We start from the raw sequence: 121,896 nt of genomic DNA, 5'->3' as shown, positions 1-121,896 counted from the left end.
ATACATCAAAAACAAATAAATTATGTGTTACATCGCCTCGCATCATTTCTCTCCATCGCTAGAAATAGACACTGATCTGTTATTCCAAACTATTCACATATTTCAGACCAAGTTATTAGTATTATATTTCGTGTCATTATTTCACACAAAATAACATTATTATCACATAGACTGGTTTATTTATATTTATAACCAGGACATCTGCGATGTATTTTTAGCTTATTATATTGCATAATATAAATTACATTGTTAACTATGTAACAAGCTTACTATCGAGTCAATAAATATCTGTCAAACCTTTGCCAATACTGTTTTTTTCGTATCACGCGTGAAGTGTTCGCGTGCGATTCTTGTCCACATGCGTGCCACTCGCAGTCTGTCGTTTCATAGATACTTTTGTTTCGCGTATACCTACACCTACACGCAGATAGCGAATACTACAGCGGATTCATTCACGCATGCAAGTGACACACGCACGCAGTTGTAACTCGCGTGACAGAAAAACGTACTTATTCGTTCACTGCGCTCCGCAACACAACGTAGCTCAATAACATATTAAAGCTATGATTCTAATATCACTTCGTTTTAGTAACACGATCTAGCACGAATCGTGTTCGTAGCTGCTTAGAGAAAAACCGAATCGCTGGTAAGTTGCGTCAGGTGCGTTTAATATTGTGCGAATAGTACTGGGCGGATGTTGGACGTGCGCCGGTTGCCTGCTACGAGCACCGCTGCACTGCGCGGGACCTGAAAACCAACGGATACATTAACATCTACAGGCAAAGAACGTGTCAGACGCGTGCTGTGGCAGACATAAAAGTATTTAGTATGCATATTGTATTGACGTACTTCTATCTACCGTTACACAGCTTGTAGACACGAGCCGTGTCTGTCAAAATAATTAAAAACAAATCAATTTATTAGTGAATAATGTATAGAAAAATATAATTTTGTCTGCCACGGCCCGGATTTAACACGTCCAATGTATGTAGATTTAATCAGGGCTAGCTCCATTTATATTTACAAAAATTGAACACGAACATGAAAAATGAAAGTGATTGTGATGACTTTAATTGGCTATAATATTAATTAAATAAGGCAATTTGAGGGACAATATAGGGACAATGATAGAATATAGGGTATATTTTACCAAGTTTATCCAGAAAAATCTAACATTAAAACTTAATCATTTATGATACTTAAATAGCAATGATAAGATTGATAAGAGTTCAAGTTATAGTTAATACAGGACAAATTTAAATTTTTTATAACCTTACATTGAGTAGGACATTTGTACAAGTACTTTTTTTTCAATCATTACACAAATATTAACTAGTGTGTAGCTACGGCAATGCTACGACAATCAAAAACAAACCACACTAAGCACTTTCGTAAAACGGAATGTAAATAGATACTTTTATTCTACTCTACATTTAAATTCTACTGTATATTTTAACAAAAGCGCTATTAATCTCAGTACTGTTGTACAATTGAATTGTTATTTAGTTCGAGACCAACAATAGTAAACATTCAAAGAATTTTAATCCGGAGGTCGCTATTGTGTCGTATAAAGGAACGCAATCTATTTACTACAGAAAATTCTGTGTAGGCTGTATTGTGTCCGCCTGTAACGAGTAAACACAAAAACCAAGTTTAAAAATGAGAAAAATAATAATCCAACTGAAATACAAGCATGCAAAGTTTCTAAATACTTTTGTTGTCATAAAATGGATAATCCAAGTAAATAAGTGAAAATTTAAACTCTGCAAACTTTAAATACTATACGATATAAAAGCTACCAACTAAAAGTAAATTAAAATTTTAACCAGGATTGAAAATAGCGGATTTCAGACAAATACGTTTCAGATATATTTGTTTCATTCATTGCTAAGCAGCTTCAACCGTAAGAATTAAAAATTAATAAGCTTACAGTAAATGCATTTTAATGATATTCTTACATTTTACAAGGGAAATTACATTTATGTATAATATTTATGGGATTTATGTATAATAACTATAAGTGTAAGTCAAGAAACATTTATCGTAACTCAACTCGGCAGACACGTGTCGGGTCTGTCGGTTCAATATCACTAAACATAGAAGCTTTAATTGAGGTTAATATGCTTCAGGGCTATAAAAGTATAAATAATGCATATTACACTTTCTACATGTATATCTATCTATGTACCTAATGCTTATAAAAATATTGAATAAAACCAACACACTTTACATAATACATTTCTCGCAGGGAAAAACGCTAGCTAAAAACACATTGTGCTCTTTGTCCCAAATAAATATATTACCCACCTCTATCTATTATTATCTTACCTACCTCTATCTATATCTATATTTGTACTCAAACCTCTACGTTTTAATCTGAAACTACACACAAAAACCAAAAAAGAAACAAAATTGTAACCTTTGAGTTCGGTCAGGGTGTAAGATGGCAAAGCAGCTGATGGCGTGACGTAATCACATGGACTCGGGGTCCCATTCCAGGGTGTGTATTGTCCATGAGCAGCCTCCTCTATTGCATAGAAAATGAAAAAGCCATGCAATTAAAGAAACAATGGTAGAAGTGAAGACAGAAAAATATTCAAAGTTGTAAAAGAATTATTAAAAGAATGAAAGAAAGAAATAATTATTAAAAGTAAAGCATGGTTTTAGAGTGACAAATCGATTGTATCACAAGTTAACAAATAAAAATTGTTTTGATTTTCAACACATACTAACTTAGTGAGTAAAAACAGACAATAGGAAATAGTGTTGTTAAAAATAGTGCTGAGTTTTTTTAAATATAAATAGTTGAAAATGGCGTATTATAGTTTAGCGTTCCTGTTGTATAATATGTAAATATTTTGTTTTTTAATCACTACAGAAACTACATTAACGAATAAAAAATGTGATCGCCCTATAATTTTAAAATTGGAAGTTAATTACAAATTCCTGGCAATTATATTAATAAAGAAATAAGTATTGTATTTTCTTATACTAATAGTAACTTCGTTTGTCTAAGGGAGAACATTAAAAATAGATCCTTTTAAATAAGGTCGTCTTAGTGCATCGATTGCGACGCTCATTAGCGTGGTCGGGGTCGACAAGGTCTATGAGCTCTTTGAGCCGCCATTTCTGTGTTTCGACAGATTGAAGGAGATAACTTTTCTACAAGGCCGAATTTATTGCCGTAGTGTGTAAGGAGAACAAAATAAATTAAAGAATATATGTACTTCTGAGAGACATGTCGAATTGCACAAACGTAATTTTCACTTTAAGAACTTAGAGTTCATTTATTATAGTGAGCTTCTACTTTAGTGTCCGCCTTGCTTATTATAGTATGGGAACAGGATGAAAAAATAGTGTTTTTCAAAATAGAAGGTAAGTGCTTATAATGAGATATTATCATCAAAGTCGCGTCACACAAGTGTACTAAAATAATATTCAGCCGATTTTGAGATTAGCCGGTACAGAAAGATAGACAGCCAATCTAAAAGTGATTTTACATTTATGTATCGTGCAAATATACATAGAGTTTAGAAAATTGCAAGTACATATTTTGAAATCACAGAAACATCATACTAACCATAGTTTAATATAGTTTTATTGAGAAAATCTTTAGTCATATATTATATATTTCTTTAGATATGTGATGCGAAAAAGCTCGTGTTTTAAAGTTCATTTTTATAGTCAATTGGTAACAAATTGCAACAATTTATTCGTTTATTTTTAGAGAAGGCCGCTTGTGCTTTTCGTGCGAAGCCTGCACTGTGTCTTGTGCCAATAATTTCGAAATTGTTAATCTTACATTTTACTTCGTTTTGCTGCAATTTTTGCACCGCTGTTTAGCGGCTGGAATGAAAAATATAAATTTGTTCGGTTATGAAAATAGAAACAATAAAACAATGCCTATGTACAAAGAAACACACACAAAAAATCAATAAAATTGCAGACGAAATAAGAAAAAATATAAATTAAAAAGGGAGGTAACAAAAAGGCTTCTGAAATATTCGCGGGTTTTCGTTTTTGTATGGTACCTATATCGCTAATGAATATATTAGAATACCTTTCCGAATAAACGCTTAAGTATAAACAAACTACTTTACAAATTTTGCACATCCTATATCACTTTGTACCTAATACCTATTCGATTTTCACTTAATGTTGGTCACATACACACATGACTTTTCCTGAAAAAAATAAAATCGACAATACATGTACAAAAATAATTTCGCTTAGCATGCATATAAACGTGTAAGAAGGTAATTACTTAAAATTAAATTAACATAGGAAAGATGCTAAAGTAATTATGAAGTGAAGTATGATATGGAAATATTGTTGTATTGTTATCGGTCATTTACCGTTCGGAAACATAAATAATATAAGTTTATAATAGGTATAGTCCGCGTAAAACTGCTAGTCCGCTCTGAATATAGAAATGAATCGAAGAAATTGTATGATTACACCTGCTCGGGACTTCAGAGCGGACGAGCCGCTTGGTGCGGACTATACTTGCATTTATGCACACCGGAACCTTATTTAAGACTTAGAGGGCAGGTAAATATTTATATAAATTGCTATAAACGGCGTATAGTTCAATTCGTGTACTTTAAAGGTTTTGAATTGAAGAAAACTGAATCGCCCAAAGGTTTACAGGCACACCAAGACATCGTCAGAACCGTTGAGCCACTCAAATTAAACGTAGTATACGTTTAATTTGAGTGGCTCAACGGTATGCAGTTGATATCAGAGTTCCTGGTAAGATAGCTTTTAAGTTAGAACAAAGCCTATTGGTTTCAGATTATATTTTGACTTCGTCGGAAACCATCGTGTGGTATCACTTCTATTTAAATTATACCCATTTGCACAACAACTGTTAGCTAGGTAGCTACCTAGCAACTGTTTGTTTTTGCTGTTAACAAACAGTTGCTACATATTATTCAGCACTTTGCCCTGTGTTGTTTTACCCTAGCACTTCAGGGTAGCGGTGTGGAAGTTTACACCGGTCGTCATGTGTCGCTTGCTAATAAACAGTTGCTAAACATTGTCCAGCACTTTGCTCCGTGCTGTTTTGCTCTGGGTTTGCTACACCGTGTCGTGTGTCACCTGCTAACATACAGTTCCTACGTATTATCCAGCACATTGCTCCGTGCCGCTTTACCCAGGTTTTTTACACTGTGTCGTGTGTCACCTGCTAACAAAGTTGCTTAGCCTTATGCAACACTTCGCTCCGTGCCGCTTCACCCTGGATTAGCTACACCGTGTCGTGTCACCTGTGCGGCGCGCGGTGCGGCGAGCCGGGCGGCGAGGCGGCGGGCGAGAGCGCGGGCGTCGCGGGCGCGGAGGCGGCGCGCCGCCGCGAGTACTCCGTGCCGCCCACCGCGAGCGCCGTGCCGCCGCCCACCGGGTCCGTGATGCGCGTCACGCTCAGCCCGGACGCGGAGCGGGTCGGCCGCGACGGCGCTGCAAGTGCACATCTCAGCATCCAACACTAGTATAATGTCTACAAGAATGTACGTACTCAACTGATTTGCTATTGCTATTCCGCTCCTGGGCACGGGTCTCCTCTCAGAGTGAAACAGTCCACCGTACTGACCAAATGTGAATTAGTAGAGTTCATTTACTTTTGACAACTTTTGTTACAAGTTCCAAGCGTGTAAATTGCCTTATGATGTTCTCGTTTACCGTTACAACAAGTGATAATTTAATTTTGAATTTTTAAGGTCTTCTATCCCATGAAAGTAAAAGTTAAAATCGATTTAAAACTCGCTATGAATAATATGTGAACACATACAGGAAAAAATCATAAGTATAATGTAATCGTACATATTGTAATCGTATCCTAGTTTGACATAAAAGTCTGACAGTCTGACAGGCTAACTATAGTGAAGTCACTTTCCGAAGAACACGCATCAGCCCATCCCCTTAATTTATTAATATTTAAACATAGAAATAAAGTGTGTCATTCTAAGAGGAAAATCCGTACCCAGTGAATAGCCAATCGTTTGACACTATATATAGGCGTGCTAAAACATGTCTACAATCAGATACTTACTCCCAGTATAACTATACAATCCAGCTGGCGAAGACCGAGGCCTATAGCCGGACGCAGTGGACGTAGTGGACAAGGTCGAGGGGGACCTCTTCAGGCCCCCCGGACCCCCGACCCCCGCGTCACTCACCGCGGTGGATGGTCTCCGAGGACGCGGCTGCCTCTTTGATCCTGTTCTGCACACACCTAATAAAAAAACTCACATCACACACAATAAAATGTGTTAAAATAAGTAAATGAGAACATTCTTAACATATAAAATAAATCCATTATTATACGTTTCCATAGAAAATATTCGACCCTAATGTAATGCCTGAATGCTATGCTTATTAGGTTAGGTTTTGTATTGTGTACATTGTTGTTATACTATATCATTAAATACCAGGTATTACCTAGTAGTAATATTATATTTTTATACAACTACTTTAAATTTAGTAAATACCTACAGTTAACTTATTTTTAGATTGCGTAAATACCTCGTTACAAACACAAAGCCGGAATAAATGCGCGCGACATTTTTCAGAAGCCTTTTTGTTATTATCCCATTAATCTTAAGTCACTTGACTTGTTGTCTTCTCCAAATAATAAATTGTGCCTCCTTTTGTTTTTGTGTACCGTAATAATACCACACTTAAATTTATTGCCTTAAGAATTCAAGAACTTATTCAATATTTCTATCGCTTTGAGCACACAGGCCACACTTGAATGGGTTTCACACTAGACCTAGATCTAGTCTAATCCAATTGCTTGTGAACGGAGATTAATAAGGAGTATATATACATATATGGAATAATAATATTGTTGCTTTATCTACTGGAATACCTGCACAAAATACTGATATGTAATTTTTATTGTTAAACCTAGCGATAAGGCAGAGGTTCTACCTGATGAAAAGTCGCTTATTTATGGACATTTGCGACACCAGAAGAGTCGGCAATGCATCGCTGTTTTTGAAGAAGAGCTCCTTTTGCACCTTTTTTAAGAGCCCCATGTCATAACAGTCTATATCGAAAAAAATAAGGCAGAGGTTCTACCTGATGGAAAGTCGCTTATGGGCATTTGCGATACCAGAAGAATCGGCAATGCAACGCTGTTTTTTGAAGAAGACCTTTTTGCACCTTTTTTAAGAGCCCCATGTCATAACAGTCTGGTTCGGAAGAAGTTACGTACGTGGCCACACAATCGTAGGAGTCCGCGAAGTTATATGGATAAAACTCCACGAAATATATTTTATATCACGGCGTGCGTAAATGGACGTTTTACGCACGCTTCGCGTGCGCAAAACCCCCATTTCCGACCCCGTAATATAAAATTTTATACAACACGCGGACGAAAAATGTTTTTCTGACTCGTGTGATTGCAGTCCTCGCCTGCGGCTCGGCCTGCAAACTCACACTTGTCAGAAAAAAATTTTTCGTCCTCGTATTGTAATGTACTATTTATCATATTTCAACTGTCACATTAAAACCACAGGGGAATTTCAGTAGCTCCACGGTTAAAATAACCCAGGCGACAATTTTTAAAACTAGACCGACCGTTAACTCAATTGTGGAGTTATCGTTCAGTTAGCCGAAATAACTTATCGATCACCTAAATCAAAATTCATTGGAACATAAAATAGGTTAATAGGCGGCCTCTTCTAGTACGTAGGTTAAAAAGAACGAGAGCTCATTAGTTTACTCAACTTCTTTCTCTGTAAAAAGTAGTAAATTCACGCTTTAAAATGTATAAGTGCTTTCGAGTTCAAGTGATGGCAATTTCGTGTGGCCGCGAGGTCACTGTCACTCAACGTTAGTGTTGCCAAGTGAAACCACTTGAATTATAGGACGTCTTCAGTACCCTTACCATGAGTTTTCAAAACATCCCACAATTTTACGTTACGTTTACTCAATCGATTATTATGTTCCGTTTGCTTCAGTAGACTGAGTAAACGTAACAATAAGTAAGTGCTCAAGTCTTTTTGTCTGCCTCAAATGTTCGCAAAAAAGAGAGACAAAACATAAAGCGCCATTTTGTCAATTTAGACATTTAATGTTACGTTACTGACACTATAGTTCTGATACAATCCGCTAGGGGCGCTGATTGGAATTTGTATGGGCAAATACGTAAACAAATACCAAAACAGTCATATTTGTCAAAACCTAAAAACTCATGGTAAGGGTACAGATACCTCGAAAATGTATTCCAAAAATAAAATACATTCGAGGTGAGTATTTCGGTAATTTATTTAGTTATATATTTAACTAAGACGGAAATTTTATATACAATAAGAATATGAAGCGTCATTATAATATTTACAACTTACCTTACTAAATAGTGATAAATGAAAATATATATTTTTTGTAATTGCAGCTTATGATATAAGTCGAACCTCTATAATTCTGGATAGAACGACTACAGAAATCAGTGAAGCTATTTCTGATAGTGTTTGAAAAAAATCGAATTTATTATAATGAGAAGTACCAGCTCAATTGTCAAATTTCGATCATTATTATTATTTGAAAAGATATGAAGTTTCCAATTTTTTACTGATCACACGCTAAAAACCAGTAGAGGAAAATTCTTCTGAACTGTTTTGCCTTTGCCTATTTTTGTATGTGAGCTACAACATTACCATTGAAGACAAGATTCACGCTTAAACTAATATGTCATGCGTACAACCACTTTGTGAAGTGTTCGCCTCGTAATTTCCTTCATATATCTGGCGACACGCTGGCGAACTAAGGCAACTATTTATCACAAGACTAATCTCCAGATGCCAGACGCTTTTCGGGCGGAAAATAGCTCTTTGTGTCACTTGATGTCACAGAATACTCGGGAAACCTACACGGGTAATACTTCAAAATTTCTTTGTGTAATTATCGTTCTTTCCTTGTATGAAATATGCAAACATTTTGTCAAAGATTTATAGTGTTTTAAATAATAATGAATCAGTTTACATAAAGCGAAGTTTTAAGTAAAGTGCTGGAAAAGCTGTAAAAAATATTGACTGGCTTAATATTAGTATCTATTTAAAAGCTGTTACATATAGCGTGTAACTACATACAATTATGTACCTATGATAGCCCGGCACAGTTTTTAAAGGAACTTGTAATGGTACAAAATTTGGCTACAAAAATAACATCAAATTAGCTACACCTAATGTCGATGTCAAAGATTCAGTTTCAGGTCTTACAATTAGGTACGTTATACGGCTAGTTTTATTTTCAGAATCTACCCGCTTCGGGCACGTATAAAATATGAATTTAGAAACCTCTTCTAAATGATTGTACACTGGCCTTTGTTCACTACGGCACCCTTAAGGAATATACACACTACCTCTGTGTCCTATTTTGTGCTAAAAGTGGACAAAGCGTTAAGATACCAAATATCTACACTTATAACTATTTAGTAATTAATTTAAATGTGTAATATCACCTGTAGGACATTGCCTGCCCATCGCGCACTTCCCTTCGCAGATGGTCCGTTGGCTGAGCATCGTCTGGTACGAGTCCAACATGACTCGGCACTCCGCGAGGTCGTTGTCGGCTAGCGCCAGCGACGGGTACCGCTCCTTCAGTCGTCTTCTTTCCTTTTTTTATGAAAATAATAATCAAAATTATGAATTCGTTTTATAGAAACTACCTAAATAAATGCACAGAAGGTGTTAGAACCACCATTACACCTGTTTCAGTGTTAAGCGCTGCTGTGTTTCGCTTTGAAGAGTACGAGTTTGTTAAGGTAGACTTCCCGATATATAGTAGATATTTATCCGAAACTTTTCAGCTTAATTCTTATTGCACCTGTGACCGATCTTACGTAGGAATATGGGTCACGTAGGAATATAGGCTTATGGGTTGATTACAGATATCCATGGGCGGCAGTGACCATTTACCATCAGGTGCACAGCATGCTTTTTACTACTTCAATATTAAAAAAAAGAGATTAGTAAAAGAAAATAATTCAGGTAAGAAAATCTTATTTCTAAACTTGTATGAATATTGCTAACAAATTATTTTCGTGTTGATGTGAAAAATATTTTAGTTAAGTTATAATTAAGTGTAACACTTTGATAAATTTGATGGACAGTATTTCGATAAGGTAATTTTCATATAAATTAACTGTCCCCGTGACCCGTTGTTTATACCCTTATTATAAACATTATGATATTTTATAATGTGATACAATTACACCCAGTATGTTCACGTGCTAATTATGTTATTGCCCATAAAACAGTTCCCTTGTGAGCAATTTCCTTAAAAAATTAAAATATAAACAATTTAAACGATAATTAATATGGGAAGGGTCATTTAGATTATAATAAAAGTAATTTGGCGTAATTTTCAACTATAGCGAAAGCAAAAATATTCATGCTACTACGTCCTATGTTAAACAAAGACCGTCTTTTGTTGGTTGTCAGAGATTCTCACGAACTGCCTCAGGGTCTTACAAGACTGCCCAGATTTCTGTTACTGTACAAAGTTACAAAAGAAAAGAATACCATTGACACAGTTGTATAAACCAGCATAGGCGATGAGTCACGGACATATTAATATTTTTAGCAAGCCGACGGCCACGGATGTAACAATTCTTACGAAGATTACTTACATAACTTATATTGTTGCAGTAACTTTTGACGAATGTAGAGTAGGTACTCGTATGAACTGATATGATTCATAGAAATCATAGGCGTACCTATCAGTATATTGATTTCTTTCCGTCCTACGGCTAGTACGTAGTTAGCCGCGGCGACTATTTAGTCGCGAAAAACTGCGGTCTCATGGTTTTTTACAAATTACAGGTCTACATACGCGATGGAGGCTCAAGAAAAATCTGTGACCACCAACTGTTTCCAACATCTTCTTCAGGGTCAGCATTGCATGCACGGGCGTGCTATAAGCGTGCAACAAAAGAGGAATTCCGTGGGGTTTTAGCCACTAGGAGTCTGTTAGGTCTTCGCTGCCCTCGCAGCTGAGGGGAACGAACCCATGCAGGATTTCCCCACGGTAAAAAAAGATTAGCACTGCATCCGTGACAGACCCCTGGCAGATACTGGTCAATCCAAACACTGTAATTTAGCATTAACTCACCTCAACAAGCTTATACGTCTCGAAGTCCTGCAGTTGCCGCTGGAAGCCCAGGTTGGGGTTGGCGACCGCGCGGCCAGCTCGCACCACCTTCAGCGCCTCCCGCCACGTCAGCGGCGTCACCGACATTATGTACGCCACCGCCACCGTCACACTGCGCGACATACCTGCCAAACTAGAAAAAATATTTATGATGTAAATATATGTATGTACATAGGACATATATAATAAAAATAGATATAGTTAAAAAAAACTAAAAAAAACACGCTTTTATGATAAAAACAACTAAAAAGTAGAAAATAATTTTCAATCTAGGAATCAATTAAGAAACCGTAAGTAGTATAATTGTGAAAAAAGCGTGGGGTGCTTTTCGAAAACCAATAAATGGAGCACCTTGCGATGAACTTTCTCTAAGGCGCTCGATCAATATCGCCTCGAAAATCGTTAATCCTGAGGATGTTGATAAGGACAATGGTACAAAATTATTAAAATCGTGTATTGTCATCGGTTTTTGATAATTTTTCAAAATTTTGAATTAACTGAAGTTCAAAGTAGATAGAAATCGGGTTCAAAGATTCCGTTAATCTGTTACGTACATACATACATGCATGCATACAACCCAAGCTAATAAAAGCGTGTTAATAAATAAAATGAAATAAAATTCCTTTATTTCAGGCAACTAAGGGCCCATAATATGTGTTAGTAACAGATTACTTAGAAACTATGTTAGTATTATAATTCATTACCATTTATTAATTTATTTTATATTAAATTAGCTAATTATCATGTCATTGTCATAAATTATAAATTAAAAAAATATATAAAATTAAAATTTATGACAGTAAATTATATCATAATATAGGTAGATGGAGCTAAAGAAGTTTTACTTCAGTCGTGTGGTCTAAAGCACACTCGTATGTTTCTATTCCTTACAACCATTAGTGTGGTAAAGGAGACATACTTTTCCGAGGTATTCTAGCCTAATTGTGGTGCCATATCTAATTCTGCATAATGACAGTAGTAGCTAGCGCTGCTACGTTCCGCTTTGAAGGAAGACATCTATATATATAAAAGCGAAAAGATACTCACGTTCAAAACGTATTAATCAAGGTTTTGACTAAACTACTGAAGCTACAATCATGAAACTTGAGATATAGCTGTATTTTATGATGTAGATGCGCACTAAGAACGGATTTTTTGATATTCCACCTTTAAGGGGGTTAAATGGGGGTTGAAAGTTAGTATGAAAGTCCATCAGTTTTAAAGCAAACTGGTTGAAAATTGGTATTTAGCTTTCTGATTTAAAGTAATAAAAATCTAATCTAAGGGTTTTTCCAAAATCAACCCTAAAGGTGGTAAAATAGGGGTTGACAGCTTATTTTAAATTTTGCCATTTTGAAAGCCAGCACTATGAAAGTTAGCCATTGCTTTACTGGTTAGATATAATAGAACTTTAGTTCTACCGTTTTTGGAAAATCAACCCTTATGTGGGTTAAATAAGGGTTGTAAGTTTGTATGAAAGTCCCCCAGTTTTGAAGTAAACTGTATGAAAATCGGTATTTGGGTTTTCGATAGAAAATAATTAAACACCTATTTCACCATTTTTGGAAAATCAACCCTTAAGTTGGTAAAATAAGGGTTGACAGCTTATTTTAAAATTTGCCAATTTGAAAGCCAGCACTATGAAAGTTAGCCATTGCTCTACTGCTTAGATATATTGGATATTTAATTCTACCGTTTTTTGCAAATCAACCCTTATATGGGTTAAATAAGGATTGTAAGTTTGTATAAAAATTCCCCAGTTTTGATGTAATCTGTATGAAAATCGGTATTTGGGTTTTCGATAGATAATAATTAAACACCTATTTCGCCATTTTTGGAAAATCAACCCTTAAGTTGGTTAAATAAGGGTTGACAGTTTATTTTAAAATTTACCAATTTGAAAGCCAGCACTATGAAAGTTAGCCATTGCCTCACTGGTTACATATAGTGGAACTTTAATTCTATCGTTTTTTGGAAAATCAACCCTTATTTGGGTTAAATAAGGGTTGTAAGTTTGTATGAGAGTCCCCCAGTTTTTATGTAAACTGTATAAAAATCGGTATTTGGGTTTTCGATAGAAAATAAATAATCACCTATTTCATTGTTTTTGGAAAATCATCCCTTAAAGTCGTTAAATGGGGGTGGAATTTATTTCAAACTCCGTTAATTCGGAAGCAAGGACTATAAAAAATTGCATTTGGCTTTCCTGTTAAATAATAATAGAACTTTTTTAACACTATTTATGGAAAATCTACCCTTAAGAGGGTAAAATAGGGGTTGGAAGTTTGTTGGGAAGTCCGCAGATTTTGAAACAAAGTCTATGAAAATTGATATTCAGCTTTCTGATTGAAAATAATAGAACACCTATTATACCGTTTTTGGAAAATCAACCCTTAAGATCGATTAATAGGGAATAGAACTTTATTTTAAAATTCGTTATTTTGGAAACAAGGATTGTAAAAATAGCATTTAGCTATCTGGTTCGAAATAATAGACCTTCTTTAACACCGTTTATGGAAAATCTACCCTTAAAAAGGTAAAATAGGGGTGGAAACTTTGTTTAGAAGTTCACAGCTTTTAAGCAAAGTCTATGAACATTGTTATTTGGCTTAATGATTAAAAATAATAGAACACTTATTTCGCCGTTTTTGAAAAATTAACCCTTAAGGACGTTTAATAGGGGATGGAACTTTATTTTAAAAACCGTTAATTTGGAAGCAAGGAGTGTAAAAAATGGCAATTGGCTTTCTGGTTGAGAATGATAGAACTTTTTTAACACCATTTATGGAAAATCTACCCTTAAGAGGGTATAATAGGGGTAGAAACTTCGTTTAGAAGTCCGCAGATTTTAAAGCAAAGTCTATGAAAATTGGTATTTTGCTTTCTGGTTGTAAATAATATATCACTTATTTTTCCATTTTTTGAAAATGAACCCTTATGGTCGATAAATAGGGGTTGGAACTTTAGTTTATAATATGTTAATTTGGAAGCAACCACTATGAAAAATTATCATTGGACTCAATGAAGCATCTGAGGCACTGTTTTTTTAGATCAACCCTTAAGACGGCTATAAAAGGGTGTATGCATTATGCCTTTCTGTTTACACATCAGCATTTTAACAACTCAACAATCAACCCCATTAGGGTACTATAAGTAAAGAAAGTTTCTTTAAAAACCGTTATTGAAGTTACTTCCTTTGGCGTGTCTGGAAAAAGAACAGAGTGCAGAGAGGTTTAGTGTAGGGCAAAATTCCACGGGCCGTCGTAACATATATTTTTAAAACGGGAATGTATTGCGCGTGCTGAAGTGCAGAACAGCGGTTTTTTAGGGTTCCGTACCTAAAGGATAAAAACGGAACCCTATTACTAAGACTTCGCTGTCTGTCCGTCTGTCCGTGTGTCACAGGGTTCTATCTCTGGAACCGTAATAGATAGACATTTGAAATTCTTACAGAAGATGCATAACGGTGGCCGCTATAACAACAAATACTAAAAATAAAAAAAGTTGAAAACAAAAAGGGGTCCCCATACAACAAACTGCAATTCGATATTTTTCCAACTAACTTTTGAACCGTTAGAGGTAGACCCTCAATATTAAATACTAGAAATTAAAAAAAAATGAAAATTTTGGTTGTACGGAACCCTCCAGGTGCGGGTTTGACTTGCACTTGGCCAATTATTAGTAACGCGCAGACCCGCGGGCTACAAGGGAAAGTCGCGAGCCACACACCACCCGTGAGTGTTGGGTTGCCGACCGCTGGTGTTGAATATTAGCTTTCAAAAATTTACTGATAAAGTATTTATTGATGCATATGTACATAGGAATGTTTTTGAAATTCTACTAAGGAGGTAAAAGTGTTATATGTATGTATACGGGAATCTTTTAGGTTCGAAGTTAGAAACGTGAAATTTCAGATAACGTCTATTCAGATAAATTCACGACGACGTGGACGGGTGCAAATGTCATATATGCGTATATTCCCAGAGCGCTATGACAAGGGGCTCTTCAAAGAAGGTGCAAAAATGTTCATAGGCGACGTTGACTACTTTCCATCAGGTAGCAAGTCTGCTTTATCGTTAGGCTCAAATATAAAAAAAAATTGCCCTACATTTTGGTATACTGATTAGTACATCGCAACTACTTTGCACACACTGCGTGCCAATATTTTGTCCTGCAGTGGGGTATGGTTGTGGTTATGCGTGGATTAGTGATGGTGATGTGGTAGACACATAGACCTTGGATTAAAATTTTGGGCTAGAACAGGGCTACAGTATCCCCTGACTGTCGTAGGAGACTAAACCACTGTATGTAAGGCCCCATATAACATGGACGGTTCCTATGGAATAGTGTAAATAATTAATAATTATTGTATCCTACATGAAACTTATATTTTAAAGAAAGTTTCACTACAGTCACTTATTAGAGTTTTAGTGTATGTTTCTGAAGAAAGCTTGACCAATTTAGGTACACAGTGACGAAAAACAAAGGTTTTATTAATTAAATATTAATGCTACTTTATCGTTAAAATTGTTATAGGTACAAATTTACGATTACAGTTACTTTTTATGTCATATCATATTTTTTACGCGGGCGAAGCCGCGGGTTCTGCTAGTACTTACATATAAGAGACGTTGTAACTTAATACCTCAAGGGTAGCGGCGTATCTGCGCTCACCATTAGGTGGGAATTTAATCTTATCAGGGGTTGATGATTACAAATGTCCATGGGTTGCACTTACCATCAGGTGCACTGTATGCTCGTCTACTATTACTATATTAAAAATACCAAACACTAAAATAACTATAACACTAACGAAGCTACAACTGTATTTGCAGTTTAGAAGCAATGTTTAGTCAGTTAAGCGTTGCGGTTAGAAAAGTGAGGAGGAAAATAGCGTGGACTTCAATATATTTTGTTAAAACAATATCATTCAGATGCGAATATCATTCAGATGATCGAGATGATGATGATGAAAAATATATTTTTTTTTCTTAACGGCTACTCTACCATTTTGATTTAGAAAATAACCTCAGAGTATTGCTTGTATTTCATGTTGTGACCATACACAGAATGTACTTAAGCCGAATAACTTAATTAATTTGTCTGTCATTTCAGAGATTCAGCCTGGAACCCTGAGCCTGTCAGACCGTTCTAACCACGGTGTATCACAGATCATGCTCATAAAAATCAAAAGTATTTTTATTCAGAAATTTGACCGAGTTCATTCATTCAAGATATCCACATGATAATTTTCAATTCAACTTTTTAAATAGGCAATGATGAATACCTACTTACAGATAATTAAGGGATTTTATAAATGACCACAAGAGCGAGTCTTTATGAACCTAATAGAGGCGGATAGTTTATCCCTGATGTTATTTATATAATCTCGTCTAATAGATTTATTAACGCTTTCGTGAGCCCGCCTCTGCGCTGGCGTGAACGTGGAATTATCTACCGTTAATAATGACCATATTTTACGACATACATACATAGATTAGTAAAGATTACTCACTCCTAAGAAGAAAATGTACCCAGTTTTGAGAATTGAAACAGATGCGTAAAAAAGTTTTGCCACGTCTCCGTGCTAAAATGCCCCTAAAATATTTGAAATAATTATTTATTTATTACGTAAATTACGCAGTATTAGTTATTATAGTCGTCACAATTTAATAGGCCCATTTTGACACATGCCATCCCAATGTCATTAATGTCTTAAACTAACTTTTTAGTAGGGAAATTACGACCACGTGACGGTTAGAGCTTGCAGCTTCAAAGCATTCGGTAGAGATCATAATCGATTAACTTTCAAATAATCGAAACTTAGAATTAGCAATAACTAATTATTTATCCCTTTTTCATTATAACAACAATAAAATAATCAAAACTTTGTTTCTTAGTAAATGATAAAACGAAAAAAAAATACAGTTTACGACCGATGCTTTATTTAATCTTCTAAAAAGGATTAAATTTTTAAATTACACTAGAATTTATTTTCTTTTCTCCTTTTTATTGAATATTTAGATGATTTAGAATAAATATTCTGTTTACAAAATATTAAGTAATTTATACAATACGATGTGTGGTTGTAATCGATTTGTCGTAAAAATCGGTTTCTTTGGTTATCGATTTGTATGTCACATGCTTAGAGCCTAGCGATGGCATGTGTCAAAATGGGTCTATTAAATTGTGACGACTATAATTCGTAAATTTTCTATAAAAATGGTTTTATTTCAAGGCGGCGAAGTATCTTTACTAATCTATGCATACATATTACATAACATATTAAAAGTAATGCATTTCCAAAGACGCCTTATACACAAAAATTCATTATTTGAAAGACATTATATTGGCTAATATTTTAATAATTTGAAAAAGTTATTAATCGTCAAACTTGAAGTAGTTATCAGATTAAGATTAATTTACGGATATAAGATATAATATTATTACGTAGTTACCTCGTCTGGCCATGTTACAAATAGATAATGTACGAGTATATATTGTAACATAGGTAATCGTTGGCGTTACGTTTGAAGGACGTGATATATAGTCATATTTACACAATACGTAAATTGTATTCTTAAGACAACGATTCTGTAGCCCTGTAGTTGAACTAAGTATTTACAAAATCCAATTCACATGATCACAATCTCGACCCAGACATTAAAATGTAATTAACAAATCAAGCCCATCCCGCCACAACAGAAAACAACAGAACAACAAACTGCCGCGCTATCTAGTTTGGAACACAATCAAAACCAAATTATATCGCATGAGTAATGTAATTATTGTCCCCTGCGGACACGAAACAATCGATTCGTGTTTTATGAGCGCTATGAAAGTAGTCCATTAGTCCGATGAACTTGTAATAGGACCCAGTGCCACAAATTTGTACTGTTCGAGATTGAAAAATCACGGAATGAACTCACGAAATGCAATTAGGAGCGAACACGTTCCGAATAAAATTAGTCGTTAATGTAATAAATTGTTTAGTTACGAAATAAAAAAGAATACAAGCTGTATAAATGTACAAACAATTAATTAAAATGGTGTAAGAAAAACCTTATACGAAAATGCTTTTTTGGATTGTATAATTCCGAAGTATTCTTAATTTTTTTTTTCGATTTTAATATTTGAGTATTAGGATATCCCGAAAGCTTAGCACTTTCATTCCGATCATGGCGCCACTGTCATTCCAACGAAGGTACTGATTTTCAGTTATATGCATGTCATGTATTTTTTTTAAACGCGGGCAAAGCCGCGGGCACTACTAGTAATCTATAATTAAATATTTTCAAATATAAAACCCGTCGGGCAATTTTAGTGAATATGTACAAGGTTCAAGGTAAAGTTTTTACGCAATCAATAAGGCTTTGATCAAACGATCTAATCGCCGCCGAGCAATTAGTGTTCGCTAACTAATAAATGGATTAATTGGTGTCTACGATTCACAGTTTAATTACAGTCGAAATCAAATTCATCTGCAACGTTTAACATCTAGTTTTAGATGATCAACGTCAATTATGTGTACCATGTCTGTGTTTAATAAGTTGTGAAGGTGGTAGAACCCTTTGTGGTTCGACTCCGGCGGCACCACCGCCACACCTATTTCTACCTAATAACATCAGTGTTAGGCGCTGCTGTGTTCCGTTTTGAAGGGTGTGGTAAGGGAGACAGACTTTCGAGGCGTTCCAGCTTAGTCCTCAGGGGTAGCGGCGCATCTGTGGCCGATCTCAGGTAGGAATATATAATTCTATCTGGGGTTGATTACAGATGTCCATGGGCGGCAGTAGCCACTTACCATCAGGTGGACTGCATGCTCGCCTGCTATTCCTATATTATAAAAAAATATGTAAGCCGCGCTTCTGGTTAATTATATACGTATTTGAAACGTTGCGTACATCATGTGTAGCAATTGTGGTTGAGTTTGATAGGTATCGCATGGAGTTACTTCTGTCAATCATAAAGACAGAGGTGTTTGAAGAATAGACTAAGAAATGTTAATTGTATCAGGCGTTACTTTGCGGAAATCCATGTTATTAAGTTAAGATTAAAACTACTTCGCAACAATCCGCTACAAATATGTATGATGGTATATATCTTAAACCATGCAGTATGTACCATCCTCCCTACCACAAAGGATGCGTGCAGATGCAAAAAATTAAAAATATTCACCGCCATAATTTATTTTTCAATATTAACTAATTTGCACTTAGATACTTAAATAATTCAAATTTATGATTTACCTACATGAATGAATTTCTTTAACTCAACTTTCGAAGCCTTAAAACTTCGGAAAAGTCAATTATACATTATTTATGCCAATATAACAGAATTACTTGAGTAAGAAAACAAACACATACAAAATTATATCATAGCTTTAAGTAAAATGGAAAGCTTAACGCTGAAAACAGATGCATAAACGTCGAGCATTTAAAAGCTGAGAGCTATATATAAATGGGAGCAGACGCATTAAACCAAGAGAACGTAACCCAACTGCATAACATCACGTGTATTTGAAGTGACCATAAGTCCCGTTTTGAACGGGACCGTCCCTTTTTAGATTCTTCGCCCCGGTGTCCCCGAAATAAACCTCGGGACACAAAATTGACCCATTTTCACTACATATTTTTAACTACATATTAAAATCAATAATCAGTTCCAAGATTAGTCCCCCTCGTATATACATACAAGTTAAAAAAAAAAACAAAAATGCTTGTAAATACTGTAATATAATAAATGCTTTCCTCTGATAAATATAAAAATAATTAAAAAAATATGTTACACAAGTTTTTAATTAGTTAGAAAAAATATAATTTAAATAAGATTAAATTTGGAAACATTTTTCAATGGGGCTATTCATAAAATAATTGACATAAATAAATCGATGTCTCGTTTTGAGTGAAATAATAAAAGGTCACTTTAGTATATTATGTGGTTCACTCGATGAATGAGTAACCTCACTCAGCGTACTCTATTTTATACACGTAACATGCATTTATCATCCTTTACGATTCTATTTTGATAGCTTTCCGCTTTTATTAAATTTTCCAACTTTTCCGACTTTCAAGATCTATACTCAAGCTATTATTTATGATGGCAATGGAGTTTACAAGGGAAATGAGTTAGTAACTAGTGGTTAAAGCAACCGTCAACAATTTCTTGGAGCCTATTTAGTAGGATAATATTGATATTGGTAAAATAAACTTATAATAAACAGAATATTACTAAAAGAAAAGTGAAAGAGTCGGTATGATATGACCAGAAAAACGTCACCGCCAAAGCACGATCTATTGTGAAACAGTTATGAGTATAGGTCTCCACCAGCTAGCATTCAGACCCCTCCGGGTCTGAATGCTAGCTGAATTCCTTATGACATCTTAATCCTCAGGAGTATCAATCCATCAGTGATCAGATTCACATAGAACTTGTTCCATAAGGAGTCCAAATCCAATCCAAAATGTCCAAATGTCTATGGATGGCACTTACCAATTACCATTAGGTAGACAACAGGCTCGTTTGTTATTCCTATCTAATAAAGAAGTGCACTCACCAATGTATGAGAACGTTTCCATCTCTCAGCCTCGCAGCGTGTATGAAGTCGTTGCACAAACTGAAGTACTGCGTGAGGTTCTGGTCCGGCGAGTCCGAGGCCATTATGCAGAGATAGTGTTTGTCCTGGGAACAAAAATGTATTTCGTTATATTATAACTACAGTTATACTATACATAGTATTTAGTTCTAAATTATCTGAGTTAGTAGTGGAGATATTGTCCTGTCACAAAAAAACCTCTCAAAGCTGTTTATGGGACCAAAGGTGTTTTATATTTTAGGATGAGACCAACCATATGTTCTCACAATATTTTATTAAAATATTAGTTAAACGGTCCATCTGTGGAGACCAGAGGTGTTTTATCCCTTAAGATAATCTCTTTTTGAAATATTGCTTAAGAAGTTTCGAAGATTAATATGTATTAACTATGAACACTGTGATACGTAGTTGTCAACGTAATTAGCCCACGGCTGGGTATGGATTTTCTCTCAAGTCACATAGTTTTAGACCACAGTCTACCATGCTAGCCGACCACTTCACAACATTTCTAGATACTATTTCCAAAATACAGGAAAGTTGTATTCAAGTAATCGTATAGTGAAACTATTAAATTTATAACTACATCTACGAAAACATCGAAAGGTTACGTTAAACACAGTTTAGCAATTTTACGTCATCCCAGACTCAATTTGCTGTTTATGGCACTATAAATGAGCTTAATGTATTGGCTTTTAGGCGCTTGCAATTCAAGCGAGTAGTAAAATAAATTGGGGTCCCGTGAGGGTAAAACTGAATTCTATAGAATGAGAGTTTGTGGACGTCCGTCTTTAACGAATATAACTTCTTTATTTTCGTGGTACCATAAATTGTTACGGTATTATATCTTCTATAGATTGAAGATGATATAAGAATTTTACGCCATTTTAAAACTATTTAATGATTTCGTTGAAAAGCCCTTCATTCGAACTGTGTATTATATAAATTATTTTGCTTTTGGAATGCAATGAGGTATGAATCACTTTGTGACCCTGCATTGCATGGGAATCATGGGATCCACAGTTTGTGAAAAAAAAAATATATTTTAGAAAAACTAAAAAACATCATTATGATAAATTCAACTAAAAAGTATAAAATATTTTTTTTTATCTAACAATCAATTAAGGAACAATAAATAGTATAATTGTGGAAAAGCGTGGAGTGCTCCATTTATCAGTTTTTGAAAAGCGCCCCTTAGTACAAAGGAGAGTTACACACAAACCCACAAACTCACAAACATACATACATACAGGTGAAGCTAATAAAGGCGTGTTAAAAAGAACAACCAGCAACAAGTACAACAGGCCTATGTTGAGATTTAAGAAATCTATTACCATTAAGCTATTGCGGGTGATAGGACCCTTAACCATTATAAAAGATTAGAGCTAGAATTTGCGTTTTTGCCACTCTTGGGTTCAGTAAAAAGCGAGAGACTGCAAACACTGTACAACAATCCGATTTTATAGAATTAGACCTTTGGAGAGAACCGATCATCTTGCAAATGGGGTCCGACCTTTCAATTTCGATAGGGTCACTTTTGCCGTTAAACGTTTTAGTTTAACGCAAATAAAGCGAGTCTTTACGACCATAATTTAAATTGGCATACAGAATATCGCAAATTGGAATCGAAAGTAACTTTTTACCCGACTACAGAAGGTATTATTTTGGAGCGTATAAAATATGTACCTATGTCTCATTCTTGGCTCCCACAGCAACCCAAATGCCTTGACAAATTCTAACATATGAGGTGTCCTTGAATTCTTCCAAATTGTAAGTGTTAGCAAGGCCATATTTTAAAGTGTCCAGTTTTTATTTTTACAATAATTCTCTAGATTATTGCAAAATTTTGTAATACGACACACGACGTATACGCAAATGTAAAGAAAAGTGTTTTATTTTTTTTCATTATGTACCTCATAGATTAGTAAAGATACTTCGCCGCCTTAAAATTGAATGAAGCCACAAACGGCTTATTTTAGTAAGTTCTTTTTTTGAATCCTTGACAAATAAAAACATTTTTAGACAAAATTTACGAATAAATAACTAATTTATGTAATAATTACGTAATTTACGTAATAAATAAATAATTATTTCAAATATTTTAGGAACATTTTAGCACGGAGACGTGGCAAAACTTTTTTACGCAACTATTTCAATTCTCAAAACTGGGTACATTTTCTTGTTAGGAGTGAGTAATCTTTACTAATCTATGATGTACCTATGTTATTTAATATCTTGTACATGCTGTATTTGTAATGATCTAGCTTTTGGTTTAGACTTAGTTACACCGAAATTGTGTCAAATGCAAAAAAATTCTTGTTCAAAAATTTGACCGTAAAATTCCACGAAACGAAAATTGGCTTCCCTTTCCCGGAAATTACATACGAGGTAATAGTGTTGCGGCATTAGACTATCTACGTCACTGTGACTCTCCAAAAATCTAGGTAAATAAAAATAAAATTGAAGGTTACCTTAAATTAAGGTTATTGTCTGCCATTTCAAAATATTTGCCTTTTCCTAAACAATAATATGCTTATGTATTAGTTTTAAATTACAATATCGATCATAACTCAAAATTCGTTTCGCGCACATTCATAACATTAGTATTTTTAACTGACTCCAAAAAAGGTTATATATTCGACACATAGCGGTCGATAATGTATGTCCACGGTTCTCTCAAAAACTACTGATCCAATTTGAATGGAGTTTTGGTTATTTGAAAGCATATTTTTACACCAACGTTTAATACTGTTGATTTAAGGCAGAAGTAGATGTGGTGGTGCTGTCTTATTGTGGTCGAATTACTAATACTAAGAGTTCTACCACCTGTTTTCGAAATAAATAAGATCCTTAATTATTCTTCACCAATAAATAGTATTAATCTTCTATAATAATAATAATAATCTTTATTTCATAAAATAACACAATTTAGTACACAAATTGTGTTGTAGTGTGTGTGTGTGTGTGTGTGTGTGTGTGTTTGTGTGTGTTTATGTGTGTGTGTGATGTGCTACGCAGTGTGATGAAATGAGGATCTTAGAATAGGTAAGTAAATAAATTATACGTGACATTTTAGAACTGAGAGAAGATTTTCGGCGTCATCATAAGTAAAGTTATTAAGAATGTTGGTGATTTCTTTTTTCTATACACGCAACTACAACAAAATAGACATAATATAATTTGCAAAATAATATAATGTTACATAAGCTTTCGAAATGATAGACGGATATTACTCGAATGAGTATAACTTGTCACTATAAATCATAATGGTATCATGCGCAATATCTGCCTTAAGGCCATTACATTATTTTTATATTTGCCTATTTTTGCACGCACACACAACGCTACAACACGTATCCACATTAGCAATTCAAGTATTAGTTACCCTGTTGTCATGGGATATTAAAACCAACGGGTCCGGAGTTTTTACGTTTTGACAAATATGACTGTATTGGTATTTGTTTACGTATTTGCCCATACAAATTCCAATCAGCGCCCCTAGCGGATTGTATCAGAACTATAGTATCAGTAACGTAACATTAAATGTTTAAATTGACAAAGTGGCGCTTTATGTTTTGTCTCTCTTTTTTGCGAAAATGTGAGGCAGACAAAAATACTTGAACACTTACTTATTGTTACGTTTACTCAGTCTACTGAAGCAAACGGAACATAATAATGGATTGAGTAAACGTAACGTAAAATTGTGGGATATTTTAGAAACACATGGTAAGGGTACAGGCCATGTAGAACAGTTCTACTTAAAGTCGATAACGTATGTGTCGCTACTACCGAAGAGTGAAAACTAAGTTTTAACACCAGATACCTTCTCGAATTTGCTTTTGTATGTACCTCGTATTACCTTAATACAACCTTTAAATTACAAACATTACATAATTATGAGAATCTGAAAGAGTTATTGCAGTAATATCACCACATTTCTACCACAAGGAGAGCATCTACCTTTGAGTATAAATTACCGATTCCGATCAGTGTCAATCGATCATAATATAGTGATAGATCGACGAAATTGCAAAATGTAGGTACTGATTTTACAACATGTATCTATTGACGAGTCAAAGACATTCGGCAAGTTATTTGACCTCATAAATTTTAACATTTGAAACAAACGATTTAAAACTTTGGCTATGATAAAATTTAATTGAATATTCTTAATGGTAGTTGAAAATGGGTGGATGGGCTGGATGGGACATGAATAAGCGATAAGCTTCGACCGAGGCAAGTGGAACAGGGTTCAAAGTACTCTCAGTACAGCCATCAAAATTAATAGCTGTGTAATAATTGGCCAAGAGCAACTCGCACATGGAGGGTTCCGTTCAATATTTTTTTATTTATTTTTTATTTTACTATTTGTTATCGCTATGATGTCGCCATAGAAGTAAATACATTGTGTACATTTGAAATGTCTACATATTACAGTTCAATATATAAAGCTAAAAACGTCGAAACATAGCGGTTTCTTGTACAGCGACTCCGATTTGTTTTCAAGATTTTTTCATTTAGTTATAGGGGCTACCGTTATCCATACTCTGTAAATCTTCCAAGTCTCTATCTATTACAGTTTAAGAAATAGAGCCCTTTGACAGACGAGAAGGACAGGCGAACAAACAGCAGTCTTGAAATAGGATTCCATTTTTACCCGTTTGGTTATGGAACCCTAATAAAGCAGGAGTTATGATGCGATGAAGAATATTTATAAAGTGAGGTCAAATTTGAATCTGCCTTTCGCAGACAGATTTATTTGAAACGCGAAAACCCTTGCGGTAAATTTTATTTACGAGCTTCCGCACCCTCGAGCTCGGTTATTCATTTTTTACGGAGCCCTAAATATTTCTGGGCTTTTGCCATAAAAAAAAATATTTTTAAAATTTGGGTGACGTATCCTGTCAAAAACGGTTTATTTGAGTTTGCCGACCAAACTCGTTTTCAGGATTTTTTTTTCAGAGTATAGAGTATAAAAAAAAATATCACAATAGTAAGTGACCAGAAAAGAGCTTTTTAAAGCGGAAGAAGTTTGCATCGAAAGTCTTAACTCTGAGAAATTTGTCTATGCCATTAAAATATTTGTTCTAGTCTCACCCTTAGCCTGACCGCCTGTAAGCTACTATCGAGTGAGTGATAGTTGGCTTGGCGTAGGCTACCATCTTGCCACTTAAGCTACTGAGGAGTTGCCTAATTCTCTGCTGCTCGGGCATCTAACCTGTCGTGTGACCGTCGACCGGAACATGTTTGACATATATATTCTAAATATATGTAAAGAGTCAATTGTCTACGCCGTCTTATAGATAGCTAGCATTTAGTTTCTATTTATATAGCGGTCACCTATATGCCATTATCTGTAAAAAAATCCTATCTATTACGGTTCCGGAGATAGAGCCCTGTGACAAACGGACAGTCAGCGAAGTCTTAGTAAGAGGGTTTCGTTTTTACCCTTTGGGCACGGAGTCCTAAAAAGCCCACTCAATAACCGCCAAGCAACATTTGACAGCTACGGTAGCAACTTCTTAATCACCAAAGCTGCTACTTGCTCAAGTGATAGTAATAAGTACCTAGTAGTAAGCGACACGTCATTGGGTCGTCAGTCTCATAAAATTATATGACACAGGGTCAATCGTTTATATGATATACGCTCATTACATATTTGAAGTGTAAGCTTCTGTCCTTCATTTCGATGCATGAATATTCATGAAGTCAGTTACGAGTTTCTGAATAGCTCGTTGCGACAAGGGAGCTCTTGAGTCAGCGCGATTTAAAATTTAAGGACTTCAACTAAGCAGCCTTGAAAATTACACTTCATTTGAAGTTAAATTGCAATTTTAGTATTAATTCTAGTATAGTCATAAAACATATTGTAAATAACAATTTGTACTTATGTACACACTTGTATTAGAAATTAATAATGTATGACTTGTTGTAATGGTGTATGAAAACATGTTAGGAAATACTCCCTACCCCTACTCCCTTAAGAATTATTTACAAATATCTTTAAAAATGTGAGGTTAACTAATTCGCATTTTTCTAGCCAAACTAACTAGCCTATTCATGGGATAGTAATGGGTTGGTGACGACGAATAGACCGATGCATCACCGACCATCGACCATCATCATATCGTACATTCATATGCATTGCATGCGTATGATGCATACATCGTCGGGAATTGCAATGCTGGCACAACGCTTTGAGATCAAATGCAGTTAGCGTCATGCTGTAGAATTAATTGAATAATCCAGATAATAGAATACATACATTGTACTGAAATACGTCGACAGATTTTGTTGTGAATATTGTATTACAACCATCTATTTTAGTATACAATATTTTCCGTTTTTTTAATGTTTTAACCTCCGGTACAGGTATACTTATATATCTAAGGCAAAAATTACGTACGCATAGATCTTATTCCATTTCATTATCTTACAGGACCTGACGTACATTTGTATTGTACCGAAATTTGTGAAAACCATTAGTTTTAATGTGGTAGAATCATTTGTGGTTCGAATTCGGCGGCACTACCGCCACACCTATTTCTACCTAACAACAGCATTGTACAACGCCATTGTGTAGGCGCTGCTGTGTTCTGATCTGAAGGGTGTAGTAAGGGAGACTTACTTTTCCGAGGCGTTCCAGCTTAGTCCTCAGAGGTAGCAGTGCATCTATGGCCGACCTCAGGTAGGAATATCTAATCCTATTGATTACAAATATCCATGAGCGGCAGTAGCCATTTACCATCAGGTGGAATGCAGTCCACTTATTCCTATATAATAAAAAAATAAGTTTTGTTTATAAGTACTTACTGAATGATGTCTTCGAGCGGCGTCGTGTATAGAGAGTATGTGTGTTATTTTGAACTTTTCCAACTGCACAGGGTCTTTCGAGTCCCGGTAGTTGCCAACGTAGAGACCCGAGAGCACCTGGAACAACGAAAATATCAATTAGTTTGAAATTACTTAAAAACATTAATGCGATTTGATTTAATAAAAATGAAATCTTCTTCTTTAGGTCGAAGGTCGTTCATCCAGGTACCTACTAGGTAATATAAATTGTTAAAATATGCTGCCTAGACTTAATGTTATGGCCGGGGATCTGTTTCTCGTTTAAAATTATCGACCAATAATCTAAGTGGTTACAGCAATTGAAATTTATTTTTTGTCAAGTTTGTTTTCAACCTTTCTCAATTTGCTTTCACATTTCATAATTATTATTGGCACTAAATTCAGCGTATCATAAACATAACACATTGTAAGAAAAATTAAATTAACTAAATATACACACACACTTGATATTTTGAAGGTAGTAGAAGCCTTTGTGGCTTATACTTATCCGAGGCGTTCCAAATTATTCTGTGGCTGATTTCAGGTAGGACTCTGATCTTATCTGGGGTTGATTACAGATACCCATGGGCGCAGCAGCCTGCATGCTCGTTTGTTACCTCTGTAACTTTATAAACAAAGAATTTTGGTCATCATTAACCAATATAACTATGTTCTTGCTTAATAAACTTAAACAGAAGTGCTGTAAGCAACATTATTCAGTATCTCCAGCACATTGTTTGCTCCGCTTATGTAAATTAGGAGCGGTTTAAATAAATGCAGCCTAAATCCAAACAAACGATGGATGTCAAGGGCGGTTAAAGCGTTGACCCACTTCATCTCCGCCCGCCGTTTGTTCGGAAATCCAACAACAATCGAAGTGGAAAAGAATTCTGAGAGAATGGAAATTCAGCCCGCTACGTCAACCTACGCTACGTGGCGGTGATATTTCATATCTACGGAGTTTCGTAGCGCTTTGCTACGACGTTACGGCGCAAACGTGTTTTTATGGCATTGAAGTGGAAAAGTAGGAAATGAGATGCAGCGACTTCTAGCGATAAAATCTTTTGACGATATAATTTTATCGTGGAAATTCTCGTGATACGTCGCATGATTTATATCAAAAATGAATAATGTTAAAAACATAATCATTATTTTTAAAATTTACTTTGGACAACTTTTGCAAAACCTGTCTTCCTTAAAACGGGATCTTGGAGTCCTGAATTTAAATGAAAAATCATACACATAAAAAATTTAAATCACGTAGTCAAGACCTTCCATCGGAGCTGTTCGAGTAATCTTATATATAAATTCTCGTGTCACAATGTTAATTACCGGACTTCTCCGAAACGCCTTTACCGATTTTCACCAAATTTCATATGCATATTCAGTAGGTCTGAAAATCGGCTACTATCTATTTTTCATTCCCCTAAGTGATAAGGGTTGTTCACCATTGACATTTTTTTATTTATATGGCAACACAACGTTTGCCGGGTCAGCTAGTATGTGATATAAAATACTAAGCTACACCTTAATCCTTAGCTCGCATCCATAACTGAAAACCTTAGCTCGCACTTCTTCATATAAAAATCATAGCTTATTATAGTTCCCAGCTAAACAATGAAAATCAAATAATCCTCTATTTGACAAAGAAATCAAGGAAACCTCAATTTGACACACATCCATAGCTTAGGTACCTCTCACATGTCTGTTGGAAAGGCACCCTCATTGTACAATAGGTTGCGTGCCACAAGGCGTGATTACATGACACGCCACACACAGAAAAAAATATGATGCCATACATAGTTATTGCTAATCTTGATAAATCGAATAGTAAAGCTATTACAGAGCTTATCACTTTTAACGTAAAATCTAAAAGATAATAAAAACACTTTTTAGTAATAAAATTTTTGCTCTGTTTTTGTAACTGAACTTTAAAAATATAATAAAAGTTGTGTTATTTTGTGTAGAAAATTTACATTAAGTTATGCAATGAATAGTACTTAGCTGTCTACTTTACACGACACGGCTACACCTCCGCAATTTCCAGCAAAAAGTAAAAATGTTAAGGGATGAAAAAGTAATGCAAGTTAAACCGTTAAATTTAAAATTCATAGCTTCTCATCACCAGTCACCGTTTAAAGAACTTGAATTTATTTATTCATACTTTATATCAAACCCAACCTGGGGATTACAAAGACAGATTTAATGGGCGGCGGATTTTTTAAAATTCGTGCTGGTGAAAAATTGCTCTTCGTTTAAATTCAAGCAAAATACTAGCAGTTATAGATTAGTGGTTGAAGCTCGGCCTCTCATTCGAGAGGTCTAAAGTTCGAATCCCTATTATAGAGCCCTAAAATTATGAACTAACTGTTACTTGTGACTTACTGAAAAATATAGTTGTAAATTCTAAGCTATGTAAATCATAATATTACGCAGATAGTTACTTTTTTAATAAAAACTTATATCTGTATAATACCTGTATAATATTATATTCCGAAAATTAGTAATGCATATCTACCAAATAAAAATGTTTTTACGTATCTATTCAACTGTAACATAAAACCATTTCAGTTTCAAAAACACTAGGGAAGTATAATGGGACGTTGAGGGGTCATACCGTGCAGGGAATGTGAGTACCCTTACAATGGGGGTTAAGAGTGTCCGGAGCGATGGTCTTGATACCACACGCACGACATCAAGGTGAACATTGTTGAGAAAATATTGTGAAAATTGTGCTGCGAGATCTTTTGTATCGTCTTATATCGTTTAAAAACATTTTTTGACTTCGGAAGTTTCTTCTGTTATTATAAAAATAGAATTTTATTTTTTACGCTTTCCATTATTAACTTTGAATAGATTTTCGTTGTTTTCGGTATCACAGAAAATTATACGTTACAGGTATACCTGTAACATGTTCTATAGAAGAAACACGTCAATAACTGACAAGGTGACGATGAAGGCAAATAAATGGTTTGATGGTTTGGTCATATATTTACGTATTACAGTGTGACAAACTCTCTTAAGAATAAGGGTTCTACTATCTTTATCACCTTTTGTATTATAAGATTTGTGGAATAACATAAATAAGGCCAAGCGCGAGTCCGACTCTTACGCGACAGGTTTCCGTACAACTCAGTTTTCATTTATTCTTTTGTTTTTACTATTTGTTTTTATAGCGGCCTCCGTTATGGATACTCTCTCTCAAAATTTCTAGTGTCTATATATTACGGTTCAAGAGATAGAGCCCTGTCACGGACCGACACCGGCGGCTTAGTAATAGGGTTCCAATTTTACCCTTTGGGTACGGAACCTTAATAAAAGACAAACATGACAAACAACGTATTTGGGACCCTACCCTAATTCCTTGCACGGCACGTGATTTGTAAACAAAGGGTGGTTCGCCGATGCATTAACAGAACTATGGGTTAAGGTCAAAAGAAAAAATGTGAGTCATTCCAAAACTTCCCTCCGAAATGAAAAGTAATCATTGTCACTAAAATAAACAACAAACCCCGTTAATAAAAGATGTAGACGTATACAATTACATAGGGGAGTTAATGTAAGTGATGACTAAGAAAAATAAGTTAATTACGCGGAGCACAGAAAATTGTAAGATATAATTACTATAAAAACATTTTCTATATAAGTTTCTTATGTATTACGTATAGCAGAACCTAAGTAGCATGCAGTTTACATGATGATTGATTGGCAATTACCGCCCATGGTTAACCGTAATCAATTCCGGAAAGGATTGATAGACCGTTTGACGGAGCGGTCATCATACCGGTCTGACGCGCAGAGGGTCCCGGGTTCGATCCCCGGCCAGACAGAAATCTAAATGAGAATTTAGGTTTCTGTTTCTGGGTCTGGGTGTTTGTGTATTTGTCTCTGTGTGTGTCCATGGCACCCACGATAAAGGGAATCCTAGTGTGGGTCTGTGAGTGTAGAAAGCGTTTACTTTGAGGATCGAGTTAGAATGGCTTATATAAGGGTCTTTTTCATATAACATCCAAAGCAGACCACAGAAGCGTTTGCCGCTTTATATTACTGTAAGAAATTGCTGTAGCAGTGGTCCCTATGGAGTCGAACTACAAATAATTCTGCCACTTTATTATCCTACTAGCTGACCCGGCAAACTTTGTACCGCCTCAAAATCGATTTATCAAATATATTTCATATAAAATATAGCCTATGTTACTCGTGGATAATGTAGCTTTCGAATGGTGAAAGAATTTTTAAAATCGGTCCAGTAGTTTTTGAGCCTATTCATTACAACCAAACAAACAAACAAAATTTTCCTCTTTATAATATTAGTGTAGAAAAACGCAATAATAAAACTGAATGAATCTCACGTGGACTAAGACGCAACACTATACCGATTTCTTAACTGAGCTAGCTTTGTATTCTCGCGTTTCAAGTCGGTAATTACAAACGTAACTATACTGCCATTATTCTACGTAATCAAGTTGACCTACGTCATTTAGGTTCCACACTTCGTTACTTCGAACAAAGCGACAGTAATACAATACGAACAAAAGTAGGGGTCATGAGGAAGATGTGCCCTTGTGATTCATCTAGACAAGGAATTGTGCCTCCAACAAACTGTACATTATTAACCCTTTACATTATTAACGTCCCAATGGATCAAGTTGAAGTTTTAAAGGTGGTATTATTCGACCGGGAAAGTTTTATTTTCGTAAAATAGGAGTAGCAGACAAGCATACAGTCCACCTGATGGCACGCGGCCGCTGCTGCTCATGCACTTCTGTAATCAACCCTAGATAGGATAAGATATTCCTACCTGAGGTCGGCAACATATGCGCCACTATCCCTGAGGACTAAGCTGGAACGCCTCGTAAAAGTATATCTACCTTACCACACCCTTTAAACCAGAACACAGCAGCGCTTAACACTACTGTTAATAGGCAGAAATAGGTGTGGCAGTCCCGCCGATGACTATCACCTTACATATTTCTAGAAATAGGCTACTCTGCGTTCCGATGGAAGGCTGTGGATGCCGACAGATGTATATATGAGGAACCATTTTACGGAAAAGCAATGAATCAGTGATCGGCTTCAGGTCAGAAATATATGGAGTTGGCCACAATTGCCCAGGCAGTGGTAGCCTAGTGGTTAAGAAACTCGGCCTCTCGATCGAGGGGTCCGAGGTTCAAATCCCAGGCACCTCTCATTTTTCAAAGTTATGTGCGTATTAGAAATTAATTATCACTTGCTAAACGGTGAAGGACAACATCGTGAGGAAACCTGCATACCTGAGAGATTTATAAAAAAAAATCTCAAAGGTATGTGAAGTCTACCAATACGCACTTGGCCAGCACGGTGGACTATGGGAGGTGACTCGTGGTAAGTAGTGGGACGTTAATGGGTTGATGATGATGCCCAGCGGTAGTGATCAGTAACCGTCAACTGGACTGCAAACTTCAATCTTAGAAAAAAATCAGTAGTAACAGACATAGGTTTAGGGCGTTAAGGCCAATGTCCGCAACGTTTTTCAAATAAATTATAGTTATTGCAAAGATGACGCTGAAATCGTATAACGTAGAAAATACACATAATGCTTATATTTTAATTTAAGTGTTCCATTCTTTAAACTTTTTGTAGTATTTACTTATTATTTTCAAACTGTACCATTATGAATGTTAAAATCTTTTTAATTTTATTTCATTGTACATACTGTACCTACTACCTAAAAATCCAAATCCTTCGTGAAATTGTCCCTCGCCTGCGGGCTGAGATTTATTTTAAAAGGCTAATGGTAAAATAAATAAGGAGATTGAAATCCATTTTCCCGTCGGGTGCCATTTTCACGCCACTAACACCATTTTTCTATTTTTGTTTGTACTCGTTACATAAAAGTGGAAAAGGAAAACTAATATTTTTATTGAATCTCTCTGTAATTTCACATTTTATGTTTTTATGTTTTCCAGTTGGTAAATAAGATATTGTTGTAGTATTCAGTAGAGATTCTTTTATACAAGTAGATATATGATATAGCTGTACGTTTATGACGTCACTATTCAAAATATCGAACCTAAAAGTTCTTTTTTAAATATTTTTCAAGTTTCCATTGAAGTCATAATCCAGATAAAACAGCTGCTGATTATGGATTTAACAGCAACCTCAACATTTCTCGATTTAATTTCTAAGCGACTGTGATAATTTACTTAGATACCAATTGTTCTATTTTTCAAAAAATATTTTGTTTGTTTTCTAGTAACATTTCTAGTACAATTTTCAAGTATATTAAAAAGAAAAATTGTGTAATATTTCTGTACAACCTGTTTAACTATTATGCAATACTTACGTTAGTTTACTTAGTCAAAACTTGCGACATAACACGATATCTCACTGCAGTAGTTGATATCGATAGCTTACATTGCTTTTAGTTAGATTCACCGAGCCTGTATTTCGAAAATGTAGTGCCAGATGCATTGTCTATGTAACCTTGACTCAATTATGTAGGAACGTAGTCTCAAATGAGGATGTAACTAATAAACTAGATGTGTTTATCAAACGCTGTGCTCTGGACTATATAATTGAGATATATTCCTGATATAGTTGAGGATTAGCGTGCTATAATGTTACGTAACTATACCCATATGGAATGAAGGTTCCAGGTTCGGTACAAGGTTGGGTAGTTCGGTAGGACTATTCTGGGTCCAACTATTTGTGCATACCTTTGTCTTTTTTAGTATTCAGCACATCAAAAATAATTGAAATAAATGTTGGTTTAGTACATAGTTCTGAAGTCGGCGCTCAATATACCAATTTCGTTGGATAACGGCGTAAACAGCGTGTCCAATATGAGCGCGGACTTCAGAAATTATTTTTTCCAACAAACAGAAATCATTACAATCAGTTCATAAACGACGAAGATATCCGCGAACAAACATAAAAAACATACATACTCGAATTGAGAAACCTCCTCCTTTTTGAAGTTGGTTAAAAAGATCGAAAATTATGAGTTACAAGCGTTTAATATTATATTATGTATCTTCATATTAATTTATTAGTAAGTACCTATACTCGTATACGAAGCATATTGGTAATTCTGTATGGTATAGGTATACCTAATATATTTTACTTACATAAAGCTTACAATAAATAAAAAATTGCTATATTTTCCTTCGTAACCTACTTATGAAATACAACATTTCAATGTCAAACGTTGATAAACATGATAGTATTATAATTCAGTCATTCTGTGGGAGTTGTTTACGAAAATAACCGCGCAAAAGTATAGACGTTGTTTGTGCTCAAAGAGAAGTGAAAAACACGGCTTTGGGACAAATAAAGAGGGTTAATGAAACAAGTGGTGCCCAAATTTAATAAGATTTCCGCGCTTTGTTTGTTATTTTCGTTTCGTTTGTGAATGGGCGTAAAAGATGCTTTTAATAGCCGAAATTGCAGTAACTTAACATCAGAGTATCCGATGTTAAGTTTGCAGGTGGTTCGACTCCGGAAGCTTCATCACCACACCTATTTCTACTTTATAACGGTGTTGAGTATTGTTGTATTATACGAAATGTTCTAACTTAGTCCTTAAAGGCATCTCTGGCCGCCCGTAGATAGGACTTCAATTCTATCTGTTGTTAATTACAGATGGCAATGGGCAGCAGTGGCTACTTACTCGTACCATCAGTGGATTGCATGCTTGTATTCTGTTCCCGTAAAAATCCCTTTTTTAAAAACTATTTTTCCTTTCTGTGTTATACATATAGACTCTAATAATAAGGTATGGATTTTTAATTAAAACAGCAAGAATTTTCAAATTACAGATAGACATTTTAATTCTGTTTGTATAGATGTAGGTACCAAATAAAAGTTGAACCCGAGCCAAAACTACACACAAATATACAAAGATCCACAGAAAAGCAAAGAACTTTTATGGAGTTGCCCATAATGTACCGACTACAATAGAATGATTTATTATATTTTCGTTCTTCTATCGAAAAATCTTCTAGCACAATAAACATATCGTTAAAATACGTACCAATAAAGATAATATTAAGTTTTGTACAGAATACAATGATGATAGTTTTCAACAGTTAAGAGATAATGGTTAGAAAATCAATAGCGACATAGTTTTCACAAACTCGCAAAGTTAATAATGAAACAGTTAAATATTTCAGAATGATAACAGTTTTTAACACCTAAACACCTAAGAACATAAATACCTAAGTAGCGACAAAGTATACAGGAACTCGCAAAAAAAAAGCAGTGATAGCCTAGTGGTTAAGAAACTGGGCCTCTCGATCGAGGGGTCCGAGGTTCAAATCCCAGGCACGCACCTCTCATTTTTCAAAGTTATGTGCGTATTAGAATTTAATTATCACTTGCTAAACGGTGAAGGAAAACATCGTGAGGAAACCTGCATACCTGAGAGATTTATAAAAAACAAAGAAAAATCTCAAAGATATGTGAAGTCTACCAATACTCACTTGGCCAGCGCGGTGGACTATGGCCTAATCCTTCTCATTCTGAGAGGAGACCCGTGCCCAGCAGTGGGACAGTAATGGGTTGTTGATGATGATGATATAGGTAGACTGTGTGTGTATGGACGTAATGAAGGACGCATGACACGGAAACCTAGTATGGAGATTTGTATGCAAGAAGCATGCAAATTAAGTAGTGATAGCCTAGTGATTTGAAATTCCGTCTCTCAATCTAGGCTATCACGGTTCGAATCCCAGACATTTCGGATAAAATAATATTAATTGAAGGGATAAAGAAATATTCCTTAGGATATCATAAAATGTAATAATGTATTGGTACAAAAAATATCATAACATTATTTTTAAAAATTTCTTAACAATTCGAATAATGGTATTAAAATATTTTGAATATTTTAATTTCATTATTGATAACTGTTTCTTGTGAAATATATTCAAGCATAAAACACTTTTCGCTAAAACTTAACTTAAGTAGCATAATAGTGCCCCTCTGAGGCGCGAATGTAACCTTGTGCCTAGAGAATACGCCTGTAAAGAGTCTCCTTCGCTCTAAGAATAAATTGCAGGATTACCGTGAGTGAGGATTGTTCAATTTATATTCTTATGCGTGAAGCGAATGCATTATGTGCCAGTACCGTTTATTTTAATTTCTGATATCATTCCCACGTGTCATGTAGAATACAAGGTTCAAGTGGACTCCAGTGATGATTTCGGAATGCTACGGATGCTACGGCTACGAGCGGGCTACGTTAACGTTACGTAACGTGCACTCCGCAGATTTTGTAATAGCATAGTGTGCTGTGCTATTCACAAAATAATTAGAACTACCTTACCTTGTTCATTCCATTCCCCATCTTTGCAGTTGTCACTTACGCCTAATTAATCAACAAGATTATTGTCAACTATTTAATAATACGCGATAATAAATAACACTGAACTTTTAACATGTTTTACAAAATAATCGTCATTTTAACACGATGCCTATATTGTTTATTGATAAGGACATAGTATTCAATTACATTGAATCGTTAACTGTCAAATCGTCAACATGATCGCGTCACTATGACTACATTGTTGACGCCGGGTGCGACACGCGATTCTATCGATGACAGTATCGGCACTTTGCGTAAAAATATGGTCGAAATATTTTGGAGTGGCACGGACGAGCGGGATCGTAACGTGGATGAGTTTGTTTTTTGTTTTGCACGCGGTTTTATGTTATCGATCGTTCGGAGCGACTCGTGGAGTGCGGGAAAACCAGCTGTTACCCGCGCGGTACAGCGACACGCGTGTTCTCTGAGGCCGCGGCGCGCCACTGCCGTCTGCCGTCCCGTGCCGGCGTCACTGCGTCTATAAACCTTCTGATTCTGAGGCACGGAATGAACAGTGAGCTATATCGATATTTGTTACTTTCACCCTGACTTATTGCTTGATACGACCGAGCCAGGACAACAATTTGTAACACGTGTAGTGTCGTACGCGCTCCATTAACGAATCAGTATTAGACCCGCGTTAGAAGTATTTTTCTTCAATTGATTCATTTATTTCGTTTAGTTCGATTGCCCCCGCTTTTCCTATTTTATACAAACTCTAAAATAATTCATGTATAAAAATATAATATAACGTAGGTATAAATTTTATGGACTGGGTCGATTAAACTTAATTTTTTTATACGAACAAAATTTTTTTCACGCCTAAAACAAATAAGCGGTATCATTTTTATTTTATAATTAATATTATTGCTAAAAATTATATGTAATGACAAAAAAATTACGATACATCGATATATTAATTCACTGCACTATAGTGGGAGGGCCAATTTTATATGCAATGTGCCCTCACGATTAAAATGTTTTTTTTTATTTTTTATTTCGGAGTATATTATAATTGTTTACGTTAATATTGTTTTTAATTAATTTATAGTATCTTTATTATTTTTTAGTATTTTACGTAATTTCGAGCAACTGAACGGGTATCTAAAAGAATTAGAGTAAAAGATTCTGAGTTCCTAATTCCGTTATTATCGTGTTGCACCTTTTCGTAAGTCCGAAGACTACGAAGAGTTTACATTCAGGTCGAAAAAGGGTGCATTGCATATTCCCGTTGAATTTGTCAATTATACATATAGCAAAATGCTTAAGATGTTTAGTAAGTTGTCTCTTCCCACTGGCCACTTAACATCAGGACGTACCGGTTAAGTTAATCAAAGATACATTGATTAGGTTCTCAAGTAACGGTTAAAGTGAAAGTTTTTGTGTGTCGAAATCGAGTCTATATTGTTCTAAGGTACTTAAATAAATAAAACGAAAGAAGACAAAAAATAATTTTATTTTTAATAATCATCTATATAAATAACGTTTTGTCTAATTATAAGTACATACGTCTATGCAATTTTGTTAACTTTGATCAATGATTAAAAATTATGGAATGTCTTTAATACTTCACATGTGACTAGATTACAATGTAAATCGCTTTTATAGACTAATTTTGTTTTATCAAAATGTATTCGTACAAAATTTTGGTATATTAAAATGTTGTTACATTTCAATATATCAAAAACGATTAGCGATCTACTTGTAACTGATATTTAAGCGTAGTTTCAGATGTTATGCATCAAAAAATAATTTGATTTGTCTAATTATTTACAGTTAAGAAATATGTTTTTGTCTTTAAATAAGTTATAATACGCTTTAAGTACTCATTTCACTGAAATAAAATATTTCATAGCAAAACATTACGTTTCGTCTTTTTATTTTGATTAAAAGATAATAAATACATATTTAGATTAGAGCCTTTATCTTGTCACGCGAGTTATATCCACGTGCGTGTATCAAACGCCAGCGTGATATTAACTCTCTGCGGGTTGCAACATGCGTGCGTGTGACATGCATGAGACGAAACGTATCTATGAAACGATAGGATAACATTTCTACGTTAACGATATATCCGCATGACAGGAAAAAGGTATTTAAAGTAGGACGCGAAGAATAAAACAATAAAAATAATAGTTTTTGAAAGTCGTTATTCAGTATGTTGTTTAGTATCCACTTTGTGACGCGGTCGTGCCACGAGCGTCAAACCAGCAGTGATGAGCATTGCCCCTACCCACCACCGCCATGATGCGTCCTCTTCGAAAACAGCTAAACCGATAATACCCTGTTTCAAAAATAACTTTTATTGTATGATTTTTTTTTATATTTAGGAAGCAAACAAGATTGCAGTCAAACTGATTGCAAGTGGTGACTGCCATTCCATCACATTAGTAACCAGCTATATATGGCAGGGGTTCTACCTGTAACCAGAAGTGTTGCCACTTCTGAGAACTAATATGATTGTAAGCAAGCCATACTCCTTCACCGAATCTCAAATGGGGACATTTAAATATTGCCAGTAAGAAGAATTTTAACAAGTTTTAAAGCCCCACCCTTTGTAAGCAAAATTCGACAAGCTATTCCCTCAGCTCTATAATTATTTTTACATAAACACTGGAATTAAAACAGTCCTTTTCAGTTTATGTAAAACTTGAATGACTCTAGAACAACTGCATATTAAAAATAATTTTGGTGATAGTATGAACCAAATTGGATCAATCTTCTAATAAAAATTACATGTCCATTGGCTTAATACAAATAATATGGATTTTTGCACAATAATAGAAAAGTATTTACAGGTGCACAAACAAAGAACCTTGGTAGAGTACATACAGACAATACATATGTGGATGCAGCAGATATTACTGTAGGTTTAACAGAGTTGGTTGCTGCGTCCAACGAACGAAGATAGTGTCTGCAGCCCCAGGTGTTAGCCAGCACCATGAGAATTAGGAGCACACCTGAGATTAGGTAGCTGGTGCCCTGGAAATGACATTAATAGTAATGAACTATACACAACGCACTAAAAACAAAAGTAGTATATATCAAATTTTAATGATATAGGAATGTGTTACAGATGTCCAAGGGAGTCAGTTCCATTTACATATTTAATTGGTAATTGATAATTCAAGGTGGTAGAAACATCTGAAGTTCAACTCCGGCGACACCACCGAACACCCATTTCTGCCTAATAACGGTGTTAAGCGCTGCAGTGTTCTGGTTTAAAGGGTGTGGTAAGTCAGACATACATTTCAGTGCATTCCAGCTTAGTCTTTGTGGTAGCGGCGTGTCTGTGGCCGACCTCAAGTGGGAATCTCGCCGTGTCTGGGGTAAATTGCAGATGTCCTTGGGCAGTAGAACCTTCTTAATAGCAGGTGGAATGTATGTTCATCTACTACTTCTATATCATAAATATAAAAATGAATTACTTATTTCAATTTTCAAGTGCACTTACTAAAAAAGCAGGAGGAGCTCCAGATAATTTTCCTAAGCAACTTCCAATGGAGGCCCATAAACCTGCTAAAAATGCCTCTTGCAGCATTTTGATTTAACTTAAGCAAGTTTCTATTTAGTAGAATCGAAATAGAACACACAAACTGTGCAGTTGTGAGTATATAAATAAATCTTTAACTGTTAAGTGTTATTAGTGAAACTTAAGTAAACTTTTAAAAAGTTTTAAAACATTTCTAATGTTTATTTACATTTGTACATGTCACTGTCAATCTGGCAGCTGAGTGCCCCACCACTTTTTTTTACATAAAATAAGTAAAGTTTAAATATTCAGAAATCAAATATGAACTTTAGGAATATTCTTAAAATGATTTATTAAAACATTTTCTATTATTTATACGAACATTTTGCTGCTATGAAAATGGTATTTAGTTTGAATTGGATTTTGGATATATTTATCTTTGTCAATGAATCTATCTTAGTCAATAAAGAATCAAATATTTAGTTCAACATTATTGTCAATGTCAAATAGGAATTGTCAAATGAAAAAGTATAAAAAGTGACGAAACGAAAATCAACACTTGTAACGTATAAAAAGTCTGGGACTTCTGGAGTATTCTTTGGCTCACTTAGTTTGATTCGTCTTAAATACATTAACACACGCTGCGTTCGTTCGCCGAAATTTTATCATAATAAAACTAGTTTTATAACTATCTGTGATCTGTGATTCAGTTTTAGTTCTGATTTTGTGAAGATTTCATTGTAATATTCGTACAATATCCACGCTGTAGAAGTTGGTTACATATATACTGACAGCAATTATTCCGTCAGATATAAATACCTGTGTCATTTTCATACAAAATGCTTACTATCGGCAAAGGGGATAACGTTTTGATTATTTGCAATAAAAACGAACAGGAATCCCTGAAGAGTTTATGTACGGACGTGCAGAAATTAACTAATGGATCTATTATTTTAGAAGAATCTGAAAAAATTACTTCCTGTAAGTATTTCTGTGATTAAACAATCTCTAATAAGTTATAATGTAAGGTCAAGTATGGTGATATGAGTGCTATAGTAAAGTAGTATAATCATACAGTTTCAACGTAATAGCAGGTCAGTTCGGTAGATTGAAACAAAATGGCTAATTAGCGTGTTATTTAATTACTTTGGTTCTACCCCTGCACCTGCACTGCAATAGTGTCCTAACTTACCTTATTTGGTTTCTGTGTTAGACTGTTGAAAATTCCTATAATTTACTTTAATGTTTTTTTAGTTGTACATTGCTGATAATGCCCCAATTTCCATTTTTATTTGAATCTGCAATGTTTTCTGTTTTAGCCTCACATCCCGTTTCATCATTTGATGTGGTGATCACAAACCCACAGCCTCCACACAGTGTGGAGCACACAGATAACTTACTAGCACTCATTGTCAAGGTATTGAAGCCCAATGGAAAACTCATTGCAAGAGATAACAAAGATATAAGTTTACCACTCAAACTGAATGGCTTTATAAATGTGCAAAAGAATAATGATGACACAATATCAGCACAAAAACCATCATTTGAGGTATGTTATTTTCATAAAACGCTAAAATGTTGTAAATACTTGTTTCCTAGTTTGAAGGGTGTGATACGGGAGACATACTTTTCCTAAGCATTCCAGCTTAGTCCTCAGGGGACGGCGTGCATCTATGGCTGACCTCAGGTAGGAATATATAATCCTATCTGGGGTTGATTACAGATGTCCATGGGTGACTTCAATAATTCTGTTAAATAAACCATTTTGTAGACTGCAATAAATATATTTATGATATTTTAAACTTTATTAGGATGTAATATTAACATAATATACATTGACAAACTTCAGGTTGGCTCTAAAGCTGTTCTAAAGTTGAGTGACAAGGCCAAATTATGGACAATTGACAATAATGATGAAGATCCATGGTACAGTAAGGACGATGGTGAGCTCATCGAACAAGACCTGTTGATTGACCAGGATGATCTGACGAAACCAGACAAGCAGTCTCTCAGAGGTAAGTTAAATACACCCTGACACTACAATTATTACAATTAAGTAATGAAGTGCAAAATAATCATCAAAGTGACTTATGTTCTAAAAACACTTAAAGCTTTTTAAAGTCGGTCAATGACTGGCAAACAATGATGTAAAATGAAGTGACTTGAAGTATAAAAAAGCACTTTTTAAAGTGATAGACTATCCAGTGCAAGATGGACTCTAGTGTAATTGGAAGTAGTGGTAATATCAGATTACCAGATATTGGATAGTGGTAATAGCAGGAATTTAAATCAACAATGACAGCAATGATGCAAGTTATGAATGAATACATGTACTTATGTCATTGCAATTGCAAAGGTGTGAAATAGTGTAAATAATGCTAGATACTAGAGTTTTCTATCATATGTATGAACTATGAAGTAAAGCTTAAGTTAAAATTGATATAAAGTTGTTGCATTAAATTTATTAATCAGAAGAAAACTGACCTATAATACAAATTATACCAAAATATAATATATCATATACCAAATAAAAACTTGACCTAAATCATGTTTATTATGATTACTATTTTCAAAATGTCAATATTTATTTTTATCACAACTGATGATAGATAACAAAGTCGGTTGAGGTTTTGTGTTTCGAGTGCTGAGGTTTTGCGTTCCGAGCAGTCATACTGAATGAAGGTCAATGTTCCGTTTCACTTTATTGCTCATTCTGTTGCGGTTGGGAAGTGATCTCAGTTGAATATTCAATAGTTGTTTATTTAAACTGTTGAATCATTAAAATAGTCAATGAAACAAACTTCAAGAATATTAAATTTAATGAGTATGTAGAAAGTCTTGAATTGCTATATATGATATCATCTTTTTAACTATGAAGAATTAACTTGTTCTTCTGTTCAAGATCCTATAATAAGTAACTCCTGCTGAATTTATAAATCATCATTAAATTATTTTCATTGTCTCAATAATTTGCAATATTATATACTTTTCATAAACAGTGTGATACCCTACCCTTAACATATAATTATTGTAGTCTTTTTTTATTACTTTAAAATAGAGAAAAATATTCTGTTAACCTGATATTAAGTGAATATTGCATTGTCTAGAAATCTTGTTCAATCCCAAATAGTTTTTAAGTTCTGTCAGAAACAATGTATGCTATTTCTGAGGAGTAAGATAAATGTTATTATATGTTTTTGTGACAACTTTAACCAACACTATACATATAGAATAATCGAAGCCTATTGGAAGTTGCATTGCCATTTCTAACGTCTTATATGATCGTCAGCCACACCATTCCACCAAAAAGCAATTTTAAATTAAAATCCCTTTCATAATAAAAGGTGCAATTTGTGTATTTCAGTGTGTGCCACGACTGGCAAACGCAAGGCCTGTGCGGACTGTAGCTGTGGCCTAGCCGAAGAGCTTAGAGGCGAAACGAAGGAAACTCCCAAGTCTTCCTGTGGCAGTGTATGTATTAATTTGTTGTTTCTTTAACTGTATGACAGTGTTAATAAAAACTTAGGGATAGAATGTTAATAAGTGGTAATGACTACTTAACATATGAGCTACATGCTCGTTTATTACTGTACTGTATTTTTTCTACTCTACTGTATTATTATAAAAAATAGTATAGAATTGTTAATGTCCAACTATTGAGCTTTATCCCATTGGCGGGCTAAGGAAGGGAGCGGCAGGGGCGGTCCGCCCCAGGCTGCCCCAGGTGCTGAGCCCCACCTAGTCTTTTTTATAATATAGGAGTAGCAGACGAGCATGCAGCAGTCGCAAGTCGCAATAGCAGAATCAACCCCAGATAGAATTAGATATTCCTACCTAAGGTCGGTCACAGATGCGCCGCTACCCCTGAGGACTAAGCTGGAACGCCTCGTTAAAAGTATGTCTCCCTTACCACACCCTTCAAACCAGAACACAGCAGCCCTTTGCATTGCTGATATAAGGCAGAAATAGGTGTGGCGGTGGTGCCGCCGGAGTCGAACCACAAAGGGTTCTACCACCTTCAAAAGTTCATACTTCACTTCCCTTGTAGACGTTTGTAAAGCTATTTCGCCCTGGGCCTCCGAAGAGCCTACCCGCCAGCGTCCTCAAGTATTTTGTAATAATGACATTTTTTTTCTTTCCAGTGCTACTTGGGCGACGCGTTCCGTTGTGCGACCTGCCCGTACCTCGGCATGCCGGCGTTCAAACCCGGCGAGACTGTCAAGTTGGATCTAGACTCAGATATATAGATTAGATAATTATAAATTACATACCAGTTACTGTTAGTATTACAATTGTTGTTATTTATAATTTAGACGGGCTGTAACTCACACGGTTCATTACTATTACTATTGTTCACACTTGACAATGACAAGTGCAAATACATACTGCTCGTAGTACATATTAATACTCGAAAAAATGCTTTCAAATCAGGCGTTTTTGCCTCGCTTTCTACTTAATCCAAAATTGCGAGAGTGCCATCTAGCGGAATTTACACGAATTTCAATGTAGTATTGATTAATTTATCCGTTTTTAAAGTGTTTTTATACATAAGTCGGATATTTTTTTGCGCTTAGCTCAATGTTATTCTAAAGGTTAATAACATTCAGCTTTACTACCAGTGTAGTGTAGCTAAGGACATTAATGCGACGACAAGGTTTAAATTCTGGTAGATACATCGTTATGTATTGATTTTATGTGAGACTCTTTTGGGCGGTAATCAACCGCATCTTAGCGTAAATTTGTGTGAAAATAGTCTATGTCAAAATTCATGATTTATGTATGATTGTCCTAAGAAATTAAGTCGAAATTCTTGATGTGTATGTAATTTTCTTACGAAATTGTCCATGTGAGGTCTTTAATATTTGTGTAAAAGCGCCGTCAAGATATGGTCAACATTTCCTAACTTAGCCTATATAGACAAAAATTTCAAAAAAATATTATTCCTTTGATATTATGAAAATATGTGTATTGGACACAGAATGTAATGTCATTTAAGTTTTTTGGCAATGTATTTTTACAATTTTATCATTCTATTAACCAATAGAAGAAATGTTTTATGATTATTTGAGTAGCCATGATGGCATATACTACATATTTAAGTTATTCTTTGCGTTTTCTACATAATATTCTGTATTTCTTTTGATGTATTTGTTCAAAAAGTGTTGTGTTGTGTTATTTTGATTTTCTTTTTCTATGTATATTTTTGGTACATTGTGAAAATAGTAAATGAAAGGGGATTTCAAATTAAACACTTTTATAGCAAATATTCAATTATACATATTTTCTCTTTCCTTTTTACAAACAGTTAACTTAGTTTTAACATATCTCGGTCTATAACATTTTTCATTTACATTATTCTGAAATATTTTTTTCATTCCGCTATACAATAAAATATACATATATATTTGCCATATTTGTTATATATTTATATAACAATTTTATAATTATTTATCTATTAATTAAATGACACAACATTTTCCATTCTACATTTTGCTACATATTGAAAACCGTGTTCATATACTATTTTATTTTATATAACATGGTTTAGAGAAACAGAACAGTTCTCAATATGTCGTCAAATTGTTTGTGGTAAGATGTAATAATATCAAATATTGTTTTCGAGGCCGCGCCTCGAAATTGGTCGACATCTTACCAAAAACACCGATAACCTACAGATATCTAAAGTCTGTTAAGGATGGCACAATCATTTGTGTCAAAATATGTCGTTACGAGTCAGCTATTGGGCCCCGATCTCACTGGGACGTCATGGCTACGTTGCCAGCGATAGTATAAAAAAAATCTTCCCTGGCGACGGTTTGGCAACGTCGCCAATTTGGTAGATACACCGCTGGCAACGTAGCCAAATCGTCCCTATGAGATAGGGGCCTTATAAAATAATATTACGGACTATGGAACCATTACTGGCCGTACCTAACATTGGCAACATCAAACAATATTATCTTGTAACGTTCGTCGTTTAACGCGATTTAATGTAATTAAACCTACATGTCAGTCACGCAGAATACTTGAAATACACCCACCATACGCTCTGCCAATATTCCCGTGTAATGATTAAAAAATTACAAATATGTAGGCAAACAGCGTCTGTTCACGACGGTCACACACGACAATATCCATCGTAAGGGAATAGTGGAATTTAAGAGCTTGTCCAAAGGACATCTAACCTTACTGGAATACCCACTTTTCCGCCATATTGAAAAAAAATGTGATGAAATGTTGTAAATAATGTAGTTTCTGAGATATTTCACTTCTTTTGTCGTCACAGCTTTTATTTTCAAAATGGCGGACTTGTAAGTATTCCAGGACCCATACAAAAATGTTAGATGTCCTTCAATAATTACAACGTTTAGAAATACATTCAACTTTAACTGAGAACCAAGCATTTCCAGTGTCAGTGCTAGTGCAATTTCGTCATAACTTTGTAAATTGCAACGAAATTGCACCATAATTTAAATAAATTGACAATAATTGAGCAAAGCATAGTTCAAAGGTATCGAAACTGGAAATATAACAAGCATTCTAACATTAAGTATACATTTTTAATAAAATACAGTGTATTATCATATTTATCATCCTATTAGCAATAACGGTAGCCTGCAGAAATATGGAAAATTATGGTATATTTGGTACATGAAAATATATATATTTTACATTTAATTATATTGTCTGGTCGTTATACCTACTATAAATGACAACATGTCAAACATGCTCAAGGGAATGAACTAATTCTGAATGCCCATTCAGCCGTTCACTGCAGGGAACCATGCATGTACTAAATATAATTGACACACTAAATAAATAGGAAGGCGCGGAAGAACTTTGATTGTGCCGATATATCTAATGAAACGAACTTAGGGCATTTCTGCCAGAAATGTATGAGGTAACTAGGTTATGGATGTCTGTCAAATCCACTGATAGGATTGCTGCATTTTCATTGTTCGAAACATTGTATGCTTACACAATACACATATAGCTTATCTACCTCGCATATCTCTGGGAAAGCCAGCCTAAGTCGCCCTTAACAAAGTATCGTTCGGAATCGTGCTCGAACCACCCACGAACGTTATAGCACCCTTCACTGATTAAGTAATACTTTTTGAATTTGGATTTTGGGAAATAATACTTTTTGTAAAGAATTTTGTACTAAACGATTGTCCATCCTGTCTGAACCGGAGCTTTGCGAGCTCCATTACGAAATAAATGCTCCTATTTCATAATTTAAGTAATATCCTCGAAGAAACTACTATCCCACAACATTCAGTAAAGCGTCCCAGTCTTTTTAAAAGTTTATTTTCATCAAATTGAGATCTTGCTTAGACTTGTTGCGACCGGGCCGAGGCGACGCGGCCCCAGGGCCGGCCTTAAAGTTTGTGAGGTAGGCTTAGTCATGATCTAATGAAAGCGCCTTGTTAGAAAATACCGATTAATAAAATGAGATCTTTCATTACAATTACAAATAATAATATAAAGACGATAAAACTAGAATTACATACATTATACAACAAATTATTAACTTTTTACAACACCGTCGTCGACGGTGCGTGCGTAATCTATGATAGTCGGTTATTATAATAATTAATAACATACAATTAACAAGCACGTAACGGTTTACGGTACAATGAAACAAACTCACAAATCGAACCATTCACATCCACGTGTCGGCCGGGCGAACCCGCGGCGGCATTGCACCTTCAGTTATGGGTTTACAGTTAACAGGCTCACTGAGAAACATCAGAAAATATTACAATACAGTTAGTTACATAGATAATCCAATGTTACAGTCGGTTACTATTGTATTACGTTCATATTATGCAAAATAAATTTAGAAAAATCAAACGGAAGACAATTTACAAAACGTTCACTTAATAATATATAAAATTAATTTGATTTTGATATGGCCATGCGTTTGTCGCTATGTTGGATAACGATATATGTATATTAATCACAGACTCTACTTGTTATATCTTTCAGATTTGTTTTCTGTGTATGACTTTCGAGTATACAATAACTATACAGTTTCTTACCAATAACACACTTAATATTCTAAACATATATATTTCTTTATTCAAGCAATACTTCATACCTACTCTGTCCAATAACTACAAAATATCACAGACTGTGTGTTTATTATGTATACATCTTCTCATAGAAAAGTTATGTGTATCACACATGGACGTCAAAAACCAATAGAGATGGCATCTAATAACCATGACCATTAGACATATTTCATTTTTACAGTATATAGTATCAACAATATTTATATTAACATGAATTATTTATTTGTCAAGAATTTCCCAGTTCAGAAACGTATCGCTATTTACACAGCAAGGTTTTGTTCCGATTACATTGAATGCCCGCGTAACGTATTGTAATAAATAGGCGACGGCGCCGCGTCGATGGATATGTCTGCAGTCACAACCATAAGGAAGAATGAAACGACATGACTGCTATAATAGTCAGACAAACTTTTGTGCGTGTGGCAGGGGTGCTACTGCCGATCTCAGTATTGCTAGGGAGTCAAAACTGGCGAAGAAACGGGAAATTTTAAAGGTTCTAATTTAATCTAACATTACGCTGACCTATGTAATATGTTGAAGGTTACATTTTTTGTCAATTAACATGAGATCTAGATTTTAAGGTCGTTGTATTATTAAATCGATGTGTGGCGACTTCTCGCTACTCGTCAAGAAATGGCGCCACAGTATTCTGAATCACGCTATCGTAGTTTTCTAAACATCTTTTACATATACAAGTTTCGAACTGGAATACATCCACTCTTAGGGCATGATCACCTAGCCCGGCGGAAGATCTCCCTTTGCCAAAAATGTAAGAACTAAAAAACTCTACCTGACCAGATATACATACCTACTATAAAAAAATGTAGCCAAGCCGTATTCGAAAACCGCCACACGCACAGACAAGTTCGTCAGACTGAGCCCCAAGAACCGGAAAACCCACATAACTAGAATCAGTCAAGACTTAAGCACATAACATTCCATTCCTATCTACTACCTAACATTCATTGTACCTTTAACTTTTGTCTAAAAGATGCGGCCATCTGTCAAGGTGACTGGCTTTAAATCTCATTAGTTATCACAATATCTAACCTAGTATAAGATCTGGTAGAAATTTACGCGTATTTTGTGCTCTTATGACAATTTACAGCTCTGTAGCCTGCAGGCCTCACAAACATCGTCTTAGGTGAACGATTGCGAAGTGAAAATGTATCAAATTATATTTATATCTATCGGTTAATATACGAAGTCGCAATTTTTTTCCGAAGAGACAACGGTTGAAATTATTTACAACTTCAACAAAATTAAAGAATATATTTGCATAATTTTATAACAAACTATTATAACAATACCTATAGCATATTATAATTTAGTAATTTATATTTTAATCTAATTATCGTTCATAAAAATGGTATATATTTGGTTTCCATTTCAAGTTACGGAATATTTCAAATTAATTTAGCTTGAATATTGGGTATACCTATCTTATTGTTATTTCTTTACAAGGTTTTTGGAATATGAAATCTTGGAAACACGATGTTTACCGACATAGCTAGAATCTGCAAGCAAAATATACGTTGAGGGTTATATTGTTTAATACTATAACCCCTCGCTCACCTAAGACAATGTGTAAGCTTAATATCGAGTTATTTACATACTGGTATATTTCAGTTACGCCAGAATTAAACACGTATACAAAGAATAGCTTTTGCATTATTTTTTGCAATCAATATACCACTTTGCGGTGAAGTTTATAGTATTGTATAAGGTGATTATTGAGGAAGATATTGAATTCACTTTGGCTTTTAGTTTAAATATACACTGCAATCATGTGAGAAAGGATGTAGCGAATTATTGATACAAGTTATAATTTTGACCTCACGATAACGGCATTGCTTACAAAATGATATTACACATAGCGATCTGAGACATCGATTTGTACTGAACGAAGCTGGCAATATACACTTTAAATAAATGTTAATAATAAAGGAAATAACAAGTAGTTTCACGAAACATTTTCCTTGTATATTTAAAGTGCCAAGTGGAGATAAATCTTAACAATACAACATTTATTAAACTTTAATTACAATATAGAGATTTATCTTTTACGTACATTTGATGCAGTTTAACCACTTGATACTTGCCAGCTGCGTGCACCTACGTTCATATAAACCGCTTTTTGTGACACATCTCGTTAACCATGAAGTGTAATCTGATTTAAGTTACATATTTACAATATTGTACACAAACGCGTATAGAAGCACCCGACAGTAAAAAGCACCTAGAGTTCCCGAGTAGAATATTATAAGCGTACGATTGGGTTACCGATCGCTGCGGAAAATAATTTTAATTATCATCGGTACACATAGAAACACGAGTCAACTCACTGGGCGATCTGTCTACCTAGATCAGTCGGCGCGACTGGAATCAAGCGAAACACCCTATATTACCAATAATCACTTAGAATTTAGTTTAGTGAATTAGGTTGAAATCGTAAGGTTCGTCGATCGAACTTGCATCCGTAGCGATCGATCGCTCGATGGCGTTTCAACGCTTCTTTAGCGGCGGGCGGTCGTCCTCGCCGAGGTCGGAGGCGGACCAGCGGCGTTTCCGCGCGTCCTCCTTCACGCTGAGGTTTTCTGGATGCGTCTGTGGAGGCGCGGAAGCGGGAGCGGGAGCGGGTGCGGGAGCGTGCCGGCGTGGAACCAGCGACACGCACACGTCGCCAACTTGCAGCCGCTGGACACGCAGTCCGTACCGCGCAAGCGTGTGCTCTGGCTTGCACGACGCCCAACCACGACCGTACACGAAGAACGGATGCTCTACTGTTGACTCGAGCTCCACCTGCAATTACATATATCATGCCATGTTAAAAATTATAATATCAAATGACTCAGAAATTGTTTATGATTAGTTTCGATTATCAACAAACTTTTTCACATATTGTATGAAATAGAATTGTATTTCGAAGAATGGGCGCTACAGGATGTTCGTTCCGACCAAGTTGTTTTTAGATAATAAAAGAATAAATCGAATTTGGTAGTAAAACCATTCTGTGGTTCGACCGAGGAAGTTTCACCCACGTCCCACATCTATTTCTAGTGTAAGCAGTTGTGCGATTCGGTAGGAGGATACAACGGCTCAATTTGAGACAACCATCTCAGTCCTTAAGAGTGACAACTCATCTCTGATCGACCTCAAGAATATCCCCTATTCCGTATGAATCTAGTTACAGAGGACTACAGTGACCTCTTACTAATCTAGTCTCCCAGAAAATTCACACCTTTTTATTATAGGAAGTATAATTTCGTGTTGTCATTGTCATTGTTCGTGGAACCCACCTGTGTGCGATTCCTATCGTATGTGAGGGTGAGCGCGAGCCGATCCCCACGCTCGTCCAGCCGCAGCAGCGTGCACTGCGTGAGCGCGAGGTCTCCACTGCGTTCCGCGCTCATCACGAAGTCCTCCGTCCTCATCTCCTCCACACGCCGCAAGGAACCGTCCTCCAGCCGAATCAGCGCCCCGCGGCAGAAGTGCGGGGCTGGTGTACTGCGCTCTGGGCTTAGGGGCGGCTCCTGAAATATTGAATTCATTTATCAGTTCCAGATTCCACAAACTAAATTGCAATTAACTACAGAAGTATTATCGTAACATCAGTTTCAGCTGCTAAAATAGCCTTATTGAGCTTTATTTTTTTACTAGCTTTTAAGATTATCACTAATTCTTTATTAAATTAATCATTTAATAATTTATTAATGAAGGAATTCTTACTTAGGTTTATTATAAACGTCTTTTATTTCTGGTTTTCTATTTCTAGTATCTCTGAAGTCTGAACACTAAGTGTAATTGAAATTAATGGATTGTACTGTTTGCTTCTTCCTTACAAAGAAAAAGAAACCCAAATAGAAGGATAAAGGCAGATTCAAAGAACGTACCTCTCTGGGTGGAGGTTGTGGCTGCGGCGCGGGCACAGGCGGCGAGTGCGGCGCCGGCGCCGGCGGCACGAAGCCTGAGGAAGGGCGGTGACGGAGCGGGTAGGCGGGCGGCTGCACTCGCGGCCGCGGGTACAGGTAGGGCGCGTAGGACGCCGGGTGCGACAGGAAGGGCGTGTAGGCCCCGGGCACGGGCGTGAAGGGCGCGGGCGCGGGCGGCGCGGGCATGGCGTCGCGCGGGCGCCGCGGCGCGTAGCGCGGGTACGGCCGCGGCGGCGGCGCGAGGAACTCGGGCGTCATGGTGGGCGGCGGGTAGAGGTGGCTCAGCTGCAGCTGCCCCAGCTGGACCAGCGCCTCGCCGGGGAGGCTCGCCGAGATCATTGGACGAGCTGGAACAATCAACATCACATTTAATATGGATAGAGACAGAAATATGAATACAGATAGCAGCAGTATTATGTAATAGTAATTGTATAATGAGAAGGAGTGAGTTATAGTAAAGGTGTGTGACATAATGAGCCATGAATAATGTAGGATATGTATCCTATCTAATATACGAACATCTTTTACTTGTGCCTGCTCGTTATGAATCATAAGCGGTTAAAGGTGTTAGGACTCTACAACTCTACAAAGGCATTAAATATAGCCGTCATAAATGCTTGCAATGATGTGTTCTAGTTTGAAAGAGGGATAAGTTCTTCATAAGTTACTTAATATAAGGTACACTGAAATATTTATCACTTGCATGCCTCTGCTCTATATCACCTTTCGATCCTCGTTTAAAAGTATGTAATTACCGCAAATTAATATAATTATGGCATGAGTTGCTATAAATAAAACCAAGATACTTAACGATAATTATTAACATGGCGATTGTAATTCTATTCATTGACTACAACGCATATTATAATGTAATAGGGAACATGATACTGATGTAATATGTTAATTATGAAAACAATAGCTAGAACTGTATTGGTCAACGTTCCAGATCGTTACTACTGTTAATAGATAATGCTTTAACTGTAGCGGGAAATACATTATCACATTTTATTATTTTTATATCGCTATGTGGCAACGCGTTGCAGTACCCTTACCATGAGTTTTTACGTTTCAACAAATATGACTGTTTTGGTATTTGTTTACGTATTTGCCCATACAAATTCCAATCAGCGCCCCTAGCGGATTCTGTCAGAACTAGGAAATCGTATTTGTCGAAACGTAAAAACTCCTGGTAAGGTACTGGAATGTTTGACGCATTATTAATACTTTGTAATGTTTTCTTTGTATCTTACATCTTGTAGAAAGGTAGGTTTAGTAAAATTCGTAAGTACAAACAACAATTTCTAGCTGTAAGTTCTGAAATTCGGAGAATCTGGCCAATTATTTATCTATGAAGCGACTATTTTAGTTTTCAGAATTGGCAGCGCATTTCTGACCAGATTTAGGTAGAGCCTGTTCGATATGGATAGGCCTAATGACCAACTGAAACTTACATTTGAGGCATATTATTCGTGCTTACAAGTGGCAATGCATCTGTGATCAGTTTCAGATTCTATATAAACGGCCCTAATTGGTAATTGATGGTTTTTTTTATAACCAAGTACCTATTTATTCTATTATTTTTATATCACTAGTCGGTGTGGAAACACTACATGGAATGCTTGACGCATTATATCATTTAATTGATTTAGTAACAGACACTTCGTTCATTGCACAAGTACCGATGTTGGACCGATGGAATGTTTGAACACAATAAGATCCTTATTCGTAATGAGGTCTCATTCGCGTAGTAAATCCAACATCTGTCGGTCCTTGCGTGCGCCGCGTTTGAGATAAGAATATGGAGCGAGTAACGTCAACCTTATTAATAGAATTAATATGCACATATAATTAAATTGATGTGTCCATGTGATTTAGGATTATATGGCGTTTTATATTTGTAACTGGTTACCCAAAGGAAAGAGGTAATCTACGCGTAGACATATGTTAGGTACAAGATTTATATTTTCTCAATTAAATTATAATTCGATTGGTGAGATAGACTACCTGATGAAATGCAATTAAATTGCAGGCTTTTTATGGATCCGTACAAAAAACGAAAATAAGAACTTTTATTAACAGCAAATTTTCTCCGAAACTGCTGGACCAAATGTGTTAAAATTAGGCATCCCCTGTTTTGAATAATTCTTTATTATAAAGAAATATATAACTTATTTAAGAGATTCTAAAAAATACAAGAACTTTGTTACAAATTGAGGTCCTTACGTAGTACGCAGTACGCACCTGCTTTACATAGACTTTTCCTAAAAAATCTAGGGCGCTACATAAAAATCTGTAAACAGAGCAAGTGAACTGCAACTTATCTTTGTTCTCGTATGATGCATATGCCAGTAATTGTGCCTACATGCACTGACGTGTTCAATTTGTAAGCGAGTACTACAGTGCGCGTAACATAAGATCTATAAATAGAGTTGTGTTTATAGACTGCGAGCTTCTGGGGATAATATGGATTGTTCGGTTTCCAATTCAATTAACAGGGTTGTCAGGTCTATATTTATCGTTGTTCATTTGTTTGTAAATAATCGGAGGCTTACCAACATGTAACATAGTAGCATACATTTTTGTACGTATACAGATAATGTTCGGTTAGTTACTATACGTTCATTGAGAGTATAAATGCTACAAATATAGAAATAGGGTTCGGTAATGCAATTTCATTGTCAACCCCTTATCTTTTCAATTACAGAACAAGTTTCCTTGCAACATGTCACTTTGAGATCATATGGAGTAGTATATCGAAAACACACCTTCATCGTTATGATAAATAATAAAATAAATAGACCGGTTTTATCAGCTCTATAATTATATTTTTTTTATCCTTAAATCAGGTTGTTTCGGTTCTTCGTAACATTGAGTATGACAGGGAATAAAAGAATGTGCGGGGAAAGATCGTCAACATTCCTGCACGTTGTTGTGTGTGTGTGGCGATAATTTGGAGAACAAAGAATACACCGACGCACCTGAGCAAACAGTAAGCTCTCGTTTGTTAGCACGCGACTATTACGTGAGCGGAGCCGTGCCACAAACCATTTAATGTACCCATAGAGTCCGCATTCTGGCAGCTTGGAGTATGCCCTAGGTTACCTTCAACTGTGAGAAGAGACCTATGCTCAGTTGAATATAAAAAGAGTTGCAGCATGAATAAATGCAAATAATCACTTCAAAAGTAATAGAAACCTTCGTGGTGAGATTACGGTGGTACAACTATTACACCTATTTTCTTAAGAACTTAGTAAGGCATTATATTGCTTATTTAGTTCTTAGGGATACAAAAATTTCTGTATCAAATAAGATTTCAGTCCTATTTTAGGATAATTACTGATGTGTAAAGACGGAAGTCCTAATAATTCAAACATAGTTAACATCGCATCAAAAGTAACACAGCGTATACATACAAAGAAAGATTTTAAGCCCCCAATAATGACAGGCAAGATATAAATAAGACTTAAATATAAACAAACAATCACTACACCGAAATTAAATACATAAATGTAGTAATTAATACATAACACCATATGTAACGATAGAGATAAAGACACGTAGCTTATCGTATCTTTAAAGACCTAGAAATAACACTTTGAATAATTATTGCAAGATAACAAATTACCAAATAAGATAAACATGGTATGATAAAAAGCGTGAATCAACTGTTGCCGTAATTGGCGACCTAGGGAAGAATTACGCAACTTTTATCAGTCGAGATTTTTAGAAATTCCAGTAGAAATCGCATTTCACAAGAGTAACTTTCCAGGGCCTTCGTCGACCTTGTACTCTTACAATAATCTATTGAATAGTTGATTTTGTGCGCAATTGCAACATTTAAATTTAACAAATTATTGAAAAATAAATAATAGTCAATAATCTCTAACTGGAGCATAGCAGATCGTTATCAATAAAGCGTGTTTACTAGCGAAGTGCCGATACCGAACGAAGATAACTCGTGAGTGATTTATATAACACAATTTCAATGCGTGGCAACAAATGCCGCCGCCATTTTTCATTATGAAATTAAAGTAACAAACAAGCGTGTAGTTCACCTGATAAGTGGCCACTGCTGCCCATGAACGTCTGTAACCAACCCCAGATAGGATTAGATATTCCTAACTGAGGTCGGCCACAGGTACGCCGCTATCCCTGAGGACTAAGCTGGACGCCTCGGAAAAGTATGTTTCTCTTATCACACCCCTCAAACCAGAACACAGCAGCGCTTAACATTGCTGTTATTAGGCAGAAATAGGTGTGGCGGTGGTGCCACCGGAGTCGAACCACAGAGGGTTCTACCTTCAAATATATGGTTGGCTTATATAGGTATAAGTTAGCCGGCACCCACACCCTTTCATCAAAACGCAAGAACTTCACGCTAGAAATAACGTTACACCCGAAATCAATTGATTAAGCAATAACAATGATATTTGACGTTCATTACTTATGGCTCGAAAGTATTGTAAATTTTACGCTCTACTTTATTTGTTCAAACTCTACCTATATCTAATTTTATTATATTTGAATTGAGCTGTTATTTCTTAATATTCACGCAGGTAACCCACTTTAGTACGATTTTTATAAAACATGGTACAACTTAAGAATGTAGAACACAAACGATGAAATAATAGGTAAAAATAATGGTTCAATGATAGTCTTTCTAAAGAGTAGTGCATTATTTCGCATATGTAAAACGTTTTATTTGCGTCAACCGATACGGAAAATTACACAATAAAAGGAATTTAGTATAACAATAAAAATATGAGCACTTACCTAGAACCATTGATCAATTTACGTTAAAAATAGACCTCAGTGTATGTTTAAGTTTGCCTTTTGTCAACAAGGAGTCACGAACAAGGTAAAATTAAGATTCTTGTTGCGAATGTGACTCACAAACAGTGAGATGGAAGATCGTGACTAAGTCTTTAAAAATTCAAGCCAATTAGCTAGTTTCAACGGACCGCCGTCGTTCCGACAGTCTGTAACTTAAAATAACATTTCTAACAAAAAATACCTTGAAGCCGATATCGTTCATAAAATAAATCAATGAAAATACCTCCTTATTTATCTTGTTGATGGATTATCCGCCTTTAATACAATGTTTGTTAATATTATCTACTCCTACACTGAAGTGACTTACGTCATCTGATAATGAAAATTGAAATCGTGTACCGATACTAGCGATCTTAAGCGATAACAGTAACATATGAATTTAAATATAAACCTGTCATTTAGATTTGATAATTGATTACTTAAAGGTGGGGTAAGAAATCGATGGTTTCATGTAAAAGTGATAGGCGGACATCGCGCCGCATTGCGTCTGGTTTACAGAATAAGCAGCTATTATAGATTATAGGTATATTTAATTTTTGAAATCTTTTCCTCATTACAAACCATATACCGTGCCCGTATTTTTTTCAGATTGAGAGACATGCTTAGCCATGGTTTAATGTGCTACAGTGTCATCAGCCTTTGTATACCTTTAAGAACTCTATTATCACAATTAATTATCACACAAGAGGTGAATAATTTTTAAACCGTACGGTTTTGAAATATCTAAGGCACTCTGGACCCTTGTCATGTGAGACAGAAATACCATTAGGGTTTGATTTAAGATATTTCCGTTCATACACATAACCCTAAATATACCGTATATCTATATACGGTGTAGACATAATACAAATACGTCACATCAGAACATGAACCCAAATTTAAAAGCTTTCAAAAGCGAGAAAAATACGAATCGGAGCTTGTAATACCTTGTCTCGTACACTAATATAAACATAGAATGCCATTCAGGCCCAGACGTCTGTAATAACGTAGTTATTTATTAAGTAATGTAAACATGGATAGTTGTTCTAATTCTGAGCTTGGCGCTTGCAGTCCGGCGGGCCGGCGTAGGCGCAAGGCCGCGGGTTCGCCGCCCGACTGCGAAAAAACTTTGCAATGAATGGCGCGGATTCGTATTGATAGTGTTGCCAAATAATGAACGTTTGCAGGACAGTCCTATTACAATCGAGTATAAAATAAATTTAAGAAATTCTGTGAAATGTCCGTTATTAGGTATGCCTTGTTGTGATTTTTTAACAAAACAATTTTACATTATCTACGTTTTAAAGGATATTGGTGAAATATATCTATTGATCTATTTTTAACCTACTTCAAAAAAGGAGGTTCTGTATTTGACCGCTATGTATGTATACATGTTTCTATAACCGTAATTTTCTCAAAAAAGTACTGATCTGTTATTTATAGCATGTCCTGTATGAAAAATAGAAGTGTTGGCAGCCTACTGGAACATGTTCCGCGGAAACGCTTACATCACCCAGCAACCAACATGGGGCGTATCGTTGAACCGAAACCAACGCTAATTAATTTCATAATTGCCATGTTTGCAAACTACACGGCTCGTACAAGCTTTTCTGGAAATATAAACAAAATACGTAATGTAATAGCTGTAATAATATTACAGAGAATATTACATTTACAAATATTTAGGTACCGTTTTTATACCAAATGGCGGGCGTATCTAAGGCGGATAGTTGCATGTCCAATACAAGTTACGAATTATGACTTATATTTTTATTTCATTCGATCACCTTCTTATAGATATCCGTTATTTTTTATAATATGAATTTATGACGTCAGATTCCTTACCTACTTGTTGTTTAACAATTTATTATTAAGAAACTTTCAATCCAACAATTTTTTTAATCCAACATTACTCTTATCGGTAAATTTATTTTCAAACCCGAGAGGTAGCCAAAGCACTGGTTTTAAGAACTCTTTTTTGAGCGACGTTTTAAAAAGTCCGCGGCGTGCTCGAAATGCCTGTAGCTCGACGCAAAAATCAATCTGTAAATTTGGAGCGCATTTTTTGGATACTTGTCAAAAGAAAAATAAAAAACTAAATGTTTGCCTCTGATACCTATTTTAAATAATAATTATTTTATACAACATAAGTGAACACGTTTACATAATTATATTCTTGCGGCATTCCTACCTACATATATATGTATCTAAATTATATTTTATAAGCAGCAAATGTCATGTTTAAGCAATTATCCTTTGTCTTAATGGTTATACATATGCTATGCGCTTAAAGCTAGACGGCTACAGTATTTTTAGCCTAGGCGCCATTAAAAATAAATAAGGCGCCATTAAACCACTCATAATTCCTCACGTCCACGGCATGTATGTTAATGACACCCACACTTAGGACTATGTGCTCTTAATATCATGATTACATGTTTCGTCGTCAACCCATTACTATCCCATTGCTGGGCATGGGTCTCCTCTCAGATAAAATGGAATAAAAATTAGGTCATAGTCCACCGCGCTGGCCAAGTGCGTATTGGACTTCGCTCACCTTAAGAAAGGAAACTTTTTTTAAGATCTTTCAGGTGTGCAAGTCTTTTCGCGATTTCATTCACCGTTATATTATAAAACACCGTTAAGTTATAAATAATTTCTAATATGCACATAAATTTCAAACATCAGAAGTGCCTAGGCTTTGAACTTCGAACCCCTCGATTGAGGGGCCGAGTTTCAACGACTAAGCTATCATAACTATGTTAATAATCTCCACACATATCACACATATACTCGTATCATCATTACATGTTACGTGTATATTACATAATGCTATCTATACTATTAAAGTTTTTACTTAGAGATAGGATAAATTACCAGTGTACGAGTATTAACCTCGTTTGAAACATTTATAAATGTTTTTACCTTTTTATTCCGTTTCCAAAACGCTTTGTGTTATTTTGCTTTTGTTGTTATGTTAATATTTTATCACAATATCTTTATTGGTTAATGTAAAGGAATTGTATACCAAACTTATAATGGTTTGTAACTGTGATGTTATATATTATCTATGCTTTGTTAATACAAACTAAATAAGGCAATCTATGTCAATGATTATATTATTACTCGTAACTACAGGATAAATATTAGTTTTATTATGACGTCAGACTATAAACGTATTGTAATTCAAAATGACAAACTCTACTATCTTATCTATTTACGTAAAATACGTTAATTAAGTAACAATCGTCGTATTTCCGTTAACGGGTTAATAAAGGGAACCTATTCAGTTAAAGTTTTTTGAAAGATGTGTGTTATGGAGTTTCTTTCGCCGCTTCTTCTCCATAACGAAATATCTTGTGAAGTGGTGGTAGTTGTGTTGACATTCAAAAGGTGCTCTGTAAAGAACCTATTTTGAATTTAAAAAAATGATTTAATTTGATTTGCTTTGATAAGAAACGTAAGATTTGATATATTATTATTTTATTACGAATATAAATGTATTTACATGATTATTTTAATAACATCAAAATCGCCACTATTGCACAACGAAATTAAATAACGCACGAGTCACGACGAACTTGTAGAGACAGGCTCTACCCGTTGTGCGTTAAAACTAACGCATTAAGTCTCGTAGTTATTACTCATTCAAATATGATATTTTATATGACCTATTATACCTATGTACCATTGTATATACCATTTACATAAGAAATATGTGTAGTTTATTTTATGCTTTCTGCTTTGTGTGTACACCCTACCTTCTTCATGTCTCATATATCTTTAACTCCGTCCAAACGTTGTCTGGAAGAAATCGCTCATTAGCGATAAGACCGGCTTTTTGAATACCGTCTCTAATATTTTTATGTGTTCCTTGTATTGTGATGTGCAAATAAAGAGTATTTGTTGTTGTTGTTGTTGTTGATGATGATATTTTATGACGCAAGAAAGTCCCGCCGACTATCACTGTAAGACTTTTATACATCAATAAGAACAAAACATTTTTATCTAACATTTAGACAGAATCAGATACATTGTCCCGAGATTTGCTATCATCACATACATAATGCTATCATTACTAAAACCATAGTCAATGACAGTTGACACGCGGTCCACTAATTGCGAGTGTCATCGGGGTAGCCGTAAACATCAACACGGGAGCGGGGCGGGCGGTCGATAGGGCGCCGCCCGTAACCCACTTCCGGCGCCCGTGACCTTGCCGCCGCCATTCACGGCGCATCTCGCCACCCCACTCACACCACCGCCCAGCTTAGACTTACGCATTTTCAACGATTTCTCCTTCTGTCGCGTTTGTAGGTTGTGTTGTTTTTACTTTTCTTATGACATAATGTCAGTCGATCCAGAAATGAGTGGGTAGCTGTAAAGCCGTAAGAGACTGGTTAGGAATGAAAAGTAGTATAATAAGTACATGGATATACAGACACGTATATTACACTACATTACATTGCACATACAAGTATTAGCGGTAACTATATTATAAAGATTATGGTCAGAAATGAGATCTGTAAAATTACAAATATTACAATTAACGTCACTAGTCCTTAGACAGTTACAGTTATGCTCATTAATTAACATAAAAATTAGTACGAAAAGATCGTTTGAACTACATCGGTAGTCAATACGTAGTACAGTAAGAATTATGTTGAATTGACAGTAACTGCAGATAATACAGAAACTGCAGATTTCATATGGGAAATGCAGATAAGGGGAGGCCTATGTCCAGCAGTGGACTCGTAAAAGCTGATGGGTGGATGGATGGACAGTAACTGCGTTTTAAACTATAACTGAGCGATCTCTCAACAAAGAAAATTATATTATGTAAGATAAAATATGTAGTAATAACATAAGAATTACGTACAACAATAGACTTATGTTATCTACTTACTTCCAAAGCCATGAATAACACAGGCACCTTAATTTCAGCAACTAAATCAAACTTATCATAAGTCACGAGTAAGGTAACTGATACGTCAATTACTATAATAAACAGAAAATTGAAATCACTTCTAAGTAAAAATAAAACATTACATAACGCTCGCTATCACATTTCGATAACGTGATAGAAATTGATAGCGCTATCCAAGCTAAAATATGTGGATAGCGACACTAGTTATTTACGTAAGCGCTCGCTAGGGGTGTGCAATGTTCCTAAACGTATATTAACCTTGCTGTTTTATATTGCATGTATTAATTTGCCGTCATTGTTCTAGGATACGATTTTTAGTATAATTATTTTAAGGTAGGTAAAATAGCGCTATTCAAGCTAAAATATGTGTATAGCGACGCTAGGGGTGTGCAATGTCCCTAAACGTATATTAACCTCGCCGTATTATATTGCATGTATTAATTGCCATCATTGTTCTAGGATACGATTTTTAGTATAAATAGTTTAAGGTAGGTAAAAATGATAGCGCTATTAAAACCAAAATAACTGGATAGCGACACACTAGTTAACGTAAGCGCTCGCTAGGGGTGTGCAATGTCCCTAAACGTATATTAATCTTGCCGTATTATATTGCATGTATTAATTTGTCGTCATTGTTCTAGGATAGGATTTTTAGTATAAATATTTTAAGGTAGGTAAAAATGATAGCGCTATTAAAACCAAAATAACTGGATAGCGACACACTAGTTAACGTAAGCGCTCGATAGGGGTGTGCAATGTCCCCAAACGTATATTAACCTATAATTATTTTTCTCCATTTACATTAAATGTTATTTTTTTATATTTATTTATTTTTTATTACAATTTTGGTTAGTCTGAGACGTTTGATATTAAGATAAGTGAAATTTTAATTCGAAAAAAAGACTCGACATTCAAGACACCACTTCCCATATGAAATACCGTTTGCATTTCACGTATGTATTCAGTATGTCGGTATTTTTGAGACGTCAGTTCATCTCATATCCATTCCATTTCACCTTAAAAAGCGCGGTACCACCGAAGCTGTCGACTTTTACGTTATACATAATCAATCTTGAATCGTTTTTAGGGTTCCGTACCCAAAGGGTAAAAACGGAACCCTATTACTAAGACTTCGCTGTCTATCCGTCTGTCACAGGCCTATATCTCCGGAACCGTAATAGATAGACACATGAGATTTACAGAGGATGCATAACGGTGGCCGCTATAACAACAAATACTAAAAATAAAATAAAGTTGAATATTAAAGGGGGTCTCCATACAACAAACCTGATTTTTTCGGCTTGTTTCGATCTAACTGTTAAACCGTACTAGGAAGACGGTTGAAATTTTTACAATCCGTTTACTACTATAACTTTATTATAATAAATACAAATAAGAACCATAAAACATAGTTTTATATACTTATTTTAATTTTATTATACGTTGTTTACGTATCATTCATCATCACCTCAACGCCATCTATTGTTGTGTCATATAAGTAAGTATTGTTGAAAATAATAAAATAAAAATAAGTAAAAATAATGAACATTTGGTGGTACGGAAGCCTCCATGTGCGAGTTCGACTCGTACTTGGCGAATTATTTCTCAAATATCGCAAAATTACAATATGTAGTCCGTTACTAATTCTCAATTTATCGAAATTTTATCTACCAAAGATCAATGTTTAAATATTAGTAGGCAAATTGACAAATTTTCTACTTTTAGTAGTTTGATCATGGGATAGACTGATTATTAATAACGCTCGTGACTGTCGCCGTGAATTAATTAAATAATTATTAGTAGCAGACAGCCGTTACGCGACACCTGTTGTGCCCACTTGTGCCCAGCTGTTATAGTCGTTACGATTTGTAATTTGCAATAGATCTAGAAAGTTTAAATAGCTAATTAAAGTGTTACAATAACTGTAGAAAGAAAAAAAGAAAACAATTATTTTACATGATATACACGTTACAACATATAACAGACATACAAAAGAAAATAATAACAATGGAAGCGACACAATAAAAAAAACACGTATGGTAAACGATACAGTATAGCAGCAAAAATGGTCGCACTCAGTCTCTGCTGGTGGCTGTGAGATATAACCGGAAAATTTATTTCTAAATCAATATTAGTGTGTTTATATGCCCTTAAATATTTCATATCTTTACCCTAACGCACGTATATGTCACAACTAGAAAATATTAATGAAGCTTTAAGCTCTAATGTAGAAGAAATTGTTTATAAGTTATAATTTAATATATATGTATAGGTAATGAATGAAAAATGTACGGAAAGGGTATATTTCTTTCGTAGAGTTCTATAAAACCCTAACTTATGATCAACCCTTTTTGAAACTAATGGCACAACATAATTTTATAATGGTTTAATAACTTTACTACTAATACTACTTACTGTTTCACTATTTTGTTGTTAACTACAAATATAACTTAATATTTGACTACCAAACAACATTAAACGTGGGTCAACCAGTAGACAGATCATTAGGTAATCAGGGACATGATTGATCACTATTAAATGCAGTACTAATAAACATTGGCTAAGTGCGAGACGAACTCGCACTCGGAGGGTTCCGTATCATCAATTTTAATTTATTTTAAATCTTACGTATCTAATAATCTTATTATAGCAGCTATAGAATAATCCTAATAATACTATTCAATGGATAAATCACAAAATGCCGATATAATAATATAATAGGTACCGCTTTTTCGTATAGGCGCGATTCTTTATTTTTAATCATTTTGTTATAGTGGCAATAGTAATATACCTTGTATAAAAAATTAAAGTGTCTGTATTTACGGTTCAAAAGATAGAACCCTATGCAGACGAATAGACAGCGGAGGCTTAGAAACGGTCTGGTTTTCCTATTTAGGTACGGAACTCTAAAAACTATATAACGTAGTATTAGTCAAAGCACACAGCGATTATAATAATTGTGGAAATCGGTCAATTGCGTCTCATGAAGCCGTTATTTTCATAACAATATCGTTATCCATTCTGTTTCCTTCCTCAATATTCTGCACTTAGTTATTACCATGTATTATTTATGTAACTACATATTCATTGTTACTGTATGAATGACGAACACGTGGCTTTTTATAAGTTTGAAGTAAAAAACTTAGATGTTATAGACGACCCGCGTGGCGGAGCGGTCACCATACCGGTCTGACGCGCAAAGGGCCCCGGGTTCGATCCCCGGCCAGACAGATGTCTAAATGATGAATTTAAGTTTCTGTTTCTGGGTCTGGGTCTTTGTGTATTTGTCTGTGTGTGTCCATGGCACCCACGACACGGAATCCTAGTGTGGGGCTGTGAGTGTAGAAAGCGTTTATTTATTTATGTTACTATTTATTTATAATTCACTCGTTGGTTAGTGGTTACTGCGGCTCATGAACTTCTTTAGATCCATATTGAGAATGGATTCCACTTGAACTCGACACAAGCATTGCCACAAAGATGTCTGATGACCAAGATGGTTCTCTTCCTCCAAAACGCAGAACTACTTCAGGCAATATAGGTGTACCTGTGATTCCTTTCTGGCCAAATCCACTAGTTCTAATCACCCTCTCATCAAGAAGGCCAGATTCCCCAAAATTCAAAATATCCATAATTATAATGGAGCGTAGATAACACTACAACGTTAAGTAAATGTAAATAAACACCCACACATAAGAATTGACGTGTACCGATAATCACTTAGCAACAACTTTGAAGTCTTATATTACACGTGTTCATAGCGTATAGATGCTAAATTAGATAGTGGAGCTGATGGATCGTATTTTAAATTGATTTTCATTGAAGTCAGCTCATTTTTATCGTCCGTCATCGTTACCTACTATCGTGGAATTCCCAGAACATCATAATAGGTTTTTGTGTTGATCATGCGCAACTACTGCGCATGTGTGCCAGTTACGAACAGTAGGTGTAATATCTAATACAGAGTTAGATTTTCTACTACAGTAATGGCCTTTTTTATAATATAAGAGTAGCAGACGAGCATGCAGTCCTGATGGTAAGTGGCTACTGCCGACCATGAACATCTGTAATCAACCCCAGATAGGATTAGATATTCCTACCTGAGGTCGGCCACAGATGCGCCGCTACCCCAGAGGACTAAGCTGGAACGCCTCGGAAAAGTCTGTCTCCCTTATCACACCCTTCAAACCAGAACACAGCAGCGCCTAACACTGCTGTTATTAGGTAGAAATAGGTGTAGCGGTGGTGCCGCCGGAGTCGAACCACAATGGGTTCTACCACCTTAAAAAAACCAAGTACCTTAAAAAAAAAGGTACCTTCAAACCCGTTTTGTTACCTTCAAAAGGTACTCGACGCCGACGACGTCCTTGGGATTTGGTGGAGAACTCCGGGGTCTCCGACGCAAGATAACCGGAGTCTTCCAAACGCGATGCTTTTATCGGGCTCTGTCCTAGGGGGAGCAATTTACGCTCCCGCACATCTGGTACAGTAATAGGTTAGTTGTGGAAATTCGGTCTCTCAATCGAGGTTCAAATCCCAGGTAAGAACCTGTTATCAATAGGAGCTTGAGTTTCAAATCCCAGGAAAACCTCTGATGTCAAAGCTAGTGCGTATAAGAAATTATCTTGATTTAACGGTATAAGAAAATACCGCGATAAAATCCACTCTTTAGAGTTTTTTCTAAACAATTTTCAAAGGTGTGTGAAGACTATCAATTCGTACTTGGCCAGCATGGCCGATTATAGTCTAAACCCTTCTTATTCTGAAAGGAGACTCGTACCCAGCAATAGGACAGTGACTTGACGATGCACAACTGTTTGCACGTGTGCCGATTACGTGGTATATCTACTACAGAATTAGAACTGACAAAATTAATTGCACCCTATCTAAGCGTCTAGACCAGGGGTTCCCAATCTTTTGTAACCCGCGGCGCAGTTACAAGTTTAATATTCTTTCACGGCGCCCTGTGCCCTGTCCTAGCTAACTATTTGAAGAAGACAGTCGAAAGTAATAGGTAACTACAATAATAGTAGTTACCTTAGGTTGATCGAAACGATTTTAAAACACCACAATATGAAATTGTACAATACGTTATTATAAAATAATTTAAACGGAAAACAAGAAGACTTGAGAAAAAACAAAAATTAAATACGATATTTATTCAATCAAATCAATGTGAAGGGTGAGCTAAGTGATCTCCGCGCAGTTTTTCAAAGCGGGGAATATCACTTGACACTGCTACTCTAATTTCTTGCTCCACATTGATCCTTAGCGATATTTGTTCTTTATCACTGCTACACCTGAAAACCCAGCTTCACATAGATATGATGTTGCAAACGGAATGAAAATTTTAATGCTTTGGATGTTAAATTTGGATATTCATTTTGAATCGATGACCAAAACGCCAATATTTGTGGTGTCCAATAATTAGAGGATCGACTCACGGCGCCCCTCTTTACTTTCTACGGCGCACCAGGGCGCCGCGGCGCACACTTTGGGAACCCCTGGTCTAGACATTTATATAAACGCAGAGAGAAATGTTGTTCACAATCGACCCACATTGCCACGATGACATAAAATTGATTAAGTACCTACTTGTCGCATTAGCGTAAGAGATGTTCAGCTTCTACTATAGTTCAGGGTATCGGTAAAGCTGACTGTCCATTGCTACTATTAAACGATACCAAGCTACTGAAGCTGCTTAAGCCGCTGAATTATCAAATTTGTTGCTTGAGAAACCAATGAGCGGTATGTATTTCAATTTATATTCGAAATATCTGTCAACAGTCGATTGTTTACGCATTTGTATAGAGATTAGATAGTCGAGTAGTTTGACAGCAGTTTTGACAGTCGCGTTAACTACTTCTCCGCCTATTATTAATCAATGTTTTGCCCACTATAGATCAAAATTTGTCAATTTTGTAGTCATTATTGATATGTTGATTGTTGGTAGGTAGAAAAATTGGAAATACTCGTATTAATTATAGTCGCCGAGCAATTTGACAGCAGTTTTGACAGTCGCGTTTACCGCTACTTAATCGTTACTACTACTACTTCAAGCGATAGAAGCGAATAGGCGGTCATCCTAAGACGCTAAATATACGAGTGCAGACTCGTTCACGCCATATAAGCCGCTTAAAAGTAAATTATCGCTAGTAACAGCTCCGTCAAAAGAGCACTTAGTGAGGTAAATGTACAGCCAGCTCCAAAAGTAGATGAACATATTAAGGTACTAAAAATATCTATACACCTCGTTCCTAGTAGCTGAACACAACTAACAGCATAATTATATGGACGACATAAAGTTTCAAAGGTATATATACACTATAGTGTCAAAAGAAGCTGAACAATAACATATAATAAGTAGTCACGTTATTTTGTAGATATGATGTTCAGTTTGAGGCGTTAGTATTCATCTAATGTTGACGCTTTACGATGTTAATCTAATTATGATGATGGGGTATTCTGCTATTTATAAATGCTTGGGTGTTTAGGTATTTTTGGAACTTTAATATGTTCAACTACTATTGGAGCTGGTTTATTACTTTAGGTATTTTTGGAACCCCAATCTGTTCATCTACTTTTGAAGCTGACTATACATTTGAGAGGTGGGAGGTTGAGTTCGGGTAAGGCTGAATGAACGCGCCGAGTCACGCGACGGTTACGTAAAGACGAATCCACAATGCCATTTATATTACACGTTTGCGGTAAAAAGGTGGCTGGCGTGTTAATTGTATTGCAAATGCTAATTGCATATTAACATAGTGTTACGTGTCAATAACGGGTTCCGGTGTGGATTTTGGTGGACTTTTGTTTGACAAACACCGAAAAGGTTGAAACAAAAAAGCCAATTCGTCAGTCGCCTGGGGCTGGTCCTCAAAAATCAGACTCAGACTCTCAGAATGAAAGGGGTTTAAAGTGTCCACCACGCCTGTCAAGTGCGAATTGGTAGACTTCATATAACATAACACTTTCTTATAAGAACTCGCAGGTGTATTCTCTTCGTTGTTTTTCTTCATCGCTTTAGAAAGTAATAGGTAATTAATTGCCAATACGCACATAAATTTTAAGAAAAAGGTGAAGGCCTGGGATTCGAAGCCTCTATTGAAGTGCTGCGTTTCAACAACTAAGCTATCACTACTCGAATCGAACAATCGATAACGATAGCGAATACGTTACGCAATCATACGCGTCTCATCTCAAGACGGTTTTCGTTTAAGCGGCCAATTTGGAGTCTAACAACAGTTTTATTGAGTGGATCACGCAATAGGCGAGCCGAGGCAAACAACCCCGCCTACACTCGCAGCGGACGTTCGCCACACGGACACAATCGCGTATTTACATACTGGCCATTATGTGTGTTGTGCGGCGCCCACGCATCGCCGAACTGCGATGTGAACCTTGGGAATTAGGCGCCACCGTAGCTCTTTAAGCCCGATTATATATATAAACATTGAATGGATAAGACTAGATTTTTTTTACAATATTTTGACAGGTAAAGCCCGTGTCTCGGTTGTGTTACGGTAAGTTATAAACATTGTATAGGAGAATACTTTGTTTGCCACGGCACGCGTTTGACGCCCTCTATGTCTGTAGGTTAATGAAACCTTAAGATATGACAAATGTGTTGCCGAACAAAATTTCAGACAATTTTGAATTCTAAGTAATTTTTTCCTCGATGCTTTTTGGTGCAAGAAAAGTTGTTTCTTGCAATTTTTTCAGTTGATTTGAAATTCAACGAACTACGAGTAAGTAGGTACTTACATGCGAACGAAAAAAAATTGAATAAAATTGCTTTTACATCAACATTAATTAACGAGTTCAATGACCTGAGTGAAACTATTACCAAATATTCCTTAAACAATAAAGTATTGAGTAGCTGACGTTGCAATGTACGAATGAGTAATAAGTCTAAACCAGTGATAACGCTTCGTTTGCAAATGTGATATAAATAAAGTTAAGTGCTTATTACCTAGTATTTTACGACGTAAATACTCAATCAGCAATTTTCTTTTTATTTTTAAAGTAGCAAGCGAAATTGCATTTATTTGATGATAAATGGTAACTGCCGAAAATGGATATTTATTAGAGATGCGCCGAATAGTGGTTTCACCGAATAACCGAATACCGAATAATATTCGGTTTACCCTTAACCGAACCGAATATTCGGCCGAATTATTCGGTTTACTATTTCTCTATAGTCAATTATGTGTATTCATTAATTATCAGTTATGTGTATTCATTAACACTTTAAAATGTTGATTTGAGTTTTAAAAATAAATACTGATTTAAGGTTATAAATAAATGTTGACTATACTAACTATAGATTAAGTAATAAATGTGTTGACTTGAGGTTTCAAAATAACTGTTGATTTGTAGTTTGATTAATTTATTTTATTAGATTTATTCAACACATTCTTCATAAGATTTTAGTTTAACTTATAATATAACATAAATCTTATAGACGTTTTGTGTTTTAGTCCTTGTACCATGTCGTGTATACAAGAAAATAGAAATAGTCGAACCGAATATATTCGGCACCAAAACCGATAATTCGGCCGAATACAAATAGCAAAAAAAATGCCGAATACGCCGAATACCGAATACCAAACGAATATTCGGCGCATCTCTAATATTTATATAAACCCTAGATAGTAATAGGTTTATTTAAGGACTCTTACCTTACCTTAGAATACAGCGCTAAACTGTGCCCTTAGTATGAGTTTTTATGTTTTTACAAAAATTACTGCTTTTGTATTTGTTTACTTATTTGCCCATACGTTTCCAATCAGCGCCCCTAGCGGACTGCATTAGAACTGGTTGGAAGTGGAAGTAAATACGTCAACAAATAAAAAACAGTCATTTTTGTAAAAACGTTAAAACTCATACTAAGAGTACCTACTGTTATTACAAATAAATACTTGAGTAATAAATACATTTATGAATAAATCAGTCTGTTTCTCATTATCACAGACATAATAAATGTAACCGCGCATCGATAGATAGTGTTTTGATTGCGAATTATTACAAATTGCTCATGTCGGTGGTGGTAATAAATTCATTGCTGTTACACCATCCGAGATCACAAATGGCGGCCCACGCACCGGTCGTTACACTGCACAAAGATACAAAGTACAGTCTACTTGTTATTAGGGATGGCGATTCTTTAGAAAAACATCGATTCTTGATTCGATTCGAGGTGTGATGAATCGATTCACAAAAAAATCGATGCATACAGAACCGTATTTCTAAAAATTTCTTTTTCGATTCAGGGGTGTAGCTATGCTATTAATTAGCTATTAATTAGCGAAAAAAAAATCTCATCAGGACCAAACAGTCACTGAAATACGTGTCCGTCAGCGAAAAATGTCTATATCACATTTGTAAAAGTTTGTAATATTAAATAAACTTTGAAAAAAAACTAATTGCGATTTCCTAGGATGAAATATCGACTCACTAAATCATTACTAGAGATTCATTAAAATCGATTTTTTGGTCCAATAAATGCGATGAATCGCATCGATTAATCGATCTCAGATCGGCATCCCTACTTGTTATTAGGTACGGTAATAACTGTATACTGTATTGTAAGTATTAACGAAGTAAGCATTCAATGTTTATGTTTAAATTGAGGTAATGATGAAAGAAATATTATTTAATTATATCGATAATGAATTGATAGTTATCTAGTTAACACTTAATGAGCACAATGAAACGGAATGTAAATAAATTAGTAATTAAGCCGCTTCGAAACTCTTTTTTTCAAATCTTTGATTTTTTTGATAACGTTTCTGTTTCGTTGTGCGAAAGTCCTGTCAAAGGGATTTTTGAATATCAACGCATATACAAATAACCAAAAAAAAATAGAGTTTAAATTTTTTCATGTAATAAGCAAACATTTGGGATAAAACATATCAAAATTTATTCAACGACCGGCATGGCCGAGCGGTTACTGTAACACGGAGTGGTTTCGATCCTTGCCCAGACAGATTTGTAAATGATGTTTTTAAATTTAAATTCTGGGTCTTGTTTATGTATTCATCATGTGCGTACATCCACGACACAGGATTTTTCAGTGCGAAGCTACAAATGAAGACAACGTATTTTATTTCTTATGTATATGACGTAATGTAAGTATATTTCCAAAGTAGAACACATAATAGAACTGAACGAAAATGGAGCGCAGTTACTGTGGATGGAAGTGTCTGTCAGTTGCCGCCTACGACGCCTGTCTAAAATGCAGCTATTTTGGATGCTCTATATCAGCGGTTCCCAAACTTTTCTTGGGACCACTTTATGTCAAACTTATTAGCAGGGGCCACAATGTAGATAAAACAAAAATAAACTGTAATGATTAAACCGAAATTTTCTTTCAAAACTCAATAGGAACAAAAATAAAAAGAAATTATAATATTATAGGAAAACCTTTTATAATTTTGTTTTAATGTGTTTTCTGGGCATGCGTCATCTTCACTATTTCGGCTATTATAGGACTAATATTGTAATTCAAAGCTAACACTACACGCAATTCATTGATTCCAGCAACTTTCAAGCGACTTAACGCCCGCTCAATTTAAAATCTTTCGCGGGCCATATGGGCTTTTGCGGACCACTGGTGTTCCACGGACCACTGGTTGGGAACCGCTGCTTTATATGCACGAACATACCTTTCGGAAACCAGGTCGATGTGGCAATTTTAACTCACCTTCCGCCTTTAAGTCATTTATAAAAGTTTAAATAATTGGGTCAGAGCGAACAGATAGCTATTTGAAGAATGCAGGTCATCTGCAGAATAATGCAGTAAGAGATTATAAAATTAGCAGATATGCCGTGACACTTGTGACATTTGAAAATAGAAAACTTTAAGCGCGTTTGAAACTTGTGTATGTGGCCGCGGATAGTACACAAAATCGACAGGATACATTTTATCAATAAAACATTACGCAAATCAATAAGAATGAAAATCACAAAACTTACACGAGATCTTTTCAGGCATGAATCCTGAATAATTTTCCTGTAAAAGCCACCTGGGCAAACGTCTGTAAAATTGTTTAACATACCTGATATAACACACTGCTATTACGAGTATTTGGTATTAAAAAAATCCACGTATTTTATGCCAAAAGTGGCCAAATTATTTTACGAACAAAATTTAAATAAGAGCGAATAATTATTTGCTTAAACCTTAAATAACCGTTATATAAATATACAGTTCAGTGTAAATTTCCTGAAAATTCCAGAAATTCTAATCTCTTCGTAAATTGGAGCGATTCAACCATGAAAATTTGTTCGCTCTAACGCACATCCATTTAAGTGTATAAAGATGTATAACTGTAAAGCTCTAAGCTACATAAATTAAGCTGAAGGGTATCAATAAACAAAGGAAAATAAATTTCTTATCGCATCCTATTCAGAATTAAAGGTAGCATTTTCCTTTGTAGGTAGAATTCTTAATTTCGAAAAGTAACTAAAGTAAATTCATATTGACTTAATAAATAACTAAACTAAATTTGTAAATGTAGGACCGATTATTGTAATTGGACTAGTATATTCAATAATTTACTTCAAATGGACAATTGCCACTTATAATAAAAACCCTTAATATAAACCTTGTTTTTATTAAAATATTAAGAAAATTTGTCTATTCTCTGCGTTCCTTGCGTAAGTATTATGTACACTTTATTTAATTTTATTATTATTATATACATACAATTATTTTTCTTGCTAATAGTCGCTAATTAACTGATTGGCTTCAATTAACAGTCCAATATACTTTTTAGTGTCAGGTAAAATAATTTGTGGAGAATGACGTCATTTAAGTTTATTATACAATCTACTAAACGTACAGTATCTTAAGTTCTAGTTATTTTTGTATAACGAGCAGGCTAACCTACGCGTAAACTAAATAACAGTTCGTATTGTTCCCAAGGTTGTCTGGAATAACCTAACTTGCCGATAACACCGCTTACCGCTTTCCAACCGGCTATTTTAAATACTACTTAATTTTATATTCAACTAGCTGACTCGGCAAACTTTGTACCGCCTCAAAATCTATTTATCAAATATATTTCATATAAAATATAGCCTATGTTACTCGTGGGTAATGTAGCTTTCGAATGGTGAAAGATTTTTTAAAATCCGTTTAGTAGTTTTTGAGTATATTCATTACAACCAAACAAACAAACAAAGTTTTCCTCTTTATAATATTAGTGTAGTAATCTACACTCGCTAGTATACTAGTATACCGCAGATTCGACCGCGTTTTAAAAAAAATCAAGGGATTGCCATCCGTGAGTGCCGGCATAAGTGAAAACTCTAAAACCTTACCTGAATAATAAAATATAATAAATAAAAAATGGAAGTGACATCAATTGACGTAATTTTTCTATGGTGAAACCGGATGACATTTTGACTTTTGAGTTTGCTTCGCCGTCTTACGAATTTTCGATCAGGACGCGTGACCTGACGAGATTTTAACATTTTTACCCATCACAAAAAGTGCACAACGCCCCTAAATAAATTTTCACTTAAAAAAAAACATGACACATGTAACTGAAAATTTTGTAACTTCAGTGGTGCCATCTGTCGACATTTGGTCGTACCAATTCAGAAACCTTCGTGGGCTCATGTACAACAACTTTTTTAAAGACCATCACATGATCAAATGTATAGTTTACGAGTCTATAAAGGAGATACAGACAAACATTCATTTTTATATATAGATTGTACTCACTTTATAATTGTTTAGGAGTCGGCATTGAGGCCAGTTTTAGTAATTCACTGTCTATCATTGAAATGACATTTCCGTTCATTTGTTTCCTCGTATCGTTTACATGTGATTTACTTTTTGGATTCCAGAGTGAGGATAAATTTAAATTAAAATGTTTATGTAGAGGTTGTGTAGAAAATATGTGAATGTAAGTTGTGTATAGGTAGAGTATAGTACATTGTCTTCTGATACATAAATCTTATCTTGAACTCTACATCAATTTCACTTGAAAAGGTTGAAATAGTCGTACAGTGTGTATCCACGACTATCTCTTGAATCGCATGAGGTAGGTAAGGGTTAAACAGAACTAGTAAATCGTATGGGCCAATACGTAAACAAAAACCAAAACAGTCATATTTGTCAAAACATTAAAACTCATTGTAAGGGGCTGTTGACAAACAAAAAAGTAGTAATTGTGCCTTTAAATATAATGTTTTGTCTTTAAATAACGATGTATTGAACATTTAGAAAGTACCTACCAATAAAGGCTATAAGTTCGATGGTCCTCAGATAGGAAATACCGATTAGAGCGTACAATCTCCAGGCTGTATCTATTTAAGCGTTTATTGTCAACGTGTGCATACTGAACGAGTTTAGCGCTCGCATGTGACCTTTCAGGCGTAATGATATGTCAATCTATATAAATTGTATTTTAATTAATTAAATCAAAGGGTCTGTCTACGATTTAGAAACAGCTTAATTTATTTGTACGGCTACTTATATTGGAAAGCGCTGAGTTTATTTGGGAAACTTCCACTTAAGTCGAGTAATTTGAAATTAATCTATAAGCATTATTTTATGTAAATAACTAAATTTAAATCTTACAGTTTGTTTGTTTTTTTTTTTATTATATAAGAGTAGCAGACGAGCATGCAGTCCACCTGATGTTAAGTGGCTACTACCGCTCATGGACATTTGTAATCAACCCCAGATAGGATTAGATATTCCTACCTGAGGTCGGCCACAGATGCGCCGCTACCCCTGAGGACTAAGCTGGAACGCCTCGGAAAAGTCTGTCTTCCTTACCACACCCTTCAAACCGGAACACAGCAGCGCCTAACACTGCTGTTATTAGGTAGAAATAGGTGTGGCGGTGGTGCCGCCGGAGTCGAACCACAAAGGGTTCTACCACCTTAAAAACTTTGTAAAAAAAGACTAAAAAACCGGTATAATTTTATGAGCTTAAAAGTTTCATCAAATAGCATAAAGTTCACTTAAGTATATAAATTTCATAATTCCACAATTTTAAAGCAATAAGAAATAGAGTAAGAAGTACAGTTATTATGAACAACTGATCTAATCTAAGTCATGAATTAAACATAATAATTAATTAAACGACTATATTATATGCAATCGATAGTTAATGAAATTACGACTTATTAATTTCGTAAACTGCGTGACTCGTGCTGTATTGACTTTAGGGCTCCTGCACACTAGCGTTTTTCTGGCGGTCGATGGACGCATACGACGTTACCGCAGCGTCATTTATAATCATGTTTAATAACAGAATATTTTTATTATTAACAATAATTTTTAAATGATAGATTTGTTATTAAAGTAAAAACTCCTTATTAGTGATCGAAGGTAAAAACAGAATTGTTTACACTGCACTACTCAGATACGTACCTACACAATACACATGCCGTTTTTTTGCGGCGTACGTGCGTGCGTTGCGCCTATGTCCATTAAACGCCTAAGCTTTAGAAACGCTAGTGTGTAGGAGTCCTTAGTACCCTCTATACGTCATTATGGTCTGTAGAATAGGAATCTCATGTATACACGAGTGTATGTACTGTACTATTTGTAAGTTCTTTTGGCAGCATATTCAACTGTTTTCGAATGGAATTCTAATTTCATTGAATATAATGAGCTCTTTACATTACCAAGGCAATTATGGAATTTATATTTGGCGTGTTTACTTTAATACTGTTAAAACGTTATAATAATTGCGGTTGAATATTAATTATACCAGTTATTTACTTGATTAAGAAACATCATAATTTTATTTTTGGTTATCGACAGTAAACTGTGATGGTGTATTTAATCTACAGACACCGTACGTGTCAGGCACGGCCCGTCAACAAAAATCATTTATTGATCTATATACCCTACCTAATGTATATAAAGGTATTTAATTCTGTCACATCATGAGTATGCAGACACGAGTCGTACTTGTCAAAATATTACAGAATAATTGGCCAAGTGCAAGTCGAACACGCACAGGGAGGGTTCTGTACCACCAAAATGTTCATATTTTATTTTCAGTATTTGTTATTAAAGCACCTATTGAAGATTGTGAGATACATTCTGAAAATTAAACTGGCTGATTTTTTTTTGAAAATTTTGTATTTATTATTATAGCGGCCACCCTTATACATACTCTGTAAAACATTCAAGTGTCTATCTATGACGGTTCAGGAGATAAAGCCCTGTGACAGACGGACAGGCGGAAGGACGGCCAGACGGACAGCGGAGGCTTAATAATAGGGTACCGTTTTTACCTTTTGGGTACGGAGCCCTAAAAATATTATGTATTTGATTTGATACAACACGTTCAGCGTCTGTAATACAAATGTAGTCTGACTGAGAATTTGTGCGGAATACAACCAAGCATGTGCATCAGTCAGAGACATTGATATCTTTCATGATACAAGCGTTGGGTTAAAATAGAAGCTAACCAAATTACTAATGTAAAATTTAATGTCTTTGTATTTATGTTATTTATGTTCATTAATTTACCTCATAATATTTCTAAACCGATATTTTTTAACCGTTAAAAAAGCAATAACTTGTCATATGTGTAAATGCTACACGCCTATAATTACATACAATTAAATTGCCATTGCCATTTAATTGCCTTACATACATAGAACAGTTGTATACGTATAATATTATAGTTTATATGTTTTGTTTGTTAAGCTGTTGGCGTGGTAAAATAAATAAATAAATAAATAAACCCAGCATAAGTTGCCAAAATTCTAAATAACGCGTGTTACGTTGGAAAAGTCTAACAAGAATAGCAGGTGCTCTCTCAATCGGTCTTGTCAATTGACGCTACATCTTGCCAAGTGCTTTCCCGTGAAATTTGGCGCGGCAGCCATCCGGCCTTTTCTTCACTTCCAAGATTAGCATACTTGAGATCATTCATTTGTTTACAGAGCGTTCTTACGATAACGCATTGGCAACTGTCACGTGTCCCGTGTTGAGTACGATTTGATTATGCCCGTTAGTAATAAACAATCTGTACCCTTAGTACATGGATTAGTAAAGATACTTCGCCGCCTTGAAATTGAATGAAGCCACAAACGGCTTATCAGTAAGTTCTTTTCTTGACAAAAAAAAACTATTTTAGGGAAAATTTACGAATAAATAACTAATACTGGGTAATTTACATAAGAAATACATAATTTTTTCAAATATTTTAGGGACATTTTAGCACGGAGACGAGGCAAAACTTTTTTACGCAAATATTTCAATTCTCAAAACTGGGTACATTTTCTTGTTAGGAGTGAGTAATCTTTTCTAATCTGTGCCTTTAGTATAAGTTTTTCCTTTTTTTACAAAAATGTCTATTTTTGTATTTGTTTACGTATTGCCCGTACATTTCCAATCAGTTCTGATACGGACCGCTAGGGGCGCTGATATTATGTATTCGTATGCTAATAAAACCCCTCATTAAAGTGTTTAATTGTTACGAAAAACAAATGTAAATGTTGAGAGGTTATTAATCGAAAGTGTCATCTCAGGATTTTAACATTAACTTTCGAATGCAATACATATTTACCATTATCTAAGCCGGAAATCAAATTCCTAACACGTGAAGACTGTGAGAAACCGCGGCATGAACGTACACTGACCGTATAAGCCCAACTTCGCATGTCCTATTTCGTATTCGCAAACATATCAATGCCGGCCTCGTGTGAACAGTTATTGTTTCTCGATTTAGATTCCATTCGTGACTCTTACACGCGTAGGTAAGTCTGCGCTCCGTTGAATACTAAACGCTAATCTGAGCCGCGTGACTAACCCACCTGCAGGAATTACCACCGATTGTATGCAAAGAAGCCGAACCAGTACCTACGCACTCGATTGATTTGCGATCACTCGGATGGAAACTAAATCTAATAATTTTACAACTGTACTGTTCCTTGTTGTACCAAAGGAGTTATTCTGTTAGACTTTGTTGAATGCTCTGTTAACTTAAGGTATGTTACGATCCCACCATACTACTACAACTTTTAGCAACAATATACAAGACACTACAATCTTTTGAGAACATAACAGAGACATCTCAGATGTAAAGGTTTCTTTACGTTTTGTTTATCGAATTGAAGCTAGTTATAATGTCTTAAATGCATTTTAAAAACATCACAGTGTTAACCGCTTAGTATTCGATTTCAGACCAGAAATAAATCAAAATAATATTTCAATCAACAATGACATCACAGCATACTATTAAACTGTGTTAAAACGTAGTGTGGAGTTAGCAACCAAAGATAAAGTTGTTTATAAATAATGATACAAAGTTCATTATTTTGTTCACGAGTTGAAGTAATAAAGTAATTATGCAAAACAAAGATTACGCTAATGATGTAACAAGACCGTTGGTGTTTCCACAACAAAGCTAAAGATGGCGTATTATCTGTTCCGGACATTCTACATAATTAAGAAATAATCTACTTACTCTTATTAATAAATTATTGGTACAAAAAACTTACCTTAAAATGCTTCTATTAGACATATGCGATATATTGGAGAAAAGCTTTGAAGCGAAGCTCTATTATGTTTTTTGAAAAGCTCTAATAAATAACATTCTTTTGCTCCTCACCTTAGGGTTGCCTGGAAGAGATCGCTGATTAGCGATAAGGCCGCCTGTTGTATTGTTCTATATTTGTATGTTACTTTGTTATTTCATGTTGTGGGTACAATCAAGTGTATTATTATTATTCTTCTTCTTTTGCCAGGCAATATGACATGCCTGGCAAAATAATTTTATTTATTCGATATCTACAAGAAGCATTTGTAGGCAGTAAAATTGTTTTATATGATAGGTGATAGAATCATTCTCTGTCATGACAACTTCTAGAGTGAAATAGTCCTTGCGTTTCGGTGAAAGGATGTGGATGTCCACTGATGTGTACATATGAGGCGAGCATCTTGGTCTTCAAGAGTAGCATTGGATTTGTGACTGAGCTTAGAGAGAAGCCTTGTTCTACATCGAATTGGTTATAGATGTCCGTGGGCGGCAGTGGCCATTTACAACTGACTGCATGCTCTTTTCTTATTTAAATATTAAAAGTAACAAACTGGGGCGCTAATTCATCAAAAACTTTGCAAAACGAACTTGTCCAACCGACAATAATTGTTTCGTACCAATATTGCCTTTTATCAAAGTGATTAATTTTTTTGGCCGGACACACCAAATTTCCGATTCCGATTTTAGTTAAAACGAAAACAAATATTGTTATCAATGTTCAGTTAATTAATAAAGAGCACTTGTTTCATGACGCGTACACAAGTGTCAACTCGATAACAAACTAGTTTATGTAAATATTATTAATATGAATCTATATTTATAGAGGTTACGATAAACAAGCAAATGAAAAAGTAAAACTTTCCCATATAAGTCAGATAGTACTACTTTCTTCTGAAATTCTTAATAAGTTTACTTTGGTAGCGATTTAATAAGATTATTAAGTCAATTGTAACAAACATTACCTAAGCAATATAAGTTTGTTATAATGTTAGCAAATCGTTTATTCTAAAAGAATACAAGACGTGAATATGATTTTTCTTTACATAATGTTTTTATTTGGAAATGTTATTATTTTCTTCCTTCATTCGCTTTTTAAAAACGCTCCAACGAAAAAGTTTCGGCCTGAAATATATTACGTGACCTGTCAATCAATGTAGATGGCGTTAGTGTGTGTTAATTAGAGCTTTAGGGAGGAAAGTTATTTTTTGAAAATCTTAACAATGTCCACCCGATAGCCCTATATTTAATCTCCTTGTCTAATCCCAAAATAACTGACATTTTCTAAGATTATTTACAATGTTTGATCTGCAAAAACCAGCATATTTCAGTAACACTCGAGAAAAACAAGTTTAATTACCCAATTTGTTAGATAATTTGGACTTACTTATAAGAAGACCGTTTAAATATAAACCAACGTGATAACACAACTGTCAAAACAGTAATAATAGTCTGTAAAGTTTGTATCATAGTAACTCGGGAATAATGTTTACATTTACGGTTAGGTAGATTGTACCCACGTTTCAACTCCCCCGCTTTATGAACTACTAGTTGTCCGTGGTTTTGCGTGGGCTGCTATAAATATGTAATAGTTTTGACTTCGAAACTAAAGTTTTCGTGGAATGTTTAGTTTGGGAGAAAATTCTCTTCGTAGGCTTCATCGTTTTTCAAAAGAGTGAAGCACACAAGTGGTCAATACCGCCAATAGTTCTAATCAACTTATATAGGACAGGAATTCTGCCTGAAGCCGATCGCAGATGCGAAACCACTTTTGAGGAGATCATTGCATCAAAAGTAGACCCGTATCCATACTATTAAAATGCTAGAAATAGCTGTGTGGTAAAGTAACACTACTGGTTCTATGGCCTTTCCACCTTTGGGTGTGGCTATTTATTAAGTATAGTACAATATATCCCTTAGAACTGCCAGAAGATGGCCACAGGCTCGACACCTTATTTGAATTAGCTTATATTAGTGCTTTGCCTTAATTGTACGATTGAGTGACTTTGTTTTAACATCCCTTTGATCCCCTTTTAACTAAACTACGAGTGAAATTCACAAGTAGTTTTTACATAAGAGAAGTTAAACTTCTTTTTGGAATATTGACGAGTGTTAATTTTACACACCGGCATTTAAAATGGACGCTAATTCGTGGTTAAATATCGCATGGTTTGCAGAAAAGGCTAAGGTAAAGGTAATTAAAAAATATATATTTTTCAAATATGAAACGGATCGACACGATACGATGTTGCGATACGTACAGTTTGTAATGGAAATAAAAAAATGTAAATTCACTTCTTGCGTGTACACATTGATTCACACTTCTTTTTTTATTAACAACGCCAAAGAAGTACCACTTCTTACATATACAAGAATACAAGAAGTGTAACTTCTTACGTGCTTACCTTAATCTCAAACGATTGTTTATGTTATCAGCATAGAAAATTGCTATTATTTTTAAATTAGTACACTTTTAAAATATTTATTTGTTCAAACGTGTGTATGATAGGAGCAAACCACATGGAGCATCGTGACGTCAAGACTTGGTACGGAAATTCCAACACCAAAACGTCACGCTTAATGTTGCTTTTAATTTATATTTAGATCTGCTATGATTTATAATGAGCTAGACGATGTTTTTCAATGCTTTTGTGGGAGATACGTGGGCGGAGACAGGACACAACTAGCGACATTATTATGCTTCAGTCATTCTGTTGAATTTAAGAAGGAAAATATAGAATCCCGTTAATAATAAATCTATCCAAGTTTTACCTGTTTTAGTAGGCTTAACCTTTGATAGATTAAATATCAATAACTGGCGATACTAATTATTCAAGAAATGATTTTTTATCTACCATAATCTTGCAGTTATGCTTTTGTAATATTATGCCACCATATTTGTGTTAATTAAAGGATGTTTCAGTTTGTTGACATACGCGCACGCGCACTTCATGGAAATTTCAGTGAATGGACGCGAGACAGACGCGCGCTCTTGTTTTCAAAATCTTTCAGAGAACACCATCCGTCTTAATGGACGAGTAATAATATTTTCCTCAGCCCAAGAATTTTTCCCTGGAAATTTTAAATGTTGCCCGATACAAAAAGCAAAAAATAGATAAAAGAAGTGATTCATTTATTGTCTGTATTACATACAATGGTGGGAAATTGGAAATGCCGTGCCATCAATCTTCTATTATAGTAACAACGGTTACTTGTATTGAACTTTTGATTTAATAGATGTTTTACCATTGTCTATGGTTCTATAGACTATAGAGTTAAAAGTATTTTTTATCTGTCTATAAAATTATTAGGTAGGTACGTATAGAGTTAAATTTTTTTGGTGAAGGAAAATATGATTTCTTTGTAAAAATTGGAGTGAGTTAATCAGTAATTTTCTATTGCATTTAAGCAGCTACAGGATAGGTCGTAAACTTTTACAATAGTTTCTCTATTAATGTCCTTTGGGCGTACAATATTGGGACATTAAATAATAATATTAATAAAAATAATAACAAATCATTGTATACTTATTTACGAAGGGTAGGAAATAATCATGAGTACATAGTGTAGTATGTGAGAAAGTTTTCATAAACATCACTCTTTATATTCAGTACGCATAAAATATTACGTAGGTACTTTTAGCCATTTTAGGGCTTAAGTGTAGGTCTTATATAATAGCGTAGGTATTGCGGGTAATACACAAGGTCTCTTTTGACATGAAATACCTGACCTTGAACACACGAATTAACTTCGTAGGCTTTGTGGCAACTATTTTCGGTTCAGGGTTTTTCTTTATGGAGCATAGCACGCCAAAATTCAACGTGATAAATACCTAGGTTTTAGGATTCCGTACGTAAAGACTAAAAACGGAGACCTACTATTTAGCCTCTGCGTTTGAAGGTGGTAGAACCCTTTGTGGTTCGACTCCGGCGGCACCACCGCCACACCTATTTCTACCTAATAACAGCAGTGTTAGGCGCTGCTGTGTTCCGGTTTGAAGGGTGTGGTAAGGGAGACAGACTTTTCCGAGGTGTTCCTGCTTAGTTCTCAAGGGTAGCGGCGCATCTGTGGCCGCCCTCAGGTAGGAATATCTAATCCTATCTAGGGTTGATTACAGATGTCCATGGGCGGCAGTAGCCACTTACCATCAGGTGGACTGCATGCTCGTCTGCTACTCCACTATTATAAAAAAAAATGTCCGCTTGTCCGTCTGGCATAGGGCTCTATCTCCTAAACCGTAATAGATAGAAACTTGATTTTTACAGAATATGTAGAACAGTGGCCGCTATAGCAACAAATACGAAAAAATCCCCTATTTTTCGACGTTTTTCGCTTTATCTATTAAACCGTATTAGGTAGACAGTTTAAATTTTCACAATTATTTTAATTCCATGGCTGCTATAATAAAAAATACTAAAAATAAAATAATAATTAAAATTTTGCTGGTAATCATAATAATAATGAAAATTTGGTGTTTGGTGGTGGTGGTTCGCCAATTTTTTTCCTCGCTCGATACTACGTTTATCGTATACACGTCCTTTGCTTATCTGCATTGTTAAGATAACATGTTCTAAATATTTTGCACAACAATGTGTAGCGATATGTCAATAAATGATGAATATGTTAACTAACTTTATAGTTTTAATCGTACACACTGAAACAACTAGTGACATGAAAATTAATGACTTCATATTGTGTAACATGAACTTATATACATTATTTATGCATAATTGAACCTAACTAACACGAATTTACGTATTGGAACTTAGCTTAGAACGTACGAATTTAAAACCTACGAAAACCAAACGGAATAATGGCTAAAGAAAAATACGACTAAATTCGTTCTGAGCGTGTACTATTTCAGCGCTAAAACTAGCGTCCGATATTCTAAAACGATTTTATAGTTCTTAAGACAAGACTACAAAATACAGACAAGCGAGAACGCTTAGAAAAGCGTGTACTATTTCAGCGTTAAAACTTAGCGTCTGATATTCTAAAACGAATGTATGGTTCTTAAGAAAAAACTACCAAAAAACGTGTACTATTTCAGCGTTAAAACTTAGCGTCCGATATTCTAAAACGAATGTATGGTTCTTAAGAAAAAACTACCAAAAAACGTGTACTATTTCAGCGTTAAAACTTAGCGTCTGATATTCTAAAACGAATGTATGGTTCTTAAGAAAAAACTACCAAAAAACGTGTACTATTTCAGCGTTAAAACAGCGTCCGATATTCTAAAACTAATTGATGGTTCGTAAGAAAAACACTACCAAAAGCGTTCTCAGCGTGTACTATTTCAACGTTAAAACAGCGTCCGATATTCTAAACGTTAAGTGAACGTTAAGCTGATGGTGTTCAGCATTGAACTTGAACGTGCGTGAGTGACGTACATGCGGGGCGGGGAGCAAGGCCGCCGCTATCGCCATCGAGTAACTAACCGTGAACGATACGATACCCGCTCTAACTAACCTTAGATGAGTAAAACATAGATTGATCACTAAAAAAAATGCAGAATTGAAATTGTTGCAACATTTTTATATTCTATTTTAACAAAGCATACAATATTCTATGAAATTTACCTACGCAGCATTAACGGTCGGAGTTTTCTTTTCTTAAGATAATTATTTTCTTTTGTTCATCTTAGATGAGTAAAATACATAGATCACTCCAAACAAGAAAGTGTAACCAGTTTTGAGTGTTGAAGTTTGCGTAAATAGTATTGCCACGTCTAAGTACGTTTTAAAATGTCCCTAAAATTTTTGAAATTCTTATTTATTTATTACGTAGTATTATACGTAAATTTTCTCTTAAAATGTTTTTTATTTGTAAAATCATCCTTTTGTGGTTTCATTCAATTTCAAGGTGATGTATCTTTCTATTTTACTTATCCTAGCCGACTGCTTTTTATTGCTCGTTCAGGTTAACGAATCGCTCGGAGTTTAAATGACAATTGACTGTTGCAACGTGGCTTGAGCGCCATCTGTGGCGTGTGATATCACAGTCGCGGCTTGAGGACGTGGAACGTTTTTAACATGCTTTTATTATCTTCACCTGTATTTATGTTTGTGAGTTTGTGTGTAACTCTCTTTTGGACTAAGAGTCCGTGACTTACTGTTAGTATATCCCCCCCTTCTTCGCTTCGGTCTTAGCTGACGTCATTGCCCATGTATCAGTTTTCGAAAAGAGTCCCACACTTTTTCCACAATTAAACTATTTACTGCTTCCTAATTGATTCCTAGATTGAAAATTACTCTACTTTTTACTTGATTTTATGATATAGGCGTGTTCTTTATTTTAATTATATTTATTATGTACTAGCTAGTCTTCACTAGTACGTGTACGATGTACTAATAATAAGTAGCTTAATCGGTTACTTCTAGGCAATACATAATTAATATAGCGGCATTAAATTCTAAGGTACTGTACTAATAGGTATTAAAAGTACTATAAAGGAGTACTAGTACATTATATCGCTGTACTATTACAGTGCAAACGAACTAAAAAAAGTGTCCGATTAAGTACAAAACTAGTACAAGCATTCTATGTAAATTACCACGTTGACAAATGGCGACTATGATTAGGACCTATGTATAGTTAAAAGACGCTTTCATTTATATTTATTTGCAATCAAGCAATTAATAGATTTATAAGTGAACAAACAATTTTCGTGACATATTTTTTTCTTTTGCATTCGGCTGGAAGAGTACAATTGTAAACGTGTAAGTTTAAGGTATTACTGTACCTACTTGTGTGTAAATATAAGGTTTTTTTTTATTATACAGGAGTAGCAGACGAGCATGACCTGATGGTTACTGCCGCCCATGGACATCTGTAATCAACCCCAGATAGGATTAGATACTCCTACCTGAGGTCGTTCACAGATGCGCCGCTACTATTGAGGACTAACCCTCGGAAAAGTATGTCTCCCTGAATGCAGAAATAGGTGTGGCGATGATGCCGCCGGAGTCGAACCACAAGGTGTTCTACTACCTTCTAAATAACTAATTAAATTAAGGTACTAAATTAACCTGTATAAAAGCACTATACCTATTCAATTCGTAATACAAGCGGAAGGTACAATTATAGCCCTCATTTTACATTTACTACAACTAACTTTTAATAGACTATCATTCGTATTCTAAACCGGTCACAAATGCGAACAGGTAGGTAGAGCGATAGCTTCATTAAATATAATTAAGATTACCTTGAAATAAAAAATAAAGGCATTATGAAACACCTAATCATAAGCGAAGCATTCATAAGTATTACAATGTCTTCATTGATCGAGGGCAGTGAATTAGTCGCAAAAACTTTTTCAAATAACTATTCACAATGGTATAATAGGATAATCATTTATCGGAAATTAGTTTTATTTAATGACAAAATTCTGTATAATATAGGTACGTTTCATTTAATTGTTCACTATTACGTAATTATTTTTCAGTATTATTAGTTATGAACGTCATTAATCAAATTTGGCATGGATTATTTATTTTTCTAGATACAAAGGTTTTTAAAGCTACAAAGGTATAGCGGTTATAGTAATACACACTGTAACATTTTAGTGTCTAGCAACCTACCTACTAAAGACAGACACTTGACAATTTCTACCTATTACAAATTGTCAAATTTCTACCTATGGTAGGGAAGAATTGTATAGATTCATGTTTAATAACGGATCTTAAGAGATAGAGCCCTGGGACAAGATGACATCGGCTTAGTAATTTTATTTTATTTGCTCCAAAAAGTGAGCAAAATATGTGCGGCGGTGGAACCACTGCAGTTATAAAAGGAAGACTTTTTTGAAATACATATCAGTTAATAAAATAACGCTTTAATTAATTTATTACATTTGTGCATGGTTGCATTCTTCATATCGCAAAGCGTGGTGTGCTTTATAACTGTCGCTACAAACTTTTCTTATGATAAAGTCATATAATATCATCTCTACACTCGTGCTCCCATAAATATCTCTGATAGAGTCTTATTACATAGAGGTACGATAAACTTTACATCATTATAGAGACACTGTTATAGATTTTCATTTCGTAGAAGTTGGAAAATCTTTTTAAAGTACAGTAACTGACTGTATTTTAGCGTGAATCGGAGTTGGGGGTACCAATGTAACACATATTTCCAGCGTGGGGCGAAGTTGCGGCACCAATGTAAGACATAGTTTATTATACCTATAAAATAATAAAGTATCACCATTATCATCACAAAGTACTAAGCATGATGTTGTCATTCGAGACATAGAAACAAACTAATTATGAGTTGTACAGCAAGCGAGGTGAAAGGTGTATTGATACGTGGTAGTAGCTGATAATCTCTGACCTTATTATATGCATCATATACGTCATGTGATACTAATTATTTAAATTATAAACACCAATATACTTATACTATATATATTTTTTTATATACGCTAATGATTTCAATGATCTTTCCCAGAATTTTTAGGTAAGATTAAAGACTACATTATTTGGTAGACCTACACCATAGATTCGTTAAGATACTTCGCCGCCTTGAAATTGAATGAAGTCACAAACGGCTTATTAGTAAGTTCTTTTTTTAAATTTTTGACAAATAAAAATATTTTTAGAGAAAATTTACGAATAAATAACGAATACTGCGTAATTTATATAATAAATAAATAATTATTTCAAATATTTTAGGGACATTTTAGCACGGAGACGTGGCAAAACTTTTTTACGCAACTATTTCAATTCTCAAAACTGGGTACATTTTCTTGTTAGGAGTGAGTAATCTTTACTAATATATGACCTACACAATTAATTATTAAATAATTATAGGGAAAAATAATTTAATTTAAAACACAAATTAAAGTAAAACACTGTTTACATGAAATTATTAACAACGTCATAGTTTCAAAATTCTTCAATATATTTTGAGTTTTAAGGGCTGATATTTGCTGTAGGATCTATTTTCAGGAATAAATCGTTTTAGAAAAGTTCCACGAGCTCTTAGGTAAATAGCTATTTCTATTTTAATAAAATCTGTTCTACCGCTTCAACGCATACTGAACATTTCGTTTTTCCTATTACTTTATTTCCTCCATGCGATTATTTATAGATATCAAGTTCTATATTTGCCTATAACTTTTTATAGTACACAAGCTCTGCCTCGAGATTTCAGTTGCGTTTAAAACTGTAAATATTTGGAAAACATGTGTTTCAATTTTGCGCAGAACTATAATTTTTTTTTTAACAAAACGTCCTTTTATTAACCTAATTTACTCCTCATAACATCAGCCAACTACCACTGAAAATCCTATCAAAATCGATAAAGCCGTTTCAGACATTAGCCTTAAAAACAGACGGAAAAATTGTACACCTACTTTCATATGCATTTAGTAAAAAGCTGTTTTCTTGATATAACACACAAACGCTTCAATGTAATCGATATATGTATGTACTTAGGTATAGTCCTCGTAAAACTGCTAGTCCGCTCTGAATATAGAAATGAATCGCGTCGCCATAGCAAGTTGTATGACTACACCTGCAACAACTTCAGAGCGGACTTGCAGTTTGGCGCGACAATAACGCATAAGTAACCACGAAATGTTCGAGCAGTTCGAATAATTTCGCTACCAACAATAAGCGACAGAAAGTATATGTATAGTATATTCGGTGGCCTGTAAATTTGCGTATCGCATTCTTGTTGCATAAGACGTGTATTTCGCAAATACAGTGTAGCCGCGAAAGCTGTGACGCAACGTGCGCAAGCGCTGCCCATTGATTAGTTGTGAATGTAACCGGTTACCTAATCCTAGCAATTCCTATTCTTAATTCACAACAAATATCTCTAAGTGTATAAAAGTAGAATGGCCGCGAACTCGGTCACTTGGAAAATAATGGAATGGAAAAGAATTTGCGGAATTAACCGGTTTGTGTGATTGGCAGGTTTGATACTAGAGCAATATAGAATATATTTTAGTAATACTTATACTTCAAATACTAATTATGCACGTATGTACGTATTATCATAATTTTGCTATTAATGGATGCTTAATATTAGCTAAGTGGTTTCATTTTTAAATAAGTTTTTTAAAATAAACTTTTTAGTAACGTAATTCTGTTTTCCGTACCCTCAGAAAACTTTTTCATTTAGCATCCATATCTTAGATGCTCTATTGGTCCACTATATTGCGACACCTGCCATATTGGAATTAGAATGACGTCACTACGCTAACCCTGCATTCTAATGAAAACCAGACTTGTATGCAAAATTTCAGGTAAATTAATTCGGGTTAGATTAAAATTCAGTTGCAAAAATCTATCCTTACTTATTATGTACGAGTTAAGAAGACAAGTTAACGTTTTCAAAAACACTTCTTTTTACCTATATTTACATTAAGATTAAAGACATAACAACAGTAGATACATGAATGTTTGTTTGTTGTACAAAACATGGAAGCATTACAACTGTAGGGCCGAGTTTATAAACAGCACCCTTGCTAATATTCATTGTTTACGAATAACAATGTGTTTGTACTGAATATTATTTATATGCAAATTAGTTGCTTGACTATTGTGCTCAGTACTTCCCAGTAACAACTGATATGGTGGTATTTAATGGTACTCTGTAAGAGGTATATGCTGTATAATCAGATAGGTTTAGTACTCGTTTGTTTTATTTGTTAAAAGACTTTATGAAATCTAAGTTTAACTTTTAAGGTAAATAATTATAGGTTTTCATTTGTATTTATGTCCAAAACCTACAAATTTATACCAATTAAGTTGTACTTAAGTAAAACATTTAATTCATTTTTAACCGACCCAAAAAGAGAGGTTATGTATTTGTTGTTTATGGATTTTTTTAATAGTGAGTATATAAGTTTACAACGAGCTCACATAGTTACAGAAATAAATATAATTTAATAAATTTGTAGACCGATTAAGCTTACAATTTTACGATATATTATAATTTTTTGGGAAATAAGGAAAGCAATTTCTATTATTACCGTTATATAATTGAAGAGAATTCCACTATGTAGTACGTATCAGTTAATTTATGTAGCTATGTATGTATGCATGCTAATGAAGTATAATTATCGACGGCGTGAGGTCGCCGTGGAAACGATAACACTGCAAAATACTGTAACATGAAACACCGCCATTGCCGTAACTCAATGTTGACATATACAACGAGATACCGTTCCACCCGTGAGAATATTATTCATTTGTTTCGTGAAGCTCTCGACGCATTTCTTTATTTTCGTTGCGAACTGTACCTACCGTTACAGCGAAATGTATAAGTCACACCTTCTTTGTATCTTTTTTTGTTTAACCTAACGATTAAGCAGACGTGCTACCTGATGGAAAGTAGTCAACGCCGCCTATGGACATTTGCAACACCAGAGGAGTCGCCAATGCATCGCCGGCTTTGGATGAGAGCTCTTATTGCACCTTTTTGTAGAGCCCCATGTCATAGCGTTCCGGGAATACCGGGAATACACTGAAGTAGCAAAGGAGTGTACAATCAACCTGATGTTTTCTGATTATAGACATCTGTAACCAACTCCACATAGGACAGGGTCTACTGAAAACGGTCACAGATGCATTACCACTCATAAGGACTTAGATAGTTGCTTCATATATAAGTCAATCGGTATCCATACACTTCCATCGAAATGAAGAACTATGTACGAATTTAATCTCTCAAATATATTCAAGACTGTGTATAGCCCGCGTAAAACTGCTAGTCCGCTCTGAATATAGAAATGAATCGCATCGCCATAGCAAATGGTATGACTACCTGCTCGCAACAACTTCATAGCGGACTAGCTTGGCGCGGACTATTCGAGTGTTATGAATTCCTTTTCATGGTACATTTGCGAATTTCATTGACGTACATGTTATTTACCCACACGTATGTCACAAGTGTTTCCATAACACCAAACAATAGGTGAGGCGTTCATTCATGTACGTGCGGTAAAGGTACAGGTATGTGAATATTATCGAGGCTAATAGTTGATAACGATAGATATCGTCGTAGGCGGTAGCTGGCGATAAGCCGCGCCGTCTGTGTGCGTGGCACGTAGGGTTGTTTAAAATTATTGGTATTTATATGAAAGGTTTTAATATCGATATTATGGTGAGATTATTGAAAATCCAACGCGATATTATTGATTAATACAAATCGAATCAAATCAATTTATTTAAATAATAAATAAGGTCATTTTTAGTTGTTAAACATTTTTGTTACATAGTCATAAATATGTATTACAAACACATATTATAACGTGTTGTTGGATTCGTCTTAATTGTGATAGTGACATTGGCTTTATTTTTAAGTATTTAGTTGTTTTTTTTTTGTTTTCATCAAAAAGCAAAAAGCGCACCGTCGAATTTGAGGCTTCCGCTAATAAAATGTCGCTGACAAATTTCAAACACTACAAATTTTTATGACCTCTTTGATTTACCGAGTCATTTTACAATACCTTTTCTATACCAATATTCAATTTTGTCTGATATCGCGATATCATATCAATATTGACATAGATTTCGGTTTCGATATAAACAAAATTTCGATATATCGTAGCATCCCTAGAATAAGTCCCTACAGTCCTGCACTATCGCCACAAGTACTGGTATCTTTGTTTTCTTTGCAACCGCCGCCCGTTATCTCACAACTGGTCGTTTATTTAATTTAGTTTAGTTCATACCCTTTATACGACGACAAATGGACACGAATAACACCGGTCAACCTTACGCCTCGATTGAAAAACCCTTTGTGGTTCGACTCCGGCGGCACCACCTATTTCGTCCTCATAACAGCCGTGTTAAGCGATGCTGTGTTTTGGTTTGAAGGATGTGTAAGGGAGATACACTATTCCCAGACATTCCAGCTTAGTCCTCGGGAGTAGCGGCATATATAGCCGACCTCTAGATCTAGATTCCAACCTGAGGTCGACTATATATGCCGCTACTCCCTTAAGACCTTAAGACTAGTCTTATCTTTTTTTTTTAACAAAAAAGAAAGTCTTATCTTGGGTTGATTACAGATATCCATGGATGGCAGTAGACACTTACTATCAGGTGGACTACATCAGCTACTTCTATCTTTTATATATAAAAAAAATAATGACACCGACATCTTAAGGCTCGATAATTATTATAGCATGTTTGTTAATAATATGTGAGAGGAATAAATAAGTATCTCCGACACAAGGAGAGCAATTAGCCGCGATGTGTATCGACTCTACATTCATCTTGCACTTGTGCGACAAATAATTTACTTTTTAAATTTTTGATGGATTGCTTATTTTATTTGTATCATTAAGTTAAAGTTAGTATTATCTTTTGTGAATGGCATCCCAAGCTTTTAAATAGCATCTTCATTTACTATATGTAGTCTAAATAAACTCTACGTCCTTAAAATAATTGTATTCTATATTCTATATCCTTAAAATAGTTATTTCCATACCTAACATTTTATTATTTATCTAGTGCTAAAATAGCAATATATTTTTTAATGTCTTAACGCCAATTTTAAAATGACATTCCATAAAACTCATTTCATTAAAATGAAACGGTATTTTCCTTGATAAATTACAAAAATAAATATATGTATGCATGACATTCTAAGTCAATAATAATTTATTCTTAAAAATGAATTTGTATTATGTTTAAAAGTGATTATAATTTTTAACCGACAAAAAAGATTATGTATTTGAACGTTATGTATGTAAGCTTGTATGTCCGCGATTTTCTCAAAAACTACTAATCCAATTTGGAGTTTTAATCATTTGAAAGCATATCTTGCAAGGAAGGTTTTAGTATAAAATACATGAGGCATTTGTTTACATTTTTTAATTATTAAATGTTTATGAAAATATTTTAATAGAGTTCTAATTTTAGTAGTTCATACTTTTTGCAATTGATTCAGTGAATCACGAGATATGCAAATATGATCAGATATGCATGGAAATATGCAAGATGTTTGAGGAAGGAATATTTGTTCGCTTCTCTTAGAAAATCAGAGTCACAGCCTCACAGGCCAATATTTATTATAGGAATAGGATTAAAACTAAAAAGAAAATAATATTGCAATATTGCAAGGATGAAATAACTCATATAACATTTCAATAAGAAACAGGACCTTGTCAAAGGATTTTCTTCTTTCTTATATGTAAACCGATGAAGATATTATTATTTATATACGAGTATTTATGGCGCAGCGCTAAATATGAGTTCATCTTACAAACATGTTTAACAAAAAACCTAAGTAATCCGTCGTTTAATAATAAATTTATTGCCCGCAATAATCTGTATTGATGCATACTTATTTTTAATTTTCTTATTTTCTTAACCGGCTTTTTGTAACACGGAGAAGATGAAACATTCACCCTTTAAGTACTCTAGTAGTAAAACTATTAAGTGTAGTATGAGTAAGGGGTCGGCGACAAAGGAATGGTTCATAAAGTGATGCTGTTCTTATTAAATCTACTCTTGTCTTTTTGAAAACAACGTGCATAATATGACATCTAATTTAAAATACCAACTAAGTTTGATAGCTCTTGTGCGCTGTATTCCCTATTTCATCAAAGGACTTTGCAGTGGATTTTCCAAACAATTTCTGTACATTAGTTTTAAAACAAGCAATATAGCGATATAATAGGACAGATAGTCGAATAATCAGAATATTTAGTTGGTTTACCTTCAACATGAAGCCTAAGAGGAAAACAGCCAGATATAAAATGTATCTGTACGACTATCGCACATTTGAACTCATGTGATATTTATTTATTTGAGACCGAAGAGAATAAAATAAACCTTCTGAGAAGTAAACTGGAAATACGTAGGGTGTCGGGAAACGACAACAACAGTTACTATCTATATGCATGTACACCTACAGAGATATCTACACATCTATGAGTTATGCAGCTAACAGCTTCACGAAAACCTTTCCTATCATATCACGTAACTTTTACATAGAGCGCCATATTGGCTGCCTTTTGTGTTGTGAACGTGTAAGTGTACATACTACGTAGGGTCGAAGTTTATCGGTGTCTTCCAGTGCCGCTCTACGAGTACTTTTCCTTCTAGTTCTAATTTTAACTCTTTAATTAGGTATTCTTCAAAATACGCGAACGATAAGCCGGTTCTATTGTCTTGTTAATTAATTTAATTGTCTTATTTATTGCCCTGTTCTTGTTCTCGTTCTGATTTATAACAATATGCTCATGTGTTTCATTTTAAAGTAAATTTTGTATTTGACAATTGCAACTTTGTATAATTGCATGTATATTTTACAGTCGTATCATTAATATGTCCATTGGTTAATGTTACTTAATGAATACAGAGGTCGAACTCGCCTTGACGTGTGGTGAAGGAAACATACATTGACAATCTAATCAAATTGATGAATGGTGCACGCCATGGCAGGAATTCATTGTTTACGTCGAAAGAAGGTCAGGTTCGTACACATAGAAAAGTTTCCTCAGATAGCTTAGAGGACAACGTGAAGGTCAAATTAGGTATTCTACATACTTATACATATTGTTGAAGGTGTTAGCGTTTTACACTGCGGCACTCTAGCGAATGTAGAGTCCTCTCTGTATAGATAAAGCTGCTAATATTTACAAAAGAGCACCTTTAGAATTCATGCAGATTGACAGGAACAGTGTCTCATAAGTCCAACAAGTTATGACCGTAATGTGTCAAAGTGGAGGGCTCGACGGTAAGCTGGGCGCCGAGTGGCACGGCACCACACGGCACGGCACAAACAGGTAGAGAACACGGAATATAGAGCGGCGGGCGGGCGCCGGGCGGAGCGGTACCGACACGCTCAGAAACAACCTAAATAAAGCAGGCCAGCAGGGAGTAGCCGTCTCGGCGGACGCGGAACGCGCACACACGCGCCCGCCGGGCCGCCACACTCCCGCACCGCTCACACGCTCGCCGCACGCACACACCTCTCGCCAGACGAAAATAAAATCCACGCGACGACGTATGCGCCATGCGAATAGGAAGGCGGCCGGGCATATTAACGCGAGCCGCCCGAATGAACGAGGAGATCCTTACGTTTCGTGGCACTGTCGCGAGACGGTCACGGGCGCAGCATCTCAGGCCGCGGGCTGGCGTCTCTCGCTCGGAGATCTCATCCGAAGGCGATGTCCGCCACTCCGAACTGGTTTCGTGGGCGCGCTCGGATTCCGGTGGAAAAGTACACGGGTGTGACGTCCACGAACATTCGGCACTCGCGATATCGCGCGCCTGCCGCTGCGGTCACTCGGCAGGAAAATCAACGGGCGGAGATTAGCATGAATGATATCATAGGTCGATGTCACGATCGGTGTAACGCGAACGAGGTGCGACGTCGGCGCAGGTCGCAGCGCGACTGGCGGCGGCACTACGCGGAGCCCCGTGCGTAGTGAGTGGCCGTGAGGCGCGGGGACGAGGAAACCCGGCGCGAGTACGGCGCGCCCGGCCGCGGCCCACGCGAGAGGCGGGGCGGGGGACGGGGATTAATCACGTAGTAAGTATGCCCCCCGGGGCCACGCCGCCTCACCCGCCTCACCCGCCCCGCACATAGAACCTGCGCCCGGCCGATACTCGAATAAATACTAATGCAATACGAACGCTCGTCGTGCTAGACTGTAACCGGACACTTCTCGAACTTAAATGAATTCCTACGTGAGCGTTCCCACCGAATCTTGCCCCCGTATGTCGAGTGCCGTCGGCTGTCCGGCTGCGAGGCGCCGCTTTTCTGCTCGCCACATAAACTTGTGATGCAACTCGTTAAACACTTATAAGAAAGTTATCAATCGGCTCGAGAAACTTTACTTATTCGTTTTACTGGGCGCGTGGATTGACTTATGGCCATGAAAAGTATTAAATTTACATTTTAGGCAGAGAGATTAGAATATCTCCTTTTTACTTTTGTAATATTTCAGAGTTTACCTTTACCCATCACTCAATAATAAGCCAAGTCCATTATTATTGACTCTACATTTTTTACGTTTTATTGCGACATGATCCCACTTCAGTAAAGTAGAGCCCTAAAGTTTTTAAGCTTTATCCATAGCGTTGTTACGGTAAAAGGAATATTATATTCTCAGGTAATTGACTCAGTTTTAGAAAGTACTACAGGATTTACCAGAAACGCGACAAGTTTAAGCGAAACTACCAGTAGACACTGAAGACTCAGTAGCCGGTATACGTAATCCTACCATTATTCGAGCGGTTCCTAAGATAAGCCTTAAAAAGGAATGGGACAGTCCTCGAGAACAAATAGTCCGGCTATTACATGTTCTTTTGTTAGAAAAATACGTTTCGCTTATCTTGATTAACGTTTGTTTTCGGACATAGTCAAATTTCTTTGTAACCCGCAGTGATTTAGTGGATGGATATTTTACAAATAAATTAAGTTGTAGCTACGTAAATAATAATATTATCAATGTAGAGTTTCTTAGCAGAAGTATTTGATATTGAGCTGTCAATGAGTTTAGGTAAATGATTGGTGACTATTAATATTGTAATTCATTATCGACTCTACTATACTAGTGATGCAAGAGTTTCTTGTCAATATGAAAAATATTATCCCTAAATTCTATAACACTTTAGGTAGAGTTCACGCGTCTTAAAGAGCATTATGAACAATTAATGTTCATATTATTATAACAATATATAATTGTTACCGAAAAATAATCAAATGTCACCGATTTAGCATGGTATAATTATTAATTCAGTAGTATTCACGTTTTACATTTTAGTGCACAAACAATATAAACGGACTTACGCTCGCATAGTTACAGTCTTTCAAAGCTAACTACATCATATTTTTTTCTAATCCTACGCGCAGCCAATTCCTTACGAAAAAAACTTACTCTCATCCTTTTTTCACGCTCCAAAACAGTATACCTTTCAAATGATGTAGATTTGAAAAGTAGAGTCATCAACGCGTTGAACTCTTTGGTAAGGGTCGTCGATCGATTAGTTACGCTTAAACGCAGGAATAGATTTAAACTTGTTTTTTATAACCACAATTGTTGCTCTCTTTTTAAGACATTTAGATAAATAATTACATTGCGTCGATCGGAACTCTTAAGTAATGTTATAAATGTGAATTTTTGAGCTACGTTTTGGAAGATTGAAGTAGGAAGCGAGCTTGCAATCCATCTGTACCCTTACCATGAGTTTTTACGTTTTGACAAATATGACTGTTTTGGTATTTGTTTACGTATTGGCCCATACGATTTTCTAGTTCTGACACAATCCGCTAGGGGCGCTGATTGGAAATTGTATGGGCAAATACGTAAACAAATACCAAAACAGTCATATTTGTCGAAACGTAAAAACTCATGGTAAGGGTACTGATGTTAAGTGGCCTCTGTCCCTCTTTGTCGTGACTTCATATAGCTGCATATAGAAAATGGTTTCTACCTGAAGTTGATCACAGATAATTTCCACTCTTGTGGACAAAGATAATCACAGTATTATGTACATTAGCTGGCATCCACAAATACGGATATAACTGTACCCTTACCACGAGTTTTTACGTTTTGACAAATATGACTGTTTTGGTATTTGTTTACGTATTGGCCCATACAATTTCCTAGTTCTGACACAATCCGCTAGGGGCGCTGATTGGAAATTGTATGGGCAAATACGTAAACAAATACCAAAACAGTCATATTTGTCGAAACGTAAAAACTCATGGTAAGGGTACTGATGTTAAGTGGCCTCTGTCCCTCTTTGTCTTGACTGCATATAGCTGCATATAGAAAATGGTTTCTACCTGAAGTTGATCACAGATAATTTCCACTCTTGTGGACAAAGATAATCACAGCATTATGTACATTAGCCGGCATCCACAAATACAGGTATAACTGTAAGACAGTATCTGTTTTTTTTTAATCTTAAACTAACTCATTCATATAAAGATCTAGGGGGCGTTCGGTGTCTTTAATATAGGTAATTGCATCCAAAACTATCAGATTACAGGTTTACCTTATTTTATAAGGGTGTAAATATTTTTCAAAATGGTTCGTGTAAACTCACACAGCCAATCCGTTACCCTTTTCTTCCGAACTGGCCACACTGCCGCGAGGCATATCTAGATATGATCTGTGAAATCAGACTTGTATTCTGTGTCATCAAGATGTAAATTTTATAAAGTATCGAAGTACGCAGATACTTACGTATAATTGTATGATATGAGTCTGTAGGTCGTGTAGGTACTGGAAAAGTTTAAGACTGGGTGAGAGTCCCATTATAAAGTAGCAGAATTTTGTATTTTTTGTTCTACAATTGTTAATTACAATCAGTTACAGTCATAACCAAAGCTATATGAAGTGGCATAGCATCGTGCAGCCCATGTCATGGTAAGTAACCACTAACACTCATGGACATCTATAATCAATCCCAAATACGATCGGAAATTACCTGAAGGTAATCAGAGACGCATTTTAACTTGTGAAAAAAGTGTGAAAGACATTTCACCTTATCACATTAAATACAGCTATAACAGTAAATACAGATTATTTAATAATTCATTCTATAATGTCACTAGCTGATCCGGCAAACGTTGTGTTGCCATATAAATAAAAAAATGTTAAGGGTGAACATCCCTCATCACTTAGAGGTATGAAAAATAGATAGTAGCCGATTCTCAGACCTACTGAATATGCATATAAAATTTGGTGAAAATCGGTAAAGCCGTTTCGGAGCAGTACAGTAACTAACATTATGACACGAGGATTTTATATGTAAGATTAACTTGTTTAAATGAATTCTACATACACAGCAACTATCATTTATACTCTGAAATAAAATAAAGCTTAACGCAACTTATTTTAATCAATTGCAATACAGTGTTATGGCCATAATAGCGTCATTATCATGTTCGAATATGAATGAATGATGCAAAAAGTAGTGTAGGAAGGTTAAGTCAATGTATTTACTGATAATCATCGTTGCATATCGAATGGGTTTCTTTTTTATCGACATTTATTACGTGTCTATAATGAAGCACTTATCGTGTTAATAATATTGTATGAACGAAGGTTTTTTTTTCGGAAAAAGGGTTTACTTAAGCCCTTCTGTCTCACTTAAGCATGCACCTCTGATTTTTCAAAGTTTTGTGTATTACAAATTAATGATCACTTGCTTAAAACTGTGAAATAAAACATTTCGAGGAAACCTACATACCATAATCTTAAAAAAATGTTTTCAAAGGTATGTGAAGTCTAACTTCTAATCCTTCTCATTCTGAGAAGAAACGTGCCCAGCGGTAGGACAGCAATGGGTTGATGATGATGAAGATGATGACTGACTTAGAAGTTTGCTTTCAAAATTACATAAAAATATTTTATTGTTTGGTCAAATATAAAGTGTGTTAGCGTGAAAAAATTTATTATTTTGCTCTAACAAGACATTTATTGCGTTAAAGCCAATCAAAGTAGTTTTACAACAAAACACTGTAGAAACATGGTTAGGAACATCGCTTAAAAGTCAACTTACGTAATATTTTTGTTTCAAAAACCTCTTGAAACATGTTTCTGTTTGATTTGTGTGTCGTAGCCGTGGGATGGGCGTTACGCGTGGGTAGGCCTTAGGGTGCCCACAAACCCATCGGTCGACCGTCGATCGCTGGTAGAATCGATCATTAAACCTCAATCGTCAATTGTTACCAAAATAATAGATCGATGCCGTCGATCGACGAAAGAATGGATCTATCGACGTACACTTTTGAAGGAACTACAATTGCAGGTAGTAATGTAAATAGTAAATTGAATCATTGCTTGATGATGGTTCAAATGTCGCTTGATCGTCGATCATCATTTTATGTACCGGTATCCGTCAAATAGTCAAACCACACCACTTCGATCTTTGCCTTCGAATGACGATCGATCGATTGGTGTGCCATCAAGTAGTCAAACCACCACACCACTTCGATCGTTGCCTTCGATCGACGAAGATCGATTGGTGTGTGGGCACCCTTAAAGCTCGGCCGACCATGACAGCGACAGGTGCGCCCGCACCGTTCATGCGGTGATCTACCATGTCACTGCTTCCCACCGTTCACTAAAATATGAACGGACTAAAAAATGAATGAACACATTAGTGCTTCACTTCATACTACAATGCCCGTTCAAGTTTATACACTAATAAGGGCATGTGAAAAAATTTGTCCAACATTTTTTCTTTAATAAATTTAGAGCGTTTGGACTTAGTTTAATATAATGATACCTTGAAGTTAGTAGAACCCTTTATGGTTCGAATCCGGCGGCACCACCGCCACTCATATTTCTGCCTAATAACAGTAGTGTTAAACGCTGCTGTGTTCTGGTTTAAAGGGTATAGTATGTGTAGAGTTTTAGGTCGCTGGTTTCTAATCCGAAATATAATTTGGAACCCTTGTGCACTAGTGACGATAGTGTAGTTGAATATATGTATAAATACCGTAGAACTGTGCGGTGCTCCCTTCGGCGACCGATCAACCGTGATGCACACACACTCGCGACTTCCAAATAGGTCCCCAGGACCCCCGTAATAAATATAAATTATATTATACGTCCCGTGACGAAATCTGAATACCGACTGTATGTATTTTCCGTGTGAGTAGTGGAAGAAACGTCAATATTTAAAATTTTGAATTTATTCCTTTTATATATAATCAGTGTTTCGGCCAGTTTAGTCCGAAATACTGAACATACCCCCGCCCGAGAAAGGCCAAGCCTTTATCAATCAAAATCCGAAAACTAAACCTTACACCGAACATATAATAATTTAAACTTAAACAAATAAATTTGTGACAGCCCTATTCCAAAGGCAGCCTACAAATCTTAACTACAGGTCGAATAAATATACCTGACGTGGTTTTTACTTTTACTACCCTAGTAATACCATCTTTCCCTGGCAGTAATTCCAAAATTCGACCTAATTTCCATTTTAAAGAAGGCAAGTTTTCTTCTTTTAATAAAACTAAATCTCCGATTTTAGGTGATCCTCCAGGTTTAGTCCATTTACTTCTAGTTTGAAGCGAGTGAAGATATTGACTACTCCATTTTTTCCAAAATCTTTGATGAAGAGCTTGCACCAATTGATATCTCTTCAATCGATTATTGGGTACCTCTGTCAAGTCATATTCCGGCACCGATAATAAGGATTTTCCTACCAGAAAATGAGCTGGCGTTAAAACGTCAAAACCATGAGGATCTTCCGTTACCGCACATAATGGTCTAGAGTTGAGAACTGCTTCCACCCTAGTAAATACAGTTTCCAGCTCTTCATAAGTTAAAACAAGTTCACCGATTACTCGTTTCAATAGAGTTTTGCTGACTTTACAGCCGCTTCAAATAAACCACCAAAATGAGGTGCCGAAGGTGTATTAAATAACCATGTTATACCCTTTATAGCAGCGTCATTACTCAATACTTCTCGATTTTCTTCTCGAATCAAGAATTTTTGTACTTCATCTAGATACCTTTTTGCGCCTACATAATTTGTTCCACAGTCCGACCGAATGAATTGTGGAAGACCACGCCGAGAAGTAAATCTAGTTAACGCTGCAAGAAAGGCTTCCGTTGTCAATTCGCTGACTATCTCTAAATGTACAGCCTTCGTAGCCGAACAAACAAAAACACAAAGATACACCTTTAAAGTTTTAGCATTCCTTAACCGTGAAACCCTTATTATAAAAGGACCTGCAAAATCCGTTTGCACAGTGTGAAATACCCCGGTGGTATTCACCCTATCAGCAGGTAAAGAAGCCATTAAAGGCTCCAAAGGTTTAGCCTTTAACCTAAAACAAAATATACATTTAAAAATACGACTCCGAATCAATTGACGAGCTGATAAAATCCAAAACTGTTTAAGCAAAATAGCTTGTAAAGCCGTTGCACCGACATGACAATAAATCCTATGAAAGTAATCTACAATTAATATTGTTAATGGATGCCGTTTAGGTAAAAGCAATGGATGCTTATGTTCATAAGAGACACTAGCATTGTCAAGCCGACCCCCAACCCTTAGCAATCCGTTACCATCCAAGAATGGCATAAGTCTTTGTAACCGAACAGTAGCTTGTCTACCCCGTTTTAAGTTTTCAATGTCAATAGCAAACTCTGTCGTCTGGACTTGTTTTATTAATTTGTGCAAAGCACCCTTCCGTTCTTCTGCCGAGAGATTACCTACCATTTTAATTGCATTTTTCCGAATATTATTAATAAAACGCAAACAATAAGCTATCACCGATTGAAGCTTAATAAATGAACCAAATCTATTACATAAATTATCTGAAACCGTTTCACTAACATAAGTCAAGATTGCTTTCTTCTTCAGACCTGGTAAATCTCCATCGACTTTATGTACTATTCCTACAGGCCAAGAGTTTGGCTGTTCGTAAAGCCAGAATGGACCCCACCACAAGGGATGCTCGAGTATTTCCGATGCTCGACAACCTCTGCTTGCCACGTCCGCGGGGTTCATTTCTGATGGTATATGTTGCCAGACTACCTTCAATCCTGTATTATTTATTTGAGAAACCCTGTTTCCCTCAAAGGTTTCTAAAAGGTATGGTTCTGTCCGTAACCATGCTAAGACGATTGTGCTGTCTGTCCAACATATCATATTTTTAATCTCAACTTCGTCCTGTATAGAATTTATAACGTATTTCATTATCCGAATCAATAAAACTGCTCCATTTAGCTCCAGCTTAGGAATAGTTAACTTAGTTTTTAATGGCGCGACTCGTGACTTCGCCATTATTAAACTGATTTTTATTTCACCATTTTCATCTTCCGATCTAAGATATACTGCAGCACCGTATCCGCGTTCAGACGCATCTGAAAATCCATGAATCGAATATTCTCCTTTATCTGACAGTGTATAACGTTTCAGTTTATAATCTATTAAAGCCAAATCCTTTAGAATTGCGTTCCATTCTACCACTATATCTTGCGGTGGTATATCATCCCAAGGTAATTGTAATGCCCAAACCCGCTGCATCAATAATTTACCTTGTAAAATAATAGGTGCAATCCAACCGAGAGGGTCAAACGTCCGAGCTAATACAGATAAAATAGATCTTTTAGTACAATTATTAATATCTTGCAAACGCGTATGATATGAAAAACAATCACTTGTAAAATCCCATTCAACCCCCAAAATCTTTACAAAGCCCGGTCCATCCGAAGAATGGAACACCCGTGGTTTTTCTAAATGTTCTGAAGGTATATTTTGCAGCAACAAAGAGCTATTAGACACCCATTTACTAAGTTCAAACCCTCCAGAATGAAGCAAATCCGTCAATTCTTCTTTCAATTTTTGGGCTTCAGCTTCAGTTTGTGCTCCACCTAATATATCATCCATATAAACCGAAGACCGGAGCAACTTAGCCGCGGCAGGAAACCTTGATTTTTCGTCTGCTGCGAGTTGCCTTAATGTTCTAATAGCCAAATATGGACTAGATTTCATACCATATGTTACCGTATTAAGCTTGTATAATTGTAGGGTTTGATGTGGTGATTCTCTCCACAAAATAAGTTGATACTTTTGATCCCGTTCATCTATGTTTATTTGACGAAACATCATCCTTATGTCTGTCGTGAAAACATACCTAAACAACCGAAACCTACAAATTATTTCCATAATATCCTTTTGAAGCTTGGGTCCAGCAAACAAACAATCATTTAATGAAATCCCGTTAGTAGTTGCGCAGCTTGCATCGAAGACTACTCTAATTTTATCCGAACCAGATTTAAAAATTCCGTGATGAGGTATAATGTATCCCGTATTACATTCATCTACATTGGTTTCTAAAAGTGACATATGACCCAAGTTAAAATAATCTCTCATAAAATTAATATATTTTTCTTTAAAAACCTCATTTGAAGCTAATCGTCTTTCCGTAGCAAAAAACCGCTTTTTAGCTAATGGTAAAGAATTACCTAACGTAGGCTTATTTGTTAAAAATGGTAAGCGAACTACATACCTCCCCGTCTCATCCCGACGATGATTGTTTTTAAAATATATTTCGCATTCCAAGTCTTTTGGATCCGTAATGTCACAAGGTATATCCTCAGTCTCCCAAAATTTTTCTAATAAATGTTCTAGTTCTACATTACTAGTAAAAGTCTGAGACACATTCATATTCTGCATACCTATGCTATTATTATTCTTTACCGCGTATCTAATTGGCCCCGATAAGACATAGCCGAAGATAGTGTGCGTAGCATAAGGCAAATTACTATTTATTTTGAAAATATCTCCGAGCATAACTTCTCCTAACAAATCCGCACCTATTAAAATGTCCACCTCTCGACTGAGGTAAAAATATTCATCCGCAAGAGGTAGTCCTTCGTAGTTCCTACAAACATCTTGAGGTATATTAAAACTAGGCAACTGATTCGTTATTTTATTTAAAATAGTAGCGGTAGTTACCAATAATGGTCGAGATGAAAACCGCGGGCGAATTGTTATAAATACACCATTTTTACCACTATCTACCGGTATACCACTCAGTCCCGTGACTGTAGTAACATTTGTTTTAAACCTCCTTAAACCTAATCTATAAGCACAACTCTCTGAAATAAAGCTACCTTGACTACCGTTGTCCAATAACGCACGCGCTTCTTGATATTGCCCATGTGCATCCTTAATATGTACCATGGCCGTAGACAGAAGAACCGTACCATTAAACATATTAGATTCAATCATGTTAGAAGTCAACGAAGCACCACCTTGATTCGAAACCGTAATATTTGCCCTGTTAGGCCCGCTAACAGATGAAGTACATGGATTATCCTCCACCCTATCCGTGACAACATTAGAGGTATGTGCCCTACTGTTACCGGTCACAGTAGGTGTCGCCGCCGACCTTGCACTGCCCGATGCTGTCTGGTAGTGAGGTAAATCCATGTGAATAAGATGATGATGCTTAGGTGACTTACACTTAAAGCAAACCCATGAAGATTGACAGTCCGCTATCTTATGAGAGTTAAAACATCTAAAACACAGTTTATTTTCTTTAATAAAGTCTTTCCTAAGACCCACCCTTAAAGATAAAAATTTATTACATTTGGAAAGATGGTGTATTCCCTTTTTACAACATTTGCAGCCTACCTGCCTATTTTCCTGAAATGCCGCATGAGTTTTAGTAGTGCCATATGCCCGATGTGAATCACCACTTGACTCTAAAATCCTAAGTTCATTTTCCAAAAACCTTATTAAATCCTTAAATTCCGGAAAGTCCTTTCCTGTAAACCGTTCTTCAAAACCTTTTTTTAGACTATTATCTAATTTTTGAAAATTAATATAAAACAATAAATGAGTCCACTGATCAACCGGAAAATTCATCTTTTCTAGCGCTTTCGTATTTTCTAATAATGTATTTAAAAATAATTTAATAGAACTTAAATGTTTGGTGACATGTGAAATATAAAACAAATTATAAAATAGTTTATCTGCTAACAATCTTTTATTATTATATCTATTGTTCAATAGATCCATAGCAACCGAAAAATTATCTCCCGAAATAGATAAGTGTTGCAATAACACCTTTGGCTCTCCAGCCAATGAACCTAATAAGTAATACATTTTCTCCGAATCAGATAAAGCATTGTCTTCACATATCAAAGAATTAAGTAAATCCATAAATGAAACAAATTCTTCTATTTTTCCCGAAAATGTAGGAATCTGTATCCGTGGTAAAACCACCCGCTTCCGCTTGTCACCATCATCCATTGACCTGAACTCCGAACCATGTTCAGTCTCCGAAGATGATATTTCTAAAAACTTCCTCTTGATATCATAATATATTCCATTATATTTTTTAAAATCGTCCGAATAATCCACATCAGAGCCTTCGTCCAATTCCGATTGCAGCTCCAAAAACATCGACGTAAATTCTTCATAATTACGATCCAAATCATGATACCGTATTTTAAAATTATTTTTATCTATTTCAGATTTAGGTTCCCGCTGAGAAAGATCGTAAATAGAATCCAAATTATGGATTGCTAAATCGTATTTTAATTTATTCAACCTTTGTTTAGATTTAGGAGCCATTTCAAAAAAATTGAAATAAGAAAAAATAAAATTAAATTTAAACCGATAGAACGCTGTCACAAAATTATATGTCAACCGACTTGACAAATATGAAAGCACAAAATATTACCGAATGTAAATTATAATCCGCAGTAATAAAAATCCAAACCGAAATAAAACCGACCGAAATAATAGAGTAGACAACGACCATGCAGTCCACCTCCACCTGGTGTAAATGACCACACGTGCGCTGTTACTCTTGAGGACTAAGTTGGAACGCCTCGATTAAGTATATCTCCCTTACCACACCTTTTTCAAACCAAAATACAGCAGCTCTAAACACTGCTGTAATGGCAGAAATAGATGTGGCGGTGGTGCTGCCGGAGTCGAACCACGTAGAGTTCTACCACCTTCAACCGACACAACCCGAAACAGGAGAATGCTCAATACAAGCCCGACCGAAACACTAATAATAGTCCGAAAGAACGCCTAAAACCGTTGACGTTTCTTGTAGTACCCGATGTACATAAATAAAATAGTAACCGAAATAAATACGTGTATCCCTACGTAATAATTGTAGAGTACACAGTTTTTTGAATTTGTCCAGCCGCTGTAAATACTTATAATCCGGCAAAGTATTTACAAACGACGTGGACGTGTACCGATGTCTACACTACTGTTCACCAACACAAAAGAATATACTTGCGAGCACGGAAACCCGAATCCCGACTCGAAGTGACCAAAATGTAGAGTTTTAGGTCGCTGGTTTCTAATCCGAAATATAATTTGGAACCCTTGTGCACTAGTGACGATAGTGTAGTTGAATATATGTATAAATACCGTAGAACTGTGCGGTGCTCCCTTCGGCGACCGATCAACCGTGATGCACACACACTCGCGACTTCCAAATAGGTCCCCAGGACCCCCGTAATAAATATAAATTATATTATACGTCCCGTGACGAAATCTGAATACCGACTGTATGTATTTTCCGTGTGAGTAGTGGAAGAAACGTCAATATTTAAAATTTTGAATTTATTCCTTTTATATATAATCAGTGTTTCGGCCAGTTTAGTCCGAAATACTGAACAGTATGAGAGACAATATACTTTTCAGAGGCGTTCCAGCTTAGTTCTCGGGGGTAGCGGCGCATCTGTGGCCGACGTTAGGTAGGAATATCTAGTCCTATCTGGGGTTGAGTACAGATGTCCATGGGCGACAGTAGGCACTTATCATTAGGTGGACTGCATGCTCGTCTGCAACACCTATATTATAACAAAAACATAATAATAATGAATAATACAAAATAAATGTTAAAAATAATAACATTTTGCGATCATAAATACCGAAAAATATATTTAACTAGCTGACCCGGCAAACGTTGTACCGCCTCAAAATCTATTTATCAAATATATTTCATATAAAATATACCCTATGTTACTCGTGGATAATGTAGCTTTCGAACGGTGAAAGAATTTTTAAAATCGGTCCAGTAGTTTTTGAGCTTATTCATTACAATCAAACAAACAAACAAAGTTTTTCTCTTTATAATATTAGTATAGATAAAATTTATATGAAGATAGTATTGCCTGCGACTCTACATAACTTTAATGGGAGAAGGATAATTTCTATTCAATATTATAATTTTATCGCATTCCAATCAGTACGGCTTCATAAATCACCTAAATACATCTCAAACATATGCTTCACACGTTTATTTATTGGCCTCATTATACATGATTTAACATATTATCTTTCGTAAAGCTTTTAAAATTTGATGACGTAAAATAATGTCAATCAAACGGCTGATAAAAATTCGAAAAATTACCTTTATTTTATGTAAATGTCACTTACCTACAAACTAACTTTTAAAGGTGGTTTTAAAGGTACCTTTGTGGACGACTCTGATGGCACCACCGCCACAAATATGTCTGTCTAATAACGCTCCTGAGAACTGTAGCCTTACCATGAGTTTTTACGTTTTGACAAATATGACTGTTTTGGTATTTGTTTACGTATTGGCCCATACGATTTCCTAGTTCTGACACAATCCGCTAGGGGGGCTGATTGGAAATTGTATGGGCAAATACGTAAACAAATACCAAAACAGTCATATTTGTCAAAACGTAAAAACTCATGGTAAGGATACTGTTAACTTAGTATGAGTTTTTACGTTTTTAGCTTTTTAAGTTTTTACGTAAACGGTAAACGTTTTCGAACAAACGTTAAAACTCATGCTAAGGATACTGGTTGTAAGGTCGTTGTCATGTCGACGGGTCCTACGTAAACTGGTGCAAGTGCGTTTTCACAACTTTACAGTAGAGCGATTTAAATGTTCTAATGCGTGTAATTTTAACATTATTCAACGTACATGGTTAAAATATAAATTGGTATAATTGAATCCTTTTGAAAAAAAACTGCATTATACGTGAATAATGTTAAAGTTACACGCATTAGAACATTCAAATCGCTCTACTGTAAAGTTGTGAAAACGCACTTGCACCAGTTTACGTAGGACCCATCGATGTGATGGGATGTCCTTAGTCCTCAAGGGTAGCAGCACGTTTGTGGCTCAGATAAGACTTATCTTACTTGAAGCTGATTGCAGCTGATAACAGTCTTCTATATAATCAAAGAAACTGCATCTTTAATTCTCGCTACTTCGAAACGACTTATCTACAATCTTAAGTTAATTATAGCGTAATAGTTAATTGATAAAAATAGTCACATAGATAATGATCATCTCAACGTGTTAGGAATGCAAATGAAAGAAAAGGTGTTTAGTAAAGCAGTTGCAGGTAGTGCGTGATTGCAGTTTGTTGACACCTCTCAATTAACGGATGGAATGGGAGCAAATTTAATTTATATTAAATTAATAATCATAAACTTCTTCATTCCTCCAAACACTACCTTGGAGAAACTTACAGAGAGCAATAAAAAATCGGGTAAATGCAAGTCATTACTGCAAACGGAGGATTCCGTACTATTTTTAGTTATTCTAGCAGCTAGAAAAGTATAGGGTTTTTACCTATTTACTGGTCAAGAGAGAGCCCTGTGACAGTTGGACAGCGGAGGCTTAGTAATAGGGTCCTGTTTTTACCTTAGGCACCCAGACATAGTTAATTCATTAATAGCCGATCCGGAACAGGACAAAAAATCTTCTGTAATGTAAGGTAATAAAGTACCTCTACATTATATGACAGAAGAGTATACAGTGCACTTGATGATAAGTGTCCACTCGCCTATGGGTATCTATGTAATCAACTCCAGATAGGATTGGAACCCTAGTTGAAGTCGGCCACAAATGCGTTGCTGCCCTGTAAACTAAGCTGCAACATCTAGTACGTAGTGTAGCTATGTTTAGTTTCGTTAAGAAACACTTAACAAATTAATAGAAATATTAAAAAATATAAATAATCCAAACCCCTTTCAAACTAAAAATCTTGTTAAAAAGCGTTCAGGGTAACGCCCTTACCTCACCTCTCATGTACCTTATTTTTAGTCTTTTGTCTAGCTGAGGTTCATCTCCTAGATGTCGCTAGTCTAGTCAAAACGCTTCCAGCTAGACGTCTGCAAACCCACGCGATGTCTATAATTGGAATGCTCTTCTGCATACTATATTTATAAAATAAATCATGAAGTGTACAATTTAGTTCTGTACTAGTCTTACAATTTCTAACTCAATATAGGGTTAATTTATTAAGCGCCTTACAAGTAGCAAACGACCATGCAGTCCAGCTGATAAGTGGCTACTGTCGGCCATGGACAATATGGACATCTTTAATCAATCCCAGATACGATTAGATTCCTAATTAAGCGACTGATTATTTGCTTGATTTATGTCTCTTTTACCACACTCTTCGAAGAACACAGCAGCGCTTAATACTGCTGATTGTTAGACTGAAGTATTTTTGATGGCAGAGTCGATCTCCCCCATTGTGTTATATAGGGCACAGACATGTGTAGGACACACGTGCGAGCATACCTCGCGTGGTAGGGAAATGGCCCTTAGTTGATAGGTCCCAATTGGCCAAACGCAAATGACTAGACTTCACAAACCTTTAATAACTCTTATCCGTAATCTATACCGATATTCTGACAGTAATTAATTTCTATCTGCATTTGGATGTAAAGTTAAGATTAGTAAAATCAAAATTTCCCAAGAGACATCAGGTACCTTATCAAAAAACAATTTTTAATGCATAATACTAATATTTTTTAAAGAAAACGTTGTTCACGAATCTCAAATTAATTCTATCCTAAAAGAGATCTGTTGGCTATAAAAGCGTTTACGAGAGCACCATCGTAAACAAAAGCTACATCTTACACAAAAAGAACCGGTTTCAGTTTTATCAATGTTTTCATTTAAAGAAGATTTGAAACAAATCAGTAAGATCATGTGACGGTATGTTGAATCAATAATATTCTGTAGGTGGCTATTTAATTTATATAAGCTTCCTCGCGTAATTCTTAGAAGTTATTATAATTTTATGCGGGATTACAGGGTATATAATTGGTGTAAGACTTCACCCTTTCTTAAGTAACTAAGTATGTATATGTTCGTTAAAATTCCGTGTTAATAATTTCCATGTTTCCCAATGTCAGACCTGTATTAAATACGGAAAAAAAATAAAAAAAATGAGACAAAAATATTTTTTCTATAGCGTTTTAACACTTAGATTTGTAACTACGAGTATATCTACCTATCGAAATTATAATAAAGGACTATAATAATTATAATAAAAAATATAATAAATTAATTAAGAAGAATAATTAATTAAAATAAGAATTATAATAAATGTTAAGAAAAAAAAGGAATCATAATAAAGGACTTAATATTCAATATACGATTGAAATAATATTCTCATACACGACGTGCAACACGTCGTGTATGAAAATATTTTAAATATTGCAAAAATAATTTGGTGAACTTCAGTATTTTAATTTTACTCTCATCACAATAAGTTTTACTTAAAATATTATACCCATTTTCATAATGATAAAATACGCATAAGAATAGAAAATAGCAATTATTATGTAATTATAGACGGTCTGTCTGTGATTATTTGTATCTACTGGTAATTTATACACAATGGTTGCCTTACAGTTGATTGTGAATGATGCGCCGTTATGAACAAGAATCGAAGTCAGTAGCGCGTTGCAATGAGTGAATTGATTAGTTATTAACATTTTTTATGGAAGAGATATAGCGAATCGGCGTTCGACTGTAACTTATGCTGGTTCTGCGAAGCACTTTACTTACACAGCTTATCAAAAATGCGAAAGATAGAAACATTGTTGCGACTTAGAAAAAAAACGACCCGCGTGGCAGAGCGGTCACCATACCGGTCTGACGCGCAAAGGGTCCCGGGTTCGATCCCCGGCCAGACAGATATCTAAATGATGAATTTAGATTTCTGTTTCTGGGTCTGGGTGTTTGTGTGTTTGTCTATGTGTGTGTCCATGGCACCCACGACACAGGGAATCCTAGTGTGGGGCTGTGAGTGTAGAAAGCGTTTATTTATTTAAAAAAAACGTTTATGGTATTAATTTCAGCCCTTCTTACTTGAGATCAATTTAACACGGTTTGACAGCGAAAGAAAATGTTGTGAAGAAACCTTCTTGTCTAAGATTTTCTCATAACACTCTCAGGAGTTGTAAAGATGATAAAAGTGTAGGACCATATGCACCTTAATAATCAGCTTGTTATAGTCAATCTATTTACTGTCCCATGGCTGGGCACGGTCTTCCTCTCAGAGGGTAGGTAATGGTCCATCGCAATGACCATGTTCTAATTTTTTTTTATTCTATGAGGAGTCTCATGCTGAACTGTTTGTGAATGGAATAATAAGTTGGTTGAAAACAATATAAGTTAAGGCCATTTTTGGAGTTAAAGTAAACCAATTGTTATTAGGAGAATTTTGCTACTTCTCAATATTTAAGAATATTTTAGAAGGCTTGTTTTAACAACTTGATTCTTCTTTACATATCACTAATTAAATTGCAATAAATACAATAACTTCATAATAGGAAAAACCCATAATGGTAAAATTCTTGGAAGAATATCGACTAGGCGTAAAGAAAATTCTATGTTCATAGAAGCGACGTGTGGCGGGAACACGGCGCTTCTTTTAACAGCTTGCTTTTAATAATACATTAGTATTATGAGTATTTCATATGCATTTCTGGTAGGATTTTTTTTTTTTTTTTTTTTTTTATAATATAAGAGTAGCAGACGAGCATGCAGTCCACCTGATGGTAACTGGCTACTGCCGCCCATGGACATCTGTAATCAACCCCAGATAGGATTAGATATTCCTACCTGAGGTCGGCCACAGATGCGCCGCTACCCCTGAGGACTAAGCTGGAACGCCTCGGAAAAGTCTGTCTCCCTTACCACACCCTTCAAACCGGAACACAGCAGCGCTTAACACTGCTGTTATTAGGTAGAAATAGGTGTGGCGGTGGTGCCGCCGGAGTCGAACCACAAAGGGTTCTACCACCTTTATAATTTGTTTTACCAAGAAATTCATATTAACTTTATGTAACATAAGGAAAATAAGGAAAAAAAATAAGTTATACGAGAGAAGTTTACATCAACTGGATATACTCGTAGTTATGTTTAATTATTTCCTGTGCGTTACATTGTAATGCATTAAATTTTCCTAATTTATACTTTATAAGGCAAAACAAATTTGTGTTAGATCCGTGATGACAAAACACTTTATTCTTTAAGGGAGACATTTCAGCTTAACTTCATGTGTAGCAGTGCATTCAGATCTCAGTAGGAATATCTAATTCTATCTGAGATTGACTTCAGATGTACATGGGCGGCAGTAGGCACTTACCATCATGTGGACTGCATGTTCGTCTGCTACTCCTAAATTATAAAAAAATACTTGCTTCCAAAATACCAAAATTTCAGAGTGCCAAAAATCAAATTCTACATGCACGGCATTCTCGTTATATCAAACCTGTCGACGGTAAAGAAATTTACAGGAAGTAACTACTATCCGAAAGAAAGGTTATATAAGATTGCAAGACACGCCAGGGGAAGCTTGTCTAAAAATATAAATTAAATAATTGGCCAAGTGCAAGTCGAACTCGCTCACTGAGGGTTCCGTACCACTAAAATTTCATATCTTTTTTTATTTTTAGTATTTGTTATTATGGAAGGCATTGCAGTAAATGCATTGTGAAAATTTGAACTGTCTACCTATTACAGTTCAATACTTAAAGCGAAAGACGTCGAAAGATAGCGTTTTCTTATATGACGAGTCCTATTTATTTTCAACTCTTTAAGTGTCTATCTATTACGGTTCAGGAGATAGAGCCTTGTGGCAGACGGACAGACGGCCAGCGGAGGCTTAATAATAGGGTTCCGTTTTTACCCTTTGGGTACGGAACCCTAACATATACATACGAGTATACATATCACTCGTAACCGCTGGCCAGCTCATTAATAACCCCTTCAACCCACATATCAGACGCCGCAGCAGCTATATGTAATCGAGTGTTACGTCTGGCAGCGTTAGGAATAGACGAAATGTCAGACTAGAATAGAGCACGTAATATTAGTGTGCTGTGGCTTAATTGTGCAATCGGTCAAGCTGAGAACTGCCCAAGCAGGATACTGGGATCCGTTAGTAAAATCAATTTTAACCCAATTTCGCCTACTTAAGTTTTGTTGGCAATTTTTCGAGGGCATTCTTGTAAAGATCAGTTAAAATGTATTATTTCTAATTAGTCTTCATTGTTGAAATGAACATGTTAAATAAGTAAGCAAATCAAGCTCTAGGTTAGTCGTAAGAAGTAAAGTTTTATTTAAAACTTGTGAATATTTTTCTAAAGTTTCATTACAAACAATTAATTTTCAATTGTACTGTTCAATTGTACTTTAAACACTCCACTTTCAAGATATCTATGATGAACTGAAACTTATTCAAGGGAGACAGACTTTTCCGAGGCGTTCCAGCTTAGTCCTCAGGTGTAGCGGCGCATCTGTGGCCGACCTCAGTTAGAAATATCTAATCCTATCTGCGGTTGATTACAGATGTCCATGGGCGGCAGGAGCCACTTACCATCAGGTGGACTGTATGCTCGTCTATTTCTCCTATATTATAAATAAAATATTTTTCCTATATATTTGTTTTAATTTTTCTTGTAAATAGATATTTTACATGACATTTAACATCTTCATAACGATTATTGCTTTATGTACAGCGTACACTTATATCACAAATTTTCGTAACTTATTCACGTTTTTCTGCTTTCAGTATTGTCTGATGTGACCGGACGTTTTATAATAAACCTGACTCTGTGTATACGCTACAGCATGTGAGTTGCGCCATTTGTGACGCGCAGAGCTCATGAGACTAACGAACTTTGTCAGCCAAGTGTGGCGTAGAACGTGTGGAATGATGTTCGGTGTTTATTGGTTAAGAAAGCTGGCGCTTAAGATTTTTGTTTGATCCCAACATGCATGTCATTAAACGACAATAACCTTATATTGAACACAGTTTGGTAAATATCTGAAGTTTAATTATGAGTATTTGTTAAGCACTCTTCGTAACTTTTCATTAATTTTGAGAACATCGGTTATCGCTGCGGTCTTATTAACTTTCTCGCTCGACTGGACCAAACTATCGACTTTCCACACAGATTGTCCAGGGTGTAGAAAATAATAAAATTTGTCGGAGCAAAACGCAAATCTACTCAGGAATACACGTCTTCAACAACAACGAAGAAATTTAATCTGGTTCAACTATTTCACTGTTTTTACGTAGTGTCTTATTCCTGTCACGCAGGTTTATCTTTATAGCCGCGTGTGGATTTGGACCGCATGCATGCCACTTGCATTCAATCGTTTCGTAGGTATACTATACCTATCATGTAGACAACGTGCATAAGGAATACGGTCACGGACCCGTGGGTTACGTGGATTTCGTTACGTTTCACGCATGCGGGTAAGACAATCACGCAGTCATAAGCCCGCGTGACGGTAAGTAGGCCCTTATTGGGTAACTCGTTAATTCAGGGTTTCTCATCTCTAGCTTCTTTACGTGTGGAATATATTACATGTAGCACAATATTATAACTCTATTTCTGATTTTAATTAACAATTTTAATTGAGTTGTTAATAACTAAAAATGTAGTTCACGTCTAGAATAAATTGACACCACCTAAGTGGTGGCTTTGCTCGACGTCTATATTTGCGTAAATATGCAAAAATAAATATTTAGATACACAATATATTCTAAATAATATGCAGCAAATTCATCAATCAAGCATGTTGGTAGTGGCAAATGTAATGAATATGAATTGGTATTTTAATATGATTAACATTAAAGAAACCTTTATTCTTCGTTTACATCTACTGGAATTTTTATAGCTGGCATTACATCATTTCATGTTAGTTTGTCAAGAACATAAAAGTGGTAAATACAATATGAGTATAAGCACATATCTTTTCAAATAATATATACCAACAGTTAATTTCAAGTTGATCAGGTACGTAATTAGAGCCATAAGCAAAAGCCTAAACTCTAAGTAAAACAATAGTTTGCTTTAACAGACCCGATTGAGCTCGCAACTTGTCTGGGCGCTAATCTTTTTTAGACGAAACCTACGCATTGCCGTCTAGATTATGTTTATATCCCACATAAATGTAATCATGGGCGCTTGTACAACTTGCTTTCAATACATAAATAAGCTAGACGTATCATGTTAGGTACGAGTAATGTTAGGTAAATCACAAAACAAGCGACCCCCGGAAGGACAGCGGTTTGTGTGGTCGCATATAGCTGTAATCACCAGGGGATGTCAGAGGAGCGTAAATTGCTCCCCCCAGGGCAGAGCCCAATAAAAGGGCATCGCGTTAGGAGGACTCCGGTTGTGTCGTTGGAGATCCCGGAGTTCTCCACCAAACACATAACCCGGCGTCACTACCATGGCGTCGGGTACCTTTTGAAGGTTTCCCCCTCGTCAACAAAAATAAAAAAAAAATAAAAACTAGCGTAGGCTAGTACCTACGCAGTATAATAGTAAATATGTAGGTAGCACTGGACCTTTGTCGCTTTATGATGCAGCTTTTTAGATCCGAGTACGTAGGCACAGGCTTACATATGAGGACATCATCTTAGTCCTATGAAGTGGTAACCCATCTGTGATCGGCCTCAGATAAAGTCTGTTCGATATGGAGTTATCAATAGGCAATAGTGACCATTTGCCATCAGGTGGTATTCTATTTCTACCTCATACCAGCAGTATTAAACGCTGCTGTGTCTAGTCTGAAGGGTGTGGTAACGGAATCATACTTTTCCGAGGCGTTCCAGCTTATAGTCCATATACCTTTATAATTTTCCCAAAGATGTGTAAAGTTTATTGATGGGACTTCGCTCACTTGAACGCTTTGGATTTTTAAAATCATACATTGATTAAGAAGTATCATTTCAAATAAAAAATATACGCGACGAATAGATAACCTCTCTTCCTTTGGGAAGTCCGTTAAAAATTGTCTAGAAGAACCGCAGAGTTCAATCCAGCAGGTGATTTTAGACGTTTATGAATGATACGCCAATTGGCCGAGAATTAGGAACATTGTTAACCAATATTATTTTCAATAATACTTGTGCCAAATTTCAAAGAGGAAGCGATCGTAACGCACGCTCGTAACTGCGCAAGCTAATGAGCACGCGACGCTTTGAACTCGAAATTATTTCAGGAGAACAATGTTGCATTGTCGTTCTGAGAAAAACAAATCTTCACACGCCGCGTCCGATTGTTTACTATGAAACCTGGCTCGTGTTCTGTTACCATCCATGTGGCAGGGATGGCGATTCTTTCTGAAATATCGATTCTTGAATGGAAGTGTAAAAAATCGAGGCCCAAAGAATCGATTACCCAAAAATGTCTATAACACATTCAACTAACTTCGAAATAATAAATATAGTTTTAAAAACTAAAAAACACGCCTATATGATAAAATCAACTTAAAAGTAGAAAAGTATTCTATTTCATTCTTTCATACATGCAGGGTAAGATAAGGATGTATGTTGATCTCTTTCTACTGAAAAACGGAGTTACTCACTGACAAACATACAAGTGAAGCTAATATAAAGCGTGTAAAAAGATCTTTCGATTTTCTAGGATGAAAGATCGATTCACGGAATCGATCAATTGATTGATTGATTGATTGAGGGGATCGATTAAAATAATAGATTTTTTGGCACAAAAAGCTCAGATCGCCATCCCTACTGTGTGGGCTGCACTGTGAGTGTATTTGATGAACTTCCTCGCGGGGTCGTTAGATGAACTTACTTACTGCCATAGTGCAGTACAAAATTACGCGAATAGAATAGGTACTGGTAATTTATCAAAAGAATTTAGGGTAATTTCGGAGTTCACAAATATCAAATCCAAATCTTTACGCGAAATGTGGAATTAAAGTTGGCCAATAAGTTCCAAGTTTTTTCAAATTGATAGATAAATATAAAAAATCAATATGTTTTAATAATATTTAAGTATAGGGTAAAACGGAATAATTTTGAATTTACAGGCAGACTGTTCTATTATATTTATTTGTACAGAATTACTGATGCTATACTGTAGGTGCAATTCTCAATGCATGTCTGTGTTACTATGATACATGTAGGTATGTACTCGTAGGTCGAGCCGTCCAGCAAGCAACTCCGCGAAGGACGGCGGTATGTGTGGTCGCATACCGTCGTAAACACCAGATGGTGTGGTGAGTTTCAAGCTCACCTAGGAGGAGCCCGAAGGGGCGGCGTGTTCAGAGGACTCCGGTTGCGTTCCGTAGGAGATCCCGGAGTCCTCTTGGCAACGCTGAGGACGGCCACCGGGGGGGTTTTTTTTGCGGTAAGAATCCCACATAGCCCAGTGTCGCTCCCACGACACTGGGTATTTCTTGAAGGATTCCCCCTCGTAGACAAAAAAAGGTATCTTTAGTTTATATAGATCCTTATTGTCAATATACTCCTTTAAAAGTTTATGCCATTTTATGAGATTTGTGTAGCAAATCAGCTTGTATTCCACCTTTCTTATTTTTTATAATATAGAAGTAGCAAACGAGCACGCAGTCCAACTGATGGTAAGTGGCTACTGCCGCCCATGGACATCTGTAATCAACCCCAGATAGGATTAGATATTCCTACCTGAGGTCGGCCGCAGATGCGCCGCTACCCCTGAAGACTAATGTCTCGGAAAAGAAAATTAAAGGCAGAATACATTTCAATCTATAATAGTATTGTTATCTATGGATTATTTCTTAGAAATAGCCAAAAACAAGTTCAATTGAAACATCAAAGCTACTTTGTTTACTAAAGAGCTTTGTTTAAAACCATTAGAGACTAACAAACCGGTTTATTTAGGTATATTTACGTAATTACCTTAAAATAGTACGTATGGGCTTATTGTATCAGCTGTCAAAGCCGATGAGTTTAGATCAGGGGTCGGCAACCTGCGGCTCTTTTGATGTGTGTACTCTTTCGCTAATATGATTTAATTTATAATAAAAAAATCTACTATTTTTCGATCACGTGACCCTGCAAAACCTTTCGTTCATATTTCAACTAAATTCTTTGTTATTGAAAAATTGAAAATATTTTTTTTTTACCTAAATGTAAAGTGTATATCTAATAATACAATATACATAATATCTAATTTATTGTCAATATACACTACTTATGAATGAATAAATAGATACTTTTCTTATGCATAAAAAGATTAGTTTTTTTCTATCAAAAATATTTATTTATGCAAGTACTATTTACTGTGGGCAAAAAATAATTATGTGGCTCATTAAATACTTTGAAATTTTGTAAATTGTAATTTTTGACTCTACCCTCTTCTTTGACTTTTTGAATTTGATAAAAGGTTGCCGACGCCTGGTTTATACCCAGCCAGATGGGTGTTAAATCCTCTCATAGTATTAATAGAACCCCTTATGACTACACGTAATACGTAATTTAATGTGTTATTACAGTTACAACACCCATAGGTTTAGAAGAAAACTACAAATGACTTTTTAAAGTAAAGAATTACATACAGCCGAGCAGAGAACCTCCTTCTAAATAAGCCGGTATAAAAGTGACCACCCGAATAGCGCGGCGGTCATCATACCGCTCTGACACGCAATGGGTTCCGGGTTTGATTCCTGTCCAAAGATAAATAAATTATGAATTTGGTTTTCTGCTTTGGGTCTGGTGTTTGTGCCTTTATGTGTATCCATGACACCATGCCACAGAAAAATCCTAGGGACTATGACTGTAAAAAGCCTTAAAACATAGCCGGTATTACAACCTCTGTATTCCCGTATAAAGTAATAACAACTTCATTAAACCGTTTCTAAGAAAACCAAACAAAGAAACAGATAAATAACGCATAATCATAAAATGTGTAACACACACTCTTATTTTTTTATAAATAGGTATATTTTAGTGAATCATTCAACAATGACAAAGTAATTAAGCTCGTAATTAATAAATATAGAACACAAGTACAGATAATGTGACCAAACGGAAACAAATTTTAGTCTTGATTTACGCAACCCTCGGTATAAACAGATTGCTTGCTCGACGATAGTTGTACAAACCATTAATCATCGACGTAGATAGGAACAATAAGTAGAAGCGCCGTCAGGCGCGGACTGGACCCAATGCGATGATTGCGTTGCGCTATCACACCACACAAATGCTTTTGTGCGCGGTGCTTACAGCCAAAATCGGCGACGCGGCCGGTACAATGTAAAAAAATCATCTTTTTGAAGTTTTTATAGAAATTGTCTTATCGAAAGGCAGCTTATTCGAAAAACGGTATCTTCGTGATATGTCAGTGACAAGTTTTGCGCCGGATGCAACGCATTGTATAGCTTTATGGTCTCCTCATGATATGGCAGTAATAAGTTTTGCACTGAATAACGCAAGGTGTTGCGTATGTCAGCTTTTTGAATTCTTTTCTACAAAACATCTGAAAGCGGTAAGCCCTCGCTACGCGCTCACTCAAGTCTATTAACATTGAACAATGAACATGTCTATGAAGGAAGAAGGATGGGTCGCGGCCGCGCCTTGTATACGCTCAGCTTGTCTATATGACTTAATATCATACTCGTATATACTAAGTTATTAAATAATATAATCATTAAATATTCCTACATTCTTCTTAAGCCGTTCTATAGGGTGTTTTAATATTAGGTATATTACTTAACAATAGTTTAAATTTAGTACAGAATATCGAGGGTGATAGAACCCTGTATGGTTCGAATTTGGCGACACCACCACATCTATTTCTGCCTAATAATAACAGTGTCCAACGTTGTTATGTTCTGGTTTGAAGGATGTGGAGGGAGAGAAATGTTTATCCGAAGCATTCCAGCTAGTCCTTAGGAGTAGCGACTTATCATCAGGTGGACTGCTAGTCTGCTGCTCTTATATTATAAAAAAACGGTATCGATGTAATCATATGACTTGTAGCAGTTTACAGTACTTACTATATATGCGAAGCCAGGCGCGTAATTAAACAAGACTATAAAGAGACCCACTTTGCGATTAAAAATCTTCACTTTAACGGAATTATCAATCGCATTTTTATGGAGACCCTATCGTTTCCCGGTATACGTCGAACGAACTCTTCTCGGAAAGATATTTGCGGTTTTGTATTAATTAGCCGCAGCATAAACTTCCAACTTGATAATCGTGCCGTGTAGGTATAAATAGGGCCTATTCACACGTACTACAAGGGTACCTTCACATGTAGTACAACCACGACAGTAAAATGTCAGCAGTTACGTGTGAATAGCATCGCTGCATCTTGTATGTGGGAACTAAGGAAACGTGTCTTTGTGATAGAGTAATCGGCCTTTAACGGAGCATCCTAGTGGCCACTGATGGTTCAATTAAAATGCATCGTGTCTCGAGTAAACTTTTATTAATACCAACTTAATTTTACAGTAAACCTATCTTTTATAGGGCGTCTTAGTTTCTTACATTAGTGTTTGCTTTGTGGATGCAATATGATGTAATGCTTTATTAATTAGGTATATGTAAAAAATATGGCATTAAAAAAAGATAATAATTATTATTAAAAAAAAGACAAACCCACTGAGTTTCTTACCGGATCTTCTCAGTAGAGGTCGCGTTCCGATCCGGTAGTAGCTTAAGAAAAATATTGTATCTGACAATTTGTAAGTGCCGTCGTTGG

General features: G+C 35.5%; 4 protein-coding genes across 8 annotated transcripts; 1 reads left to right on the top strand and 3 right to left on the bottom strand.

Annotated features, from left to right (window-relative positions):
* Positions 1 to 474: 474 nt before the first annotated feature.
* LOC140755776 (dual specificity protein phosphatase 22) lies at positions 475 to 37,575 on the bottom strand. Of its 4 annotated transcripts, none has more exons than XR_012103837.1 (9): positions 36,882 to 37,575; positions 27,557 to 27,673; positions 20,708 to 20,832; positions 11,116 to 11,287; positions 9,464 to 9,617; positions 6,050 to 6,232; positions 5,268 to 5,457; positions 2,420 to 2,527; positions 610 to 747 (listed from the first exon to the last, which is right to left on the bottom strand). XR_012103837.1 is itself a non-coding variant. In XM_073091094.1 (8 exons), exons 1-8 carry the CDS (start codon positions 36,900 to 36,902, stop codon positions 720 to 722), a joined length of 990 nt encoding a protein of 329 aa, XP_072947195.1. In that variant the 5' UTR covers positions 36,903 to 37,569; the 3' UTR covers positions 585 to 719. The 4 variants fall into 4 exon arrangements, 2 of the variants coding, with proteins under 2 accessions (XP_072947196.1, XP_072947195.1); XR_012103838.1 differs by lacking the exon at positions 36,882 to 37,575 and adding an exon at positions 28,039 to 28,139; XM_073091094.1 differs by lacking the exon at positions 2,420 to 2,527 and having other exon boundaries at positions 585 to 747; positions 36,882 to 37,569.
* Positions 37,576 to 38,782: 1,207 nt separating this feature from the next.
* On the bottom strand, positions 38,783 to 40,651 carry LOC140756169 (uncharacterized). The gene is made up of 3 exons (XM_073091606.1): positions 40,375 to 40,651; positions 39,753 to 39,902; positions 38,783 to 39,204 (listed from the first exon to the last, which is right to left on the bottom strand). Exons 1-3 carry the CDS (start codon positions 40,459 to 40,461, stop codon positions 39,070 to 39,072), a joined length of 372 nt encoding a protein of 123 aa, XP_072947707.1. The 5' UTR covers positions 40,462 to 40,651; the 3' UTR covers positions 38,783 to 39,069.
* Positions 40,652 to 40,921: 270 nt separating this feature from the next.
* Positions 40,922 to 47,070, top strand: CIAPIN1 (cytokine induced apoptosis inhibitor 1). Its single transcript, XM_073091461.1, has 5 exons — positions 40,922 to 41,373; positions 41,712 to 41,941; positions 42,242 to 42,407; positions 43,757 to 43,863; positions 44,535 to 47,070. Exons 1-5 carry the CDS (start codon positions 41,232 to 41,234, stop codon positions 44,637 to 44,639), a joined length of 750 nt encoding a protein of 249 aa, XP_072947562.1. The 5' UTR covers positions 40,922 to 41,231; the 3' UTR covers positions 44,640 to 47,070.
* Positions 45,630 to 96,118, bottom strand: Atx-1 (Ataxin 1). Of its 2 annotated transcripts, none has more exons than XM_073091460.1 (4): positions 95,713 to 96,118; positions 52,364 to 52,749; positions 51,770 to 52,003; positions 45,630 to 51,272 (listed from the first exon to the last, which is right to left on the bottom strand). In XM_073091460.1, the coding sequence occupies exons 2-4, from the start codon at positions 52,739 to 52,741 to the stop codon at positions 50,976 to 50,978; spliced, it is 909 nt and encodes a 302-aa protein (XP_072947561.1). In that variant the 5' UTR covers positions 52,742 to 52,749; positions 95,713 to 96,118; the 3' UTR covers positions 45,630 to 50,975. The 2 variants fall into 2 exon arrangements, with proteins under 2 accessions (XP_072947561.1, XP_072947560.1); XM_073091459.1 differs by lacking the exon at positions 95,713 to 96,118 and adding an exon at positions 95,282 to 95,685.
* Positions 96,119 to 121,896: the final 25,778 nt, after the last annotated feature.

Source organism: Epargyreus clarus, unplaced genomic scaffold (genome assembly GCF_041222505.1).
Source record: "Epargyreus clarus isolate Ecla_fem2 unplaced genomic scaffold, WU_Ecla_fem_2.2 ptg000034l, whole genome shotgun sequence".
Classification (NCBI taxonomy): domain Eukaryota; kingdom Metazoa; phylum Arthropoda; class Insecta; order Lepidoptera; family Hesperiidae; genus Epargyreus; species Epargyreus clarus.
Note: the sequence above shows the minus strand (reverse complement) of the source record. Positions and strands in the feature narration are given on the sequence as shown.

What these genes read in the sequence shown, in the direction of transcription:
- Atx-1 (XM_073091459.1), bottom strand. An exon ending in CACAACCTCCACCCAGAGAG is followed by an intron (nt 52,004 to 52,363) that starts GTACGTTCTTTG and finishes TCAATATTTCAG; the next exon opens with GAGCCGCCCCTAAGCCCAGA. An exon ending in ACGATAGGAATCGCACACAG is followed by an intron (nt 51,273 to 51,769) that starts GTGGGTTCCACG and finishes ATGTAATTGCAG; the next exon opens with GTGGAGCTCGAGTCAACAGT.
- LOC140756169 (XM_073091606.1), bottom strand. Translation starts at nt 40,461, where the DNA reads ATGCTGCAAGAGGCATTTTTAGCAGGTTTATGGGCCTCCATTGGAAGT. An exon ending in GAGCTCCTCCTGCTTTTTTA is followed by an intron (nt 39,903 to 40,374) that starts GTAAGTGCACTT and finishes TGTCATTTCCAG; the next exon opens with GGCACCAGCTACCTAATCTC. An exon ending in CATCCACATATGTATTGTCT is followed by an intron (nt 39,205 to 39,752) that starts GTATGTACTCTA and finishes TTTTTGAAACAG; the next exon opens with GGTATTATCGGTTTAGCTGT.
- CIAPIN1 (XM_073091461.1), top strand. Translation starts at nt 41,232, where the DNA reads ATGCTTACTATCGGCAAAGGGGATAACGTTTTGATTATTTGCAATAAA. An exon ending in AGACAAGCAGTCTCTCAGAG is followed by an intron (nt 42,408 to 43,756) that starts GTAAGTTAAATA and finishes TGTGTATTTCAG; the next exon opens with TGTGTGCCACGACTGGCAAA. An exon ending in CCAAGTCTTCCTGTGGCAGT is followed by an intron (nt 43,864 to 44,534) that starts GTATGTATTAAT and finishes TTTTCTTTCCAG; the next exon opens with TGCTACTTGGGCGACGCGTT.
- LOC140755776 (XM_073091094.1), bottom strand. Translation starts at nt 36,902, where the DNA reads ATGGGGAATGGAATGAACAAG. An exon ending in TGGGGAATGGAATGAACAAG is followed by an intron (nt 27,674 to 36,881) that starts GTAAGGTAGTTC and finishes TCGTTGTTCCAG; the next exon opens with GTGCTCTCGGGTCTCTACGT. An exon ending in GGGCAGGCAATGTCCTACAG is followed by an intron (nt 6,233 to 9,463) that starts GTGATATTACAC and finishes TTTTTTTATTAG; the next exon opens with GTGTGTGCAGAACAGGATCA.